Source organism: Salmo salar, chromosome ssa19, assembly GCF_905237065.1.
Source record: "Salmo salar chromosome ssa19, Ssal_v3.1, whole genome shotgun sequence".
Taxonomy (NCBI): Eukaryota; Metazoa; Chordata; class Actinopteri; order Salmoniformes; family Salmonidae; genus Salmo; species Salmo salar.
The window spans coordinates 70,865,965-71,008,607 of NC_059460.1; the positions used below are offsets into that span (position 1 = coordinate 70,865,965).

General features: G+C 45.1%; 8 protein-coding genes across 18 annotated transcripts; 4 read left to right on the plus strand and 4 right to left on the minus strand.

Annotated features, from left to right (window-relative positions):
- Window positions 1-4,684: 4,684 nt before the first annotated feature.
- On the minus strand, window positions 4,685-9,339 carry usp12a (ubiquitin specific peptidase 12a). Of its 3 annotated transcripts, none has more exons than XM_014159446.2 (10): window positions 9,164-9,339; window positions 8,703-8,869; window positions 7,534-7,614; window positions 7,136-7,349; window positions 6,745-6,980; window positions 6,489-6,565; window positions 6,285-6,368; window positions 5,961-6,158; window positions 5,793-5,871; window positions 4,685-5,527 (listed from the first exon to the last, which is right to left on the minus strand). In XM_014159446.2, exons 2-10 carry the CDS (start codon window positions 8,748-8,750, stop codon window positions 5,426-5,428), a joined length of 1,119 nt encoding a protein of 372 aa, XP_014014921.1. In that variant the 5' UTR covers window positions 8,751-8,869; window positions 9,164-9,339; the 3' UTR covers window positions 4,685-5,425. The 3 variants fall into 3 exon arrangements, with proteins under 3 accessions (XP_014014921.1, XP_045557793.1, NP_001133405.1); XM_045701837.1 differs by having other exon boundaries at window positions 8,703-9,051; NM_001139933.1 differs by lacking the exon at window positions 9,164-9,339 and having other exon boundaries at window positions 4,686-5,527; window positions 8,703-8,784.
- Window positions 9,340-9,408: 69 nt separating this feature from the next.
- rpl21 (ribosomal protein L21) lies at window positions 9,409-13,291 on the plus strand. 2 transcript variants are annotated; one of them, XM_014159459.2, is made up of 6 exons: window positions 9,409-9,633; window positions 10,411-10,489; window positions 10,695-10,756; window positions 12,039-12,151; window positions 12,634-12,784; window positions 13,169-13,291. In XM_014159459.2, exons 2-6 carry the CDS (start codon window positions 10,423-10,425, stop codon window positions 13,256-13,258), a joined length of 483 nt encoding a protein of 160 aa, XP_014014934.1. In that variant the 5' UTR covers window positions 9,409-9,633; window positions 10,411-10,422; the 3' UTR covers window positions 13,259-13,291. The 2 variants fall into 2 exon arrangements, with proteins under 2 accessions (XP_014014934.1, XP_014014933.1); XM_014159458.1 differs by having other exon boundaries at window positions 9,525-9,633; window positions 10,418-10,489.
- Window positions 13,292-23,604: 10,313 nt separating this feature from the next.
- lnx2a (ligand of numb-protein X 2a) lies at window positions 23,605-43,207 on the minus strand. Of its 3 annotated transcripts, none has more exons than XM_014159454.2 (12): window positions 43,064-43,207; window positions 39,625-39,818; window positions 38,963-39,345; window positions 32,261-32,505; window positions 32,019-32,156; window positions 31,698-31,897; window positions 31,176-31,571; window positions 30,892-31,092; window positions 28,933-29,110; window positions 28,384-28,633; window positions 27,110-27,268; window positions 23,605-24,790 (listed from the first exon to the last, which is right to left on the minus strand). In XM_014159454.2, the coding sequence occupies exons 2-12, from the start codon at window positions 39,643-39,645 to the stop codon at window positions 24,655-24,657; spliced, it is 2,307 nt and encodes a 768-aa protein (XP_014014929.1). In that variant the 5' UTR covers window positions 39,646-39,818; window positions 43,064-43,207; the 3' UTR covers window positions 23,605-24,654. The 3 variants fall into 3 exon arrangements, with proteins under 3 accessions (XP_014014929.1, XP_014014930.1, XP_014014932.1); XM_014159455.2 differs by having other exon boundaries at window positions 43,074-43,206; XM_014159457.2 differs by lacking the exon at window positions 32,019-32,156.
- A 284-nt stretch (window positions 43,208-43,491) lies between these two features.
- On the plus strand, window positions 43,492-45,919 carry si:ch211-140b10.6 (uncharacterized LOC106579506). Its single transcript, XM_014159453.2, has 3 exons — window positions 43,492-43,636; window positions 44,661-44,735; window positions 44,914-45,919. The coding sequence occupies exons 1-3, from the start codon at window positions 43,611-43,613 to the stop codon at window positions 45,332-45,334; spliced, it is 522 nt and encodes a 173-aa protein (XP_014014928.1). The 5' UTR covers window positions 43,492-43,610; the 3' UTR covers window positions 45,335-45,919.
- A 9,936-nt stretch (window positions 45,920-55,855) lies between these two features.
- pdx1 (pancreatic and duodenal homeobox 1) lies at window positions 55,856-60,093 on the plus strand. The gene is made up of 3 exons (XM_045701940.1): window positions 55,856-57,005; window positions 59,553-59,975; window positions 60,074-60,093. Exons 1-3 carry the CDS (start codon window positions 56,615-56,617, stop codon window positions 60,091-60,093), a joined length of 834 nt encoding a protein of 277 aa, XP_045557896.1. The 5' UTR covers window positions 55,856-56,614.
- A 596-nt stretch (window positions 60,094-60,689) lies between these two features.
- Window positions 60,690-61,816, minus strand: urad (ureidoimidazoline (2-oxo-4-hydroxy-4-carboxy-5-) decarboxylase). The gene is made up of 2 exons (XM_014159452.2): window positions 61,534-61,816; window positions 60,690-61,298 (listed from the first exon to the last, which is right to left on the minus strand). The coding sequence occupies exons 1-2, from the start codon at window positions 61,706-61,708 to the stop codon at window positions 60,949-60,951; spliced, it is 525 nt and encodes a 174-aa protein (XP_014014927.1). The 5' UTR covers window positions 61,709-61,816; the 3' UTR covers window positions 60,690-60,948.
- A 340-nt stretch (window positions 61,817-62,156) lies between these two features.
- On the minus strand, window positions 62,157-82,020 carry flt3 (fms related receptor tyrosine kinase 3). Of its 4 annotated transcripts, none has more exons than XM_014159450.2 (24): window positions 81,834-82,020; window positions 81,347-81,438; window positions 74,881-75,029; window positions 74,628-74,752; window positions 74,224-74,350; window positions 73,919-74,064; window positions 73,687-73,817; window positions 73,400-73,538; window positions 73,012-73,189; window positions 72,817-72,914; window positions 72,616-72,724; window positions 70,971-71,164; window positions 70,433-70,527; window positions 70,222-70,354; window positions 69,983-70,087; window positions 69,732-69,842; window positions 66,723-66,876; window positions 66,479-66,594; window positions 65,708-65,838; window positions 65,401-65,523; window positions 64,760-64,871; window positions 63,170-63,269; window positions 62,943-63,048; window positions 62,157-62,848 (listed from the first exon to the last, which is right to left on the minus strand). In XM_014159450.2, the coding sequence occupies exons 1-24, from the start codon at window positions 81,865-81,867 to the stop codon at window positions 62,618-62,620; spliced, it is 3,039 nt and encodes a 1,012-aa protein (XP_014014925.1). In that variant the 5' UTR covers window positions 81,868-82,020; the 3' UTR covers window positions 62,157-62,617. The 4 variants fall into 4 exon arrangements, 2 of the variants coding, with proteins under 2 accessions (XP_014014925.1, XP_045558637.1); XM_045702681.1 differs by having other exon boundaries at window positions 66,711-66,876; XR_006760790.1 differs by lacking the exon at window positions 65,708-65,838 and having other exon boundaries at window positions 62,613-62,848.
- A 1,887-nt stretch (window positions 82,021-83,907) lies between these two features.
- pan3 (poly(A) specific ribonuclease subunit PAN3) lies at window positions 83,908-110,645 on the plus strand. Of its 3 annotated transcripts, none has more exons than XM_014159449.2 (18): window positions 83,908-84,712; window positions 85,842-85,957; window positions 86,420-86,498; window positions 86,737-86,807; window positions 88,517-88,655; window positions 89,182-89,414; window positions 89,541-89,645; window positions 89,888-89,945; window positions 90,815-90,976; window positions 91,094-91,210; window positions 91,321-91,422; window positions 97,042-97,207; window positions 97,669-97,756; window positions 98,363-98,502; window positions 99,412-99,541; window positions 104,790-104,854; window positions 104,994-105,132; window positions 107,283-110,645. In XM_014159449.2, the coding sequence occupies exons 1-18, from the start codon at window positions 84,382-84,384 to the stop codon at window positions 107,424-107,426; spliced, it is 2,385 nt and encodes a 794-aa protein (XP_014014924.1). In that variant the 5' UTR covers window positions 83,908-84,381; the 3' UTR covers window positions 107,427-110,645. The 3 variants fall into 3 exon arrangements, with proteins under 3 accessions (XP_014014924.1, XP_014014922.1, XP_045558638.1); XM_014159447.2 differs by having other exon boundaries at window positions 83,915-84,712; window positions 86,626-86,807; XM_045702682.1 differs by having other exon boundaries at window positions 84,440-84,712; window positions 85,757-85,957; window positions 86,626-86,807.
- The last annotated feature ends 31,998 nt before the right edge of the window (window positions 110,646-142,643 follow it).

Sequence of the window (142,643 nt, forward strand, 5' to 3'; positions counted from 1 at the left end):
AGGGCCTTCATCCGTTCAAAGGCCAAATGGATTGGAAACAGGTGAGAAAAAACCCACATCTTATTTCTTTCATTTGTAGAAGAGTAGGCAGACTAGGAATAGTAATACATCAATGTATGTAAATTACACTATATCTGATGATCTTGAAGTGATTAATAAGGAAATATACTCTTTCCACAGTTCACTATATCAATCTTATCTTTCAGAAGCGACTTGGATTCCTTTTTTGATTCAGTTAATAACTATGTTGGCTGATAGAAGTAAGGTTTAAGAAACTCAGTGATTCTGATATATATATATATTACTGAGTTGGACCAAGCCATTAAACAAATGCCTATAGGTAAATCTCCTGGACCGGATGGCCTGACTCCTGAATTCTATCTACATTTTTGGCTTGATATTAGATAGTTATTGGTTTCGGTCTACAAAGAGGGTATTGCTAATGCTATCTTACCTCCTTCTTTGAGTCAGGAACTAATAGTTATTATACACAAACCAAAGAAGGGCTCTCTTTACCTGGACAATTGGAGACCAATATACAGTTGAAGTCGGATGTTGACATACACCTTAGCCAAATACATTTAAACTCACAATTCCTGACATTTAATCCTAGTAAAAATTGCCTGTCTTAGGTCAGTTAAGATCACCACTTTATTTTAAGAATGTGAAATGTCAGAATAATAGTAAAGAGAATGATTTATTTCAGCTTTTATTTCTTTCATCACATTCCCAGTGGGTCAGAAGTTTACATACACTCAATTAGTATTTGGTAGCATTGCCTTTCAATTGTACAACTTGTGTCAAACGTTTCGGGTAGCCTTCCACAAGCTTCCCACAATAAGTTGGGTGAATTTTAGCCCATTCCTCCTGACAGAGCTGGTGTAACTGAGTCAGGTTTGTAGGCCTCCTTGCTCGCACACGCTTTTTCAGTTCTGCCCACAAATATTCTATAGGATTGAGGTCAGGGTTTTGTGATGGCCACTCCAATACCTTGACTTTGTTGTCCTTAAGCCATTTTGCCACAACTTTGGAAGTATGCTTGGGGTCATTGTCCATTTGGAAGACCCATTTGCGACCATGCTTTAACTTCCTGACTGATGTCTTGAGATTTTGCTTCAATATATCCATATAATTTTCCTCCCTCATGATGCCATCTATTTTGTGAAGTGCACCAGTCCCTCCTGCAGCAAAGCACCCCCACAACATGATGCTGCCACCCCCGTGCTTCACGGTTGGGATGGTGTTCTTCGGCTTGCAAGGCTCTCCCTTTTTCCTCCAAACATAATGATGGTCATTATGGCCAAACAGTTCTCATTTCTCCAAAAAGTACGATCTTTGTCACCATGTGCAGTTACAAACTGTAGTCTGGCTTTTTTATGGTGGTTTTGGAGCAGTGGCTTCTTCCTTGCTGAGCGGCCTTTCAGGTTATGTCGATATAGGACTTGTTTTACTGTGGATATAGATCATTTTGTTCCTGTTTCCTCCAGCATCTTCAAAAGGTCCTTTGCTGTTGTTCTGGGATTGATTTGCACTTTTCGCACCAAAGTATATTCATCTCTAGGAGACAGAACGCGTCTCCTTACTGAACGGTATGACAGCTGTGTGGTCCCATGGTGTTTATACTTGTGTACTATTGTTTGGACAGATGAACGTGGTACCTTCAGGCATTTGGAAATTGCTCCTAAGGATGAACCAGACTTGTGGAGGTCTACAATTATTTTTCTGAGGTCTTGGCTGATTTCTTTTGATTTTCCCATGATGTCAAGCAAAGAGGCACTGAGTTTGAAGGTAGGCCTTGAAATACATCCACAGGTACATCTCCAATCGACTCAAATTATGTCAATTATCCTATCAGAAGCTTCTAAAGCCATGACATCATTTTCTGGACTTTTCCAAGCCATAAAAGGCACAGTCAACTTTGTGTATGTAAACTTCTGACCCACTCGAATTGTGATACAGTTAATTATAAGTGAAATAATCTGTCTGTAAACAATTGTTGGAAAAATTACTTGTGTCATGCACGAAGTAGATGTCCTAACCGACTTGCCAAAACTAAAACTGTTAACAAGACATTTGTGGAGTGGTGGAAAAATAAGTTTTAATGACTCCAACCTAAGTATATGTAAACTTCCGACTTCAGCTGTATATAATCAGTGAACCTCAATCAGCCTTCATTAAAGGAAGGAGTTTCCATACCCATATAGGATTGGTTTTAGATATTTTAGATTACAGTGAGTTCATAGAAGATGATGGCTTTATATTGTTTTTAGATTTTTTTTAAAGCTTTTGACACTTTAGAACACAACTTTTTATTTAGAACTCTCTACTTTTGGGTTTGGGGAGAATTTCTGTATAGTGATAAGGATGATATATAATGATATTAGCAGTTCTGTGAGTAATGGCACATCCCCTCGTTTCTCTATTTCTAGAGGAATTAGGCAGGGTTGTCCAATGTCCCCTCTTTTATTTATTTTAGCCACAGATTTACTAGCAATATTTTGAGTCTGAGAATTTAAAAGGGGTCTGTATTTTTGGTAAAGATACATTAAGGATTGCAAAGCAATTCCACTTCCTGTACTTGGACTTATTAAGAACAATTGGTTATATTATGAGGTTGTTCCCTCTTTTCCAAGTTTACAAATTAATGACTTGAATCTTTTGGATAAAAAATGCAACAATAAGTGGATACGATTGGCAGTTAATTAAGTAATATTTGGTGATTATAATGAAATATGTTAATATGGAAGTGACCAACCCATGCTATGATCAAAAGTGACTACCTTTTACCTTACTTGTCCAGTTATCCCAAAAGTTAAAGAAACTAATTAAAAAATGTTTTCTTCCATCTACCTTGTTAATGATTTCTTGCACAAAAGACTCAATTTTGACAAAACTCCTTGTGTTTTTTGTTCTTCTGATTCAAAATCTATAGAGCCATTATTTTTTTCATGCCGCCATTCTATTAAACTATGGCTTGAAATTCATGAATGGTTGTGTATAAAATCTAAAAAATGACACTATGCTTATCCTTGTAATTCAGATCATAACTATTTTATTAACATTATTATTCTTTTGGCCAAATATTATATTCACAAATGTAAATGGGGTGGACAAATGTCTTTTTTTTTTTTTTTTTTATTGAACTGTTGCAATTTTATAAATCCCTCAAACATGTGAAACTTAAAAAGTTGGAAAAATGATTAGAAGTTATGTCTCTGAATGTCTGTCTCATTGCCTGGTCGCCTGGTGTTCGATTATTTCATTTTTTTTCATTGTATTCACAGAAATGTCCCTGTATTGATGTGTTATATTGGTATTATTGTTGCAAAACATTTAAAAAATAATTGATAAACAAAAAAATAAAATAATAATTGATAGGCCGTCCATTGTTTCCAGATTTCTATGAAATACGACCTATGATTAATGACAGAGTTGAGTAGTATTCCTTCCAAAATGTTTAATTAAGTATGTTAAAAAGCAGCTTTTCTGTGTTGGAATGGTATGGGCATACCCCAACAACATAATTAATGGTGTGGGCGTATACCAGTCATAAATAAAAATATTGATGCAAGTTGACAAAACGATGACATCATCCTCTATGAGGAAATAGCAAGTATTTTTTTAAATGGTCTGTTTGAGATACTAGTTTGAGGTAGGGTTTAGGTATTTTTTCTCAAACGTATGCTTTTGCTACAAATACAAGTAGGCCATAGGACGAGTCAACAACCTTATTTGGGTATAAGTCAACAGAATATTAACTTTTAAAAGTTCGATTTTTACTGGGCAGTTACTTTAGACAGAAAGATGACATCCTTTTTGAGGAAATAGAGGATGATGCCCCTGCACATTGTTAAATAAAATAAATAAACATTCACTGTGTACCGGTACCCCCTGTATATAGCCCCACTATTGTTATTTACTGTTGCTCTTTAATCATTTGTAATTCTTATCTCTTACTTTTTATGTTGTTGGTATTTTCTTAAAACGGCATTGTTAGTTGAGGGCTTGTAAGTAAACATTTCACTGTAAGGTCTACACCTGTTGTATTCGGCACATGTGACAAATAACATTTGATTTGATTTAAGTGCAGGGACAAGTTATGATTTGTTACCAGGCTGTGGTATCACCATGCAACAAGATCTCACGGTTTGACCTATTTTACTTCAGATTCTGACATTTGTCCACATTTCTCCAATGCCATGTTGACGCAGAGTGCTTCTTTCCTCATCCTAGCCCCCTGTGTTTTGCTATTCTGGGCATGTCTAGTCTAACCATAATCTGTCAGCCACCTCCTCCTCCCGATTCTCATCCATCTTCTATCTACCCTTATCCCTCACCACTCTCAGTTCCTCTGTGCTTGAAGGCCTTCACTTTCAATCATTCATTGATTAAGTCTGTCTTCAGTTTTGTCTGTAGGTGGCTAGTCAGTAGCCTCCTCCACACACCTGCCTTAGGTACAGAGTCCTCGCATCATCTAGCCGTGGGTGGGCTGGGCTGCTAACATAGGCAGCATCATGACTGGAGGTGTGAATTCATTAAAAATACACGGCTGTTATGCTGTTGCAGTATGAACCTGTAGTGACCTGGTAGAACCACTGAGGGGCAGTGCTGAGCAAGGATGAGTCATCAGTGTGCACCTGGGGGAGAGGAACCAGTCTATGAAAGTAGAACACACACTCTCAGCCTGTATCTATTATCTTTTATTAAATTTTTCTTTAAAACAGAAAATGACCATTTCACAACAGGCCGTCTCGAGCAAACCCTCACATAAACCTTGCCAACACCTACAAAACGGTATCAAAAGTGCACCATAGTGACAATACATAATCTTCAAGGTCTTACATTTTTTTCCCTATGATAATATCATCTTATTCTTCTCATATTTATACAAATACCACTCTGTACACGGTAGAAATACACGCCCCAAGTGTCTCACACTTGGAACAGTCACCTCCCCACATGCAGTCAACTGGTCTGCTCTGACTAGGCCCCAGCCAGGCACCAAAGCAGAGTTGCAGTCTGAGGGAGCGTGCAGACGCCTGGCCGCTATTACAACACATGAATCATTAAATACCCACTCACCCCACCCGAACCCCCATGCAATAACCATTGCCTCAGTCACACAACCTCTGTACAACCGTCATTAAACAGCTTTCCAACTCACAAAACTTTGATACAACGTCCACTGAACCTTTGACACAACTCCCAGTAGCAGCATCTCCAGCCTAAGTGACGGGGTGGGGGAGGTAGGAGGAAGGGGGGGAAGGAGGGAGGGAGGGAGGTAGGAGGAAGGAAGTTAGGAGTGGGATGGGGGAGGTAGGAAGGGAGGATAGGCTGAGCTTCAGTAGGTGTGTGACACCACAGAGCAGTTTACACTAGTATGGTCCTCCACTCCACTGAGAGGTACTGTCCTCTTCAGGACCAGTCAGTCTCTTGACTGATAGAACAGGATGTAGCCTGACTCAGAGTTCTTTGAGATCTCAGAGGTGAGGCCATAGAACTCCTCTATGGCCTGGGCGTCTATCTTCTGCAGAGGGAAGGAGAGACAACACGGGTCAATGCATGTTCACACACACGTTTTGTTCTTCCATCCTCGTGGGGACCTAACCCTAACCCCTAAGCTTAACATTTTACTTTTTTTTAAAATTTTTTAAATAGCCTTTGTCCATGTGGACATAAGGAAATGTCCCCACAAGGGAGAATTTTTATTGTTTTACAATCCTTGTGGAACTTTTGGGGATTTGAAGTCCCCACAAGGACAGAAGAACCAACCTACAAATACAATATCTTACCTCTACAATGTCGTCATCAAACAGCAGCCAGAAGTCGTGACTCTTCACAATGGCAATGTAGTGTCCTCGGTTTGGACCACTGAAAACAAGACGAGGAAGTCAGCAACACACTCACAACCTTAAGGGTCAGTTAGAATACTTTTAGACAACCTAGTAAACAACACTGACCTCCCACAATGCACTACGACAGCAACCAGGTCATAGAGCCTCTCGGGATTGGTTGCGTCTCCTGAGGTGTTGAAGAGGCGGAGCTCCAGAGGGAAGACGACGCGATAGGACAGCTTGGTGTAACGCTGTAGCTGCTCCATGTACTTGAACCTCTTCAGGTGTAGAGCCAGGATCATAGGCAGCTTCTTCACACGCATCCTGGGGGAAGGAGTCAATTACAGTGGGGACACAACCTCACACACATTATATTAGCGATAAACACGGTCATCACAGAATAATACTTTTGTTTACTTTTACAATGAACACAACACTGCCAACACTGACCTTTTGTGTGCCTCCTGTTTGCTTCTACATTCTTCACAGTAGTACTTATACTCACTGCAGAGAGTCTCTGTGTTACTAAACCCCCTGGAGGGAGAAACGGAGAGAAGGAGAGGGAGGGGTCAGAGTACTTGGAGTCACACGGAGCAAGAAGCAATACACAGGCCAGTCAATATGTAATGTGTTATTGTAGTCAGGTGTTCTTACCTGAGACAGTGTGTGATGGAGGTGTTCTGTTCCACATCCACTGACAGGTCCAGGAAGTCTTCATCTTTGCTGCTGATCTGTTGGGAGAAAACAGCATGACTAGAGTCAGATGGAAACTTCATTTTGTCCATCTTCGTGCCAACAGAATTTGAGCCTTCTCTCTACAGCGTATCACCGACATGCATTGCATCCTGCTGACCACAACAACAGAGACTTCACTAGTTGATGTGGGCGAGGGGCTTCAGACGGTGTGTACCGTTTCACAGGTGAGGCAGCGTGTCTCGTTGGTGAGGGTTCCCTGGAAGATCTCATGGACCCAGGTGGAGGGAGGCGGGGCGTTGCTGTTGTTGTTCTGGGAGTCGAGCGAGCCATTGGCCAGGCGGCCGTTGGTCTTGTCCTGCTTCCTCTCCTCCTGCAGCAGGTCAGCGATGGTGTTGAGCAGGTAGTTCAGGAACTCATGGGCATCCTGTTGCATGTAGTTGTCAAACAGCTCTGCAGAGGGAGATGGAGAGGAGAGGGGGACAGGAGGTGGATAGGGTACAGGGGAGACAGGGGAGACAGGGGAGAGGGTCAACCTCTGGGGAAACAGGGGAGAGAGGGTCTGTCTCCCCCCATCCTGAACTACAAGCATACCATCTCCCGCTCACCATTCTCCTTGCGTAGGCGCGTGATGAACTTCTTGGGTGGTATGACTCCCACCTTCCTCTTCTGGTTGGCGATACTGTGGAACAGGTCGGCCAGGCAGGTCAGCAGGTTCTCCTTGCGTCGGGGCTGGCTGCGGTATGCCAGGATCTTCTCCCGGAACGGACGGCAGAAGTACAGAGCCTGCAGCACCGAGTTACAGTAGCACGTGTTCCCAAACTGGGGGGCAAATACAAGGACAGATACAAAGAGTAAGGCAAAGAGCTCGACACACAGGCACACACACACACACACACACACACACACACACACAGGCTATAACCGTCTGCATGGATAAGGCACATGTAATCTGTAACAAAGATTATGCAGACATGTGCATGTGAACTACGGCACTCTCACTTACGTTGACCAATCCGAAGTAGTGCTCGTTGACAGGGAACTGCTCTGAGCCAATCTCTTTCTCCAGAGCGGAGGCATTGGCGCCCTGTAATACAAAGTGCTGATATTTTTGGCATAGGTCGATGGGAGTGTGTACCGATCAATAGTTCCAAATGGAATTTCATATCCAATGCCAATAGCTGTCAGTGGGGGGGGGGCAGAACGACTGTGTCATTCTTTGTTAATGGAACATGACCCTTAATATCAGAGGCTGTGAAAATGCACAGCAACCAGGATTTCCTGAGTAGGCCTACATGGACGGAGGTTGGGTTTGATCATAATAAACTAAATGTATGATCCAAATGAATGACGTCTGTCTGACAGCTTTGCCAAATGTAATATTCATATCTGCGTTTTATTATTTGTACAAAGCTTACAAAACAAGACACCAAACTAAGTAGTTATCTTTGTAAATTGGGAACAATTTGACAGCCAGTCTTGTCTAGCAGCTGATCATGTCGTCATCTGCTGTGTTCCAGAAATAGCTCGCGCTTCGGAAGAATTCAATAAAGGGGGTCTACAGGAAGACAACTCACTATATCGTCAGTCACAATGTTATATCTTACTAACTACTGTAAATATCTGGAAATGTTGGCTAGCTAAATTAGCATTCACATACAGGAAAAGCACAACTGTGAACATAACTTTGTTAGGTTTGCCATTGATCGTGGAGTTGAGTAAACTCAGCTAACAATTACGGAGTTCTGTTGATTTAGTATTCAAATTGTGTCCAGTGTTGAAATGCCTTGACATCCACACTGCTTTACTGCAAAAATCAACGTGCAAGCTAGCTAGCCTCGGTAACAGTTAACGTTACAGTGCCAGGTGCTGAAGCCGCAGAACTATGCAGTGCGGGAGGAGATAAACATCACTAATTAATGCAAGATCATACATAAACAGCTCACTAATATAACAAATTAAAGGCCTACGACATTAGTTATCATAGCTAGCAATAGAACGTAAGTCAAAAACAATGTCGTGTCAGTGAAGCCAGGAAAACTGACTGGGTAGCAACAGAAAAGCAGACGATTTTAACCATCTTCCATGTCACGCAAAATGGTAACAACACAACCACGGTTGTCGTGCCACTCTCTCATCACTTTGCAATGTGTTTAGTAGATGCCATTTACTCACCATGGTACAAAAAGAGGCAAATTTGGAAACTGTCATTAGGATTTCCATTCGCCCAGCGCCATCTTCCACCCAATCACCGCGAGGAGGACTCCCTTGTGACAGGGCACACTGGACGGGCGATGGGAGCTCCGCTAGGTCTTAGAGGGCCATCTCTTGAGGCGATCCATCTTTTGTTAAATTAACGTCAGATTAAGGAGAATAAGGTAAAGGTTTAGAATATATCTAATTAGCTAAAATACATCAACAACAAAAAAATCTACTTTTGACGTTAATTTGACAAAAGCTAGATCCTTTCTAGCCGTGACCGTTTTAGCGCCGTGCAAGATAACCTCCATCCGATGTCCATGTTCTGTGGCGTAGATAATATAACATTCACAAATATGCCCACATGAGCAATTCTGGACACACAGCAGTGTAGAGAATGACGACTGTAATTAATGTCAAACCAGAGTCAAACTCACTGAAACTTTGATCAGGCTTTTGAGACTAGAATCCAATTTACTTGTCTATATAACTAGCCGTCACGGTCAGCAGTTCATCAATCAATTATTTCGATAATGTACAAGCACAACAAAATATGCATTATTTTAATACATTTTGCTAACAAAAGTTAATCAGATGACTCGTTCAGCAGTTCACTGACATGTACTGGTTATAGGACGCTTCACAGTGCCTCAACATTCCAATGGGAAAGGAAGTTAGCTATTATCTGATCTGAAATCATTTTATAAATTGTACCAATGGAGCTTAGTCATTAAGGTAGAGAACCAAAACTGAACTTAGATCAGCGCAGAGGGGAAACAAATGATTGTACCCCAGCATGTTTGTTCAGGCAATATGAAGGCCATGCTTAAATCAATTTTAGAAGGAGGAGTTTCGGGTCCTTCGTTCTCTCTTTCCGCCGTACCCGCCATCTTGCGAGCTACCGGGGGTAAGATGTGCTCTGTATTTAAAGACCGTAAACTTATAAAATATCGTTTTAAATGCATATAAAGACATTGACATAAGTATGTTAAAACACAGTCTATTTTTGAGGCGAGAATTCATCCTTTAAAGACCGTATGTGTGGCGTATAGTGACACGACTTGTTAATGGGGTAACAGCGTGGCTGCCCATGCGGGCCGAACCACTTGCGTTCTCTGGATTTGTTATTTCTTAGGCTCAATGGCTTTCACAGCCAGAACATTTGACTTTCCAATTAACTTTGGTGCAACGTGGCAGTTAACTTAATTGTCAATCTGGGAAAATGAAGCGTTATTGGTATTGGACGGAGTTTGTGAGCTAGGTAACGTTAGACTTCAATAGCTCACGTTGTTTTTTTGGCGTTGTATTTTTGACTGACGTTTCCATGTTTTTGCGTGTCCCCTTATTGTTAGTACTGGTATGGATCTTATAATAATCACTAGTTATGATTCGGAGAACATTGTTTTTCTTTGTAGTGAAATTCACTTTGTCACAACAGGTTGCAGTTGTCAGGCTAACGCTAATCAGATCACTGTATTGGTCATTTAGTTACATAGCATAGATACATAGGGCGGGGTTAAATTAAGATTTTGTATTTGACAGCATTACATCCATTGACTGTATTAAACTCTACTATACAAAGTCCTAGACCACTCTTGTAACCATACATTTTACAGCCACAGTAATGAAGAATTCCTACTTTGCCATTGTGTTTATCTAACATTTGAATGTCCATGTTTTCAAGTAATCAGGCATCATGACGAACACAAGAGGCAAGAGGAGGGGGACGAGGTACATGTTCAGCAGGGCCTTCCGCAAGCATGGTGAGTTCATATCAGAAAGACTGAAGATATACTGAAATGTCTCGTTAGGTCACTACAATTTCTGAGTTATTTAAAATAAAGAACTCGAGATTAGGGGTGTTACTGGCATGATCCACAGCTGATTAGCCCTCATTAGTTACGCCAAGCCCATTTTAGAATTGTTGTTTTGGTTGGTTGTGAAGAATCAATGTACTTTATTCCTCAGGTCCCATTCCCCTGTCCACGTACATGCGTATCTACAGGAAAGGCGATATCGTTGACATCAAGGTAGGGTTTGTTCCACCTTTTCTAGGTTTCACTAACCAGGTTTCCATCTATCCATTTCATGCTGATGAATTGCCTGACGCATGAAAGTCACCACCCGGCTGACACTGGAACAATTTTATAAATGCAGACACAATTTGTTCGTTCTATAGGGTGTGATCTTTTTGTGTCAAATAAATAATGCAAAAAATGGCAGAAACACGTTAGTGCGCATATATTGATATAATAACTCATATCGAAGTACATTTGTAGTCATGCAATGATATGGTGTGGACCTCCCACTACGATTCGGAAACCATGCAGTTTATTAGGCTATAGATTAAATGCGTTTTTGATCAACTTCACAGGGTGATGAATGTGCAATGTGATGAGCTTGATGCTTCTGTCCAATAATTATCCAGGGTCTTATTCTGGTGACATGATTGATGCTTGGCTGCTGTTTGACAAATGCATACAAATGACATTGCTTTGATCTATAATCTCATAACGTAGATCGTTTGAGGTAGGCTATCTGTGAGCTGTTGGTTAAAGATAGTGGTCACATTTGCTATATAATGCAACAGGTTTTGTGACATTGAAAATGCAATGGAAACAGATTTAACTTGTATTTTTCATTTGGTACATGGGAATTTAACGGCAAGTTATGTGCCCTACGTTATCAAAAAAAGTCAGTTTGTTGGAAACAGATCTTCACCAAAAACGCAATCCCACCTTCACTTTGCCAGCTGGGCTGTCCTATGTCCTAAGTGGTCATTCACGTGGGGGACAGTATTTGTACTTTATCACCCCGGCCAAGCATCTACTGTATGTTTGAACTTGGGTTGTTGGAGACTCACACCAAAAAAAAATCTCGCAATTGCAGGTCATGGCATAGCACAAGTTCCAGCAAAATGAAGCCTGTATAGAATTTCAAAAACATGACAATACATTTCACAACGCATTGTGCCCTCAGGCCACTACTCTACTACCACATATCTACAACAGTCCCTGCTGTATCATAAGGTGTATTTGATATTTTTTCCGATTTTGTTGCTTGCGTGCGATACTTGACGTGGAATAGAGTTCCATGTAGTACTATGTGTGTCCTGTAGTCTGTTCTGGACTTGGGGACTGTAAAGAGACCGCTGATGCGTGTTTTCATGCAGGTTTTTGAATATTTACATGAGAATTGGATGGAAACCTGACTATTGGTAGTGACTGCAGCGTAACTACATTTTATTATTTTGCTCTTATTTTGGACTTCACCAAAACCCAACTCTTAAGATTGTGAATGTCTCTCCTCCAGGGTACAGGTACCATCCAGAAAGGAATGCCTCACAAGTGCTACCATGGCAAGACGGGCAGAGTCTACAACGTAACCCAACATGCTGTCGGCATCATTGTCAACAAGCAGGTCAAGTAAGTACTGCAATGTATGGTGGATTGGTCAGTATCGGTTTCCTTTCCAGCTTGGTCATGTTTTAGGTCTTTAATAAAAGGAAATGGATGTGCCCTGCCGGTATCTTTCTAATGGAAGTTTGACGTTGCAGAAGTATGATTGCTGCCCATCTCAAAACCCCACCTTCACTTTGCCACCTGGGCTGTCCCATGTCTTAAGTGGTCATTCACGTGGGGGACAGTATTTGTACTTCAGCACCCTGGCCAAGCACCTACCGTATGTTTGAACTTGGGTTGTTGAAGGAGACAAAAAAACAAAAACAATTGCGGGTCATGGCATAACACAAGTCTTTCACCATTTGGAAGCGTTATGTTTTCTGATAAGTCAGGGTCTCAATTATGCTGCTTTCATCCATCTTGTGACCAGTAGCCTTTTGTATGTTGTGCTGACCACATCCCTGATTTATTTCCAAGCTGAAAACGGTCTCCCCTTCTCTCTGTAGGGGTAAGATCCTGGCCAAGAGGATCAACGTACGAATTGAGCACGTGAAGCACTCTAAGAGCAGGGACAGCTTCCTGCAGCGCGTCAAGGAGAACGAGAAGAGGAAGGTGGAGGCCAAGCAGAAGGGCACCTGGGTGGAGCTGAAACGCCAGGTATGGAGAGCACATTTACCTGGGCCATTGTCAGTAGGCTTTTAACGGGCTGTACATCCTATAGCTCTCTAGGACCTGCCTTGTTGGTCACTATTCTACAGAATTGAACATTCCAGATAGATTGAAGATATAGAAAGGACATCAACACATCTAGTGGAATGTTTTGATTGTTTGATGCATTCTGTAATGGTAATTCAGCCTTGTCATCATTTCTAACAGTCCTTTGAATTGTGCACCCACGTGTAAAATGTATGCACACATGACTACGTCGCTTTGGATAAAAGCCTGCTAAATGGCTATTTTTATTTAACCTTAATTTGTATTATATTTATTTGTAGTGGCATCTCATCTGTGCATTTGTCATTTCCTCATCTCCCCCTGCAGCCCACTGCTCCCCGTGATGCCCGCTTTGTCAGCACCAAGGGCAATGAGCCCCAGCTGCTGGAGCCCATCCCCTATGAGTTCATGGCATAACTGTGACCAAAATAAAACTGTTTCTGCACAGAATTATGTGAACTTGAGTCTCTTATGTACACTAACATGCAGGGATGTTGGTAACTTCTGTATCTAAAACTACCCAATGGAAAAGGAGCTGGTTTCAGGGCAGGGGGAGACCCTTCTGTGATACCCTGAGTTATGTAGGTGCTGTCGTTCAATGATTCTCTTTCATTGATCACTCGGAGGGAAGTGAAATGCGATTTCTATTTCACTTGCGAACAGAACTACAAGCACAGCAGTCTCAAAGTATACACACACAGCTTTTACTCAACCCACTTCAGGCACTCTACACTTGCATTTGAGTTGACATTAATGTGAAGTGTTTTGACACTTTAAATGTGAGTGCTGTCCATTGTCAAAAATAAAGAACATCTGGGTGTATGTTGATTTAAAATGGATTGGTTGTGTTGCAAATATGTCAATGTTCAAGGTGTACTTTTGCCTTGTTAACTGCACTTCCTGGAAATAACTGCTAGTACATCAATCAGGCCAGCAGGTGGCAATGTGCACCAGGGTAAGGGCCTTCCTCTATAGGAGCTGCAGTACTTATTTGGGAAACATTCCCTTGACTGATCCTTGGATTATTTTTTTATTATGGATCCCCATTAGCTACTCTTCCTGGGATCCAGAAATTAAGGCTGTATACAACAACAAAAAACCATTACATTTCACACCACATTGCGTGCCCTCAGGCTACTATTCTAATACCACATATCTACAACGGCCTACATGTCTCCACAGTCCTCGCTGTTCCAGAAGGTGTATACCACATATCTACAACAGTCTGCATGTCTCCACAGTCCCCACTGTTCCAGAAGGTGTATACCACATATCTACAACAGTCTGTGCATGTCTTCACAGTCCTCGCTGTTCCAGAAGGTGTATACCACATATCTACAACAGTCTGCATGTCTCCACAGTCCCCACTGTTCCAGAAGGTGTATACCACATATCTACAACAGCCTGTGCATGTCTTCACAGTCCTCGCTGTTCCAGAAGGTGTATACCACATATCTACAACAGTCTGCATGTCTCCATAGTCCCCACTGTTCCAGAAGGTGTATACCACATATCTACAACAGTCTGTGCATGTCTTCACAGTCCTCGCTGTTCCAGAAGGTGTATACCACATATCTACAACAGTCTGTGCATGTCTCCACAGTTCCCACTGTTCCAGAAGGTGTATTTTATCTTTTTTTTATCAGATTTTACTGCTTGTATTAGTTACTTGATGTGGAATAGCTTTCCATGTAGTACATTTGTCATGGTTTCATAGTACAGTTTGAATGATTGAATGCCCAGGCTCCTATAAACATGCCAATGATCATAAACTGCTACTGAGAATACATCTGAAAAAGCTATTCCCTGTAAATGTTGATTGTGTCCTATCAGGTTTAGATGCATTTGAGAGCAGTGTTTGACCTGTTCAGTGAACCCCTAAATGCCCTTCAAGTACAATCACAACATAGGCTGGTGTTCAGTCTTTAGTGTAAAGTACATCATTCTTCATTCAAGTGTTACATCTCTTTTCTGGTGGCGTGACCATGCAGCCATGCCTGTTATGTGTGTGTGTCGTGGTACTGTTTGACTGTGTACTTTGTGTGTGTAGGGAGGAGGGATTACCCCTGTCCTATCTTGACATTGTGCTGTTTAATCAGCGGAGGCTGAATGGCTGACTGGGTATCTGACATATGTTATCGCATCCCACCTCAGTTCTTTACCCAATATTTACTCCAATTAGGACCAGTTTACTGAGATAGTAGCAGCAGCTGGGAGAGAGAGCATGAAATGACAGTATCAGGTAATGAGCCATATTGTGAATGTATATGAAAATGTATCACTTTATTGAAATTTTATGCTTGATGTCTATCTGAATATCATTCTAGTTCTGTGGTATGTCCTGTGGCGTTAAATTTTTGAAAATGCCTCTATTTTCCCCCGATTCTTTTAAAATGCAGCCAATTGGCTGCATTTATACAGGCAGACCAATTCTGATATTTATTTTCCACTAATGGTCTGTTGACCAATCAGATCTGTTGCCCATAATTGGGCAAAAGATATGAATTTGTCTGCTTGTGTAAATGCAGCCTATTAGTGTTAGAATTCCCATTGGTGGGATACTATCCCCCATAAAGACCTCAAACCTACAGCCCTTGTTACCCCTGGCTGTCTCCATAAAGGCAGAAGATAACTGGTGGAACAAGTGAACAACAAGCTGAATGAATACAATCTGGGGTTACACCCAAAATCAATGTGATCAATCAGTAGCGGACATCCAAATCCCTGGTTATTGATCAGTATAGACTGCGTTGAGGCCTGGGTGCTTAGATAACTGCCTATGGTGTTGGGCACCTACCTTTTCACCTATGGAGCTTCCTTTAAACATAGTGATATCTGTACCGTCAGACAGAACAAGGATATGACAGAGTACGAAAGAAGGAAACATATTGAAACTGTGAATCTGCTCTCACAGACAGAATGGACCTTCATCTGGAGCACTGACTCATGTGAGTTACTGATTGAAGGTGGAAAAGGTAAACAGTCTGAGAGGAAAAGAGGGAGGGAGGAGAGAGAGAAAGGGGGTGGTGTGGAACGGGACTTGTGGATAAAAGCCATGGATCACTATGGGCTCCTTAATCACACACGTTCGACACACAGATTGAGGCTGTCAACTCAGCCAGCAGCCCAGAGCAGCCATATCGACCTTGTGTGTCACACATTAACCACACACACCACTGGTGGAGGGAGGGAGGAGAGCAGAAGCTGTATGGGATGATAATAACGACAGACATCAGACTATGTCTCTCTCTTTCTATTCACAATGTTTCCATGAGTTCATGTTGTTCTCACACACTTGTCAACCCTTCTTGTTTCACCTCTCTCTCTCTGTTTTTCTTTGTCTCTGGCCTGATTAGAGTCTGATTAAAACTGCTGAAGGACTGCCAGTGAGTAAATGAAGGGTGTATTTGAGTCAGTAATGTGAGGGGGGAGTGTGTGGTATGTGTGTGTGTGTTTTCGTTTGGGGGGTGGGGGTGGACAATGGAGCTAGGAAATCCCAGGCCATACACAGAACACAGTGTATCTCTCTGGGGGATAGGTGGACAGATAGGGTCTTTCTTCCCCCCTGTACCTGTCAGTAGTAGTTATCAGTGAAGACCATGGTCATATACAGAACTCGGGTTATTGATCCTGTCAGTGGAGGGATTGGGCCAGTGTGACCGGACAGGGAGATATCGGTGGCGGGTGACCTGAAGCGTGGGAGGGAGCAGAGGTAACGCCCTGGAGTTCTTAATAGGCCTCATTCAGAGAAGTCAGCCAAAGGTTTCTCACCAGATCATGGGAAAATGACACATGCATGGTAGTTGGTCTCTAGGAAATGGACAGACCATATTGTATTGAAGATTTTATGTTTTGTTTTCACAATTAAGTATCCCTGTGGAAACCTATTACATTGTTAATCTAAGTCTACATAAAGAGCAGTGTCATAATTGGGAGTGGGTTAAACGGTCTTCAGAATTGCATGACTCAGTCTTATGGGTTAAGGAGGATCACATTGGGAGAGAGCAGGAGAATGAAGACTGGGTTTGGACTGTAAATCCCAGTATGGAGCTGGTTGATAAGACCACGATTAGGGCTGTAATTTCCATGTGCGTTTGATGACTGGAGACAGTCACTTAGCTCATACTACAAACGCACACAGGCAGAAGATAGCGATGCACAGTGTCAAAATCCTGGACAACAATATTAAAGCCTGCAATCAGTCAGAGAAAGGTAAGTTCAAGGACCTGAATCACAACAACTGCTGGCTAGTCTACTCAATTTACCAATAACACCATTTAGATCTAGCAAATCAGAGCCAGAAACCCAAACACATCCATTTGCAAGAGAGGCTATTTTGGCTGCGTTCAGTCAAGCAGCCCAATTCTGATACTTTTCCACTAACTGGTCTTTTGACCAATCACATCAGGTCTTTTCACAGCAGATCTTTTTCAGAGCTAATCTGATTGGTCAAAATAGCAATTAGTGAAAATTGGGCTGCCTGTGTACACACTAATTGAAAGGAAAACCCCAAACTCACAGACACTAGGCCTTCCATGGAATGAGTTTGAAACCCCTGCAGACACTCCTCGTCACAACCCTGTATAAGCTGTTCATAGAGATAGATAGAGGACTGTGCCATTAAAGCAGGGTTGTCAAACTTGTTCAAAGGAGGGCCGAGTGTCTGCAGTTTAAAAAAAATCTATAATAATTAAGACCTAAACAACCAGGTGAGGGGACTTTCTTACTAATTAGTGACGTCAATCAAGTACAAGGGTAGAGCAAAGACCTGCAGACACTTGGCTCTCCTTGGAATGAGTTTGACACATATGCATTATAGCGTCTGTGACAGCATAGGCAGCACCATTGAGGCTACAACCCATAGGAATTCCCACCCAGTTGACTACTTTAAAATGGTGGAAACATGCAAGCCCTCAATGGCAATGTCCATGCTAAGACAGGTTATATCCATGATGAGTCCTTTCTCTATCAGGCTGTTTGCATCTATTCACAACAGTTCACTCTTCCTAACTTTCTCCAATCAGGAATTAACTAATGTCAAATGTAGGGGGATGGGTGAATAAAATCACAAAGTAAGTGTCCAATATTCATTTATTATACATCAATATTTCGCCAAATAATGAAAATACTTATTAGGCTACCGAGGCAAAATTTGCTTTTCATTTAGCTAACTTTCCATTGCGTGGATTGAAACACCCCTGTATTATCCAATAGTGGTATCGCCCAATAAAATATATCATCCTCAGGTGTGTCAATCCATGTAGTGTGGTAAATGACTTGCTCGCGGTTTTGTTAGAGGTGGTGCTTTACCACCTATACAATTAAAATGGGGGAAAGGATACAAGTCCAAAAAAAGCTTTATTTGTTATTTTGTCAACTGCAAAGCCACCTTCAATAAATCATGGAAATTAGATGCCCATCTTTGTAAGCACACAGGTTTGGTGTGTTTATATCTGTCCAGCCTCTTTCAACAGATGGTCCCAAAGAGATCAGTTCCTAGCTCCTAGGGCCTGAAATTCACATTTCTGTTAGATCAGACAAAGAATGAACATCCTATGTTTGTTTTTTTACTGCTAGATGAAAGTTAATGTGTCTGGGGGTCAGAAACACATGGGTATGATAGTGTTTGTTACAGAGAGGAATCCACGATGGTGATGTTTCTCTTCCACAGAAACCCTTCTCACTTGAGAACTGTGATGAGCTTCTGGATCCGCTACCGGCTCACCAGACATGGGCTGAGCCACAGTGGAGAGAAGCCATACACGTGAGTGTGAATCTTAAAGGGTAATGGTTCACAATCTTAAAGGGCAATGGTTCACTTCACTGTCAACGACTGGTTTGTTAGAGGCTGGATGGCTGATCTTTCATTCTACAATACTACATTGTTGCATTTCCAAGCCATTTGGCAAGACAACCAGTTGGCTAAAGCAAAGCAACAGGTTGGCTCCGAGGCTAGGGTTTAGTTCTGAATGTGTATGAACCAGAAATGTTACTGAATGGACATGAGTAGTAGCCTAACCCACTGTGATATCTGAGACATGAAATGCATCAATCCTCTTCCAACCTTACCTCTGGTCTCCCATTTGTGTGTGTGTGTGTGTGTGTGTGTGTGTGGTTTGTGTTTGCACGTGTCTGGCTGCGGATGCTCTGAGGCCATCACACATGGCAGCATGAAGACATGGCTCGCATTCACCAGGACTAGAAGGTTGTCTAAACCTTGAGGCTCGGCTTCATCTCCTTATTGCCTTAGATTTCATTGACACGGTTCTGAATCAGTTGATGGCTGAACGTGATTTTTTTGAGAGCCCACTTGACACTTCCACTCTACCAGTTTTGAGTGGGTGAAGGAAAAGTGACGGCCATATCGGAAAATGACAAACATGGGTCCTACTGCACAAGATTGAACACGCACAACTGCTGCCCTTCCAGTGAAGATGACACACACACTGGCCTCTACGGGGGTATTCAGGCTCTACCACGTCAGCCTGAGCTCTGACACTTTCTCATAGGTGGAACTTTTAGGGCTGTAAGAGAATTCGCTACTTTTTGTCCTGAGTTATGTTTGGGGCAAGTACAACAAATTACAGAGTACCACTCTCCATATTTTTAAACATAGTGGTGGCTGCATCATGTTCTGGGTATGTGTGTAGTGGTTAAGGACGGGATAGTTTTCAGGATATAATAAAAAACATGGAGCTCAGCACAGGCACAATCCTAGAGGAAAACCTGGTTGTCTGCTTTCCACCAAACACAGGGATATGAATTCCCCTTTCAGCAGGACAATAACCTAAAAACCCAAAGCTGAATCTACACTGGCGTTCCTTACCCAAGAACACAGTGAGTGGCCGAGTTAGTTTTTACTTGAAGATCTGTGGCAAGAGTAAGACCTGAAAATGGTTGTCTAGCAATGATCAACAACCAATTTGACAGTTTGAAAAGTATAAGGGGCAAATGTGCACAATCCAGGTATGGAAAGGTCTTAGATTTACCCAGAAAGACTCACAGCTGTAATTGCTGCCAAAGGTGCTTCTACAAAGTATTGACTCAGTTGTGAATACTTAAGTAAATTAGATGTCTGTATTTAATTTTCAATACATTTGCTGAATTGTCTAAATATGTGTTCACTTTGTCATTGTGTGTAGATGGGCATGGGACCTATTTAAATCATTTGGAATTCAGGCTGTAACACTGGAATAAGTCGAGGGGTATGAATACTTTCTGAAGACACTGTACCTATATGGTCACTGTTGGGACAGCGTCGTCGATGCGCTTATTAATGAATCCGATGACTGATGTGGTAAACTCCCCAATGCCGTTGGATGAATCCCGGAACACATTCCAGTCTGGGCTAGCAAAACAGTCCTGTACCTTAGCATCCGCTTCATCGGACCACTCCCCTATTGAACACGTCACTGGTACAACCTTTTTGAGTTTTGCTTGTAAGCAGGAATCGGGAGAATAGAATTATGGTCCGATTTGCCAAATGGAGGGTAGCGGAGAACTTTGTTTGCATCTCTGTGTGGAGTCAAGGTGCTCTAGAGTTTTTATCCCTTTAGTCGCACAGCTGAACTGCTGGTAGAAATGAGGTAAAACAAATTTGAGTTTCCCTGCATCAAAATCTCCGGCAACTAGAAGAGCTTCCTAGATGAGCATTTTCTTGTTTGCTTGTGGCCCTATGCAACTCGTTGAGTGCTGTCTTAGTGCCAGCGTTGGTTTGTGGCGGTAAATGGACAGCTACGCAAAATACAAACTCTTGGTTAATAGTGTGGTCTACAGTTTGAGGTATTCTAACTCAAGCGAGCAGAACCTCGAGACTTCCTTAATATTAGAGATTGCGCACCAGCTATTAAACACACCACCACCCTTGATCTTACCGGAATCTGCCGTTCTGTTCTGCTGATGCATAGAAAAAAACTGCTAGATTTATATTATTTGTGTCCTTGTTCAGTCATGACTCCGAGAACCATAGTATATTACTTCTTAATGTCCTGTTCATAGGATAGTCTCAAACAGAGCTCATCCAGTTTATTCTCCAGCGATTGCACATTAGGTAAGAGGGTAGAGGTGATTTTTATTCATTCGCCAACATAGTCTTACCAGGGTGCTCTCACGTCGGCCTCTATAGCGCAATATTCCCTTTCTATGAGTGTTGGGGATTAGGGCCTGGTCTGGGATCGATGTCAATCGCTGCCTTTATTTGGACGAGGACTTCTACTTCAATGAGTCGGTTAGTGATAGCTGTCCAGAAGCTCTTTCAGTCATGGGAAATGATGGCAGAAACATTATGTGCAAAAAACAGTTAAGATCAGAGCAAATAAAGACACAACAGTCTTAAGCCGTCCCATCAGACTCAGTTGGAGTCAGGGACTGTGTCCACACAGTCTGAGACCAGCAGACTGGCTGCCCAACTCTGTAACACTAGCTCTTACACCATGTAACACCCATGCTCTGACATGGACTGGTCCATCAGAACCACGGGGGTGTTCTGAAACCTGTGGAAGAGGAACCTATACTTTGCGCTGTGTGAAGGCTTTTTGTTCAATTTGTTTTCAGAAGCCGGCTCTTTCAGTTATGTATCAAATAAATCCTCATTACTGCAGGTCTGGATTTGTGTCTGATGTTAATGGTTGTGTAATGCACCATGCAACATGATTAGCAAAAATATTTGGTTGGTGGGCATTTGCTAAGTGCCTCCAATAATGGCACTTTCATATCGTGTTCTAAAGTCTGTTCCTTTCATCCAGGGGAGGGGTGATCTTGTTGAAGAAGAAATGGCACTTAAAATAGTCAAGAGTCTGTGTGCTCTAAATATATCAACGCTCTCATGCTCTTCTCAGTGCTCACAAGACACCAACGGAACTGACTGAACACACACGGCAGGGAGCCTAGTAGTTAAGAGTGTTGGGCCAGTAACCGAAAGGTTGCTGGTTTGAAACCCAGAGCCAACTAGTTGAAAAATTGGTTTGAGCCCCTGAGCAAGGCTCTTAACCCAAATTGCTCCTGTAAATCGCATCTGCTAAATTACTAAAATATACTGCTCAAAAAAATAAAGGAACACTTAAACAACACATCCTAGATCTGAATGAAAGAAATAATCTTATTAAATACTTTTTTCTTTACATAGTTGAATGTGCTGACAACAAAATCACACAAAAATAATCAATGGAAATCCAATTTATCAACCCATGGAGGTCTGGATTTGGAGTCACACTCAAAATTAAAGTGGAAAACCACACTACAGGCTGATCCAACTTTGATGTAATGTCCTTAAAACAAGTCAAAATGAGGCTCAGTAGTGTGTGTGGCCTCCACGTGCCTGTATGACCTCCCTACAACGCCTGGGCATGCTCCTGATGAGGTGGCGGATGGTCTCCTGAGGGATCTCCTCCCAGACCTGGACTAAAGCATCCGCCAACTCCTGGACAGTCTGTGGTGCAACGTGGCGTTGGTGGATGGAGCGAGACATGATGTCCCAGATGTGCTCAATTGGATTCAGGTCTGGGGAACGGGCGGGCCAGTCCATAGCATCAATGCCTTCCTCTTGCAGGAACTGCTGACACACTCCAGCCACATGAGGTCTAGCATTGTCTTGCATTAGGAGGAACCCAGGGCCAACCGCACCAGCATATGGTCTCACAAGGGGTCTGAGGATCTCATCTCGGTACCTAATGGCAGTCAGGCTACCTCTGGCGAGCACATGGAGAGCTGTGCGGCCCCCCAAAGAAATGCCACCCCACACCATGACTGACCCACCGCCAAACCGGTCATGCTGGAGGATGTTGCAGGCAGCAGAACGTTCTCCACGGGCGTCTCCAGACTCTGTCACGTCTGTCACGTGCTCAGTGTGAACCTGCTTTCATCTGTGAAGAGCACAGGGCGCCAGTGGCGAATTTGCCAATCTTGGTGTTCTCTGGCAAATGCCAAACGTCCTGCACGGTGTTGGGCTGTAAGCACAACCCCCACCTGTGGACGTCGGGCCCTCATACCACCCTCATGGAGTCTGTTTCTGACCGTTTGAGCAGACACATGCACATTTGTGGCCTGCTGGAGGTCATTTTGCAGGGCTCTGGCAGTGGTTCTCCTGCTCCTCCTTGCACAAAGGCGGAGGTAGCGGTCCTGCTGCTGGGTTGTTGCCCTCCTACGGCCTCCTCCACGTCTCCTGATGTACTGGCCTGTCTCCTGGTAGCGCCTCCATGCTCTGGACACTACGCTGACAGACACAGCAAACCTTCTTGCCACAGCTCGCATTGATGTACCATCCTGGATGAGCTGCACTACCTGAGCCACTTGTGTGGGTTGTAGACTCCGTCTCATGCTACCACTAGAGTGAAAGCACCGCCAGCATTCAAAAGTCACCAAAACATCAGCCAGGAAGCATAGGAACTGAGAAGTGGTCTGTGGTCCCCAGCTGCAGAACCACTCCTTTATTGGGGGTGTCTTGCTAATTGCCTATAATTTCCACCTGTTGTCTATTCCATTTGCACAACAGCATGTGAAATGTATTGTCAATCAGTGTTGCTTCCTAAGTGGACAGTTTGATTTCACAGAAGTGTGATTGGCTTGGAGTTACATTGTGTTGTTTAAGTGTTCGCTTTATTTTTTTGAGCAGTGTATAAATGCATCCAGGTGCTGAACTGACTCCAGTAAACTAGCGTGCCAAAGACATGTTTTCCTCTTTCACTATGAAGGTGTGGGGCCAGGCAGAGGTGGCACACACCCACAAGCACGGTGGATGGACTTCTAGGTAAGAGAACTGACTTGTATGCGCTCTGTGGGAAGTCTTTATTAAACCGCAGAATACACATTCACACACGTATAAAACCCCAACAAGCTGACGGCTGGGTCGTCACGGTGATGAGGCCTAAGGCTGTGTCCAGGGGGGCGGGTCGGGCCTCCAGGGCTTGGCAGGGATTTGGTAAGGCCTGGGTTTATTCAGTAGGAATGACTGGGCACATTTTTTAAATTGTTTGGAAACAGGTGTTCCCTGAACTTGTTTCAAAATGATTTCTCCTCCTGAACATAACCCTAGAAGCGTTTTATAATGACAGAAATACATGGCCTAAAGCTGATCTATTTCATTCTACATGGCAGAGAATCCTGTTCTATGCAGGGAATTTCTATCTGAAACGTTCTGTAACGTTGCGGCCACGTGAATATGCCCCTGGTATCTACTACTGGAGTCCAGTGAAGGGAAACAGAGACGATATACTGTCCTTTAACAGATAGTCCCACTCTCTCTGTGTGGGAGTGAAGACCGGTAACATGACCATACAGATATAGGTTCTTAATTTCAGACAGTTTGCTACAGCAGGAAATGTTGATTATAAAGAAGGGACATTTTTGTAGCGTTTTGATACATTTTTCGTAAGGAAAAATTAAGTCTGAAATTTGAAAGTGGACATTACAAACTTCCGAAGCCTTTTTAAACCTCATACACTACAAATTTGAAATGTCCTGCATTGCAGGATAGTTCTGCAACAGGGTGATCAAATTAAGATCCTGCATCTGTAGGAACACATCAGTATGTGTGAGTGCAGTGTGGTGTGGGGCTGGCACAGTCCAGCCTAGTATCAAGGGATTTTGCCTAGGAGGGCCAGGTTCACTCTAGCCTGGTTTGATGTAGTCCATGTGTTTTGTCCCAGGTTACAGTAGGTCCGATCCAGAGCAATTTCAGTATGGCATGATTTGGCACCATAGCTTGGTTTCGATGCAGTATAGCATGATTTGGCCCTGGTTAGATACAGTCTACAGTAATTTCAGCATGGCATGATGCAGTCCAGTGAAGTTTGGCTCCAGTGCAGTTTGACCCGGTTCTATGCCAGGCTGCCAGGCCAGGAGACCACGGTGAGAGCCACTCTGCTCCGCTGCTCCTTCAGCATGGGTACGAGGGCTGAGTGGCTCATACCAGCCGTAGACAGCCCGTTAACCGCCACTATCATGTCCCCACACCTAGGGTACAGAGGGGACACAGAGGGGAACATCAATATGGATGGACCATATACACTGACTATACCCAACATGAAGAACCCCTTCCCAATATTGAGTTGCACCTCCTTTACCCTCAGAACAGCCTCAATTCATCAGGGGAAAGGACTCTACAAAGTGTAGAAAGCATTCCACAGGGATGCTGGCCCATGTTTCCCACAGTTGTGTCAAGTTGGCTGGATGTCCTTTGGGTGGTGGACCATTCTTGATACACACGGGAAATGGTTGAGCCTGAAAAACCCAGCAACGTTGCAGCTCTTGACACAAACAGGTGTGCCTGGCCTCTACTACCATACCCCATTCAAAGGCACTTAAATCTTTTGTCTTTCCCGTTCACCCTCGGATTGTATATGTGTGCCATTCAATGTCTCAATTGTCTTAAGGCTTAAAAATCCTTCTTTAACCTGTCTCTTCCCCTTCAACTACACTGATTGAAGTGGATTTAACAAGTGACATCAATAAGAGATCATAGCTTTCAGCTGGATTCACCTGGTCAGTTTGTAATGGAAAGAGCAGGTGTTCCTAATGATTTATATACTCTGTGTGTGTCTGTATGTATGTGTATATATACTGCTCAAAAAAATAAAGGGAACACTTAAATAACTCATCCTAGATCTGAATGAAATAAATAATCTTATTAAATACTTTTTTCTTTACATAGTTGAATGTGCTGACAACAAAATCACACAAAAATAATCAATGGAAATCCAATTTATCAACCCATGGAGGTCTGGATTTGGAGTCACACTCAAAATTAAAGTGGAAAACCACACTACAGGCTGATCCAACTTTGATGTAATGTCCTTAAAACAAGTCAAAATGAGGCTCAGTAGTGTGTGTGGCCTCCACGTGCCTGTATGACCTCCCTACAACGCCTGGGCATGCTCCTGATGAGCTGGCGGATGGTCTCCTGAGGGATCTCCTCCCAGACCTGGACTAAAGCATCCGCCAACTCCTGGATAGTCTGTAGTGCAACGTGGCGTTGGTGGATGGAGCGAGACATGATGTCCCAGATGTGCTCAATTGGATTCAGGTCTGGGGAACGGGCGGGCCAGTCCATAGCATCAATGCCTACCTCTTGCAGGAACTGCTGACACACTCCAGCCACATGAGGTCTAGCATTGTCTTGCATTAGGAGGAACCCAGGGCCAACCGCACCAGCATATGGTCTCACAAGGGGTCTGAGGATCTCATCTCGGTACCTAATGGCAGTCAGGCTACCTCTGGCGAGCACATGGAGGGCTGTGCGGCCCCCCAAAGAAATGCCACCCCACACCATGACTGACCCACCGCCAAACCGGTCATGCTGGAGGATGTTGCAGGCAGCAGAACGTTCTCCACGGCGTCTCCAGACTCTGTCACGTCTGTCACGTGCTCAGTGTGAACCCGCTTTTATCTGTGAAGAGCACAGGGCGCCAGTGGCGAATTTGCCAATCTTGGTGTTCTCTGGCAAATGCCAAAGGTCCTGCACGGTGTTGGGCTGTAAGCACAACCCCCACCTGTGGACGTCGGGCCCTCATACCACCCTCATGGAGTCTGTTTCTGACCGTTTGAGCAGACACATGCACATTTGTGGCCTGCTGGAGGTCATTTTGCAGGGCTCTGGCAGTGCTTCTCCTGCTCCTCCTTGCACAAAGGCGGAGGTAGCGGTCCTGCTGCTGGGTTGTTGCCCTCCTACGGCCTCCTCCACGTCTCCTGATGTACTGGCCTGTCTCCTGGTAGCGCCTCCATGCTCTGGACACTACGCTGACAGACACAGCAAACCTTCTTGCCACAGCTCGCATTGATGTGCCATCCTGGATGAGCTGCACTACCTGAGCCACTTGTGTGGGTTGTAGACTCCGTCTCATGCTACCACTAGAGTGAAAGCACCGCCAGCATTCAAAAGTGACCAAAATATCAGCCAGGAAGCGTAGGAACTGAGAAGTGGTCTGTGGTCCCACCTGCAGAACCACTCCTTAATTGGGGGTGTCTTGCTAATTGCCTATAATTTCCACCTGTTGTCTATTCCATTTGCACAACAGCATGTGAAATTTATTGTTAATCAGTGTTGCTTCCTAAGTGGACAGTTTGATTTCACAGAAGTGTGATTGACTTGGAGTTAAATTGTGTTGTTTAAGTGTTCCCTTTATTTTTTTGAGCAGTATATATATGTGTGTGTGTGTGTGTGTGTGTGTGTGTGTGTGTTTGTATGTATGTGTATATACTTTATTACCTATTAACTTACAAAGAATGAAAATGTGTCTTTATGCTTACAAGCCAACAACATGAATGATGGCTTACTTGAGGCGGCCATCATAGTATGCAGGCGTTCCAAGGACAATGGTCTTGATGAAGAATGCCTGGTTGCTATGGTTTTCCTCGTATCCTCCAACGATGCTGAAGCCCCAGCTCCCAGGGTGACTTCTACGCAGAACAATCTCATGGCTACTGTGAAGGAAGCTGAGACAAATGGATGGAAAGAATGAGTCAGTGTTTTAGTGAGGGAGACAGAAGAAGGGGGAGATGGAGAGGGAGGAGCCAGGTTTAGAGGCAGAGGGAGGGGCCAGGTTGAGAGGCAGAGGGAGGGGCCAGGTTTAGAGGGAGGGGCCAGGTTTAGAGAGAGAGAGGGAGGGAGGGGCCAGGTTTAGTGAGAGAGAGGGAGGGAGGGGCCAGGTTTAGTGAGAGAGGGAGGGAGGGGCCAGGTTTAGAGAGAGAGGGAGGGAGGGGCCAGGTTTAGTGAGAGAGGGAGGGAGGGGCCAGGTTTAGTGAGAGAGGGAGGGAGGGAGGGGCCAGGTTTAGTGAGAGAGGGAGGGAGGGGGCAAGTTTAGTGAGAGAGGGAGGGGCCAGGTTTAGTGAGAGAGGGAGTGGCCAGGTTTAGAGAGAGAGGGCGTGACCAGGTTTAGAGAGAGAGGGAAGTAGGGCAAGAGAAAGGGTGAAAGGAAAAAGAGATGGAGAAAGACCGAGGTGGGGAGGTAAAGAGAGTTGAAGGAACGAGATTCAGAGAGGGAGGAGAGAAAGAGAGACAGAGCGGAACAAAAGGAGAGAACGATAGAAAAAGGGAGGGGTGAGTTTGAGGCTGTCCTCTCTGTACCAGTCTCAGAAGGATGAATGAGGGAGAGACATTGGGGATGTCACCACATGCCCCTCAGTTGATAATCCACAGCTGTTGATGTTTACAGCACCGTTCAGGACAACACACACGTCAACACACACACACACACATCAACACACACATGTCAACACACACACATAATACATGATCTGTGTGACATTTACATCCCAACACAGAACACACTCGAATCAAGATCAACACAAATGCTCCGACTACACATTCTCCACAGATTACTTCAGATTATTTCAGATTACTTCAGATTACTTCAGATTACTTCAGGTGAATCATGGGGTGGATCTCACTAGTCAACTTGCTTCCTTTCCTTGTATCCTCTGCTTCACCTACACTAATATGAAAACACTAAATAAATCAAAGCAATATTTTCACACACAAACCCCCAACATCCCAACCACCCCAGGTGAGTCCAACCCAACGAGGTATGTCTTCTATATCTCCTGTTTACCTGGGCAGGCCGAGCCACAGGACCCAGGAGGGGGACCAGGAGGAGTCGTAGTCCGAGTCGTGTGTGTGGTGGTGTGTGGGCAGCAGCTGGTCCACGGGGCTCTGGTCCTGGTCCGGCTCCTCCACCATGCTGACCTCCAGCGCCCTCAGCTGGACGGAGGGTGACGCCGCACTGGCCTTCAGGGTGCCAACCGCCTCGCTGTGGCTGAGATAGGTCAGGTCCTGGTCGTTGATACTCAGGAGGATGTCACCTGCAGGAGAGGAGGGGACAGAGAGAGAATGAGAGAGAGAGGAAAACAGAGACAGTGAAAACAGGAGTTGGTGAGGCAGAGCGAAGAACCGGAAGAGTGCAGAGACAGAGAGAAAGAGGGAGAGATAGAAGGAGCGAGAGGGACATAGAGAAATACATTGTTACTTAAGGACAAAGAGTCCTGAGAGAGAACATTCAAACACTGACCTCTGAGAATGTCGCTGTGGCAGATAATGAGCCAAACCAAATAAGAACTTGGCCTGGACAATCTAACAGGCTGTGATGTAGCCCACAGCTCACCTTGTTTGATTCGTCCAACCCGTGACAGGCAGCCATGTGGTTGGACGCTGGTCACAAAGATGGGCAGCTCGCCGCTCTTGCTGCCCCGCCCCCCGGCCACGGTCATACCCAGAGACTCATGAGGCTCCTTCTTCACAGTGATGTGTTTCTCCCTACAGGTCACACACTGGGACAGGTCCTACACACACACACACACACACACACACACACACACACACACACACACACACACACATATATAAATACAGTTGAAGTCGGAAGTTTACATTCACTTATGTTGGAGTCATTAAAACTTGTTTTTCAACCACTCCACAAATTTCTTGTTAACAAACTATAGTTTTGGCAAGTCAGTTAGGACATCTACTTTGTGCATGACACAAGTAATTTTTCCAACAATTGTTTACAGACAATTATTTCACTTATAATTCACTGTATCACAATTCTAGTGGGTCAGAAGTTTACATACACTAAGTTGACTGTGCCTTTAAACAGCTTGAAAAATTCCAGAAAATTATGTCAATGCTTTAGAAGCTTCTGATATGCTAATTGACATCATTTGAGTCAATTGGAGATGTACCTGTGGATGTATTTCAAGGCCTACCTTCAAACTCAGTGCCTCTTTGCTTGACATCATGGGAAAATCAAAAGAAATCAGCCAAGACCTCAGAAAAAAATTGTAGACCTCCACAAGTCTGGTTCATCCTTAGGAGCAATTTCCAAATGCCTAAAGGTACCAAGTTCATCTGTACAAACAATAGTACGCAAGTATTAACACCATGGGACCACGCAGCCATCATACCACTCAGGAAGGAGACGTGTTCTGTCTCCTAGAGATGAACGTACTTTGGTGCGAAAAGTGCAAATCAATCCCAGAACATCACCAAAGGACCTTGTGAAGATGCTGGAGGAAACAGGTACACAAGTATCTATATCGACATAACCTGAAAGGCCGCTCAGCAAGGAAGAAGCCACTGCTCCAAAACTGCCATAAAAAAGCCAGACTACGGTTTCGAACTGCACATGGGGACAAAAATCGTACTTTTTGGAGAAATGTCCTCTTGTCTGATGAAACAAAAATAGAACTGTTTGGCCATAATGAGCATCGTTATGTTTGGAGGAAAAAGGGGGAGGCTTGCAAACAGGGACTGGTGCACTTCACAAAATAGATGGCATCATGAGGGAGGAAAATTATGTGGCTATGTTGAAGCAACACCTCAAGACATCAGTCAGGAAGTTAAAGCTTGGTCGCAAATGGGTCTTCCAAATGGACAATGACCCCAAGCATACTTCCAAAGTTGTGGCAAAATGACTTAAGGACAACAAAGTCAAGGTATTGGAGTGGCCATCACAAAGCCCTGACCTCAATCCTATAGAAAATGTGTGAGCAGAACTGAAAAAGTGTGTGCGAGCAAGGAGGCCTACAAACCTGACTCAGTTACACCAGCTCTGTCAGGAGGAATGGGCCAAAATTCAACCAACTTATTGTGGGAAGCTTGTGGAAGGCTACCTGAAACGTTTGACCCAAGTTAAACAATTTAAAGGCAATGCTACCAAATACTAATTGAGTGTATGTAAACTTCTGACCCACTGGGAATGTGATGAAAGAAATAAAAGCTGAAATAAATCATTCTCTCTACTATTATTCTGACATTTCACATTCTTAAAATAAAGTGGTGGCCTAACAGACCTAAGGCAGGGAATTTTTACTTGAATGAAATGTCAGGAATTGTGAAAAACTGAGTTTAAATGTATTTGGCTAAGGTGTATGTAAACCTCCGACTTCAACTGTGTACACACACACACACACACACACACACACACACACACACACACACACACACACACACACTAAGAGAGGTCCTACAGTGTATAATACACATTGGGAGAGGCCTCCAGCATAAACAGATACATATGAACAAACACAGTCAGACACACACACTCCCTCAGGTGCGTACTCACTCTGTGGGTGCTGGAGCGGGCCAGGTGGGCGCAGGTGGGCACGGTGCTGGGGTTGGGGGAGAAGCTGTGGTGATGGTGGTGGTGGTTGGGGAGGAAGTGGTCATGGCAGTACAGATCTTTGTTGGAGGCGGAGCTTGATGGAGGGGGAAGGGTAGGCTTGCTGGGACGGCCAATCAGCAGATACACTCTTTCGCCGCTGGCCTGTAGTTGACAGGAAAAGGGAGTAGTGTTAGCCATCCACAAGAGGATGGTCAGAAACACTGTTTATCTCCTAGCAGTCTTACCTGTATGATCTGAGCAGCCTGTTCAGGCGTGCCATGGCGTAGGTCCTGCTCGTTGACCGCCAGCACTCGGTCGTTACTACACAGCCTCCCGTCCTTGGCAGCCAGGCCACCGTCCAGCAGGTCTAACACAAACACCCCCACCTCGTCAGTCCTCCGCACCAGCTTGATGCCCAGCTGCTCCGACGAGTCCCGCTTCTGCAGGGTGATCCTCAGGCTGGCAGGGCTGGACGGAGGGGTGGAACAGGGGGCGTGGGGCACTGAGGGGGTGGTGGAGGGGGGTGGGCGAGAGACACAGCGGCGCTCCCTTAGGACAGTGAGCTGCAGTGTGGCACAGGGGCGTGCCAACGTTGAGCGAGCAAAGTTATGGGCCACATTGCTGATGTCTACACTGTTGACCTGCAGAGAGGGAGAAAAAGAGAGGGACATTAGGAGAGGGAGAGGGAGAGGGAGGGAGCTTGGCTTTGGAGGAATATTAGAGGAGAAAAGGTGAGGAAGAGGTGAGGATGGATCCATGGTCCTCACCTGTAGTATCTGGTCCCCGGCCAGAAGCCTGCCATCTCGAGCAATGACCCCATCACGGTACACTTCCTGGATCACCACGTTGATGAGAGGCGTCTCGTTGCCCCCGACGATGCTGATGCCCAGTTCTACATAGGGGTTGGAGCGGTGGACCTCGATGGTGGTGATCTCACCCTCTGGAAGGGACGGCAGCTTCACACTACCTGGGAGATACACAGGGACATGGAAGCACATCAATCTCTTATATTCATGAATGTTTAGATTCGACATGATTACATTGGAAGGTTAGAGACAGGAAGTCAGATGGAGGAAGTGATGTTGTACCCTCTTCTGCAGAGAGGGGCGGTGACTCTGGGCAGTCCCATCCAGAGGAGGCAGAGCTGGCGGTGCGGAGGAGGTGGATGCATGGGTTACTGAGGGGTCGCTTTACCCTGGGCACCACACACTCCAACCGTACCAAACCTACACACAGAGAGAGGGGTTACACACACACACACACACACACACACACACACACACACACACACACACACACACACACACACACACACACAGTTGTTACTCACTGTCCTCCTCATTGCTCTCCTCGAAGGCGGGGTTGTCCAATCCAGGCTCGTCGGTCCACATGGGGACGCTGCTTTCGGTGGTGGAGGTGCCACCAGGGGGCGAGGAGGAGCTCTCCTCCTGCAGGTCTGTCTCCGTCTGGAGGGCTCGTGGGGACCTGGAGGGGCTGGTCACCATGGCTCCCTCCTCCCCGGGATCACATGGTGGTCCCTCTAAACTGTTCTGCTGACACTGCGTCCCCGGACACCTGGACACAGAGAGGGGATGTGGGGGTCGACTTAGTGCATTGATCAGTTATATCATTTTTGCCCAATCATACCAGGTCATTTAATGCTTAAAAACAAAAATATTAGGATGAATAAGACACTTGGCTACAGAAGTGACATTTCTTACCGATCTCTACAGCTTCCTTCCAAAAACATATCCTGTGAAATGACATCAACACATACTGGAGGAGTTACTGGCTAGCTACAAGTGGTTAGCTTAGCTAATGAACAAGCTTCATCTGCCACAGCCCGCATGACCAGAATGACACATCGACAAACCACCAAAGGCTTTTCGTGCCCAAAGTCAACCTTTAAAACTGCATGTACAGTTTCATACATTGCGCACGCGCACACCCACCCACCCACCCACCCACACACACCCACACACCTACCTACCCAGAGAACATCCCTGGTCATCCCTACTGCCTCCGATCTGGAGGACTCACTAAACAGAGAACATCCCTGGTCATCCCTACTGCCTCTGATCTGGAGGACTCACTAAACAGAGAACATCCCTGGTCATCCCTACTGCCTCTGATCTGGTGGACTCACTAAACAGAGAACATCCCTGGTCATCCCTACTGCCTCTGATCTGGAGGACTCACTAAACAGAGAACATCCCTGGTCATCCCTACTGCCTCTGATCTGGAGGACTCACTAAACAGAGAACATCCCTGGTCATCCCTACTGCCTCTGATCTGGAGGACTCACTAAACAGAGAACATCCCTGGTCATCCCTACTGCCTCTGATCTGGAGGACTCACTAAACAGAACATCCCTGGTCATCCCTACTGCCTCTGATCTGGTGGACTCACTAAACAGAGAACATCCCTGGTTATCCCTACTACCTCTGATCTAGAGGACTCACTAAACAGAGGACATCCCTGGTCATCCCTACTACCTCTGATCTGGAGGACTCACTAAACAGAGAACATCCCTGGTCATCCCTACTACCTCTGATCTGGAGGACTCACTAAACAGAGAACATCCCTGGTCATCCCTACTACCTCTGATCTGCAGGACTCACTAAACAGAGAACATCCCTGGTCATCCCTACTACCTCTGATCTGCAGGACTCACTAAACAGAGAACATCCCTGGTCATCCCTACTACCTCTGATCTGCAGGACTCACTAAACAGAGAACATCCCTGGTCATCCCTACTACCTCTGATCTGCAGGACTCACTAAACAGAGAACATCCCTGGTCATCCCGTGTACTGCCTCTGATCTGGCGGACTCACTAAAAACACATGCTTCGTTTGTAAATGATGTCTGAAAGTTGGAGTGTGCCTGTGGCTTTCTGTAAATTTAAAAAACAAGAAAATGTTGCCGTCTGGTTTGCTTAATATAAGGAATTTGAAATGATTCATACTTTTACTTTTGATACTTAAGTATATTTTAAACCAAATACTTTAATACTTTTACTCAAGTAGAATTTTACTGGGTGAGTTTTAATTTAGTCATTTTCTATTAAGGCATCTTTACTTTTACTTAAGTATGATAGTTGGGTACTTTTTCCACCACTGGCATTGACCAGTCCATCATATATCTGCTATGATTTAAGCTATGCAGAAAGCAGGAAGAACCACAGCTAGTCCTAAAGGATCAACGATCAGATCATCAGACAAGTTCCAGAACATTCCACCCAGTTCAAGGACATTCCAAGTGCCCTGGCAGTCTTCTGTTCTAATCTCTGACTTTAAGGCGGCTTTAGTGACACAATATTAAATGTCCAAGCTGACAGACATCCAATTCTGTCTCTCGTGATCTCATCCGTCGTTAGCTTCATTACTATCTTAGGGTTGGGGCATAGGGAACGACCCACATGGACCTGGGCCTTAATCTATAGATGCTTTAAGAACAGAGCAAATAATGCCCAGTCATGCACAGACACCTCAGAAAGACCTAGGGAACACTTGGAGTGAGACATAGCTCACCTGCTACAACTGGTTGCCCAGTGGGAAGCAATTTTGTATACTTGTCCATACGCTGAGGAGAAGGTGTAGTGGATATCTAGTGAGGAGAAGGTGTAGTGGATATCTAGTGAGGAGAAGGTGTAGTGGATATCTAGTGAGGAGAAGGTGTAGTGGATATCTAGTGAGGAGAAGGTGTAGTGGATATCTAGTGAGGAGAAGGTGTAGTGGATATCTAGTGAGGAGAAGGTATAGTGGATATCTAGTGAGGAGAAGGTATAGTGGACATCTAGTGAGGAGAAGGTATAGTGGACATCTAGTGTAGGTTGAAGGTTCCAAAGGCAATGTAACAATTCTATCCATAAATGTTCAGCGCCGTGGGCAAAAATCGAATAAAATAAAATTGGATTGGTTGCATATACGTATTTTGCAGATTTTATCACGGGGTTAGTGAAATGCTTATGTTCATAGCTCCAACAGTGCAGTGACACCCAACAAGAAAAATTGGCTAGAAGATACGAACAGGGCAGCCATGTCTGTCCACACCATCTTGTCAGTCTGGAAGTGAATGATAGCATAACTGTTTTACTGTCATTCTATTAATTTAAAAGTTTTTCAATTGATCTTCAACCACTGTATTATTTGATTTCCAGACGGCTGGTCACGTATTTAATGCTCATCCTGTAGAATTAGCAATGGCGCTGGTCCAATGATTTTGTTTATTTTCTAACGCTGCCACATGGAATTATTAGGTTGTCTTAACCTGTATTTTTCTGACCTAGCATCTTACACTTTGTTTAAACACTTTAAAAGGTATCCTTCCTTCCTCCATTCCTTACTTTATTGAGGCAATCACTGATTAAAATTGCTGGCAATGTTTGTTGACCAAGTTGACATTGTAGGCAAAGGTTTTCATCTCATTGCTTTCACCAATCCAACCTTGACAGAGCAGTGATGACTTTGAGGGAGGAAGGAAGTAAGAGAGGATGCACTTTAAAATAATTAGAATTGAGCTTTAGTGGACACTGGGCCATAGGCTGGACAGAGGGGGGGGGGAGCTTGTTCCACCATTGGGGTGCCAGAGCAGCGAACAGTTTTGACTGAGCTGAGCGGGAACTGTGCTTCCTCAGAGGTAGGGGGGCCAGCAGGCCAGAGGTGGATGAACGCAGTGCCCTTGTTTGGGTGTAGGGACTGATCAGAGCCTGAAGGTACGGAGGTGCCGTTCCCCTCACAGCCCCGCAGGCAAGCACCATGGTCTTGTAGCAGAATGGTATGATAAGCAGAATGATAAGATGGGGAGATGTTGGTCCATAATAAAGCCTTGCTCTACCTTCTGAACAACACTATCAACAAGACAGGTTCTACAGGTTCTACAGGTTCTACAGGTTCTAGTTTTGTCGCACCTGGACTACTGTTCAGTCGTGTGGTCAGGTGCTACAAAGAGGGACTTAGGAATTGCAATTGGCTCAGAACAGGGCAGCACGGCTGGCTCAGAACAGGGCAGCACGGCTGGCTCAGAACAGGGCAGCACGGCTGGCTCAGAACAGGGCAGCACGGCTGGCTCAGAACAGGGCAGCACGGCTGGCTCAGAACAGGGCAGCACGGCTGGCTCAGAACAGGGCAGCACGGCTGGCTCAGAACAGGGCAGCACGGCTGGCCCTTGGATGTACACAGAGAGAAACATTAATAATATGCATGTAAAATCTCTCCTGGTTCAAAGTGGAGGAAAGATTGACTTCATCACTACTTTTATTTGTGAGAGGTATTGACATGTTGAAAGCATAGAGCTGTCTGTTTAAACGACTAGCACACAGCTCAGACACCCATGCATACCCCACAAGACATGCCACCAGAGGTCTCTTCACAGTCCCCAAGTCCAGAACAGACTATGGGAGGCGCACAGTACTACATAGATCCATGACTACATGGAACTCTATTCCACATCAGGTAACTGATGCAAACAGTAGAAACAGAATTAAAAAAACAGATAAAAATACACCTTAAGTAACAGCGGGGACTGTGAAGCAACACAAACATAGGTACAGACACATGCATACACACACATGATAACATACGCACTATACACACACACGTACACATGTATTTTGTGTTGTAGATATGTGGTAGTGGAGTAGGGGCCTGAGGGCACACAGTGTGTTGTGAAATTTGTTCTGAATGTATTGTAATGTTTTTAAAATGATAAAGGACCCCAGGATCCTTTATAAATACAAATACAGCAGGAGTCAGGACAACAAACAAGTTGGCTAAAGATGAAAGGCTAGCACTCAAGCTAGCTATAGAAACCAAGCAATAAGCTTTAGATACAGTTGAAGTCGGAAGTTTACATACACCTTAGCCAAATACATTTAAACTCAGTTTTTCACAATTCCTGACATTTAATCCTAGTAAGAATTTCCTGTTTTAGGTCAGTTAGGATCACCACTTTATTTTAAGAATGTGAAATGTCAGAATAATAGTAGAGAGAATGCTTTATTTCAGCTTTTATTTCTTTCATCACATTCCCAGTGGGTCAGAAGTTTACATACACTCAATTAGTATTTGGTAGCATTGCCTTTAAATTGTTTAACTTGGGTCAAACGTTTCGGGTAGCCTTCCACAAGCTTCCCACAATAAGTTGGGTGAATTTTGACCCATTCCTCCTGACAGAGCTGGTGTAACTGAGTCAGGTTTGTAGGCCTCCTTGCTCACACACGCTTTTTCAGTTCTGCCCACAAATTTTCTATAGGATTGAGGTCAGGGCTTTGTGATGGACACTCCAATACCTTGACTTTGTTGTACTTAAGCCATTTTGCCACAACTTTGGAAGTATTCTTGGGGTCAGTGTCCATTTGGAAGACCCATTTGCGACCAAGCTTTAACTTCCTGACTGATGTCTTGAGATGTTGCTTCAATATATCCACATAATTTTCCTCCCTCGTGATGCCATCTATTTTGTGAAGTGCACCAGTCCCTCCTGCAGCAAAGCACCCCCACAACATGATGCTGCCACCCCGGTGCTTCACGGTTGAGATGGTGTTCTTCGGCTTGCAAGCTGATAAAGGACTCGTTTTACTGTGAATATAGATACTTTTGTACCTGTTTCTTCCAGCATCTTCACAAGGTCCTTTGCTGTTGTTCTGGGATTGATTTGCACTTTTCGCACTAAAGTACGTTCATCTCTAGGAGACAAAGCGCGTCTCCTTCCTGAGTGATATTGTCACGTTCGTCATAAAGATGGGACCAAGGCGCAGCGGGAATGTGAATACTCATCTTCTTTATTGTGAAGAAAACCAAAATAAACACTTGAATCAAAACAACGACAAGAAACAGTCCTGTGAGACATACAGCTACACATGGAACAATTACCCACAAAAACCCATGAAAAAACACCCCTACTAAATAGGATCTTCAATTAGAGGCAACGAGGAACAGCTGCCTCCAATTGAAGGTCAACCCAATAAACTAAACATAGAAATAGAATAACTAGACACAGACATAGAAATATACTAACATAGAACATTAACCAAAAAAAACCGAAACACATAAAACAAACACCCCCTGCCACGTCCTGACCAAACTACAATAACAAATAACCTCTTTACTGGTCAGGACGTGACAGGTATGACGGCTGTGTGGTCCCATAATGTTTATACTTGCGTGCTATTGTTTGTACAGATGAACGTGATACCTTGAGGCATTTGGAAATTGCTCCCAAGGATGAACCAGACTTGTGGAGGTCTACAATTTTCTTTCTGAGGTCTTGGCTGATTTCTTTTGATTTTCCCATGATGTCAAGCAAAGAGGCACTGAGTTTGAAGGTAGGCCTTGAAATACATCCACAGGTACACCTCCAATTGACTCAAATGATGTCAATTAGCCTATCAGAAGCTTCTAAAGCATTGACATCATTTTCTGGAATTTTCCAAGCTGTTTAAAGGCACTGTCAACTTAGTGTATGTAAACTTCTGACCCACTGGAATTGTGATACAGTGAATTATAAGTGAAATAATCTGTCTGTAAACAATTGTTGGAAAATTACTTGCGTCATGCACAAAGTAGATGTCCTAACTGACTTGCCAAACTATAGTTTGTTAACAAGAAATTTGTGGAGTGGTTGAAAAACGAGTTTTAATGACTCCGACCTAAGTGAATATAAACTTCCGACTTCAACTGTTGAATCATCTCTACATAGTAACAACTGTAATGTCTGTCCTATTTACTGTTTTTAACACTACACATGTCAGCATCAAGACATCACAGCTTAGAGACCAAATTCTGCAACTGAAATTAGTACTTTACACTACAGATCTCCCTCACTTCAGATATACCTGATGTACAGTTTCCTCACAGCGACCACTAGCCTGCTGAGCTCCCCACCGTCACATATCCACTCACATTGTGAGGTGTGTGTGTGTGTGTGTGTGTGTGTGTGTGTGTGTGTGTGTGTGTGTGTGTGTGTGTGTGTGTGTGTGTGTGTGTGTGTGTGTGTGTGTGTGTGTGTGTGTGTGTGAGACTCCACTCTACCTGTGTTTGAGGTGAGCTTCCAGGTCACAGCGGGGCATGCTGAGGCTGCAGGCCGGGGACAGGGGACAGGACACAGACAGCTTGTCAAGCAGCTTGTGTACCAGGATGCTGCTCCGCCTGCACACCTGCAGATGTAGCCGCTCCCGGTCAAGCGGGCAGAAGTCCCGCTCCTGGAGGAAGCTGCGGAGGCAGCGGGCACAGAAGGTGTGTCCACAGGGTGTGTCCAGGGGCTGGACCAGGGGCTGCAGACAGATGTGGCACACCAGGTCATCGTCCACCTCCAGGCGATAGTTATAGAGGTGGTTCTCCCAGGCCCGGTGGATCTGACCACACTCTGGACACAAGGCCTCCAGCACGGGCTCCACAGGCCCTGCCGGACCCACCTGGATAAAGGAGAAGAGATTTATATGGGAGATGTTGGAGGACAATGATAGTTGAACAGAAAAGCTTGTTTGAATAAATCCCAAAGAAACAACCAAGTAATCTGTATGTTATTACAGTGTAATTACCAACTTGTCTTTTCTTTGTGTATACAAGGTAATTAGCGGATCGGAATGGTAAATAGCAGATCAGAGGATCAGCATTACACAATTCAACACGGTGGTACCAGTACCACTCATACACACAGCTGGGAGGGTACAAACTGCAAAATCCAAACCCACCTCACAGCCGGGGCTGCCCATGTCAGGACCAGGGCTCCAATCGCCAGGCACGGCCTTTGGCACAGTCGTCACTGGGGTTACAGGTCGGGACGTTACAAAGGGGTGGGGAGGGGGGCGTCCTATCCCATAAGCCTCAGAGGGTGAGCTGGTGACAGAGAGGACAGCCGCCCCCCAGTGGCCAATCAGACATCACCCTGTAGGTAAGAGAGCAGGGGTTAAAAAGCTGGGAAATTAAACATAGTGTTGTGTGTGTGTGTCTCTGCACGTGTGTGCATGTGAGTGTGTACTCATGCATACATGTGTAGTACTGTATAACTTGGTAAATATTTGCATTGTATTAGTGTATATGTGACATGTGTGCATGTTTATATCAACGTGTGTGTGTTGTAGTGTGTGCAGAGATGATGTACTGTAGCACTGCGCATGCTCAGTGTAATCTCTCTTTCGCTCTCGCCTGCTGCAATATTACAGTCTCACAGAGAGGGAATTATCTGGGATTGAGACAGAAGGAATTATCTGGGATTGAGACAGAAGGAATTATCTGGGATTGAGACAGAAGGAATTATCTGGGATTGAGACAGAAGGAATTATCTGGGATTGAGACAGAAGGAATTATCTGGGATTGAGACAGAAGGAATTATCTGGGATTGAGACAGAAGGAATTATCTGGGATTGAGGCAGAGAGGACATGGGTATGGTTGAGAGGAAGGAGAGAGAGATAAAAAGGGAGAGGGCTAGAACGATGAAGAGAAAGAGGGATAGAGAGATAGAGAGAGAGAAGGAGTGAGAAAAAGAGACGAGAGAGAGAATATGAAAGGGAGAGGGGAGGGAGGGGAGAAAGAAAACAGGAGGGAGAAGAGAGAGATGGAAAGAGAAAAGGAAAAAAGGTTGACAGAGAGAAAGGGTCAAATGGAAAAACAAAGGAGTAGAGAAACAGAATGAAAATGAGAGACGAAGACAGAAAGAGAGAGAGAGCTGTGAGATAGGGTCAAGAAAAAAGAGTGGAAGACTGCCAACTGATCACTGTGCATGTGGTGTGTATGTGGTGTGTATGTGGTGTGTATGTGGTGTGTATGTGGTGTGTGATGTGTTTTTGTTTTTACTATCCTTGTGGGGACCAGAAGGACAGTAAAACGAGAAACATTTGGTCAAGTGGGGACATTTCGCCGGTCCCCACAAGGAATAAGGCTATTTTAGGCTTAGGGGTCAGGTTTAGGTTTAGGGTTACAATTAGGGTTAGGGTTAGGTTAAAGGTTAGGGTTAAGTTAAGGATTAGGGTTAGGTTAAGGGTTATCGGTTATGGAAAATAGGATTTTGAATGGAGGTCAATTGTTTGGTCCCCACAAGGATAGTAAAACAAACGTGTGTGTGTGTGTGTGTGTGATGCACTCTGGCCGGTTCTGCAGCGTGAGAGAGCCAGAGCTAACGGAAAACTCCTTCCAGCTCTGAAACACAGCCGACCACTCATACAAATCCCCAATGCTGAGCCGTCCTCAAAACTAATGCATTGTGTACCAGTCATTTCCACTGTGTTACACATCCAAAGCCATTTAGACTCACTTCCCCTACTACAGTACTCTAGCCCTGTCCCTGAGGAGCTCATGGACACAAATCGACACAAGGGAGCGTATTTGAAACAGAAACAGAGCCAAGCTAATAACGCCTGACTACCAGCCTCTATTCTCATCTCCTTGCCTCCATCTGCATGAATCTGAAAGAACTGAAGAGGTCATAGCAAATGCTAAATAGTCGTCCACCATATTGCTTTCACCGATCCTGTGATTTCAGACCAAAACAGATGACGCGGAGAGGAAGCCACTTTAGACTGTTAAGATGCAGCCTCTGTCTGTCTGTGTGAGGGTCTGCTCCTGTCTCCATGGCTACGGAGCATGTTCAGTAGAGCTTGACATTCAGAGCTGTGTAGATAGAGATGGAGTGTTCTCTCCTCCATGTGTCCTTTCTATTTCCGTACACTTCTATCTGCTGCTGGCTATATTCTTAATTGTTCCTGTCCTTCTGACCGTGCCACTGCTGTTTCTGCCTGTCTTTATGACTGTTGTTTCCATGACTACATGCCTCTATATAACCTGTCTATGTAACCTGCATCTGTCTCCTTGACTGCTGGTACCCTTTTCCTTGTTTTAAGTACCTGCTTCTGTCTCTATGTGAATGTGTGTGTGTGTGTGTGTGCAGCTGGAGATGCATTATTCATGTAGACATAAGGCTCCTCTGTTTCCATAACAAAGCTCTGACATCATTTTAACTCACACACACACACTCACACACGTATGTACACACACAGTGTATGCTTTTTGGGTATGAGTTTGTGGGTGTGTGCAGTGTCTTTCAACCACTGCTGTGTATAAGTTTGACATGCAAGACTAATGCAGTCTATAAGTTAGATCTCTCTCTCTTTCCCGCTCTCTCGCTCACCCTTTGTTTTTAACCTTCTGCCAGGATAATACAGCAGTTACAAGAGCACTTAAATTACTTAAATGACTCTTACTTTCAAAATAGCTAGATTGCAACAGCGTGTGTGTGTGTGTTTGTGTGTTTTTGTCTTTGTTGTGTTACCCGGCGCCTCAAGGCCACTATGCTATTGTATTGTTATTTCATTCATAGGCTTGCTGTTCTCTGCTCCTTCTATTGATACCAGCAGTAGACAAGGCCTACAGCGATTCAGCGACTAATGCACAATACCCGATAACTAACGAACAAAGAAGATGACGTCTGTCCTATTGCCAACCCAAATAAAGGGGTAAACCATGACTATAACATATTGTCTACAACAATCTTGCATGTCAGACAAGAGGAAAACGCGATATCTCCTTGCCCTCAGGAACAGTTGATCACGTTAATAAGGTAGTCAGTAGACTAATAAAACCACAATCCCAAAGATCCATTACGGCTACCATGATTTTCAATAGCATAATCATCTTGTCAACCTTCGCAAAAAACAAACAAACCTGAATATGCAATGTTTCATTTCATGTTTCGTTTCAATATAGCCTAGCCTAGAATATATATAGTTGAAGGCTGAATAACATAATGGCTTATTGAAGGGGAGAAAAAACGGCATATACCAAACAAAGGCTATCTATTTAAATTGCATTATTTGACTACCCATTTTATGCACTGCCCTTAAAGACGACACGCAGATTCAGATTCAGATAGATCATATAATTGGTTCGATGACAGAAATACCCTTCTCCATTTAGGCTGGTGAGTGAACCAGCCGGAGTGTCTGTCTGATTGTCAGATTCCTCCCTCCCTTCCTTCGAGATCCGTGGAATAGCGCTGAGATGGATACATCATGGATGGACAATAGCGACTTCAATTGAAAGCTATAGACTATTACTAGACCATAGATATAGAACCTGCTTTATATATATATGTTCTAGACATCGTGACAGTGAAGATGTGCGATCAGAATACATACATTATATTACCTATTCCGGCTTCTCCTTGGTGCCGAGAACTCCGGCCCCGAGAGGGGACAATTAACGGACCTCAATCACACATTCACCGCAACAAGCAGAGCTGTAGCAGCGCACATAAAACGCCCCGGTGACTTTCGCCGTGAAGAACCCGCCCACTGCTCTTCTCCAGCAGTCAGTCAAGCAGAAGGGGGCAGGGTCTCGTGCTGTCAATCCCCAAATTAAATTAGAGGCTTCCCTTTATGCCTGTTCGAAACTAACCACTAAAAAGTATCATTATGACATGTATTTTCAATATTAGACAAAATACATACTGTTGTACAACATTGAAACATAATTTGTTTGTTGGTAAGCAACACTATCTGTTTTTTTTACGTACAAATTTCGATATTACATAAGGCACTGCTAAGGACAGTAGTCATGCGGGGTCCCCGCCGGAAGGCCCCCATGGAGGAGAAGTAAACATACATATTCAGAAATAAACATTAGCTAGCATTGGCAGTATTGATTTGAAATATCTTTTGATTATTTTACATTGATCATTACACTATGGCAGATGATGGCGAATTGGAGAAGTATGTTATAATCTATCCTATTGCCAGACTGGTATTTCTTGCTTGATGTGAATTTCTGGGGTGTTTTGAAGGGGGAGCTAACGTTAGCTAAGGAACGTCAGCTAGTAGCGTTAGTCAAGTAGCTAGATCAGTGTGATTTATTATGCTGTTAAAATAGCTAGTTAATTGTTCACCAGCTTAGCTACTAGGTAGCTTGCTATGCGTGTCAATGATTAGCTAGCTATGTTTCAATTATTTGTTGCATGACTATCTAGATAACTCACATAGAGACTGAATTGTTGTCGCGATTCAGTAGGGTACTGTATGCCAGCTAAACAAGTTGAGGATATTTTTGAGTCGCAGCTGCTGGAAAGTGTGTGTGTGTGTGTGTGTGTGTGTGTGTGTGTGTGTGTGTGTGTGTGTGTGTGTAAAAAGGGAAAATAGAGATTGATGTCTGTGTGTACCATTGACATTAAAATAAAATGTGCATGAGAGATTCTGTATTTCCTGTGCACACTAGTCTGGGATCCGTGGTCAAAGGGCAGCTGTAACGGTTGATCTGTAGTCAAAGGGCAGCAGTAACCGTTGATCTGTGGTCAAAGGGCAGCTGTAACAGTTGATCTGTGGTCAAAGGGCAGCTGTAACGGTTGATCCGTGGTCAAAGGGCAGCTGTAACAGTTGATCCATGGTCAAAGGGCAGCTGTAACGGTTGATCCGTAGTCAAAGGGCAGCTGTAACAGTTGATCTGTGGTCAAAGGGCAGCTGTAATGGTTGATCTGTGGTCAAAGTGCAGCTGTAACGGTTGATCTGTGGTCAAAGGGCAGAATGACTCAGCAGGTCAACCCAGGACACACATGACATGTGCCTCTAGCTCTGTGACTGGCATAGTGCCTTCTCTCTCTGCCTTTTATCCTGCTGTTTTCCTTCACTTTTATTCTCTTTCTGTCTCTTTCTCTACTCTCCCTTTTTCCTCCTACTTATATGTTAATATCTCCCTCTCTTGCGCCCTAAACTCTCTCTGTCACTCTCTCCATGTGCCATGTAGACGTGCAGTGGAGGAGCTGCTGAAGGAGACCAGTAGGGCTCGGGTGCGAGCAGAAACCATGGGTCCAGCAGGCTGGTGAGTGGCATACGTTAGGAAAGGATCTGGTAAACCATCTGTTACGGGTGTTTGGCTTTCAATGCAGAATGTACTTGACACATAGCAAGGTGTGACAGACCAAGACAGATGCATATCAAAGATAATATTGAAGGCCTTGCTGGTTTGAAATGTTAATTTTGGTTCAACTGTCTTCCAGGATGAAATGTCCACTGCGCAGCACCAACAAGCGTTTCCTGCTCAACACTCTGCGCACCACCATCCCACAGCGCCGCCCTGCTGGCCACTCAGGAGAACAGACATCAGAGTGTAGGCGGCGCAGCAGGACCCCATCCACAGACCACAGAGACAGTCACAGACGACACAGGGACGAAGACAGTCATAGGGACAGCAGAGAACATAGTCTCAAAGATGGGCACAAAAGAGACAAAGACAGCAACACGTGCCACAGAGACGGCTACAAATACAGAGGGGTTGGAGACAATGACAGATACAGCCATAGAGACAAGAAACACCGGGATAAAAGCGTCACTGGTCACAAAACACACAGTCCCCATTCTAAAGAACACTCCCCATCTGAAGCCCCTTCCTCTTGTAGAGACCGCTCTCTCCGCCGATAGTAGCTCCTCCTCCTCATCAGACCACGCCCATTTCAGGGCCAGTTCTCACTCCATAGGCCACACCTTCTATCAATCAAACCAGCACGCTCACGCGCACCTGTCAAGGACACTCCCAGTGGGAGGAGCCACATGTGACATCATAACCTTGTAGGGAGTGCTGTAACGGCATTACCAGAGGAGGTTTTCTCCCTCGAAGACGTACATAACCATTGAATGACTGGAAAGACATACATAACCATTGAATGACTGGAAAGACATACATAACCATTGAATGACTGGAAAGACATACATAACCATTGAATGACTGGAAAGACATACATAACCATTGAATGACTGGAAAGACATACATAACCATTGAATGACTGGAAAGACATACATAACCATTGAATGACTGGAAAGACATACATAACCATTGAATGACTGGAAAGACATACATAACCATTGAATCACTGGAAAGACGTACATAACCATTGAATGACTGGAAATAATGTATTGTCTGAGAATGTGAGAAAGATTGGGGTTGCTGTTGTCAGTTTGTGACAAGCATAACTGATTAAATTGCATTTGTTTCTACTGATCATTTAACTGGAAGTCGTGTCTTTCCTATTCTTATTCTCAATTTTGACACACTTATTCCCATCTTGCACTCAGCTCTGTTATTTCATTGTGAATCTTGCTGGTACGATCTGTAAACTGACATGATCAAATCAAATTTTATTAGTCACATGCGCCGAATACAACAGGTGTAGAACTTACAGTGAAATGCTTACCTACGGGCCCTAAACCAACAGTGCAGTTTCCAAAAATATGGATAAGAGTAAATAAAAGTAACAAGTAAAAAATAAAATATACGGGGGGGCGGTACAGAGTCAATGTTCGGGGGCACGGTTAGTTGAGGTAGTATGTACCTACATTACATTTATTTATAAAGCCCTTCTTACATCAGCTGATGTCACAAAGTGCTGTACTGAAACCCAGCCTAAAACCACAAACAGCAAGCAATGCAGGTGTAGAAGCACGGTGGCTAGGAAAAACTCCCTAGGAAGGCCAGAACCTAGGAAGAAACCTAGAGAGGAACCAGGCTATGAGGGGTGGCCAGTCCTCTTCTGGCTGTGCTGGGTGGAGATTATAACAAAACATGGCCAAGATGTTGAAATGTTCATAGATGACCAGCAGGGTCAAATAATAACCCGACAGGAAGATCACGTCAGTGACTCAACCCACTCAAGTGACGCACTCCTCCTAGGGACGGCATGGAAGAGCACCAGTAAGCCAGTGACTCAGCACCTGTAATAGTGTTAGAGGCAGAGAATCAAAGTGGAGAGAGGGGAACCGGCCAGGCAGAGACCGCAATGGCGGTTTGTTGCTCCAGTGCCTTTCCGTTCACCTTCACACTCCTGGGCCAGACTACACTCAATCATAGGACCTACTGAAGAGATTAGTCTTCAATAAAGACTTAAAGGTTGAGACCGTGTCTGCGTCTCTCACATGGGTAGGCAGACCATTCCGTAAAAATTGAGCTCTATAGGAGAAAGCCCTGCCTCCAGCTGTTTGCTTAGAATTTCTAGGGACAGTAAGGAGGCCTGCGTCTTGTGACCGTAGCGTACGTGTAGGTATGTATGGCAGGACCAAATCGGAAAGATAGGTAGGAGCAAGCCCATGTAATGCTTTGTAGGTTAGCAGTAAAACCTTGAAATCAGTCCTTGCCTTAACAGGAAGTCAGTGTAGAGAGGCTAGCACTGGAGTAATATGATCACATTTTTTGGTTCTAGTAAAGATTCTAGCAGCCGTGTTTAGCACTAACTGAAGTTTATTTAGTGATTTATCAAGGTAGCTGGAAAGTAGAGCATTGCAGTAGTCTAACCTAGAAGTGACAAAAGCATGGATTAATTTTTCAGCATTATTTTTGGAAAGAAAGTTTCTGATTTTTGCAATGTTACGTAGATGGAAAAAAGCTGTGCTTGAAACAGTCTTGATATGTTCGTCAAAAGAGAGATCAGGGTCCAGAGTAACGCCGAGGTCCTTCACAGTTTTATTTGAGACAACTGTACAACCATCAAGATTAATTGTCAGATTCAACAGAAGATATCTTTGTTTCTTGGGACCTAGAACAAGGATCTCTGTTTTGTCTGAGTTTAATAGTAGAACATTTGCAGCCATCCACTTCCTTATGTCTGAAACACAGGCTTCTAGGGAGGGCAATTTTGGGGCTTCACCATGTTTCATCGAAATGTACAGCTGTGTGTCATCCGCATAGCAGTTAAAGTTAACATTATGTTTCCGAATGACGTCACCAAGAGGTAAAATATATAATGAAAACAATAGTGGTCCTAAAACGGAACCTTGAGGAACACCGAAATTTACAGTTGATTTGTCAGAGGACAAACCATCCACAGAGACAAACTGATATCTTTCTGACAGATAAGATCTAAACCAGGCCAGAACTTGTCTGTGTAGACCAATTTGGGTTTCCAATCTCTCCAAAAGAATGTGGTGATCGATGGTATCAAAAGCAGCACTAAGGTCTAGGAGCACGAGGACAGATGCAGAGCCTCGGTCTGACGCCATTAAAAGGTCATTTACCACCTTCACAAGTGCAGTCTCAGTGCTATGATGGGGTATAAAACCAGACTGAAGCGTTTCGTATACATTGTTTGTCTTCAGGAAGGCAGTGAGTTTCTGCGCAACAGCTTTTTCCCAAAATGTTGAGAGGAATGGGAGATTCGATATAGGCCGATAGTTTTTTATATTTTCTGGGTCAAGATTTGGCTTTTTCAAGAGAGGCTTTATTACTGCCACTTTTAGTGAGTTTGGTACACATCCGGTGGATAGAGAGCCATTTATTATGTTCAACATAGGAGGGCCAAGCACAGGAAGCAGCTCTTTCAGTAGTTTAGTTGGAATAGGGTCCAGTATGCAGCTTGAAGGTTTAGAGGCTATAATTATTTTCATCAATGTGTCAAGAGATATAGCACCCGCTTCACGACTGTCATGGTGCGCTTAGACCATGTTAGTTTGTTGGTGATCTAGAAGCCAAGGAACTTGAAGCTCTCAACCTGCTCCACTGCAGCCCCGTCGATGAGAATGGGGGTGTGCTCGGTCCTCTTTTTCCTGTAGTCCACAATCATCTCCTTTGTCTTGATCACATTGAGGGAGAGGTTGTGGGGCCCCTGTGTTGAAAATCAGCGTGGCGGATGTGTTGTTACCTACCCTTACCACCTGGAGGGGGCCCGTCAGGAAATCCAGGATCCAGTTGCAGAGGGAGGTGTTTAGTCCCCGGGTCCTTAGCTTATTGATGAGCTTTGCGGGCACTATGGTGTTGAACGCTGAGCTGTAGTCAATGAATAGCATTCTCACATAGGTGTTCCTTTTGTACAGGTGGGAAAGGGCAGTGTGGAGTGCAATAGAGATTGTATCATCTGTGGATCTGTTGGGGCCGTATGCAAATTGGAGTGGGCGTAGTATGATGGCATAGTATTAGAACCAAGTCCTGAGCCAAGTGCAAGTTCCCACCATACCTTCTCCACTATGCAATCTGGTTTCCGAGCTGGTCATGGGTGCACCTCAGCCACGCTCAAGGTCCTAAATTACATCATAACCGCCATCGATGAGATATTACTGTGCAGCCGTATTCATCAACCTGGCCAAGGCTTTCGACTCTGTCAATCACCACATTCTTATTGGCAGATTCGACAGCCTTGGTTTCTCAAATGATTGCCTCGCCTGGTTTACCAACTACTTCTCTGATAGAGTTCAGTGTGTCAAATTGGAGGGCCTGTTGTCCGGACCTCTGGCAGTCTCTATGGGGGTGCCACAGGGTTCAATTCTCGGGCCGACTCTCTTCTCTGTATACATCAATGATGTTGCTCTTGCTGCTGGTGATTCTCTGATCCACCTCTACGCAGACGACATCATTCTGTATACTTCTGGCCCCTCTTTGGACACTGTGTTAACTAACCTCCAGATGAGCTTCAATGCCATACAACTCTCCTTCCGTGGCCTCCAACTGCTCTTAAATGCAAAAAAACTAAATGCATGCTATTCAATCGATCACTGACCGCACCTGCTCGCCCGTCCAGCATCACTACTCTGGACGGCTCTGACTTAGAATACATGGACAACTACAAATATCTAGGTGTCTGGTTAGACTGTAAACTCTCCTTCCAGACTCACATTAAGCATCTCCAATCCAAAATTAAATCTAGAATTGGCTTCCTATATCGCAACAAAGCATCCTTCACTCATGCTGCCAAACATACCCTCGTGAAACTGACCATCCTACCGATCCTCGACTTCGGTGATGTCATCTATAAAATAGCCTCAAACATTCTACTCAACAAATTGGATGCAGTCTATCACAGTGCCATCCGTTTTGTCACCAAAGCCCCATACACTACTCACCATTGTGACCTGTACGCTCTCGTTGGCTGGCCCTCGCTTCATACTTGTCGCTAAACCCACTGACTACAGGTTATCTACAAGTCTCTGCTAGGTAAAGCCCCACCTTATCTCAGCTCACTGGTCACCATAGCAGCACCCACTCGTAGCATGCGCTCCAGCAGGTATATCTCCTCCTTTGGTCGTCTTTCCTTCCAGTTCTCTGCTGCCAATGACTGGAACGAACTGCAAAAATCTCTGAAGCTGGAGACTCATATCTCCCTCACTAGCTTTAAGCACCAGCTGTCAGAGCAGCTCACAGATCACTGCACATAGTGTAACGGCCGTCGTACGTAGTGGACCAAGGCGCAGCGGGTTGAGTGCTCATAATGATTTTTATTGAACACAAACAAAACAATCGAACGAACAGGATTGCAGGCTAAACACACAGCTATGCAAACAACAAATTCCCACAAAACCCATACAAAAACCACCCCTCTATATAGGACCTTCAATCAGAGGCAACGAGGAACAGCTGCCTCCAATTGAAGGCCAAATCAGTTAACTAAACATAGAAATAAATAGACTAGACTGAACATAGAAATACACTAACATAGAACATAGACCAAAACCCTGGAATACTCTAAACAAACACCCTCTACATAAACACATATAACAACAAACCCCGAACCACATAAAACAAACACCCCCCTGCCACGTCCTGACCAAACTACAATAACAAATAACCCCTTTACTGGTCAGAACGTGACAGTACCCCCCCCCCCAAAGGTGCAGACCCCGGATGCACCTCAAAAAAATAAACACAAAAATAAACCCCCCAAACTAAAGGGAGGGAAGGGAGGGTGGCTGCCGTCACCGACGGTTCCCGTGCTACACCCCCCCCCCCAATCCTCCTACTGTGGAGGTGGCTCAGGCTCTGGCCTTAGTCCCCCACCAAACTTGTCCACCCCCGCTGAATACATATTTAATGTTACCCCTCCCGAAGTCTCTGTGCTATGGCGCATCGCTGAAGACCTCGGGCTGATGTGCGTCGCTGGAGACCTCGGGCTGATGCGCGTCGCTGGAGACCTCGGGCTGATGCGCGTCGCTGGAGACCTCGGGCTGAAGGGCGACTCTGGCTGCGCCGATTACGGACTGTCGGGCGACTCTCGCTGCGTCGATTCCGGACTGTAGGGCAACTCTCGCTGCGCCGATTCCGGACTGTAGGCCGACTCTCTCGGCTCCGGACTGTAGGCCGTCTCACTCGGTTCCGGACTGTAGGCCGTCTCACTCGGTTCCGGACTGTAGGCCGTCTCACTCGGTTCCGGACTGTAGGCCGTCTCTAGACGGGGCATTGTCGCCGGACACACTGGACGGGGCACTGCTGCTGGAAGTTCTGGACGAGGCACTATTGCCGGAAGTTCTAGATGAGGCACTATTGTCGGAAGCTCTGGACGGGGTACTGTCATTGGAAGCTCTGGACTGGGCTGACGCACTGGAAGCCTGATGCGTGGGGCTGGTACTGGAGATGCCAGACTGGATACACGCACCCCAAGGCTAGTGCGGGGAGCAGGAACAGGACGAGTTGGACTGGGCTGACGCACTGGAAGCCTGGTGCGTGGGACTGGCTTTGGATACACCAGACTGGATACATGCACCTCAGGGCTAGTGCGAGGAGCAGGAGTAGGATGAGCTGGACTGGGCTGACGCACTGGAGGCCTGGTGCGTGGGCCTGGTACTTTCTTCACCAGACAGCTAGCATGCACCTCAGGACAAGTATGGAGAGCTGACTCAGGTGACATCAATTTTAGGACACGCTCCGTAGGGCAAATGTCGTGCCTAAAACACCAACACAGTAGCTCTCTCATAGTTTTCTCCTCCAATTTTCCCATCAACTCCTTTACAGTCTCTGCTTCGCTCACCTCCAATTTTACCCCGACTGGCTCTGGTTCCATCCTCGGCTCCGCCGATCTGTCCGTGTGCCCCCCCCAAAAAAATGATTGGGGCTGCCTCTCATGCATCCTACGTTGGGCCCGCTCTTCGCTCCACTTTCGCCGTTCCTCCCTCACTGTCTCCACCTGTTTCCATGGCAGGGTCTTGTCCCCTGCCATTACCTCCTCCCATGTCCAAAATGTCCTCCACTCCCTTCTCTCCCTGGCCCAGGATCCTTCCTCTTCCTGGGCCCGCTGCTTGGTCCGTTGGTGGTGGGAAGTTCTGTAACGGCCATCGTACGTAGTGGACCAAGGCACAGCGGCTTGAGTGCTCATAATGACTTTTATTGAACACAAACAAAACAAGAAAACGATCGAACGACCAGGATTGCAGGCTAAACACACAGCTATGCAAACAACAAATTCCCACAAAACCCATACAAAAACCACCCCTCTATATAGGACTTTCAATCAGAGGCAACGAGGAACAGCTGCCTCCAATTGAAGGCCAAATCAATTAACTAAACATAGAAATAAATAGACTAGACTGAACATAGAAATACACTAACATAGAACATAGACCAAAACCCTGGAATACTCTAAACAAACACCCTCTACATAAACACATATAACAACAAACCCCGAACCACATAAAACAAACACCCCCCTGCCACGTCCTGACCAAACTACAATAACAAATAACCCCTTTACTATCCCATCTGTAAACAGGCCATCTATCTACCTACCTCATCCCCATACTGTATTTATTTATTTATCTTGCTCCTTTGCACCCCAGTATCCCTACTTGCACATTCATCTTCTGCACATCTACCATTCCAGTGTTTAATTGCATTATTGTAATTACTTCACAGCCATGGCCTATTTATTGCCTTAACTCCCTTATCTTACCTCATTTGCACTCTCTGTATATAGACTGTATTCTACTGTATTATTGACTATGTTTTGTTTATTCCATGTGTAACTCTGTATTGTTGTATGTGTCGAATTGCTATGCTTTATCTTGGCCAGGTCGCAGTTGCAAATGAGAACTTGTTCTCAACTAGCCTACCTGGTTAAATAAAGGTGAAATAAAAATAAAAATAAAATAAATTGTATTATCTCTTGAGATATCTAATACAGAGAGTAAATTAGCTCAGGTTATCCAAGTCACGCCCGCATTTTCTACAGTGGTATGCCAAGGGTTGACTGGCTGGGGTTGCTTTCCACAGATGTAATGTGCCTTATAATCCAGCAGGTGACGTGTGATTTCCGCATTTACCCAGGGCCTTTGACGTTCGCGTTGTAATACAGCAGAGATGTTTTTGCAGTCCCTGGCGCTATAGATGGGGAAAAAAACATAACAAAGCGAACAAACTGGGCCTTATCTAACGTTAGAATTATAAATCCCAGGGAGATTTGCCTGGTCAACTTGTTAAGAAAAACTCTTGGTCCTGGTGAATATATTCTTCTAGTGTTCAAATTACTCTTCTCATGTTAATGATTTCCGCCTAAAATATAGTCTACATATTATTAGGCCCACAAAATGGCACTTCAAAATCCCATAATGTAGATAGTATATTTGTTGCATAATCCTTTCGATTTGGCATTAAGCTGATTTACAGTCGTTATTTCACATTGTATCTCATAGTTTGATTTATGGTGCCGTAATTTCTTCACTCAGAATAGATTTGATTTTAATTGTCGTTTGCATTTGGTCGTTACTCACTGTTGGCCATGTTTACATAAGCTATGGCTGTCGCCATGGGTAAGCACTTTTTTTCGTTATCATTTTTGACATGTATATACCTGCCTCTATCAGAAACGGCTTTGTTTGTGAAAGAAAGAATATCTAGTGTTTTCGTGACACTCCTCGGGTTCTGTAAAACCTGTTCTTTGCATTCCACATGGTTTTCTCTAATCCATTAACCAACATTTTACTCCAGTAATTCTCCTTTTTAATTACATAGAAATAGGATAATACAACAACAACAATATTTATTCTTATTAGGTCATCACGGTTGTTGTTAATTTGGAAATATATATAAATGTGTGTGTGTGTGTGTGTGTGTGTGTGTGTGTGTGTGTGTGTGTGTGTGTGTGTGTGTGTGTGTGTGTGTGTGTGTGTGTGGTACCAATCAAAAATGTTGGACACATCTACTCATTCAAGGGTTTTTCTTTATTTTTGCTATTTTCTACATTGTAGAATAATAGTGAAGACATTAAAACTATGAAATAACACATATGAAATCATGTAGTAACCAAAAAAGTGTAAAAATATATTTTCTATTTGAGATTCTTCAAAGTAGCTACCCTTTGCCTTAACGACAGCTTTGCACACTCTTGGCATTCATGTGTTATTTCATAGTTTTGATGTCTTCACTATTATTCTACAATGTAGAAAATAGCAAAAATAAAGAAAAACCCTGGAATGAGTAGATGTGTCCAAACTTTTGACTGGTACTGTACATATGCTTTGCTTTATCTTGGCCAGGTCGCAGTTGTAAATGAGAACTTGTTCTCAACTGGCCTACCTGGTTAAATAAAAAATTAATAAAAAAATATATGCAGTATATCCATATTTAATTTAACCAGAGAAGTCACATTGAGATTTACATCTCCTTTTCAAGTGAGCCCTGGCTACATACATATAGTTAGTTAAACAACAGACACAAAAACACACAAAGCATAACAATGAATGAAAGTTAAAACAGTGCAAAGTGCACAAGTGATCTTAAAAGAGCAGGTTTAAAAACGTGCATTCAGTGGTCAGCGGTCCTCAATTACCATTGTTATCATTGTTGATGGGTTATTAGGCAATACTAATTAGCCCTATTACTTTCGATTTTTTTATGGGATTGACAATTTCCATGAATCGAGAAAGACCTTGTTTGAGCAATTTAATTTAAGCATGAATTAATGAATAATGTTGCTCGCTAGGCGCTCATGGGGGTAACCCAGGGACTAGATGAGGCAACATCAGTATAAACAGCATGGACATTCACTCAAGCATTATAGTATCTCTCCCCACGGCACTCCGTTCCATCTGGTGTTTCTAACCCGTTGGGTCCATAACCTGTACTGCTCTATACGGCTATGGCCCCTCTCGATTGCCTACAGCCGTTTTATTGCGGTTCATATTAAGAGTCCTTAAAGGCTTTTTATTTGCAAACCTGTGTATGAATCATTGCAATTGGGTTCAGCAACGCCGCATTACCTTTCACTTAAAACCATTACGCAAATTTCAATGCCACGGATAAGGGGTCTAAATAGCGTTTTACCCAGTCACGCTTCATAAACTCCGTTGTGCGTCTTCAGTGTAGTGGGGAAATACATGCGATTAACAGTTTCCTTCCTCGTTCAAACGACGAGCAAATATAAACACCATTAAGCGACAATACATGGACTGATTTGTATGGAATTGGTTTACTTGAACTTTATAGCAGGTGCTGAGTGCCCCATTAAGATACAGGAGAAAGAGACATAATCTGTCTTGAAGAACTCAGTGCTGCCATAGACCTATTCGTTTCTGTGTGCGTTTGACTGGCCATTTTAGACATCACGTCAACTGTGATGTCTAAAATGCAGATAAAGCCTATGTAAGCACAATGGCCAAAATAGAAAAACAATGTAAACGTTATATATATATTTTAAATGTCTTATCTCATGTAGACTAATGGTTATTATCGACGGCCTGCAAGACCAGCTGAAAGAAATGCTAGTGCTTTATAACATTACAGTTATAACATGGTAATACATTTGATATTTTAATAAGTCGTGGGCCTTGGCTGCTGCCTGGCACTCAGTTGCTGCGTAAAAGTGCTCACCCGCCTGGAAAGACGTGTATTTCCTCGCACCACGCGCGCTAATTGAGTGCTGCTCCTCACTCCATGCTAATTGGTTTACACCCTGGCTCTCCTCTTTACTTTACCGTGAAGAGTGTTGTTTAATGGAGCGAGCACCTGTCTGCCTAATGCCCAGCAAACACAGAGGAAGAGTGGCAGTGGGAGACACGAGCTCTGCTGCTGTTTGTTATGAACCAGAGGAGATCCGTTAAATGGTGTTAAATGAGCCATTGGCTATAATGGGTTGGATTTAAAAAGTCGCAAGTTCGGCCACTTTTAAGAGAACACTAAAAGGTATCCAACCAAGAGAGGGTTCGGCCAGGACTTGGTCTTTGATCCCCCTCACATCTCATTGCCAAGTTTCCAAGACAACCGCCGCTGCAAGTTGCTTATCACCAGGGTCAGCCGATGCGAGTAGGCTATTAGGCCTATACATCTGGTTATCGATTTCCCCCTTTATCAGTCGCCTATTGATAAGAGAACTACGTTCATATAAATGTTCAATGGCTGACATTGTTCTACGGCAGTGAAATCTGCATTCAGGCTTCACGAGCGCACTGCATTCCCATCGTTTCTTCTTCTTTTCCACCAAGAGAGCCAAAGCCGTGATGATACTGACATTGTGGAGGCACGTTCTGTTTGCGTTTCTCTCCGTGCTTTTTCTCTGCAGGCCGCAATCTCTCTGATTAGTTGGATGGCATTATCCCCTGTCCGCTCGCAGCGATAGGACCCGCAGATTCCGCTGCTCACCTGTATATCGCTGCACTGGGACCAACCTGCAGCAGGTGGGTCTCAGATATCCGCCGTCAAACAGTGGAGTGTTTGTCGAGGGCATTGATTTGTGCACGGTCAATTCTGTTCAATTATTGTCGCACAGAGGGGCAGAGAATACAGACACGAATAGAAACTAAGGTGACAACTTCTCAGTTTTGTGTAATCAGTGAAACCAATGGCTTAGGTGCAGCAGGGTCACGTGGTGGAGGTGACACACCTGCGCAGGGCCTATAGCGGCGACAGATGCACGAGCAGCACAGGTAGAGCAGAGCACAAGGTTCCACGCAGCGAAGGCAATAGGGCGCATGTACATGTGTGCACACACACCCGTTGGATAGCCCTGGCCCTCGGCAGTCATGAATCGAGAAGAGCACTACTATTCCCCCTCGCAGCTGTTCAAAGACCCCTGCCCCTACCAGAGACCCCACAGCGAGGACTTCAGCCACAGCCCTCCGCCCTGCCTCTACATGGGCCGGCAGGCTCAGTCCGTCTATTCCTCGCCTTCCATCGGAGGGCTAGACCAGGCAAGTCTCCCTGATATTGCTCCGTACAGTATGCCCATGCGAGAGGACCCAGGTGTGCAGCAGCTCCACCACCCCCAGGCGCCCCAGCAGACTCTCCAACCGGGGGCTTACGGAGACCAGGGGGAGCTGGCTCTGTGTGCGGATAGGAACAGATACCACCTGCCTTTCCCCTGGATGAAAAGCACCAAGTCTCACGTACAAACCTGGAAGGGACAGTGGGCAGGTAACTCACTGCAGTCACCTTGACAATTTTCGCATAGTTCTCGTTGCTGTAGGGCTGCAAAGAAAGGAATTCATCTAGGCCTCTCAAGGAATCTACCCACACATTTATAGGAATTTTGCAGACCGTTCTTTTACAGTAGGCCTATCTAAATATATTCGTTTGAACACACCTTTATACTGTAGAAATAGCCTACAAGTGGATAATGTATTTGATTAAAATACAATATTTCAACATAAGTATTTATGTAATAGTTAATTGAACATTCAGGAGTTTTCTTTTGCCAATAGCCATGGAGGGAATGTTATTTGACCATAGGGAATTCAGCAGAAAAAAACTGAACATTGAGTGTAATTCCAAAGCTATTTAACTCACACAATAAACTGCGGTGTGGAGCCTGAGTTGCTGCTGCTTTATGTGTAGGCTAATGCCACTGCTGTGAATGTAGGCCTAGAAAAGGATCAGACGTTAATCGTGATAAATGTTCATGAACTTTGAATAGACCGAGTCTTTTGTGCACTTATAAGAACTTAAATTACATCATGATGTCTACAATATATGTCGTGGGTGGGTGCCAGTTTACCTTGTCAATCAATCTGTAAAGGACCTAGGTTCCCTCATACAAGCCAAACTGTTTTGTATGCCTCTGAAGGTGTGCCTCCTGTCTCAAGTACCAAGTTGAGATTTACTTCAAATATGTGAAAATTTCCGTTGTGACAATTTCTTTGTTAATGATTTCCTAATGGCAGTTATTATCCATACAGGCCTTCATGAAAAATGCTGCGTAGAATATATTACAGTCTTACAATAACCTAAATTATGTCAATATTTTTTAGATATATCAAATATATTAAAGGGTATATCATTAAGGTGGAGTCTTTAGGAATCGTAGCAAAATAACGAGTCAACTCTTCCTCCTAAAAGTATTTTCTGTTGTGGCCATTTTAAGTCAACTTGGTTCAGCGGGTAAATGGGAACGCGATTGAGCCTTTTTTTCTCTAACCTAAAATATCTGAATACGTTTTCAAACCACTTACACAATTAAACGAAATATAAAGTAATTTACGTTACTCAGTGCCTGACTTGGGCAGGAGTTCACCGGAGCTGAGTACCAGCACCTAAAATATTCTACTGCTTGATCTCCTGTTATATAGAATATTAACTCGGAAGTATTGTGGAGCTCCTGCACCTTAATATAAACAGTACCAGAACCCAAAATGAGTACCGGAACCTATTCCAGTCCAAGTCAGGCACTGATGTTACTTAAATAAATTGATGGTAACAAGATGTGGAAAGTTAGAGCAGAGCACAAGGTTCTTCTCAATTATTGCGTAGGCCTATAGACAATTATTCTCTCAACTCAATCTTCCTCAAAAAGAATAACAAAAATATTGTTTGTAATTAATAGGACAATTAGGATACAAATGTGTTAAATATGACTTAATTAGGCTATATGTGCTTTTATTGTTTATTCCCGTGGCTTTAGAAAATTGTGTAACTTTACAAACGATACACTTTTTGGCAAATCCTTTCGATAAAAGTTTATTTCAGTAAAAATATTTTCCTCAATGGACAAACGCAACCAGGGCAAGAATAAGCTTGCTCTAAAACGAATAACAGTTCAACTATTGAATAGAACAGATTTGAAATGCTTATTTATTTTGAAGTCAACGACCACCTTCACCAATAAAAAAGTTTAACATTTGAGCTACTAATTTCATAATTCAAAACACAAATGAATTGTAGTGGTGATACAGGAAAATCTATGGCTGTTCTTTTATCATGTGGGCCTACCTTCATTTTTGATAAAAGTAATTACATTAAATTAACGGACGAGTTGATCCAGGCTTTGTGTTTTATTGAACAGTTCAAGTTAGTGAAACTTTTCAGGTGAAATTACTATAGAATAATAGCCTATCATGTGAAAATAAATTAGATTATAAACCACAAGATGTTCAACTATTGTACAATTTTGTCAACTAACAATACCCACAGTAATAGAAATGTTACTGTTCTTTTTTTTCCTAACAATTTTCTCTCCAATTGATTGACCCATTTGTGAGTCTTTGTTATAGAATATGCAGTAATGTGAAATTCAGTGTGCTGTGACCCAGGCAGAATTGTTCTGCACAGAATACATGATACCTCACATAGTCATTTTCCATAGTCAGTATACAGTATCTGTTGCTATAGTTGCATTGACAGCTGTGAGAGTTTACCTGTCTTCTGATGTAGCCTACTGTATGTGTTTAAGTTATCATCAGTTACCCAACTGTCTATACAGTAGATGTTGTGCATTCTTGGGTGGTCAGTGAGTGAGCTGAGTTCAGTCAGTGTGCTGTGTGTGTTTCAACTAGAACCAATGGGTTACAACCCACTGGTGGGTCATTGCCAATTTCATCTAGATTGTGCATTTGGGACTTTAACTGTGGCAGGATACAATGTTAAGTTAAAAACTCCCAAACCCTTTCCATCTCTCCCCTCCCGCTCTTTCATTGCCTCTCACTCTGTCTCTATCTTCCCCTCCCCTCCGTCGCCATCCTCCCCCAGGCCACTACATGGAGGCAGAGGAGAACAAGCGGACCAGGACGGCCTACACGCGAGCCCAGCTCCTGGAGCTGGAGAAGGAGTTCCTGTTCAACAAGTACATCAGCAGGCCGCGGCGTGTCGAGCTGGCCCTCACCCTCAGCCTCACAGAGAGACACATCAAGATCTGGTTCCAGAACCGACGGATGAAGTGGAAGAAGGAGGAGGACAAGAAGAGAGTGAGGGGGGTCGACCCCGAGCAGGACTCGTCCATTACGTCAGGGGACCTGAAGGATGAGGCTGGGCTGGGGGTTGGGGGTGGGCTGGGGGTTGGGGGGGCTGGGCTGGGGGTCGGAGGTGCTGGGATGGGGGTTGGGGGGCTGGGCTGGGGGTTGGGGGGGCTGGGCTGGGGGTCGGAGGTGCTGGGATGGGGGTCGGGGGGGCAGGGTTGGGGGTGGAGGTCGCGGTGGCAGGGACTCCCACACCGGCACCTCTCACCACTACCACCACACCCCCCTCACCCCTACACTCCCACTCCCTGTCAGGTTCTAGAGACTCGGCCTAGCCGGGCTGATATGGGTGAAAATTGGGCAGACACATGGAGAAAAGGAAGGCACTTTTCAAACAGACTCTGCTGGCATCATTCATGTACGTTGTCGGCCGTGAAAGATTGAAGAGATGTGAAAGGAGAGGACTGCAGGGGCATTGTCTGTGATGTCATCATTCTGCGACTGAACTGACCTCATGTTGGTGTTGAGGACCTGAGGGGCATGCATTGATGATGACACTTTGCATTGGACATACATATAGACCCATTTTATACTATTTCTCTGATCTCTGGGCAGTAGCACCAGCAGCTTGGAGAGACCGTGGTGATACAGACCACACAACTCTGGTGAGAGCTACTTTTAAAGCAAGCTTAGTGCTTTAAAACCAGTGCACTTCAGATTTCAAACTTTTCTCTGAACATTTTGGCAGTATAATGTATGCAGTTTACACACAGTACATGGTTCTGTTGTCAATATTAACAATACTGATGCATTTTCTGATTAATTCTTATATGACAAAAACGAGTCACTCACACCAGTTATATAGCCTTTACATGTACCTTATGTTATCATATCGTTGATGTCTAAATGATAGGCACTGTGAAGAATGTACTATACTTTGAAATCTTTATTAAGCTATCATCTGAGACTTATCAAATTAAAGTTAATATTTGAAATCAGAATAAAATCAATGAAACATCTGCAGTTATTTAATAACTTTTGCTCAATTTTGGCACTTGGTACAATTAAGCACATTTAGGCACAGTTACTCCTTTACGCACAACAATGACGCAGCCGTTATGATGCGCTGTTCAAACACATACAACTCAGCAGGTAGACCACACGAAACTGTATGTCATCCCGTCAGTCAGTTAGAGCTTGTTGGACGTCTCCGGTACCACGAGCCCCTGCAGACGGAGGTGACAGATCTTCTTCACTTCATCGATGGCGCACGCCCTCTCTATGGTGCGCTCGTTCCGGAGCCGCTCCTCGAGCTGCCGCAGGATGGTCGCTTTGTTGTTCATCCGCGCGCAGATCACGAAGGGGAAACCGAAGTGATCCTTGTATTCCGTATTCAGCCGGGCCATGCGAGAGACCTCGGCCGTGGTCAGTGTGTCCAAACCGGCCTGGACCTGTTCCTCTCGCGACTCCCGGGTCAGAGTCCCACTCTGGAGGTCTCTACCCGTGAGGTCGGGGTGAACTCTGAGGATTCCCTCTTTACCTGTGGATAGTAGAGTTTAGATAGTCGTCCGATGCTGGAAAAACTAGCATCTCAAATTCAATATTCATTGATTAATAGAATAGCGTGTAGTAAAATATATTTCACACCCACGTTCAAAAGCCTTATAGTTTAACAATCTCTCACCAGCTGAATGTAAAAATTAAAAATATCATATTACATTTTAAAGAAAGAACAAAAAACGACATATAGGTTATCCATTCATCCTTGGCTATACCTGATTCGGAGAGGGCATCGATGAAGTCGTTTATACTGGCCTCCAGGTCAGCAAGGCTCGAGAAGGGACGGCGGGACCATACTGCGGCCGTTATGAGTGGACATTTCTCCACCACGTTACCAAAAACATCCACAAAGTCCTCGTAAGGAAGATAATTCACTGATCCGATGTCCATATTAAACTCTACTGTCTCGTCTGCACAGACTTATTAGCAGCGGCCCCAAAACTGACCTTCGGACAGGTCAACAGAAAAGCCCAGCATGCCAATACTGTAGGGTTATTGAACTCCGGGACAACAAGGCGCTATGACCCATCATGCATTTTTATGCCCAGATTTGAAGTCTTACTATTTTATAATGCAACCTGAACCTTGGCTTGTTTGTTATATTTCAAAAGGTTTGAATTGAGATAGTGGTCTTTCACAGCTTTTCATTTGATGCGAGCCAGGTGAATGACACTATCGCGTCCCAGGACACCGGAAAGGCAGGCGTAGCTCTTGCGACTAATGTAGCTCTGGCGCCACCGATCGTGCAATTGCTCCCCACCCCCTATAAATATAAAACACTACCGTTCAATCCCAATGTCACTCATCAGACCTATTATAAAATCCACAAAAACAGTGATCATTTCAAATACTTTATTTCAAATATTTGAATAATTTCCAGAACTCAGATGGACAAACATAACGGAAACTAAAATCATTGTTATTAATTTAAAAAAATTACTTCACACAGAAAAGACAGAATAATCCAGCTGTCAAAATGATTGAAATATCTCTTCTCCAAAAGCAGTAATACCATGATTAAAAGGGAATTAGTTGCACAGTGTATAATATGTTCACAAAAACAGGTGTTAAATTGACATCCATTACTATGTTACAATGTTAAATATTACTTCATCAATTCCTACAGTGACAGAGCTGCCGCTGATACAAAAACATAGTTTTATTTGACATTCATTGTTAAACATATTTGGATAAAGCAAGTGCATTTGAAATCCACAGCATTATACAAATATACACTACCAGGATATAATAGGAGAAATCCTTATGGCATAGAAGAATTAGAAAGATAGGCCACTGCTCTCACTGACATGGTTTCAGAGGTTTGTCATCATCAGTCTCCATGGCAACCATGTCAGACAGTGTTGTGGTTGTTGTTGTTGGGGCCTCTCCAGTGGAGTGGGTCTTGCAGTATTGGTTCTGTGACTGTGCTTGAAGACCCTTTTCTTTGGCCAAGGCTGAGAGATCAGATTTCACGGGTGCATTCTGGTATAACGCATGATTGCAGCTCTGGTCCAGGATGTTATGGTAGAGCTAGAAGAGAAATCACAAGAAATCATGATTTGAATGGAATGACGTGCATTAAGGATTGTCTAGATTGAGGCTTGTTGTGTTGTTTGAGCCTCACCTTCTCCTCCATGTCGGCCAGTTGGTCATCCATGAAGGCCACCAGCTTGGAGAAGTGAGGGCGGTCCCGAGGCTCCAAGGCCCAGCACTTACACATGATGGAATACCTGCAGGAGGGAGGAAGGGAGGGGTGATGAAACCTCTTTTACAGTTCCTATATTTGATTCTAATCAAATGTGTATGATGTAATGTTCTAGATGTAGGTGCTGAGCGGTTCTGGATACGGACACAGATTCACTGGCGTAGTACGGCTGCTCCATCTTAAAACCTCTCTCTATCATCACATAGAAGTTGTTGTCCACCTTTATCCCTGGGTAGGGGGTCACACCTGAGAGAGAGAGAGCAAATCACTTAATACAGTGCCTTCAGAAAGTATTCCTACCCCTTGACTTATTCCACATTTTGTTGTGTTACACCCTGAATGCAAACTTGATTAAATCAACAAAACATTCTCACCTATCTACACACAATACCAATGATAAAGTGAAAACATGTTTAGACATTTTAGCAAACGTATTGAAAATGAAATACAGAAATATCTAATTTACAGAAGTATTCACACCCCTGAGTCAATACTTTGTAGAAGCACCTTTGGCAGCGATTACAGAGATTAACATGATGCAGCCACCACCATGCCTGAAAATATGAAGAGTGGTACTCAGTGATGTGTTGTGTTGGATTTGCCCCAAACATAACACTTTGTATTCAGGACATAAAGTTAATTTCTTTGCCACATTTTTTGCAGTTTTACTTTAGTGTCTTATTGCAAACAGAATTCATGTTTCAGAATATTTGTAATCTGTACAGGCTTCCTTCTTTTCACTCTGTCATTTAGGTGTCACGCTGGTATAAAGGATTTTAGAGACAGGTGCAGGAATACACAATTGGGGTTTTTAATTCACCCAAAACAAACACGTATACAAAAACACTGGGCTGTACCCAAACAAAGAGTGAGGGTAAACCTCGTTCACCGACACGGGACGATACCCATAACACACAATATATACAGAACGCAGCTTAACAGCTGCACCAACGCATAGATACTCACACCACCAACGGACATGGGAACAATCACCGATAAAGACCGAGGGAAGACTGGCCACGTATATAACATACTAGGAAGGACACCTGTATCTTTGTAATGACTGGGTGTATTTACACCATCCAAAGTGGAATTAATACATTTACTATGCTCAAATGGACATTCAATGTCTGCTTTCATTTTATTTTTACCCATCTACCAATAGATACCCTTCTTTATCAGCTGTTAGAAAATCTCAACGTAATCCATTTGAAATTCAGGCTGTTACACAACAAAATGTAAAAAAAGTCAAGGGGAGTGAATACTTTCTGAAGGCACTGTATCAGAAAGATGCAGGGAACACATGAAGTTTTATTTGTCACATGTACAAGTACAGTAATATATTTAACTTGCAAGCCTTTCCCAACAGTGCAGTATTAAATAAATATCAAAATAGTATAACAAAAAAACAAGAAAGAAAGAGAAAAACAGCAGAATGTAAGCTACAGGGTCAGTGCCAGTACCAAATTCACACATTGTGTGTGTGTGTGTAGTTCGTACCCACTGGGACAGACGTCAATCCAACATCTATTCCACGTTGTTTCAACGTCATTTCATTTAGTTGAAATGACGTAGAAACAACATTGATTCAACCAGTGTGTGTCCAGTGGATATTCTTATTTTGTTTGTGAACAAAAGTACGCTTTTTGAACCCTCCCACCCCAACCCCATCCCACACATACACTGACACCCTACAGTACAATCAAAAGTAAGAGTAGGTATGTTTATGTGGCTACCCAGAGAGAAGACCTCCCACAGCAGGATACCGTAGGCCCAGACATCGCTCTGCATGGTGTACATCCCCTTGAAGATACTCTCTGGAGCCATCCACTTCACTGGCAGACGCACCTGCAACACAACACACACACACATCAGTCACACACACTGACACTGGATTCTGAGAACACAGTTGTCACTGACACAACAGAGAATTTGTAGAATACAGACAAACACTCTGTTTCCACTATATAGCACAGCCACAAAGTCAAAATTGGCTATTGTAAAAAAAGCTGTATTATTTCGTTAGCTTTTTAGTCTTCCTTTAAGGTTAGAGTTAGGCACAAGGTTAGCAATGCGGTTAAATTTATGTTTAAAATCACATATTAAGAAGATAAATAGCAGAAATAGGCAGGGTTTATGTGGTAACTAGTAGTGCTTGACTGGAATAGGTTCCGGTACTCATTATGGGTTCTGGTACTGTTTATATTAAGGTGCAGGAGCTCCACAATACTGTTGAGCTAATATTCTATAAGAGGAACAGGAGCTCAAGCAGTAGAACATTGAAGGTGACGGTACTCAGCTCCGGTGAGCTCCTGCCCAAGTCAAGCACTGCTAAATAGTGACAACCGAAACACTCCCTCCTGTGTATAGTCCTTACATTTCCTTTCACTACGTAGTTGGAGTCGTTGTCGATATCCCGGGCCAGTCCAAAGTCCCCGATCTTTACTAGTCCACCCTGAGTCACCAACACGTTCCTGGCTGCAAGGTCCCGATGGATACACTAGAGACAGATACACACACCCAGGACACAGAGAGGGTGTGATGATGTAGGGTACAGGCCAGGGAGTATTAAGATTTATTGCATTGAGCGCAGCCTTGTATAATTCTGAGGGGACATGGTGAAGTGAATATGGTGCCATGTGTAGTGTGTAGTTTGCAGTGGGCAGTGTTGTTGCTCCACGTACGTGTTTGGAGGACAGGAAGTCCATGCCCTTGGCCACCTGATAGGAGAAGCTGAGCAGGTCGTCGTAGGTCAGCGCCTCCTCCTCCTCCTCCTCCTCCTGCAGCTCATTTAACTCCTCATAGATCCCTGGACCTGATGATCAACAGTGATCAACAGGGATCAGCTGGGATAAGCTAGGATCAGCTGGGATCAGCTGGGATCAACAGGGATCAACAGGGATCAGCTGGGATCATCTGGGATCAACAGGGATCAGCTGGGATCAACAGTGATCAACAGGGATCAGCTGGGATAAGCTAGGATCAGCTGGGATCAGCTGGGATCAACAGGGATCAGCTGGGATCAACAGGGATCAGCTGGGATCAACAGGGATCAGCTGGATCAACAGTGATCAACAGGGATCAGCTGGGATAAGCTAGGATCAGCTGGGATCAGCTGGGATCAACAGGGATCAACAGTGATCAACAGGGATCAGCTGGGATCAACAGGGATCAACAGGGATCAGCTGGGATCAACAGAATCCACTGGACAGCAGTGGAGAGATCCTACAGATATTTTAAGTAAGTAAGCAAGCCTATTTCTTAATTTGTGTGTGTGTGTGTGTGTGTGAGTGTGTGTGTGTGTGTGAGTGTGTGTGTGTGTGTGTGTGTGTGTGTGTGTGTGTGTGTGTGTGTGTGTGTGTGTGTGTGTGTGTGTGTGTGTGTGTGTGTGTGTGTGTGTGTGTGTGTGTGTGTGTTTGTGTATGTGGGAACGTGTGTGTCTACCCCACACTGACCATCAGAGCTGTTGATGGGAGAAGAGTTGAGGCTGATCAGGGCGATGCTCTCTTGCCCTCTAGTGGTGGTGGGGGACATGGGGATGTACATGCTGTCCACTGGTCTCTGGAACTCACTAAGAAGAACACAGACCAACATTAGCACATTAACCCTCACAATCATACCCCTACTTCACCATGAGAGTAGCCTACAATCCCATTTCTGAATTAAACTAAACCTTGACACCCATACATTAACCCCAACCTGGAGCTCCTCTTGGGCAGGTTGTGGTAAAGGCTGCTGAAACGGTCCCTGGTGAAGGCGTCGGTCAGAGACTTGTGGTAGAGCTCTCTGTTGTTCTTCAGGTAGTTCAGCAGGTCCCCGTTACGGCAGTACTGGAAGATCAGGTACGTGGGCCCTGTCAGAGTCACAGAGTCACACACAGTCACAGAGCCACACAGAGTCACACACAGTCACAGAGTCACACACAGTCACAGAGCCACACACATTCACACACAGTCACAGAGTCACACACAGTCACAGAGTCACACACAGTCACAGAGTCACACACAGTCACAGAGCCACACAGAGTCACACATAGTCACAGAGTCACACACAGTCACAGAGCCACACAGAGTCACACACAGTCACAGAGTCACACACAGTCACAGAGCCACACACAGTCACACACAGTCACAGAGTCACACACAGTCACAGAGCCACACACAGTCACACACAGTCACAGAGTCACACACAGTCACAGAGCCACACAGAGTCACACACAGTCACAGAGTCACACACAGTCACAGAGCCACACACAGTCACACACAGTCACAGAGTCACACACAGTCACAGAGCCACACAGAGTCACACACAGTCACAGAGTCACACACAGTCACAGAGCCACACAGAGTCACACAGTCACAGAGTCACACACAGTCACAGAGCCACACAGAGTCACAGAGCCACACACAGTCACACACAGTCACAGAGCCACACACAGTCACAGAGCCACACACAGTCACTCACAATCACAGAGCCACACACAGTCACAGAGTCACACACACAGTCACAGAGCCACACACAGTCACAGAGCCACACACAGTCACAGAGTCACACACACAGTCACAGAGCCACACACAGTCACAGAGCCACACACAGTCACACACAGTCACAGAGTCACACACAGTCACAGAGCCACACAGAGTCACACACAGTCACAGAGTCACACACAGTCACAGAGCCACACACAGTCACAGAGCCACACACAGTCATACACAGTCACAGAGTCACACACAGTCACAGAGCCACACAGAGTCACACACAGTCACAGAGTTACACACAGTCACCGAGCCACACAGAGTCACACACAGTCACAGAGCCACACAGAGTCACACACAGTTACAGAGTCACACACAGTCACAGAGCCACACAGAGTCACACACAGTCACAGAGTCACACACAGTCACAGAGCCACACAGTGTCACAGAGCCACACACAGTCACAGAGCCACACACAGTCACTCACAATCACAGAGCCACACACAGTCACAGAGTCACACACACAGTCACAGAGCCACACACAGTCACAGAGCCACACACAGTCACAGAGTCACACACACAGTCACAGAGCCACACACAGTCACAGAGTCACACACAGTCACAGAGCCACACACAGTCACACACAGTCACAGAGCCACACAGAGTCACACACAGTCACAGTCACACACAGTCACAGAGCCACACAGAGTCACACACAGTTACAGAGTCACACACAGTCACAGAGTCACACACAGTCACAGAGCCACACAGAGTCACACACAGTCACAGAGTCACACACAGTCACAGAGCCACACAGAGTCACAGAGCCACACACAGTCACACACAGTCACAGAGCCACACACAGTCACAGAGCCACACACAGTCACTCACAATCACAGAGCCACACACAGTCACAGAGTCACACACACAGTCACAGAGCCACACACAGTCACAGAGCCACACACAGTCACAGAGTCACACACACAGTCACAGAGCCACACACAGTCACAGAGCCACACACAGTCACACACAGTCACAGAGTCACACACAGTCACAGAGCCACACAGAGTCACACACAGTCACAGAGTCACACACAGTCACAGAGCCACACACAGTCACAGAGCCACACACAGTCATACACAGTCACAGAGTCACACACAGTCACAGAGCCACACAGAGTCACACACAGTCACAGAGTCACACACAGTCACCGAGCCACACAGAGTCACACACAGTCACAGAGCCACACAGAGTCACACACAGTTACAGAGTCACACACAGTCACAGAGCCACACAGAGTCACACACAGTCACAGAGTCACACACAGTCACAGAGCCACACAGTGTCACAGAGCCACACACAGTCACAGAGCCACACACAGTCACTCACAATCACAGAGCCACACACAGTCACAGAGTCACACACACAGTCACAGAGCCACACACAGTCACAGAGCCACACACAGTCACAGAGTCACACACACAGTCACAGAGCCACACACAGTCACAGAGCCACACACAGTCACACACAGTCACAGAGCCACACAGAGTCACACACAGTCGCAGTCACACACAGTCACAGAGCCACACAGAGTCACAGAGCCACACACAGTCACACACAGTCACAGAGCCACACACAGTCACAGAGCCACACACAGTCACAGAGCCACACACAGTCACTCACAATCACAGAGCCACACATAGTCACAGAGTCACACACACAGTCACAGAGCCACACACAGTCACAGAGCCACACACAGTCACAGAGTCACACACACAGTCACAGAGCCACACACAGTCACAGAGCCACACACACAGTCACAGAGCCACACACAGTCACAGAGTCACACACACAGTCACAGAGCCACACACAGTCACAGAGTCACACACACAGTCACAGAGCCACACACAGTCACAGAGCCACACACAGTCACACACAGTCACAGAGTCACACACAGTCACAGAGCCACACAGAGTCACACACAGTCACAGAGTCACACACAGTCACAGATCCACACACAGTCACAGACAGTCACAGATCCATACACAGTCACAGAGCCACACAGAGTCACAGAGCCACACACAGTCACACACAGTCACAGATCCATACACAGTCACAGATCCACACACAGTCACAGAGCCACACACAGTCACAGAGCCACACACAGTCACACACAGTCACAGAGTCACACAGTCACACAGCCAATCACAGAGCCTGTGATTGGCTGTCGTACCTGAGCCAGTGCACGCTCCCAGCAGGTTGACGATGTTGGCATGCTGTCCGATGTGAGTCAGCATCTTCAGCTCTGACATCAGAGCCTCCTTCTCTACTGTCTCATGCTTCTCTGCATGGGCAAACGTTACCACTCAACAATGACCTAAGAGACTTCACTGGTGCAGGGTACAATAGTATGACAAAAGTGTCTTCAGCAAACACCAACACTTAGCCAGCAGGGTAAAACATCCCACAGGTAAAACCCGGTACCTTTCAGCATCTTGACAGCCACCTGCAGGGAGACCCCTGGCTTGCTGATGCCGTAGGCTGTAGCCTGAAGCACCATGCCAAAGGCCCCAGAGCCCAGCTCCTTCCCTGGGGAGAAAGACCACAACAACACAGGGTTGGTAGGAATACTATTGGTGAGGCTGGCTGTACTGGAGACTAGAGATTCCCAAGTAAATGGGTCAGGCTAAGTCATTCCACTGGTACATCTCTCCCAGTCTTACCCAGCTCCAGGTTCTCTCTGGGGAACTCCCATTTCTGGTCGTACTGGAAGTCTTTGAAGTTGATGTAGATGTAGTCGTTGTCATTAGGCCCTACCATCTGGATCATCTGCAGCTGGCTCTGGTACTGGGGTTTCTACACAGGAAATATCAGGAAGGTGTGAGACGAAGAGGGGGCATTTGTGTGTGTGTGTGTGTTTATGTGTGTGAGTACCTTCTTCCTGATGAAGTAGAGCAGCACCAGGCTGACCAGCATCAAAGCCAGGAACAGGATCAGACTGGCCCCTTTCAGGAGGACTTGAGAGGACGCTGATGGAACAGATAGAACTAATAGGAAGAGGACAGTACAGCCAGCCTCACCAATATTGTTCCCACCAACCCTGTGTTGCTGTGGTCTAAGGTACACAATAGTAAATGTTGATAGACAGAAGGTGCTCTTTGGTAAAAGGGGTAAATTGGTCATCAAAAAGAAAGGAGGACCAAGGCACTCTTCATATAATGAATTAAAATGCCTTTATTTGTATTGCATGTTCAATAGAAACAAAGTCTTAAAAATCATACAAATAAAGGCATTTTAATGAATGATATGAAGAGTGCCTTGGTCCTCCTTTCTTTTAGATATAACTAATGTCTGACTATAGCTATGACAATACTGTTAACCAATTCTGTTGCACACTGGGACAACCGTTATAAACATATTTAAAGTTGTCAATTATTTTCTGAGGACACATTTTTCCTGACCGACCACTTACGTTGTATGTTGAACAGTGTCTCACTGCAGTGTGACTGTGAGTGGACAGAGTTTGTGATGCAGCACTTGACAAAGTCCCCCAGCTCGGTACTGTCCCGGGAGCTGAGGACCCTCTTATGGCAGAACTGGTCTGAGTCAGAGAGCTTCAGGGGTGGGGCAGGGATCTCCTTCCAGGCTGCAGACTCTGACTGACAGCTGGAAAAGAGCACAGGTTAACACACACTGGTTAACAGACATAGGTTAACACACACAGGTTAACACACACAGGTTAACACACACAGGTTAACACACATAGGTTAACACACACAGGTTAACACACACAGGTTGACACACACAGGTTAACACACACAGGTTGACAGACACAGGTTAACAGACACAGGTTAACACACACAGGTTAACACACACAGGTTAACACACACAGGTTAACAGACACAGGTTGACAGACACAGGTTAACAGACACAGGTTAACACACACAGGTTAACACACACAGGTTAACAGACACAGGTTAACAGACACAAGTTAACAGACTCAGGTTCACAAACACAGGTTGAAAGACACAGGTTAACAGACACAGGTTAACAGACACAGGATAACAGACACAGGTTAACACACACAGGTTGACAGACACAGGTTAACACACACAGGTTAACACACACAGGTTAACAGACACAGGTTAACAGACTCAGGTTCACAAACACAGGTTAACACACACAGGTTGACAGACACAGGTTAACAGACACAGGTTAACAGACACAGGTTAACACACACAGGTTAACACACACAGGTTAACACACACAGGTTAACAGACACAGGTTGACAGACACAGGTTAACAGACACAGGTTAACACACACAGGTTAACACACACAGGTTAACAGACACAGGTTAACAGACACAAGTTAACAGACTCAGGTTCACAAACACAGGTTGAAAGACACAGGTTAACAGACACAGGTTAACAGACACAGGATAACAGACACAGGTTAACACACACAGGTTGACAGACACAGGTTAACACACACAGGTTAACACACACAGGTTAACAGACACAGGTTAACAGACACAAGTTAACAGACTCAGGTTCACAAACACAGGTTAACACACACAGGTTGACAGACACAGGTTAACAGACACAGGTTAACAGACACAGGTTAACACACACAGGTTAACACACACAGGTTAACACACACAGGTTAACAGACACAGGTTGACAGACACAGGTTAACAGACACAGGTTAACACACACAGGTTAACAGACACAGGTTAACAGACACAAGTTAACAGACTCAGGTTCACAAACACAGGTTAACACACACAGGTTGACAGACACAGGTTAACAGACACAGGTTAAAGATGGATTCTGCAGTAGGGGGAAACAGGCCGTTGTTATTCCGAAGCAGAGGTGGGGAGCGTTGAGTATCAGGGTAAAAACATGTGATTGAATCAGCAGGCAGTTAAGTGGGGTTGCAGGAACACGTATGCTCTTTTACACAACCGTGTAGTTTAACAGCAAGGATAAACTGATATCATGATATGTCTTGCTCCTATCAATATCATTTGATATCGTTATCATATCAAATGATCGATATTGGTGCCTACCACTACAGTGCTGAATCCTAACATTAGAAACGGACCTAGATCTAATACCTGTCATTGGTCAAAGAGCAGGAGCTCCAGGTGAGGTTGAAGGGGAGGGGGGTGTTGGTCTCACAGGTGATAATGTTTCCATTCTGTAAGAGACTGGGGGTGGACGTACCTGAGAGACAGAGGACAAGGACAGGTGTCTTACTGAGGAGTCATGCACACAATCACACATCTTATCTATCTGGGCAATCAGCTGTCACGCACCTGCCACACACAGAGAGAGGGTCTTTGTGAGGTTCAGCTCCCCAGCCTCCAGGTGTAACTGGTACTCTCCTGGCTCGGTGTTACACAACTCCAGAGTCCTGGGGAGAAAGGGAGAGATGATGAAACCACAGGGAATCATATATAGTATCAAACTACTGTACATCAACATAACTAACTACATCTGAAGGTCTCTACCTGTTCTTCCAGAGCCGTGTGGGCTCAGGGCACTGGGTCTGTCTGTTGTCCGGGCCCAGCCAATGGCAGCGTAGGAGAGGGTGTGAGGAGACCAGGGCCCGCAGACAGAACCCTGGCCTCTCCTGGGCTGAGATGGTACTGCTCTCATTCAGCTGGTCGATGGAAATGAAGCCCTTCTCTGAGGACACACAACACAGGAAATCACATGTAGATCACGTTTTGGGCAAAAACATGCAGGTAGGTAGTGATAAAGAGAGAATCAGGACAGATAACAAGAATTTGTCTGAGAGATTAGTAAAGATCCAGTACAGATAGACATTTAAAAGGGAATGTTTGACTGAAAACAAAGGTAACGAGGAGGATTCAGTGTTGTAGCCTATAAACTGACCCAGGACCTGGACATGGGTGGATTTGACCTTGTTCTTGTTGCTCCGGCATGTATAGATTCCACTGTGGTTCACTGTCACCGACTCAATGAACAGGTAGGTCATATATATTTCTTTATATCTGACTTGATATATGAAGACCTGGAGGAAAATATGGTATGCTGCATTACATCTGCATTACATGAATACAGTGAGAAAGTCATGATGGGAAAGGTGGAAGGGTTTTCAGCAGAGTGAAGAGAAGGTTGATAAAACGTGAAAAAAAGATTGTCAGATTGATAATGCCTACTTGTCCCTGGTTGTCAGTCAGCCACTGTGTGGGGCTGTTCTCTTTCTGCCGACAGCTGAGCAGCAGGGGCTGCCCAGGACTCACAGTGATCTCTGGAGCTTCATCATCCTCATCACTGACACGGTCCAGATCTGAGGCACACACAGAAAAACACATATGGTCATGCTCACTGTATAGTGTACTGTAAATGTAATATTGTAATTTGATGACTTTTGTTCAGCGGTTACCTTACCGTAATCATATATTTGAGAACATGCCTCTCCTTGAGAATTGCTAGCACAGCACATAACTGTTGTCCTGTAGTAATTGTTACTTTTCTCTTTGTTGTTAGCCCTCTCTTTGATCGTAGAGGGAATGTCTGTCCCATTATTACCTTTTCTGTTGGAACGGAGGAGAAATTAAACTATTGTACGGCTGCTATTGATGACTGAGATTGAAATCATGTATAGCCATTGCTTTATAAAACTTTAAAGCAATACCCTGAAAACAATTATTTTGGATTCTATACATTTTCATTGAAGTTTGGTGAGACCGTACCCAGTCTTGTCAAGGTTGTTGAACCATTTGATCTTGGGCTTAGGGTTTCCCTCTGAAGAACACTGATAGTCTGGTAAGAAGCCTCTTTTCCCAGGGATAAATTTCAGCTGTGGTTTTGTGGGAAGTCCTAGATAGGTGAGATTGAGCCGTAGCTATGAATTTTGCATCAAACATAATTTCAATGTGGTTCAGAATCAAGATGGTGCGATAGATTCAACTCTGATACAAGACATGAATGTTGTGTAGATCTGAATATGATTTCAAATGATTGTGTGGTTACGAACACAACTTTTGATAATCATTTTGTAGCAATGGAGAAGATGCTGTGAATATGGTTTCGGGTAGTCTGAGGAGGTTTGAGGTCCAAAAGAGCAAGAGTATTGGGTCATGTGGCTGTCACTCACTCAGCGGAGGTATGACCAGTAGAGAGAGGGTCAGAGAGGAGTTGATCCCGCCTCTCTCACAGCTGAATGTGTACTCTCCAGAATCACTCACATGTGTCTGTAGTATGGTCATGGAATAGCCCCTTCTGTTGGCAGGCCAAACAACTACAGATGAAGACAGCAGGGAGGCAAAAGTACACCCCTATGGATGCAATAATAATACAATAACACAGTGGCTTTGAGGCGCCAGGTAAAACAACAAACACACACACACCTTTTGGGGTCAGCTCCATGGCTCCAGCTGCAGACAGGGTCTCCTGGGAGGCTCTGCATGGTGATCAGGAGCCTCTGTCCAGCAGGGACCTCTAGTCTGGCAGGACCAGAAGCATTCAGATGGGCTTCAGACAGAGTACACAACCCTCCCTGGAACACAGAACAACATGTCACCATGTCAGGGAGAGAGAGTCAGAGAGGAAGACCAGCTCGAAAATGATGTGGCTTTTGAAAATGAATAGTGATCACTATTCAGAATATTCATTAAGTAATTCCGTCACAAATGTCAGATAATCACCAAACTTTGTACCAGAAGCCCTACCAGAATGTCAATTGTACATTTAGTTGAATTTCTATTGAAATAGCAGTTCAGATTTTTCTCTTTGACTTGGTCACATTTAAAGGATTGTATCTATATGCATGTGTTATGACAACTTTTTACACTGTGTATTACAGGAACAGTGCCTTCGGAAAGTATTCACACCCCTTGACTTTTTCCACATTTTGTTGTGTTACAATCTGAATTTTAAATGGATTCAACTGAGATTTTGGCTCACTGGCCTACACACAATACCCCATAATGTCAAAGTGGAATTATGTTTATATAATGTTTTTACAAATTGATTAAAAATTACAACTGAAATCCCTTGATTCAATAAGTATTCAACCCCTTTATTACGGCAAGCCTAAATAAGTTCAGGAGTAAAACATTGCTTAATTTCACCATGAATGGTGACTTTAAAACAGTTACTGAGTTTAATGTCTGTGATAGAAGAAAACTGAGGATGGATTAACAACATTGTAGTTACTCCTTTTGGGCTCCCGACTGGCACAGTGGTCTAAGGCACTGCATCTCAGTGCAAGATGCGTCACTACAGTCCCTGGTTCAATTCCAGACTGTATCACATCAGGCCGTGATTGGGAGTCCCAAAGGGTGGCGCACAATTGGCACAGCGTCGTCAGGGTTTGGCCGGGGTAGGCCGTCATTGTAAATAAGAATTTGTCCTTAACTGACTTACCTAGTTAAATAAAGGATCAATAAATAATACTACACAATACTAACCTAAATGACAGAGTGAAAAGAAGGAAGCCTGTACAGAATTAAATTATTCCAAAACATGCATCCTGTTTGCAATAACGCACTAAAGTAAAATAGCAAAAAATGTGGTAAAGAAATTAACTTTATGTCTTGAATAAAAAGCATTACTTAATTTTTATGAATTAACAGATGATCGTATCCAGAGCAACTTACAGAAGCAATTAGGGTTAAGTGCCTTGCTTAAGGGCACATCAATTAAAAAAAATACCTAGTCAGCTTGGGGATTCAAACCAGCGACCTATTGGTTACAACGCTCGTAACGCTCGTAATCACTTGGCTACATGCTGCCCTTATGTTTGGGTCAAATCCAACACAACACATCACTGTGTACTACTCTTCATGTTTTCAAGCATGGTGGTGGCTGCATCATGTTATGGGTATACTTGTCATCAGCAAGGACTAGGGAGTTTATATATATATAAATATATATAAACAGAACAGGCAAAGTCCTATAGGAAAATCTGGTTTGGTCTGCTTTCCAGCAAACATTGGGAGACAAATTCACCTATCAGCAGGACAATAACCTAAAACACAAGGCCAAATATACACTGGAGTTGCTTACCAAGATGTCACTGAATGTTCCAAAATGTGGAATAAGTCAAGGGGTATGAATACTTTCTGAAGGCACTGTAGGCTAGTAGGTGTGGCGCTATATCACCACTACTACCTATGAGTTTCTACCTTCCTCTCTTATGCATTTTTATTATTTTGACCTTGTTGAGGTCAGAGTCTTCTTTTCAGAGTTATGTTAATAAGGCAGCAGAATTTCATTTTTATTATCCTCTAAAAAATTCACAAGATTCTTCAAGAACAAAATACAACAGACCTACAAAATGATCAGAGCAATTCTGCATCCGTCTGCAATGCAATGTGAAATGGCATTATGCTACACAGCCTATAGGCCTGCCATCAGAAAAATACAGAAGATAGAGGTATACTGTTTGGGAGGTTGATCTCAAAAGGGCATTGTAAATGTACAGTGACTCAAAATACTGTAATTATAATACAGCTGTGTTACAGTAATGATTACAGTAATAATACAGTAATAAATCTGTATACAGTAATAATACTGTAAATCATATTACAGCATCCCTGCTCTATTGCAAAATTACAGTATTAAGCTGGCAACTTTACTGCCAGTACAATGCTATACATTTCAAGGGAAAAGTTTAGTGTGGGAATTCCGGAAGCACATTCCAGCCACCCACATTTCTTTCATAAAATGTTGATACTATCTCAACATTTTTAGATACGTTAGGAAACATTTTGAGATACTATCAACAACCAAAAAATGTATAGTAGATCATATATATATATATGTTGTTTCGTCATTTATGGCATTGTGTGGTGATTTCCATCTGTCCACTTTGCAGAGATCAGCACAGCTGGGCCGCCGGGAAACGTGTGGTGAGCTGGCATTTGCCCCAGCTCTTTTGATTTGGTTTAATACAAAATATTGACACAAAAGCATTGAAAGGAGGGACAAAGTCCTGCTGTTTAGACTGATTTTGCCTCATGATTTGTCAACTCGTGCACAATTAATCTGTGCTTCAATCTGGTCAACTGTAGCCTACTGATAACAACCACAGCTGCAGGAAGCCTAGAGAAGCCTATGCACTCTAAACCCATCTGGGCCAGGGGAAACGAAACGGTAACATCATGTATTTACAGCCTAAGCTATGTCTTTATAGCCTAAAATAGGCCACCCCCAAATTGAACATTAATATTTATAATATTGGCACTGTGATGGTTCAAGGTTCGGAGGCCATTACTTCGACCAAATGAGAAGGAGCTACATGAGCTAAGGCAGGAACTTCTCAGCTACTACCATCCACTCTACAAAGACTCCCATAAAAAACACAGGACCAAACCAACAGCTGAATCAGAACCACCCACCAACCAACCCAACCAACCAATGCACCAACCCAGCTGACCCCCTCCATCCCCATCTCACAGCCTGTAATTACTCACATCCCTCCTGCCATCCTCCATAGACCTAACGAGAAACCAGACATTATATTAGTGATAGACACCAATGTAAAGTTTATATCAGAGAACAAACTTTTCCCAAATAAAAAAGTGGAAAAGTTATAGTGCCCCACGACAGAGGGAGCTATGGAGCTCTTGACTGTGGCCCAGCTTGGCTCCCCCAGTCATATCATCATTCACCTTGGGATCAATGACCTGCGTGCCCAACAAGAGAGGGTGGCCACATCACTAAGGGGAGTGATGGAGAGGACCTCCACCATCTTCCCTGTTGCAAAGATGGTAATATCTAACCTGCTCCAGAGGAGAGATTTTCATCCTGCCACCATCCAGAGGGTAAATGCCAGCCTCTCTCGGGGCTGTGTGCTATGGCCCATCGTACACCTGGCCCACCATCCCACCCTCAGCCTGGACTGTCTTTACGACAATGTAGACCTGTACAAAGAGACAGTCCCCACCTTCGTTAAAGGATGTTGCTCCGGGTGGCCAGTCCACCTCACCTGACAGGAGCAGCAGACCAGTCATCAACTCCCCGAGACAAATCAGACGCTCCTTTAGAACTACGTCCGGTGGAGCCTCACAGAGCCTGGAGAACAGCCTGCAACCCTGCCCCCACACCACCCTCCACCACTTCTCTACCAGGAGCTGCATGCAGATACACTGAGCTATGCCACACTGCCTCCCACACCTACCTCTTCAATTTCCCCTAGATGTGTCCATAAACCAGAATACACATTTATTTGTTGCTGGGATTTACCTCCCCCCTGCTGCCATGGCGAATGCTATTAGTGCTATATCTGAGTGTTTAACACCTTTTTTGTCCTCGGAGTTGGTCATTTTAAGGGATTTCAATCTGGATTGGCTTTCCTCGGCCTCAGATCAATTTAAAAGTATATGCATAGACTTTAATCTGACTCAACTGATCTCAAAACCCACACAGCTAAATGTGAAAAGCCCTATTTATTCCTCTGGCAGATAAAGATGCCTCTTTTAAACTATTTAGAGTCAAAGATAGAGCTAACCCTTGGTTTTCTTCTGAGCTATCTGAGCTCATTCAGATGAGAAATCAGGCCTGGGCCAAAGCAAGAAAAACTGACTCTGTAGTGGACTGGCAATCTTTCAGACAATTGAGAAACAGATGTACTATCTCCATTCAGAAAGCTACATCAAGCTGATTTTAAAACTCTGTCTCTGCTGGTGATCCTTCAACATTTTGGAAAACAGCAAATGCACTTAAGCGTAGAAATTGCTCTTCCTCCCTGCATAAGCAAGTTCTGTTTGACTCTGGCATCATAACTGAGAAGAATGGGATAAGTGATACTTTTAATTATAATTTTTACCTCGGCAAGCTTTTTATTTGAGAGAAATGGTGGTTTAATTGACCCTGGTCTTCCCTCCGCCAGCCTCTAGCTGACCCGACGGTTAACCCCTCAACTTCTAGTGAATCTTTGTTTTCATGTTAACAATTTACTATCTGTGATGTGCTAGATGCCTTGCTTAAGATTGATCTAAAAAAAAATTCGCTGGGGCTGATATGCTTGATCCATTTTTGCTGCAGCTCTCTGCCCCTCTGATTGCTGAATCATTAACCCATATTTTTACCTAATGATTAAATCTGCTACTATCCCCAAGGTTTGGAAGGCAGCCCATGTACTCCCCCTTCACAAAGACCCTTGTGACCTAAATAATGACTGCCCTATTTCTAAACTTTCTTGCCTAGCTAAAATATTATAATCGTTGACAAATTCTCAGCTCAGATCGTTCTTATCTTTGAAATGTATTCTAAATGTACACCAGTCGGGTTTTAGACCAGGTCATAGCACTATCTCTGATGCATCCCTAGTTATAAATGATGTGGTAAACTGTATGGATAAAAGGCAACATTGTGCTGCCCTCTTCATTGACCTGTCAAAGGCTTTCCTTAATTAGCCTAGACCAGGCTGCATATAACTGGTTTAAAAATGACTTGACAGATAGAACTCAATGTGTTCCTACTGATGGTATTAAATCAGGTTTCCTGGATATTACGAAAGGTGTTCTGCAGGGGTTGATTCTGGGTCCTGTACTTTTTACTGTTTACATTAACAATGTTGACTGGTTTGAAAAAAATGGTCACCTGCAGTACTTGTACGCTGATGATACTGTTGTGTACGCTATCTGCATTCATTGTATTACACAAACCTTTATTGACCTGAATTTAGTATTGAATGCATATAGAGACTACTGAGTTAGGTTAATACGTTTTTCTGCACCTTATTTGTGGAACAATCTTAAATTTGATGTTTTGTTGCCTCTAGGGCAATTCAGAATGCTGATTGAGGGCCTTATTACTAATGAATGTGCTTGTTTTTTATGACCATGTTTTTCTTTCTGCTTGCATTTTGTATTTATATTTTAATATGTGTATTTTATGTAATTCTGGAATTCATGGCTACTAATAATAATGAATGGATGTAATGGGCTTCCATTATTCCATTATTATTAAACAGGAACCGAACGGAGGACACAGGTCTTTACTGTCCGTGACATACACTTGAGTGTACAAAACATTAGGAACACCATCCTAATATTGAGTTGCACCCCGTTTTATCCTCAGAACAGCCTCATTTCGTCAGGGTTGGACTCTACGAGGTGTCGAAAGCGTTCCACAGGGATGCTGGCCCATGTTGACTCCAATGCGTCTCACAGTTGTGTCAAGTTGGCTGGATGTCCTTTGGGTGGTGGACCATTCTTGATACACACAGGAAACTGTTCAGCTTGAAAAACTCAGCAGCTTTGCAGTTCTGGATATCATAAGGTGAATGCACCAATTTGTAAGTCGCTCTGGATAAGAGCGTCTGCTAAATGACGTAAATGTAAATGTGAATGTTGACACACTCAAACCCGTGCCCCGGGCATCTATTACCATACCCCGTTCAAAAGCACTTAAATATTTTGTCTTGCCCATTCACCCCATGAATGACACTCATACACAACCCATATCTTAACTGTCTCAAGGCTTAAAAATCCTTATTTAACCTGTCTCCTCCCCTTCATCTACACCGATTGAAGTGGATTTAACAAGTGACATCAATAAGGGATCATAGCTTTCACCTGGATTCACCTGGTCAGTCTATGTCATGGAAAGAGCAGGTGTTCCTAATGTTTTGTACACTCAGTGTACACTCCCGCAACAGTCACCGGCTGCAGTACGCCCACTCTTCTTTCTCGTCCCTGGCTAATTTTCTTGAACAAACTGTTTGAAAACCTGGATGAGGCCAAAACCTGATGTGCCGTGCCATAGGTTTATAGTGGGTGACCTGTCAATTTGGTCAATTATAATCCCACGGATGAAAAATTTTAAATAAAGGTGAAATAAATAAAATAAAGTTTAGGCACCTACCTCCAGGCTGGTGATACAGTGCGCTCGAGGTGAGTCTCCCTGAAGCTGCGACGCGTCTCCATCACAGCGGGAGAACAGCAGCAGGAGCGCAGCTGGAGAGAGAACAAGATCAGCGAAACGCAAGAGTTTATAATAGCTAATCAACACGAAGAATCATCAACTTGTTGTAATGTTTTTCTTTCAGATAAAGACAAAAAATACAACTTTTGATGCATAAAAAAAATAAATGATGCGCAGCAGTTGGGTGATAGGTCTATTGTGGAAATTGCGACTATGGGGAAGTATACAATTCAGCATATAGTGTTGTGCGACATTGATTATAAAACGTATTTTGAGAATATATAGGCTAGGATTGTTATTTTAGGGTTATCGAATAAAACAGTCTTTGGACATAAGGCAAAAAATGTAAATAACGTGATTAGAGATAATAATATTCAATTGATTATTTTTGCAATAAAAAACGTTGTTGGTTATTTTAATAACTCACCGATGAGAACTCTGCTATTTCCCTTCACTGGCATTGGTGTTCAACTTGTGTCTCTTTTTTTCACAATGAGAAGCTCTCGAGAGTGATGCCACAAGAAGGTATCTTTTATGTGTGACGTTTGATCTGTGGTTATTTTTCAGAGACTTATTTGGTACTTGAAGGTTCATGACGTTATCACAGTAACTTTGAATGTCAGGCCACGAAAATGGCGATGGTTGGCTTTAAAAAATATATATACACTACATGACCAAAGGTATGTGGACACATCTCATTCCAAAATCCTGGGTATTAATATGGAGTTGGTCCCCCTTTTCTGCTAAAACAGCCTCCACTCTTCTGGGAAGGCTTTTTACTAGATGTTCGAACATTTCTGCAAGGACTTGCTTCCATTCAGCCATAAAAGCATTAGTGAGGTCGGGCACGGATGTTGGGTGATTAGGCCTGGCTTACAGTCGCAACTTGGTAGTGAGTGTTGCAACCGAGGACAGACAATTTTTACGCGCTACGTGCTTCAGTGCTCTGCAGTCCTGTTCTATGAGCTTGTGTGGCCTACCACTTCAGGGCTGAGCCATTGTTGCTCCTAGACATTTCCACTTCCTAATAACAACACTTATATGTTGGAAAGGTTGCATTCTATGACGATGCCAAGTTGAACGTCTCTGAGGTCTTCAAGTAAGGCCATTCTACTGCCAGTGTTTGTCTATGGAGATTGCATGGCTGTGTGCTGTCAGCAACTGGTGTCAGCAACTGGTGTGGCTGAAATAGCCGAATCCACTCATTTGAAAGGGGTGTCCACATACTTTTGTATATTTAGTGTATATTGTCACACACCAGATAGGTGCAGTGAAATGTGTAGTTTTACAGGGTAGTAGTACGGCGACAAATTAGGGTTAAGTGGATCCAAACTGGATCAAATTAGGTGAAGTGCATATCGACAGACTTTTCACCTTGTCAGCTCAGGTATTCAAACCAGCAACCTTTCGGTTTCTGGCCCAACGCTGGGCTCCAGAGTGGCACAGCGGTCTAAGGCACTGCATCTCAGTGCTAGAGGCATCACTACAGACCATGGTTTGATTCCAGGCTGTATCACCACCGGCCGTGATTGGGAGTCCCATAGGGCGGCGCACAATTGGCCCAGTGTCGTCCGGGTTAGGGTTTGGCAGGGGTAGGCCATCACTATGAATAAGAATAGGTTCTTAACTGACTTGCCTAGTTAAATAAAGAATGTATTAAATGAACGCTCTAACTGCTAGACTACCTACTATAACCTGGTGATGAACTAGAGCACCTAATGTAATAACCACTTCCTTAATGGCAATAATTTACATTTTATTCATTTAGCAGATGTTCTTATCCAGAGCGATTTACAGTAGCGAATGCATACATTTCATAAAACATTTTTTTTCTTCCCCATACTGGTCACCCGTGGGAATTGAACCCACAACCCTGGTGTTGCAAACACCATGCTCTACCAACAGAGCCACACAGGACCGTGTACCAACCTAATAAAATGAAACCAAATGTATATAAAATATCACACATCTTTATTTAGTCTGAAATGTTCTCATATTCTCACATTTTCATTGGATTGATAATAATATTATTGTAGGACCATAGGTATTTTACTTTACAGAAATGTCTTTATCAAGTGATTACTTTCATAGTTGCTAACATAATACAAATAATGAGTAATCCAATGACTGGTGAAATGTCAAAGGGAAAAGGAATACTGTGCTTAGCCTGCTACAATGTAACAAACAGTCCTAAATGTTGGCTTGCTACAATGTGACATGACATTCAGCCTTTTGTGTGACATCAGTGATTTACTACATCATAGAGGTTTAATATCAAACGTCACTTGCACTTTCATGACTGCATATTCTATACAACGATTGGGTTTGGTGACAAACTAACATATTTCTGTTTAGGAAATCGTTGGTTCTGTACACAGACCAAAAGCTGTCCCTCAGCCAAAGCCGCTTCATATGTCACTGGGGCATATTCATTACGCCGAACCTGTTGCTAAACGTTTCTTAAACGGAAGTAAACGGAACGAAACGGGGCGGGACCTACCTGAATTTGTCTAATAGAAACTGTTGTTTTCGTTGCAAAAACAAAACGTTTTGCAACTGTTTGGACTAATGATTACACCCGGTCCGCTTGCTTTTGCGGTAGGAGCTTTGCGTTGTAGCAAGCTACCCATAATGCAATGCTATGCTAGCTGGTTCTTAGCGGAGTAGCCAGAGAGCAGAAAACAACAACAACAAGGGTGAACGAGGCTCAACAACATGCTAGCTACTAGCTAGGCCAGCTACATGGGTAGCGACAAAAGCGACCAGGATTTATCAAACGTGATGTCCTTATCTCAATTATTTGTCATCTAGACGTATATGTGAGTGATGTAATTTTAGGTGAGGACGAATCATATTTGCTGTTGCATATCGCTTTGCATTTACATTTACATTAATCGAACCCAGCTCGAGAGCAAGCTAACTAGCAATCGACGTCTCTCTATGTTCGAATATTTTCCGGCGGCAGCAGCGGTGCCATGAACAGTGGACTCCCAGCTTCAGCTGCTCCGCTCGGGGGTGTCGGAATACCCTGCGTGAAGGTGAAGTTCTGCCGATACTACGCAAAGGACAAGACTTGCTTTTATGGGGACGAGTGTCAGTTTTTGCACGAGGAACCGTCCATGGCAAGCATGTCTCTTCACGGTGGAGGAAGCCCTGTCCCTTTATCCATGTCAGGAGGAGCCGTGACGGCAGCGGGGTATCCGCTTAGTGCACCCCCGGCCTGCCCGGTAGGGGTGCCGACCGTCACTAAAAAGAGCGACTCTCTGGGGTCTGCAGGCACGGCTCTGGATGGACAGCTGTTAACCAGTGAGTATGCTTGGTCTGGTTGCCCCCTGTTCGACACGACAGGGCCTAGCACATCCTCATCACTGGTTGTTGGTTTTGGGGCGTGTGAGTGGCTTTGTTAAAATTGAGCCCGGGGATTCTTTGAGGCCTCTTTGCCCCCAAAAACATGTTTTTCAAGCTACACAATCAAGCATACCTAATTAAAGTGTCTGAGCACTAAGGTTTTCATCCAGCGTCGACCTTTGAGGTCTTTCAATTAATGCATTTAGCTAACTGAGACAATTCAGTGTTTTGTATTTGACCGCTTCAAGACATGAGTGGGCAAATTCAGACAATCATTGGCTAACTTGTTAACTATCAAACTATGGCGAAACAACTTAGCCTAGCCATAATCAACTCTTGCAAAATCAAAGTTTGTGGCAAATTAACGTTTACACAACTCTTGTTGACGCGCTAGTTAATGCATCTAACTAGTTAACTAGTTAATGTGGAATAGTTTGGAAGTGAGATATTTTATCATTCTTGTCTTCATGCATGAGTAGGATGGCTAGCTAGCTTACATGCTAACCCAAAACAGCTGCTGCAGTGTTATGAAGTCCCTTTACTTAGTAGCTAGTTAGCATAATTAACTAGCAACATATTGCAACCACCATACAGCTGTATGTGATATCAGTGAACTACGCACAATGATACGTTTGATTGCAACGAGGATATTATCATTTTGCACACAAGTTGGCTAGCTAGCTGACTGGATATAGTTGAAGTGTTTACATCTTCTCAATAAGCTTGCTGATTGGCTACTCATCTGTAATGGACCAGTCCTGTAAATGAAGACAGTCAAACAATGGCCCCCATGGCTACAACATTAGTTAAACGACTTTTGTGCGTTACATGCATTTTGCTTCACACAGCCATTTAATTATTGTTGACTCTTTAAGGGAGAAAGTGAACTGTTCTTTAATTTAGATGTTTTCGACCAGCAACTGGCCAAACAATACATTAGGCTGATAGTCTGTATGGCATCGCTTGTCTCACTCTCCATAATGTTTTCCAAACATTGAATAGGACATTTACCAGGACCATCCAGATCTTGTGCCTGTGTAGTAGAAGGGATGTCTGATTCTGAACCCCTCATCCCTGTCCTCTGCAGTCCCTGGTATGGAGGGTGGGACCGATGCTAATCTGACCAACTCCTACTTCAGCAGCAGCTTCATTGGGGTCAACGGCTTCGGGAGCCCCGCAGAGTCTAAATACTCAATGATGCAGGTATGACCAGCCTCAGAATTAAACTATATAGTACTGACTGAACAGATGCACTCAAGTGTTCTGGTACCAGCTTTAAATCTGCGGTAAATAAGGAAATATGGGTCAGTTACTGAATGATAGTGCTACTTGGCTAATGTGGAAAAGGTCTTCTTCTTGTATGTTAATCAGAAAGTCTGGTTCAGTACTGGTCCAAATAATTAATTACGTAGGCCTAGGTGCTTGTTTATTTCAATTGTGCATGTATGTAGGCTATTTAATCTGTAATTCAACCAGATTTATACACCTAAGCAGAATTCCAGAATTCCAAGACAATCAGCCAGTGATGCAGATACTAATGGGATTTTTTTTGCTACAGATTAGTACCTTTTAAGAAAATCAGGGTTGTTTGCTTTGCTAGGATATGTTAGCTAACTAAGAGAGTACATCTTAAGCATCTGTGTTTTGTTTGTCATTGTTGTGTAGAGAATGACCAGCAGTAGCAGCAGCAGTTCTCCCAGTCTCCTTGATGACGGTGCAAAGAACTTTAGCCACAGCGCTCACGGTAAGAAGTTAGAACCCAGCACCTACAGAACACTTTATGTATCAGATCATTGAAACTAATAACTGTAGAATTATAATTGAAACTACTTCTAACTCTTTGATTGGAACACCCATGGAATCACTGACAGATCTATTCCATGGAACCCTCGCAGTTGGACCAGGTCAGAGTTGTGGGTCGATGGAAAACTCCCCTTGGACAACACAGTCTTCATTCCCTCTTCCTCTATGTCCTCTTCCAGATCCAGTTAGTTCTCCTATGTCCTCACTCTTCAGTGACTTTGGTGCTCTGAGCATATCACAAAGGAGAAAGGTAAGAGCACCACTACCCTGGGCCTTGGTGAGGTTATCAACCAAGGGTAATAGTTGGATTTTGTGGCATCTATAGTTTTTTTTTTTTTTAGGGCCTACACTGGAAAGTAGTTCAACCTAAACCGATCCGTGGTGGTTGGGTTGTGTTTTCTCTAGCTAATGTGATCCTATCTCTGTTGGTTGTTTTATACACTCCCCTACGTATTTATTTGGACAGTAAAGCTAAAACGTTTAATTTGGCTCTATACTCCAGCATTTTGGATTTGAGATCAAATGTTTTATGAGGCAACATTACAGAAAGTCACCTTTATATTTAAGTGTGTTTTTATGTTTTTTTTAATATTTAGAAATAGAGGTGTCATAGGTATTTGTAGAAATTCTATTTATAGTGTATTACATTTAGTCAAGTTGAGTATTTGTTCCCATATTCTTAGCACGCAATGATTACATCAAGCTTGTGTCTCTACAAACTTGTTGGATGCATTTGCAGTTTGTTTTGGTTGTGTTTCGGATGATGTTGTGCCCAATAGAAATTAATGCTAAATATTGTATTGTCATTTCGAAGTCACTTTCATTGTAAATAAGAATATAATAGGTTTCTGAACACTTCTACATTAATGTGGATGCTACCATGATTACAGATAGTCATGAATGAATCGTGATTAATGATGAGTGAGAAAGGCATATCATACGCCCCCCAAAAATGCTAACCTCCCCTGTTATTGGTAATTGTGATAGGTTAGTATGTTTTGGGGGCATGATCTTTGTGCATCTGCAACTTTCCTGCTCATCATCGTTCACGATTCATGGCAAAATGGATGCCATAACCAATTGCATTCCCGCTAAAACCAGCTTTGATCGGTCTTAAATATCCCTAGTTGCATTCACTGAAATTGGCGTATTTGTACACTTTTTGTTTTTTAAGGACACATCTAAAATATTTCCATCTCTCCCACCTCAGCACAAACCAGCTGATTTTAGACCGGTAAATTGCTGAACCTGGTGCAAGAGCTGGAAAATGCCAGTGCGCCAGATTTTACATGATGAAATTGCAAACTAACGTGGGTTTGACAGTTCTGCCTCCTTACTGCCAGCTGAAAATAGAGCCCTATAAGTGAATTTGTCCAAATAATAGTGACACCTTCAAATGGAGGGACTAGATACTTTTATTTCTAAACGGTTAAACGGATGTGTATGAAAATACCCTCAAATAAAGTGAAATTCTGTAGTATCATCCATGGGTGCAACTTTCACTTTCACCAGGCATTTTGACATTTTATTTTGTCTCCCCGTGTTTTATTATTGAAATGTGATACAAAACGAGGCAACGGTGTGCTTTAGGACCATGTGGACACACGCCTCAGAGGGATCGGGTAGGCTGTTTGGAGGGTTTTTCCGACCAGAGAGAAAAAAATTATGATGTTCCCCCCACTTCGAAAACTAAAGTTGCACCCCTGATGTCTACTCATATAAAACATTTGATCTCAAATCCAAAATGCTGGAGTATAGAGCCAAATTAAAGTTTTAGCTTCACTGTCCAAATAAATACGTAGAGAAGTGTATGTTTTCCAGTATGCGACGAAGCCAAAGCTGCTTACAAGGAAACAAACATTATACAATCTCTGATGAAGCAGAACAACTTAATCTAATTCTAATATCATGCATCTCTCGCTCTTTCTCTCTCACGCTCCCTCTCGCTCGCTCTCCCAGGCTCCCAACCCTACAGCCAATGAGTTCATCCCTAAGGGGGTTCCCCGCATGGCCACTATGGTCCAGTCCAGTGTTCCAGCCTTCCCCTTGCCCCTCTTCCCCCACCCCAGCAGCTCCACTGCCGCTGCCCTAGCACCCGGTGAGCCATCCACTACAAAAACCACTTCATTCTCTGACTTAGAACCCACCAACCAAGGGGTTGTATTGCTTTCAGCCTTGCTCTCTTTTTGTATGTCAGGTTGAGTGAGTTTGCAGTGTAGAGGTTTTCTAATGATGTTACTTCCCATTGTTGTCCTGGCAACCAGGTGAATGGACCCCATACAATGGAGATGCTCTAGAAAAAACAGCAGACAATGTATTATTCAAGTAAATCCCCAACACGATGAATTCCACCATAGTCAGTCACCCGTTAATCAGAACAATGATTGGAGCCACTCCAATTTTATTTTTACCAGGCAAGTCAGTTATGAACAAATTCTTATTTTCAATGACGGCCTAGGAACAGTGGGTTAACTGCCTTGTTCAGGGGCACAACTCGGGGATTCGAACTTGCAACCTTTCGGTTACTAGCCCACCGCTCTAACCACTAGGCTACCCTGCCGCCCCAATGAACTCTGTACCTCTGTTTAACCAATGTCCTCTCTGGTATCCCCCCCTCTCCACAGGGATGTCTCTTTCTGCAGGGTCCTCCCCCCTCCACTCCCCCAAAATCACCCCCCACACCTCCCCCGCCCCTCGCCGGCGCAGCCACACCCCCAACCCCAACAACCCCAATCCGGCTAACTACATGGTGCCCACCAGTGTGTCTGACCAGGGGGCCCACATCATCCAGAAGGAGACGGTGGGGGGGACCACCTATTTCTACACCGACAACACCCCCGCTCCCATGGCTGGGATGGTACGTTCCATTTAGTCTGCCCTTACTGACGGCATTAAAAATAAATTCCTCATTATCATCAGTGGACTGTCAGTTATGATTTCTCCATCAATAGGAAGTGCAGTTGTTAAATGTGTTTTTGTGCAGGTGTTTCCTACCTACCACATCTACCCCCCCACTGCTCCCCACGTGGCCTACATGCAGCCCAAAGCCAACGCCCCGTCCTTCTTCATGGCTGATGAACTCCGACAGGTACCCCCCCCCCCCCGTGTCTTATTTGTCAGTATCCCTCTCTCTCTCTTCATCCTCCTGGTTCTTCCTGTCTGAAACCCAACTTTCTGTTTCCCTTTCGGTCCCTTCTCTTTTTTGCCCTGTCTCCATATTTAACTCTCTCATCTACCTGGTTCTGTTTGTCTGGCTCTGTTCTAATCCTCCAATCATACTGTGATGTCACAGTGTTGATCTCTGATGTCATTTCCTGTGGTTCCCTCTAGGAGCTGATAAACAGACATCTAATCACCATGGCTCAGATCGACCAGTCAGAGAACACCGGTAAAGCATTCCTTCCCTGATTGGCTGAACAGAGGTAGTGGAGGGGCTATTATTGGGTTATTGGAGTTGTGGTCATTGTGGACAGTTGAAATGTGTTGTGACCGTGTGGTTGTGTAGCTTCTGTTGCGGTCGATGTGGAGTTTCCTTGCAGGCTGAAAGTGAGACTCGCATCTGATTCGTGTCTCTGTCTGTAGGATTCCTGACGACAGTTTACACACACACACACACACACACACACACACACACACGGACAGTCACACTGTTGTTCAACTATCAAAACTTGTAACTGAAGATAAGTGTCAAGTGATGTAGTTGATGTAGACACTGTGTGCTGGTGTATATACACTGTGTACCCCCCCCCTGCCCTCAGAACAGCCTCAATTCATCAGGGCAGGGACTCTACAAGGTATCAAGCATTCCACAGGGATGCTGGTCCATGTTGACTCAATGCTTCCTACAGTTGTGTCAAGTTGGCTGGTGTCCTAATGGTGGTGGACCATTCTTGATACACACGTGAAACTTTTGAGCGTGAAAAACCACACAGCGTTGCAGTTCTTGACACTAAAACCGGTGCGCCAGGCACCAACTACCATACCCTGTTCAAAGGCACTTAATTCATTTGTCTTGCCCATTCACCCTCTGAATGACACACATACACAATCCATGTCTCAATTGTCTCAAGGTTTAAAAATCCTTCTTTAACCTGTCTCCTTCCCTTCATCTAAACTGATTTGAAGTGGATTTAACAAGGGACATCAATAAAGGATCATAGATTTCACCTGGTCAGTCTGTCAAGGAAAGAGCAGGTGTTTCTAATGTTTTGTCCACTCTGTGTACGTGTGTTCTCATGATGCCTATCCCTGTCCCAGGTGTTCCATCTGAGGTGGACAGCTACCACAGCCTGTTTCCCCTGGAGCCTGTCCCACCTCCCAACCGCCTGCAGAAGACCAGTAACTTCAGCTACATCACTTCCTGCTACAAGGCCGTCAACAGCAAGGACGACCTGCCGTACTGCCTGAGGAGGGTACATGGTGAGAGCACACACACTGGGATTTTAAATGATCACATCTTTTCTCAGCCTTGATTGAAAATAAAAGGATTCTTGAGTGGTCATGTTCTCTAAATGTCTTTCCTGTGTGTGTGTCCAGGTTTCAGGCTGGTGAACACCAAGTGTATGATGCTGGTGGACATGTGGAAGAAGATCCAGCACTCCAACTCTGTTACCCTGAGGGAGGTCTTCACCACCAAGGCCTTTGGAGACCACTGTGAGTTGTGTGTGGGGGTGGAGATGGTCTCTAAGTGTGTTTCCATTGGTTTTTGTTTCAGTGTATGTTTGATGCATGACCCCCATGCTAACCTCCTGTTTCTCTCTCAGCGTTGGTGTTTTCCTATGACTTCCATGCGGGGGCAGAGACCATGTTTAGCAGGCACTTCAACGACCCCACTGCCGACTCCTACTTCACCAAGAGGAAGTGGGGTGAGTCTTTCTCCACCTCTCTCATACGGACCCCAATGCATTCCCCCCTCCACCTCTCTCATACTGACCCCAATGCATTCCCCCCTCCACCTCTCTCATACGGACCCCAATGCATTCCCCCTCCACCTCTCTCATACGGACCCCAATGCATTCCCCCCTCCACCTCTCTCATACGGACCCCAATGCATTCCCCCCTCCACCTCTCTCATACGGACCCCAATGCATTCCCCCCTCCACCTCTCTCATACTGACCCCAATGCATTCCCCCCTCCACCTCTCTCATACGGACCCCAATGCATTCCCCCCTCCACCTCTCTCATACGGACCCCAATGCATTCCCCCCTCCACCTCTCTCATACGGACCCCAATGCATTCCCCCCTCCACCTCTCTCATACGGACCCCAATGCATTCCCCCCTCCACCTCTCTCATACTGACCCCAATGCATTCCCCCCTCCACCTCTCTCATACGGACCCCAATGCATTCCCCCCTCCACCTCTCTCATACGGACCCCAATGCATTCCCCCTCCACCTCTCTCATACGGACCCCAATGCATTCCCCCCTCCACCTCTCTCATACGGACCCCAATGCATTCCCCCCTCCACCTCTCTCATACGGACCCCAATGCATTCCCCCCTCCACCTCTCTCATACGGACCCCAATGCATTCCCCCCTCCACCTCTCTCATACTGGACCCCAATGCATTCCCCCCTCCACCTCTCTCATACGGACCCCAATGCATTCCCCCCTCCACCTCTCTCATACGGACCCCAATGCATTCCCCCCTCCACCTCTCTCATACTGACCCCAATGCATTCCCCCCTCCACCTCTCTCATACTGACCCCAATGCATTCCCCCCTCCACCTCTCTCATACTGACCCCAATGCATTCCCCCCTCCACCTCTCTCATACTGGACCCCAATGCATTCCCCCCTCCACCTCTCTCATACGGACCCCAATGCATTCCCCCCTCCACCTCTCTCATACGGACCCCAATGCATTCCCCCCCTCCACCTCTCTCATACGGACCCCAATGCATTCCCCCCTCCACCTCTCTCATACTGACCCCAATGCATTCCCCCCTCCACCTCTCTCATACGGACCCCAATGCATTCCCCCCTCCACCTCTCTCATACGGACCCCAATGCATTCCCCCTCCACCTCTCTCATACGGACCCCAATGCATTCCCCCCTCCACCTCTCTCATACGGACCCCAATGCATTCCCCCCTCCACCTCTCTCATACGGACCCCAATGCATTCCCCCCTCCACCTCTCTCATACGGACCCCAATGCATTCCCCCCTCCACCTCTCTCATACGGACCCCAATGCATTCCCCCCTCCACCTCTCTCATACGGACCCCAATGCATTCCCCCCTCCACCTCTCTCATACGGACCCCAATGCATTCCCCCCTCCACCTCTCTCATACGGACCCCAATGCATTCCCCCTCCACCTCTCTCATACGGACCCCAATGCATTCCCCCCTCCACCTCTCTCATACGGACCCCAATGCATTCCCCCCTCCATCTCTCTCATACGGACCCCAATGCATTCCCCCTCCACCTCTCTCATACGGACCCCAATGCATTCCCCCTCCACCTCTCTCATACGGACCCCAATGCATTCCCCCCTCCACCTCTCTCATACGGACCCCAATGCATTCCCCCCTCCACCTCTCTCATACGGACCCCAATGCATTCCCCCCTCCACCTCTCTCATACGGACCCCAATGCATTCCCCCCTCCACCTCTCTCATACGGACCCCAATGCATTCCCCCCTCCACCTCTCTCATACGGACCCCAATGCATTCCCCCCTCCACCTCTCTCATACTGACCCCAATGCATTCCCCCCTCCACCTCTCTCATACGGACCCCAATGCATTCCCCCCTCCACCTCTCTCATACGGACCCCAATGCATTCCCCCCTCCACCTCTCTCATACGGACCCCAATGCATTCCCCCCTCCACCTCTCTCATACGGACCCCAATGCATTCCCCCCTCCACCTCTCTCATACGGACCCCAATGCATTCCCCCCTCCACCTCTCTCATACGGACCCCAATGCATTCCCCCCTCCACCTCTCTCATACTGGACCCCAATGCATTCCCCCCTCCACCTCTCTCATACGGACCCCAATGCATTCCCCCCTCCACCTCTCTCATACGGACCCCAATGCATTCCCCCCTCCACCTCTCTCATACGGACCCCAATGCATTCCCCCCTCCACCTCTCTCATACGGACCCCAATGCATTCCCCCCTCCACCTCTCTCATACGGACCCCAATGCATTCCCCCCTCCACCTCTCTCATACTGGACCCCAATGCATTCCCCCCTCCACCTCTCTCATACGGACCCCAATGCATTCCCCCCTCCACCTCTCTCATACGGACCCCAATGCATTCCCCCCTCCACCTCTCTCATACGGACCCCAATGCATTCCCCCCTCCACCTCTCTCATACGGACCCCAATGCATTCCCCCCTCCACCTCTCTCATACGGACCCCAATGCATTCCCCCCTCCACCTCTCTCATACGGACCCCAATGCATTCCCCCCTCCACCTCTCTCATACGGACCCCAATGCATTCCCCCCTCCACCTCTCTCATACGGACCCCAATGCATTCCCCCCTCCACCTCTCTCATACGGACCCCAATGCATTCCCCCCTCCACCTCTCTCATACGGACCCCAATGCATTCCCCCCTCCACCTCTCTCATCACGGACCCCAATGCATTCCCCCCTCCACCTCTCTCATACGGACCCCAATGCATTCCCCCCTCCACCTCTCTCATACGGACCCCAATGCATTCCCCCCTCCACCTCTCTCATACGGACCCCAATGCATTCCCCCCTCCACCTCTCTCATACGGACCCCAATGCATTCCCCCCTCCACCTCTCTCATACGGACCCCAATGCATTCCCCCCTCCACCTCTCTCATACGGACCCCAATGCATTCCCCCCTCCACCTCTCTCATACGGACCCCAATGCATTCCCCCCTCCACCTCTCTCATACGGACCCCAATGCATTCCCCCCTCCACCTCTCTCATACGGACCCCAATGCATTCCCCCCTCCACCTCTCTCATACGGACCCCAATGCATTCCCCCCTCCACCTCTCTCATACTGACCCCAATGCATTCCCCCCTCCACCTCTCTCATACGGACCCCAATGCATTCCCCCCTCCACCTCTCTCATACGGACCCCAATGCATTCCCCCCTCCACCTCTCTCATACGGACCCCAATGCATTCCCCCCTCCACCTCTCTCATACGGACCCCAATGCATTCCCCCTCCACCTCTCTCATACTGACCCCAATGCATTCCCCCCTCCACCTCTCTCATACGGACCCCAATGCATTCCCCCCTCCACCTCTCTCATACTGACCCCAATGCATTCCCCCCTCCACCTCTCTCATACGGACCCCAATGCATTCCCCCCTCCACCTCTCTCATACGGACCCCAATGCATTCCCCCCTCCACCTCTCTCATACTGACCCCAATGCATTCCCCCCTCCACCTCTCTCATACGGACCCCAATGCATTCCCCCTCCACCTCTCTCATACGGACCCCAATGCATTCCCCCCTCCACCTCTCTCATACTGACCCCAATGCATTCCCCCCTCCACCTCTCTCATACGGACCCCAATGCATTCCCCCCTCCATCTCTCTCATACGGACCCCAATGCATTCCCCCCTCCACCTCTCTCATACGGACCCCAATGCATTCCCCCCTCCACCTCTCTCATACGGACCCCAATGCATTCCCCCCTCCACCTCTCTCATACTGATCCCCCTTTAATGACCCCCTTTGTTCCTCACCGCTTCTCGTTTTTAAAAACTTTACTTGTTCCTAACAGGTTTTCTGTATGTGCAGAAGTGAATGTCTTGTGTAGTGATTTATTTTGAAAGTATAGGTGTGTGTGTGTGTGTGTGTGTGTATAGAACTAGTGTTGTCTGTCTCTGTGACCAGTGTTAACGCTTTCTCTGTGAGGTGACCAGTGCTAACGGTGCCTGTGTGAGGTGACCAGTGCTAACGGTGCCTGTGTGAGGTGACCAGTGCTAACGGTGCCTGTGTGAGGTGACCAGTGCTAACGGTGCCTGTGTGAGGTGACCAGTGCTAACGGTGCCTGTGTGAGGTGACCAGTGCTAACGGTGCCTGTGTGAGGTGACCAGTGCTAACGGTGCCTGTGTGAGGTGACCAGTGCTAACGGTGCCTGTGTGAGGTGACCAGTGCTAACGGTGCCTGTGTGAGGTGACCAGTGCTAACGGTGCCTGTGTGAGGTGACCAGTGCTAACGGTGCCTGTGTGAGGTGACCAGTGCTAACGGTGCCTGTGTGAGGTGACCAGTGCTAACGGTGCCTGTGTGAGGTGACCAGTGCTAACGGTGCCTGTGTGAGGTGACCAGTGCTAACGGTGCCTGTGTGAGGTGACCAGTGCTAACGGTGCCTGTGTGAGGTGACCAGTGCTAACGGTGCCTGTGTGAGGTGACCAGTGCTAACGGTGCCTGTGTGAGGTGACCAGTGCTAACGGTGCCTGTGTGAGGTGACCAGTGCTAACGGTGCCTGTGTGAGGTGACCAGTGCTAACGGTGCCTGTGTGAGGTGACCAGTGCTAACGGTGCCTGTGTGAGGTGACCAGTGCTAACGGTGCCTGTGTGAGGTGACCAGTGCTAACGGTGCCTGTGTGAGGTGACCAGTGCTAACGGTGCCTGTGTGAGGTGACCAGTGCTAACGGTGCCTGTGTGAGGTGACCAGTGCTAACGGTGCCTGTGTGAGGTGACCAGTGCTAACGGTGCCTGTGTGAGGTGACCAGTGCTAACGGTGCCTGTGTGAGGTGACCAGTGCTAACGGTGCCTGTGTGAGGTGACCAGTGCTAACGGTGCCTGTGTGAGGTGACCAGTGCTAACGGTGCCTGTGTGAGGTGACCAGTGCTAACGGTGCCTGTGTGAGGTGACCAGTGCTAACGGTGTCTGTGTGAGTGTGGTAAAGGGGTGTAGGGGGTAAGTGGATGTTTGTGGTGCCAGCACTGACAGTTGCTGGTCTGTATGATAGTAGGGATGTCGTGTGTGTGTGGTTGCTGGTGTGCTCATGCTGTAATTGGGGTGGGGGGGAAGCTGTGGCTGAAACTGATCCTGAGACAGGTGCTATAGCTACTAGGCAGGCCCAGAGGAAGCAGAGCCTCTCAGCCTCTCTGACCTCCATTGTAATTACTACTCTATATCACACTAACACCTCTCTCAAGTGTTCATCGTGTGTGTGTGTGTGTACCGGTATGTCTGTGACTATGTGTCTTGACATTTGGTTCCCAAGTGGCGCAGCGGTCTAAGGCACTGCATCTTAGTATTTGAGGCGTCACTACAGACACCCTGGTTTGAATCCAGGCTGTATCACAACCGGCCGTGATTGGGAGTCCCGTAGGGCGGTGCACAATTGATGCAGCGTCGTCCGGGTTTGGCCGGTGTAGGCCGTCATTGTAAATAAGAATTTGTTCTTCTGACTTGCCTAGTTAAATAAAGGTTAAAAAAAAACTGGCCTAGGAAGTTGATCCTTTTTATTTGAGAAGCCTCAACGTGTTTCTAATCGTGTGAGTCTGGTGCCCCCCTGTAGGACAGCATGAGCCCCCACCGCCCCGGCAGCACGCTGGTCTGCTTCCTGAGTCTCTGATCTGGGCCTACATCGTCCAGCTGAGCTCAGCTCTCAGAACCATCCACACTGCTGGCCTGGCCTGTAGGGTCATGGACCCCAGCAAGATCCTCATCACCGGCAAGACCAGGTAGACACACACACACACACACACACACACACACCTCTTGCAGGCACACACAATGGCGACCAAGGTTATGGATCCCAGCAAGGTCCATGTTTTCTGATACCAGGTAGAGACAGATTTTGAATGTGATGCAGTGTGGTCAGAAACTGATAGATACCTCAAACCAGTTCAATGTTGCAGCTGCTGTCTCTGTGTTAGTCCTGAATTCCCACCATTTTTGCATTGCTTGATTGTGGGCAAGCTACCTAAAGTTCCCTGCTAGGGAACTGTGTATAAACCATTGTGTCTGCAGCCCCCTGATGCTTATCTGGTGGCTTATTTCCTGTACAGTACAGTGAAAGCAGAAGCTCCATATTAGTCCTGGCTTCCTTTTTTCAGACTGCAGAATGTGGAGAAAGCGCGCACACACACACACACACACACACACACACACACACAGCTCACCATGCCGTTTGTCCCTGCAGGTTACGGGTGAACTGTGTAGGGGTGTTCGATGTCTTAACGTTTGACAACAGTCAGACCAACCATGTGACCCTCATGCCACAGTACCAGGTACAGTAACCCCCCTGTCTGTCAGTCTGGCAGAACATAGCCTAGTTCTGATTCAGATGGACACATGGTTCTGTTCTGTACCCTGTTTGTGTGTTTGTGTGTGTGTCAATTTTTGATACCAGTATTCTTTTGATGGCAAAATGTAAACATGAAGCAGACCTCACTCTTTGTTCCTTCAATAACCTGCTGTATGTAACATATTGTGCTATAGTTTAGAAAATTCATTCCTTTTTACTCTGGATGACAACATAATGATGTTTGTTTCCAACATTAGGGCTGTTCTCCTAAAGAAATTAAATCAGTTTTGTTTTTTGTTACCTTGCCACGATACTAACTCGTATCTCAGTACTGGTATCGTCCCAGACCTAGTTTCATGTATGAATGAAGCTAGAGAGTTGATATGTCACTACCTGTCTTTTATTTTGTTTAAATGATGGGAAGGAGCTTGTTTGGGAAATCTCAGGATACCGGATCCAGTTTTAAATCCTAGTCTGTCTGTTATACTTGGCTTTGTGAGATGTTGACCTGGTTTTCTTTTAAATGGTTGAGTTGGCCCCTCCCTGTAGTGTGTGTTTTGTTAACCGTTTCTCGTGTGTGTGTGTGTAGCAAGCGGACCTGATATCCCTGGGCAAGGTGGTGTTGGCCCTGGCCTGTAACTCTCTGGCCGGCATTCAGAGAGAGAACCTGCAGAAGGCCATGGAGCTGGTGTCTATCAACTACTCATCAGACCTCAAGAACCTCATCCTGTAAGACACCCACAGACACACAACACACACACACAGACACACAGACAGAACCTCATCCTGTAAGACACCCACAGACAGACCCTCATCCTGTAAGACACCCACAGACAGAACCTCATCCTGTAAGACACCCACAGACAGAACCTCATCCTGTAAGACACCCACAGACAGAACCTCATCCTGTAAGACACCCACAGACAGAACCTTATCCTGTAAGACACCCACAGACAGAACCTCATCCTGTAAGACACCCACAGACAGAACCTCATCCTGTAAGACACCCACAGACAGAACCTCATCCTGTAAGACACCCACAGACAGAACCTCATCCTGTAAGACACCCACAGACAGAACCTCATCCTGTAAGACACCCACAGACAGAACCTCATCCTGTAAGACACCCACAGACAGAACCTCATCCTGTAAGACACCCACAGACAGAACCTCATCCTGTAAGACACCCACAGACAGAACCTCATCCTGTAAGACACCCACAGACAGAACCTCATCCTGTAAGACACCCACAGACAGAACCTCATCCTGTAAGACACCCACAGACAGAACCTCATCCTGTAAGACACCCACAGACAGAACCTGCACAAGGCTATGAAGCTGGTGTTAATCAACCGCTCACGCATCTGCAACAAACACTCACATATAGCATCACGTGTCCAACTCCAGTCCTCAAGGGCCGAGTGTCTGCAGATTTTCACTCTTCCTTTCCACTTGATTGATGAGTTAAAGGTCACTACTGAGTAAGGAACTCCGCTCACCTCGTTATTTGGTCTTAATTGGACACTAATTGTAAGAAAAGAACAAGAGCCTCAGACTTGGCCCTCCAGGAATTGAGTTTGACACTCCAGCGTTGTTAGTTTGGACTGACTGAAGTAATGCACTCTGTCTGTGTTGTAGGTATCTGCTGACAGAGCAGTCAAGGCTGCGAAGTGTCAATGACATCATGCCTATGATCGGAGCTCGCTTCTACACACAGCTGGACGCATCACAGATGAGGAATGATGTCATCGAGGAGGACCTTGCCAAGGTACACACACTGTTGGGTCATGGAGTTCAACAGTAGCTAAGTTTTCATCCAATTGGTGACAGATTTTCATGTGAATATTCTCAAATCTACATACACACAATATGCACATGTTCCCACCAGAGATGTTTCCATCAAATTGACTTGTTGCAGATAAAAGGCTGTGCATAATGACGTAATTTAAATAACTTTTGCAATTAAATTCTTGCAAATTAAATGGGTTTCCATCTCATGTTCTACTTTACAGATGGGTTTTGTGATAAATATTGCGTTATATAGTGAAAGTGCCCACTCTGGTGTTGCTATGTGCGCTCCAGCTGGCAGATGCAGTGGGGGTAGACTACCTACATGATGAGATTGTTATGGACAAAAGAGCATTATTCTGCGAAACGGCAGCCAAGCATCGATCATCATGCCACCAGAGTAAGACCCTGGATATTTATTGGAAAGGAGCATCAAGCCTTCCCCACCCTGTGAAGTTAATCAGAACTTAATCTGTAGCCTAATAAACTGCATGGTTTTCTGGGTCGAGTGTGAGGACCACACACCATATCATCGTGTGACTCCAAGTTGACTTCCATATGATGGTTAGTTATTATATCAATATTTGCTTATAAAGGCAATTCTACCACCATTTCTTACATAATTAATTTGACTGACGCAGAGATCCCACCTTGACAAGCATATTTAGTGTTGTCGACATGTTCTGTTTCCATCAGGCCTGTTGTGACACTTTTTTAATCCGTCATGTACTTTACTGGCATAAAAAGGCTGGAAACCTGGTGGGTGTATTTTTGTGATGCCACCTCTGCTCTGTAGAAGGCGTGGTGAAAAGAAGGCACGCAAGGTGGCAAGGGTGAGGAAGGAGAGGGGTGTGAAGATACAGGGTGTGGGCTGTGGTCCCTCTGTCCTCACTCTACAGCTTCTGCTTTCCTCTTCTGTCCTGCCCTCCCCCTTCTTCAGTTTTGTTTTGGTGCTTGTATCAGGGAAGAGAGGAGTGAGTATGTCCTGTGTGAGCGGTTCTGCTGCCATCTTTAGCATTAAACAGGAAATGCCACCTTTCAATCTATCAGTTGTGTATGTGCCAGAGTCATGTTACTCCCTTGGTGCGGGGTTCCTCTTCAGATGGGTTTCTGGTAGTATTTTTATCCACAATAACCTTTATGCTTTTGCACGTACTTCTCCTTCCTTACATACAACACAGATAAGCACCACTGTGTCGAATTGTGTTACCAACAGGAAATTGTGTGTGTGTCTGTTCATGCTCTCTGGGTTTGCATTGATGGTGACTTATTTAAAGAAACAAACAATCTGCAGTTCAAAATATAAAGAAGTGGCAACCCCCGCCTCTGTTTTGGAAAATAGTTGAAGGATGGGACTGGAGAAATGTAACCACTCTCAAATTCATAGATTTATCTATGGATGCTAGCACTGACTGTCCGTGAGATCAAAATTACTATAATATTTAGCAGACACTTTTAACCAAAGTGACTTAGTCATACATTTTACATATGGGTGGTCCCAGGAATCGAACCCACTATACTGGTGTTACAAATGCCATGCTCTACCAACTGAGCCATAAAGATTTTAACATTTTGAGGCTATATTTATAAGTTATATTCTTCAAGAATCAATGGGTATATACCGTGTCATTTAAAAGTCCAAAAATGTATTGCAGATTGCCTGTTTAACTCCAGTAAAGTAATATACAGTCGTGGCCAAAAGTTTTGAGAATGACACAAATATACATTTTCAAAGTCTGCCTCAGTTTTGTATGATGGCAATTTGCATATACTCCAGAATGTTATGAAGAGTGATCAGATGAATTGCAATTAATTGCAAAGTCCCTCTTTGCAATGCAAATGAACTGAATCCCCCCCAAAACATTTCCACTGCATTTCAGCCCTGCCATAAAAGGACCAGCTGACATCATGTCAGTGATTTTTCTCGTTAACACAGGTGTGAGTGTTGACGAGGACAAGGCTGGAGATCACTCTGTCATGCTGATTGAGTTCAAATAACAGACTGGAAGCTTCAAAAGGAGGGTGGTGCTTGGAATCATTGTTCTTCCTCTGTCAACCATGGTTACCTGCAAGGAAACACGTGCCGTCATCATTGCTTTGCACAAAAAGGGCTTCACAGGCAAGGATGTTGCTGCCAGTAAGATTGCACCTAAATCAACCATTTATCAGATCATCAAGGACAGCGGTTCAATTGTTGTGAAGAAGGCTTCAGGGCGCTCGAGAAAGTCCAGCAAGCGCCAGGACCGTCTCCTAAAGTTGATTCAGCTGCGGGATCGGGGCACCACCAGTACAGAGCTTGCTCAGGAATGGCAGCAGGCAGGTATGAGTGCATCTGCACGTACAGTGAGGCGAGGACTTTTGGAGGATGGCCTGGTGTCAAGAAGGGCAGCAAAGAAGCCACTTCTCTCCAGGAAAAACATCAGGGACAGACCTGATATTCTGCAAAAGGTACAGGGATTGGACTGCTGAGGACTGGGGTAAAGTAATTTTCTCTGATGAATCCCCTTTCCGATTGTTTGGGGCATCCGGAAAAAAGCTTGTCCGGAGAAGACAAGGTGAGCGCTACCATCAGTCCTGTGTCATGCCAACAGTAAAGCATCCTGAGACCATTCATGTGTGGGGTTGCTTCTCAGCCAAGGGAGTGGGCTCACTCACAATTTTGCCTAAGAACACAGCCATGAATAAAGAATGGTATCAACACATCCTCCGAGAGCAACTTCTCCCAACCATCCAGGAATAGTTTGGTGACGAACAATGCCTTTTCCAGCATGATGGAGCACCTTGACATAAGGCAAAAGGGATAACTAAGTGGCTCGGGGAACAAAACATCAATATTTTGGGTCCATGGTCAGACCTTAATCCCATTGAGAACTTGTGTTCAACCCTCAAGAGGCGGGTGGACAAACAAAAACCCACAAATTCTGACAAACTCCAAGCATTGATTATGCAAGAATGGGCTGCCATCAGTCAGGATGTGGCCCAGAAGTTAATTGACAGCATGCCAGGGCGGATTGCAGAGGTCTTGATAAAGAAGGGTCAACACTGCAAATATTGACTCTTTGCATCAACTAAATGTAATTGTCAATAACAGCCTTTGACACTTATAAAATGCCTGTAATTATACTTCAGTATTCCATAGTAACATCTGACAAAAATATCTAAAGGCACTGAAGCAGCAAACTTTGTGGAAATTAATATTTGTGTCATTCTCAAAACCTTTGGCCACGACTGTACACTGAGTGTAGTAAACATTAGGAACACCTGCTCTTTCTATTACAAACTCACCAGGTGAATCCAGCTGAAGGCTATGATCCCTTATTGATGTCACTTGTTAGATCCACTTCAATCAGTGTAGATGAAGGGGAGGAGACAGGTTAAAGAAGGATTTTTAAGCCTTGAGACAATTCTGACATGGATTATGCCCCGACAAATTGAGGTTGTTTTGAGGGCAAAAAGGGAGGGTGCAGCTTGATATTAGGAATGTGTTGTACACTCCGTGTATAACTAATACTAGCACCTACAGTCCACACAGACAAACACATCTTCCAATTGAAAAGAATACATTTAGGACTTTACATCAACGGTTCAGTTTACCCATTGTGTTGTGGTTCTAGGTGTATTATACACTGCTCAAAAAAATAAAGGGAACACTTAAACAACACATCCTAGATCTGAATGAAAGAAATAATCTTATTAAATACTTTTTTCTTTACATAGTTAAATGTGCTGACAACAAAATCACACACAAATAATCAATGGAAATCCAATTTATCAACCCATGGAGGTCTGGATTTGGAGTCACACTCAAAATTAAAGTGGAAAACCACACTACAGGCTGATCCAACTTTGATGTAATGTCCTTTAAAACAAGTCAAAATGAGGCTCAGTAGTGTGTGTGGCCTCCACGTGCCTGTATGACCTCCCTACAACTCCTGGGCATGGTCCTGATGAGGTGGCGGATGGTCTCCTGAGGGATCTCCTCCCAGACCTGGACTAAAGCACCCGCCAACTCCTGGACAGTCTGTGGTGCAACGTGGCGTTGGTGGATGGAGCGAGACATGACGACCCAGATGTGCTCAATTGGATTCAGGTCTGGGGAACGGGCGGGCCAGTCCATAGCATCAATGCCTTCCTCTTGCAAGTACTGCTGACACACTCCAGCCACATGAGGTTGCATTGTCTTGCATTAGGAGGAACCCAGGGCCAACCGCACCAGCATATGGTCTCACAAGGGGTCTGAGGATCTCATCTCGGTACCTAATGGCAGTCTGGCAAGCTCATGGAGGGCTGTGCGGCGCCCCAAAGAAATTCCACCCCACACCATGACTGACCCACCGCCAAACCGGTCATGCTGGAGGATGTTGCAGGCAGCAGAACGTTCTCCACGGCGTCTCCAGACTTTGTCACGTCTGTCACGTGCTCAGTGGGAACCTGCTTTCATCTGTGAAGAGCACAGGGCGCCAGTGGCGAATTTGCCAATCTTGGTGTTCTCTGGCAAATGCCAAACGACCTGCACGGTGTTGGGCTGTAAGCACAAACCCCACCTGTGGACGTCGGGCCCTCATACCACCCTCATGGAGTCTGTTTCTGACCGTTTGAGCAGACACATGCACATTTGTGGCCTGCTGGAGGTCATTTTGCAGGGCTCTGGCAGTGCTCCTCCTGCTCCTCCTTGCACAAAGGCGGAGGTAGCGGTCCTGCTGCTGGGTTGTTGCCCTCCTACGGCCTCCTCCACGTCTCCTGATGTACTGGCCTGTCTCCTGGTAGCGCCTCCATGCTCTGGACACTACGCTGACAGACACAGCAAACCTTCTTGCCACAGCTCGCATTGATGTGCCATCCTGGATGAGCTGCACTACCTGAGCCACTTGTGTGGGTTGTAGACTCCGTCTCATGCTACCACTAGAGTGAAAGCACCGCCAGCATTCAAAAGTGACCAAAACATCAGCCAGGAAGCATAGGAACTGAGAAGTGGTCTGTGGTCATCACCTGCAGAACCACTCCTTTATTGGGGGTGTCTTGCTAATTACCTATAATTTCCACCTGTTGTCTATTCCATTTGCACAACAGCATGTGACATTTATTTTCAATAAGTGTTGCTTCCTAAGTGGACAGTTTGATTTCACAGAAGTGTGATTGACTTGGAGTTACATTGTGTTGTTTAAGTGTTCCCTTTATTTTTTTGAGCAGTATATATGACTGATCAAGTTGTTTTATATCTATTGTAGGAGGTCCAAAATGGTCGTCTCTTCCGTCTGTTGGCCAAACTGGGCACCATCAACGAGAGGCCAGAGTAAGTACTGTATCACTCTGTTTGAAGTAAATGTTTAACATTGACCAATTGACTCTCCCTTCATTTCACACTTCTACAAGCTCTCTTCACTTGTAGGTGTCTAACTTTTGTCTCTCTCTGTCTGTCTCTCTGTGGCCAGGTTTCAGAAGGACCGTACGTGGTCGGAGACAGGAGACCGGTACCTGCTGAAGCTGTTCAGAGACCACCTGTTCCACCAGGTGACGGAGGCTGGGACCCCCTGGATAGACCTCAGCCACATCGTCTCCTGCCTCAACAAAGTATGCCCCCCTCCTGCTTCTCTTTCTGTATTTCTCTCCCTCGCTCTATCTTTCTGCCTCTCTCTTCTCTGGGTCGTTCTCACCCTTCTTTCTGTCTTCTTTTACTCAGTGCCCTGTCTCTTCACCCATCCCTCATCTCCTTTTCTCCTTCTCTTCTCTCATTTCCCTGTCATTCCCTTCTCCTTCGTGCCTTCCTCTCACCCTGCTCCACTCACTCACCCTGCTCCACTCACTCACCCTCCCTCCCTCCCTCCTTTTCACTCACCCTCCCTCCCTCCTTTTCATTCACCCTCCCTCCCTCCCTCCCTCCCTCCCTCCCTCCTCTTCACTCACCCTCCCTCCCTCCTTTTCACTCACCCTCCCTCCCTCCTTTTCACTCCTCTCCCTCCCTCCTTTTCACTCACCCTCCCTCCCTCCCTCCTTTTCACTCACCCTCCCTCCCTCCCTCCTTTTCACTCACCCTCCCTCCCTCCCTCCTTTTCACTCACCCTCCCTCCCTCCCTCCTTTTCACTCACCCTCCCTCCCTCCCTCCTTTTCACTCACCCTCCCTCCCTCCCTCCTTTTCACTCACCCTCCCTCCCTCCCTCCTTTTCACTCACCCTCCCTCCCTCCCTCCTTTTCACTCACCCTCCCTCCCTCCCTCCTTTTCACTCACCCTCCCTCCCTCCCTCCTTTTCACTCACCCTCCCTCCCTCCCTCCTTTTCACTCACCCTCCCTCCCTCCCTCCTTTTCACTCACCCTCCCTCCCTCCCTCCTTTTCACTCACCCTCCCTCCCTCCCTCCTTTTCACTCACCCTCCCTCCCTCCCTCCTTTTCACTCACCCTCCCTCCCTCCCTCCTTTTCACTCACCCTCCCTCCCTCCCTCCTTTTCACTCACCCTCCCTCCCTCCCTCCTTTTCACTCACCCTCCCTCCCTCCCTCCTTTTCACTCACCCTCCCTCCCTCCCTCCCTCCTTTTCACTCACCCTCCCTCCCTCCCTCCCTCCCTCCCTCCCTCCCTCCCTCCCTCCCTCCCTCCCTCCCTCCCTCCCTCCCTCCCTCCCTCCCTCCTTTTCACTCACCCTCCCTCCCTCCCTCCTCTCCCTCCCTCCCTCCCTCCCTCCCTCCCTCCCTCCCTCCCTCCCTCCCTCCCTCCCTCCCTCCCTCCCTCCCTCCCTCCCTCCCTCCTTCCTTTTCACTCACCCTCTTCTCCTCACCCTCCTCTCCCCCACTTCATCTCTTCTCCCCCACTTCATCTCTTCTCCCCTCCACCTTCCCTCTACTTCACTCACCCTCCCTCTTCTCCACTCTCCATCCCTCTTTTCCACTCACCCTCTTCTCCTCACCCTCTTCTCCTAACCCTCCACTCACCCACTTCTGCTCTCCACTCACCCTCCCTCCCTCTTAACTTTACACTCACCCTCCCTCCCTCTCACCTCTCCCCTCTTTCTGTGTGAGCCACTTGTCTTCAGATATATATAATCTCTCTCTCTGTGTAGCTGGACTACCAGTCTAGCAGTACTTACCTCTCTCTCTCCCGTCTCTCTGTGTAGCTGGTCTACCAGTCTAGCAGTACTTATCTCTCTCTCTCCCATCTCTCTGTGTAGCTGGTCTAGCAGTCTAGCAGTACTTACCTCTCTCTCTCCCGTCTCTCTGTGTAGCTGGACTACCAGTCTAGCAGTACTTATCTCTCTCTGTGTAGCTGGACTACCAGTCTAGCAGTACTTATCTCTCTCTGTGTAGCTGGACTACCAGTCTAGCAGTACTTATCTCTCTCTGTGTAGCTGGACTACCAGTCTAGCAGTACTTATCTCTCTCTGTGTAGCTGGACTACCAGTCTAGCAGTACTTATCTCTCTCTGTGTAGCTGGACTACCAGTCTAGCAGTACTTATCTCTCTCTGTGTAGCTGGACTACCAGTCTAGCAGTACTTATCTCTCTCTGTGTAGCTGGACTACCAGTCTAGCAGTACTTATCTCTCTCTGTGTAGCTGGACTACCAGTCTAGCAGTACTTATCTCTCTCTGTGTAGCTGGACTACCAGTCCAGCAGTACTTATCTCTCTCTGTGTAGCTGGACTACCAGTCTAGCAGTACTTATCTCTCTCTGTGTAGCTGGACTACCAGTCCAGCAGTACTTATCTCTCTCTGTCTCTCGTCTCCCTGTGTAGCTGGACGCGGGCGTGCCTGAGAAGATAAACCTGGTGTCTCGTGATGAGAAGAGTGTTCTGGTGGTGACCTACTTGGACCTGAAGCGCTGCTTCGACAGTACCTTCCAGGAGCTGCAGCAGGCCGCTGCCACTGGCCCCCTGTAGCGCCCCCGCTGCCCCCCACACACAGGCAGCGGGGTGGGACTGCCTGAACCCTGAACCTGAAAGCACATTATTGCACTACATCGGAGGACCAGGCGCATAGTGAGGACATCATCAGAGGGGGCGGGACTTGCTGGATCAGTCACATACACTGTCTTAGCAACCAGGAAGGCTTTTCTGAAGCTGATTTCTTTCTTTTCTTTTCCCCCTAAAACCCAGCATCTGCGACTATAAATAATGGACAGAAACGGAAGCTGTGACGATGACGATGATAACAAGGATGATGAACACTGCATACATTTTTTTTTAGAACTGGGGAACAAAACGGATTCTAAAAAAATAAACCAACCACGTGGTATTGAACTTCTTCCTGTATTTTTCTGTGGAGGATGCACTAAGACTGGACTTTTAATGGATGTGTGAGTGGCCTACAAGATGCACCTACAGACAGAGGTGAAGTCACACACACACCGACACAGACTGAGAACTGAATAGAAACCAGGCTTTCTTTCTACTGCGTTTCTCTGCTGGGGACCACACCCCTTCATACCAACACTTTAAGAGACGGGACAGACCGTAGGATGCTTTCTAAGGGGGTGGTCAAAGAACCCATTCATGAAATGGGCCGGTCCAAGTCAGCCTTAGTTGTCGGTTCCCACTCAGAGAGGACAAACCACTGAGTTTTGGAGTAGGGTGCGGGTTGGGATGGGGACTCTGTTGAAACAGTTTTCTCCCGATGGCTGTGTCCGTGTTTGTTAGAGCAGTGTCATGCAGGCCAGGCAGCACCTCCTTTATTGCTTAATGATGGACACTATTGTGGAAAATGTTGTGACACAAATGATGAACTTGGGGGATGGAACTGTTTTGTCAGCTCTGGGGTAGAACCCATGGATTGGGCATAACTAGAGAATGGAGCCAGTTCTGCCTCAATTATTTTCTTTGCTGCCTCCCTCCCTCTTTCTCCCTCCCCTGAAGGGTCCCTCCCTCCGTCTTTCTCCCTCCCCTGAAGGGTCCCTGGTGACCTCTTCATTTGAGAATACGTTATGCTTTTTGTGATGATTCTTTCTAGCTGGTTCTTCTCATTTTACTCTGCTGTAGTGCAGTGATGCATGATGGGACATGGAAGGGACAGTCTTTCTGCCTCAACACAAACGTTATTCTGTGGACCAATTCCAGCGGGGGGGGGGGCAAGGAACGGGGCAATGGGGCGAAGTGGATTGTAGGTAGGGGTTTTGAATCATTTTAAGAAAATGTGTTTTTTATTTTACCTTTTAAGATCATGTGACACAAAACATGCTGGAGACACCGAGCAGCAATGACCAGGAGTCACCTTTCACCTTTGACCCCTTCCGGAGGTCCCCTGGGTTTTTCCCCCCTGAAGTGTGCTCTCATTCACACCCTCTCATGGCTTTAAAAATAATGGATTGGCATAAGAGAAATGATGGAAACTCCAAACCATGCTTATACCAATCCAATGCCTTTGAATTCATAGTGGCTAGTGAAGGAGTGTACACATCAGGGAGAAGGATAGAGAATTGGTAAGGGGGGTGGGTGGTGGCTGTTGCACTCAGAAGCAAGGATCTATTCAGAAGGGTGAAACATTCAAAGCGTTTTAGAAATGTATTATATAGATCATACCAAGACTTCTAGTCACATGAGAAGGTAACTGTCTATTGTATACATCACAGTTCTATGTGCAACAATCAACCCTATTGAATAGACCCTCTGTTGGATGGTTTGAAATTCTCTCAGGACAATGGACAGCTGCAGGGGCCCAATGACTGAATGTGTTTGGCCGTCATTGGTTGCCCTTTATCCAGTCAGATCGGTGTGGGCGGGACTCTTAAGTGGGGGTGGGGGGAAATTGTGAGGAGATGGATGCTCCTAAGCACAGATCTAGCATCAGTTTACCGTAGTCCAGTCTTACCTGAACTACTAGGGGGATAACAGCATATCTGACCCTATGTCAGTTGTTAGGGGCATCGTCTACCTACTCCATGAGGTGAGCTGTGAGTTGGCTATGTTAGAATCATGTACTGTTTCCTGTTTTTAGTGACATGATCAAGACCGAAAGAATATTTGGTGAATGTGGTGCTTAGACCCCTATCTTTAAACCAATCTCTCACACACCCATACCAACACACAGCCATCCCTATCCACACGTCAACGCTTATCATATCACCATCGTGACACACACTCCAGTAATACTAGCGCTAGTGATGCGCGGGTCAGCTGTTTGTTTACCCGCATCCCCACCTGCAATTGCTAAAAGCCCATGTGTAACAACCTGACTATATGTGATAGTGAATATGAGGGCTGCACCCAACCCACTAATATAGAAAACACAATGCTCCCTTTTTCTCTTCAACATTTATTGAACAATTGTTTTTCTTCAACATTTCATCAATTTATTCAATATTTAGGCCTATTGAACAGTAGCCTAATGTTTTGCTGAAAACAAATGTGAAACAATAGCCTAAATTGACACCTTTTGCGAAAGAAAATGTGAAACAATAAATGGATATATTTTAGGCCGACTGCCTGTGGGCTAATAGCCTCTACCAGCATATGAATGAAATAAAACATCTAATGAAATATTTTGTGTAATATCGTATTTATGTTCTAAGATATATATATATATATTTATACACAAAATAAAGTTCAGTTGAGAGACTATAATGGCCTACTTTCGTCTTTTTTTTGCAGCACTGTTGAGAAACAAATTAGCGTCCTCTATGCTAGGTTAGTTGGCACGCATAGCCTGCAATTAGGCCCTGAAGCTTAGGTTTACGCACTCATTTTTCTAATTAAAGAAAAACCTCAATGTAGCCTATAGATATGAGTTACACAATTATACATGTACAGATTTAAAAAATAAATAAAAAAATTCCACTTCACTTTATTCAACCTGCCAACCACCCACCCTTCATCCACACAATATTTCAGGACCCTAAAACCCTTGCCCTGCGGATATAACTGTAGGGACTGCGGGGTATGAGTCAACCCGTGCATCACTAACTATTGCTGCCTCTCTCACACACACACACACACACACACACACACACACACACACACACACACACACACACACACACACAGCTCTCTTCCCCCACACACACCTCCATCACCATCTTAGTATGTTTTATGCCCCTCTTGTGTTTGACTAAAATGTTGTAATATTTGTGTGTACAGCAGTATTTTAATAAAGAATACCAAAACATAGTGCGTTTGTCTTCTCGGCTCATGCTGGTGAGAATATAGGATTGTGTTGTCAGTCAGTTTGCTAAGTGTGGTAACTCTTCTTTGCTTAAACATTCTAAATGTGTTTTGAATACATGCATGTGTCAGTTAGCCACTGAGTTCTTTGCACTATCATACATGTAATATAGAACTTCTACACCGTAGCTCTTCATAGATTTGGAATGGTTGGACATACAGCAACAGTCAAAGTTTGGACACCTACTCATTCAAGGGTTTTTCTTTTCTTTTGACTATTTTCTACATTGTAGATTAATAGTGAAGACCTCAAACTATGTAATAACACATTGAATCAGTAGTAACCAAAAAAAGTGTTAAATCAAAATATTTTAGATTATTCAAAGTAGCCACCCTTTTCTTTGACAGCTTTGCACACTTGGCATTCTCTCAACCAGCTTCACCTGGAATGCTTTTCCAACAGTCTTGAAGGAGTTCCCACATATGCTGTTTTTCCTTCACTCTGCGGTCCAACTCATCCCAAACCATCTCAATTGGGTTGAGTTTGGGTGATTGTGGAGGCCAGGTCATCTGATGCAGCACTCCATCACTCTCCTTCTTGGTCAAATAGACCTTACATAGCCTGGAGGTGTGTTTTCGGTCATTGTCCTGTTGAAAAACATGATCGTCCCACTAAGCGCAAACCAGATGGGATGGCGTATCGCTGCAGAATGCTGTGGTAGACATGTTGGTTGTTAGTCTTGAATTCTAAATAAATCAGCGACGGTGTCACCAGCAAAGCACCCCTACACCATCACCCTACCTCCTTCATGCTTCACGGTGGGAACCACACATGCGGAGATCATCCGTTCACCTACTCTGTGTCTCACAAAGACACGGCGGTTGGAACCAAAAATCTCAAATGTGGACTCGTCAGACCAGACAGATTTCCACCAGTCCGTTGCTCGTGTTTCTTTGCCCAAGCTAGTCTCTTCTTATTGATGTCCTTTAGTATTGGTTTCTTTGCAGCAATTTGACCACGAAGGCCTGATTCACCCAGTCTTTGAACAGTTGATGTTGAGATGTGTCTGTTACTTGAACTGTGAAGCATTTATTTGGGCTGCAATTTCTGAGGCTGGTAACTAATGAACTTATCCTCTGCATCAGAGGTAACTCTGGGTCTTCCATTCCTGTGACGGTCCTCATGAGAGCCAGTTTCATCATAGCGCTTGATGGGTTTTGCGACTGCACTTGAAGAAACTTTTTTCCGGATTGACTGACCTTAATTTCTTAAAATAATGATGGACTGTCATTTCTCTTTGCTTATTTGAGCTGTTCTTGCCATAATATGGACTTGGTCTTTTACCAAATAGGGCTATCTTCTGTATACCACCCCTACCTTGTCACAACACAACTGATTGGATCAAATACATAAAGAAAAATAAATTCCACAAATAAACTCTTAACAAGACACACCTGTTAATTTAAATGCATTCCACATGACTACCTCAAGAAGCTGGTTATGAGAATGCCAAGAGTGTGCAAAGGTGTCAAGGCAAAGGGTGGCTATTTATATAAAATATATTTTGATTTAACACTTTTTGGTTTCAACATGATTCCATATGTGTTATTTCATAGTTTTGATGTCTTCACTATTATTCTACAATGTAGAAAATAGTCAAAATAAAGAAAACCCTGGAATGAGATGGTGTGTCCAAACTTTTGACTGGTACTGTACATACACTGCTCAACAAAAATAAAGGGAACACTAAAATAACACATCCTAGATCTAAATGAATGAAATATTCTTATTAAATACTTGTTTCTTTACATAGTTGCATGTGCTGACAACAAAATAACACAAAAATAATCGATGAAAATCCAATTTATCAACCCATGGAGGTCTGGATTTGGAGTCACACTCAAAATTAAAGTGGAAAACCACACTACAGGCTGATCCAACTTTGATGTAATTTCCTTAAAACAAGTCAAAATGAGGCTCAGTAGTGTGTGTGGCCTCCACGTGCCTGTATGACCTCCCTACAACACATGGGCATGCTCCTGATGAGGTGGCGGATGGTCTCCTGAGGGATCTCCTTCCAGACCTGGACTAAAGCATCCTAAACTCCTGGACAGTCTGTGGTGCAACGTGGCGTTGGTGGATGGAGTGAGACATGACGACCCAGATGTGCTCAATTGGATTCAGGTCTGGGGAACGGGCGGGCCAGTCCATAGCATCAATGCCTTCCTCTTGCAGGAACTGCTGACACACTCCAGCCACACTCCAGCCACACAGCATTGTCTTGCATTAGGAGGAACCCAGGGTCAACCGCACCAGCATATGGTCTCATAAGGGGTCTGAGGATCTCATCTCGGTACCTAATGGCAGTCAGGCTACCTCTGGCGAACACATGGAGGGCTGTGCGGCCCCCCAAATAAATGCCACCCCACACCATGACTGACCCACCGCCAAACCGGTCATGCTGGAGGATGTTGGAGGCAGCAGAACGTTCTCCACGGCGTCTCCAGACTCTGTCACGTCTGTCACATGTGCTCAGTGTGAACCTGCTTTCATCTGTGAAGAGCACAGGGCGCCAGTGGCGAATTTGCCAATCTTGGTGTTCTCTGGCAAATGCTAAACGTCCTGCACGGTGTTGGGCTGTAAGCACAAACCCCACCTGTGGACGTCGGGCCCTCATACCACCCTCATGGAGTCTGTTTCTGACCGTTTGAGCAGACACATGCACATTTGTGGCCTGCTGGAGGTCATTTTGCAGGGCTCTGGCAGTGCTCCTCCTGCTCCTCCTTGCACAAAGGTGGAGATAGCGGTCCTGCTGCTGGGTTGTTGCCCTCCTACGGCCTCCTCCACATCTCCTGATGTACTGGCCTGTCTCCTGGTAGCGCCTCCATGTTCTGGACACTACGCTGACAGACACAGCAAACCTTCTTGCCACAGCTCACATTGATGTGCCATCCTGGATGAGCTGCACTACCTGAGCCACTTGTGTGGGTTGTAGACTCCGTCTCATGCTACCACTAGAGTGAAAGCACCGCCAGCATTCAAAAGTGACCAAAACATCAGCCAGGAAGCATAGGAACTGAGAAGTGGTCTGTGGTCACCACCTGCAGAACGACTCCTTTATTGGGGGTGTCTTGCTAATTGCCTATAATTTCCACCTGTTGTCTATTCCATTTTCACAACAGCATGTGGCATTTATTGTCAATCAGTGTTGCTTCCTAAGTGGACAGTTTGATTTCACAGAAGTGTGATTGACTTGGAGTTACATTGTGTTGTTTAAGTGTTCCCTTTATTTTTTTGAGCAGTGTATATTGATTTAATGATCATTCACCGCAATTGAGCCTATATCTTCCTGCAGCCTTCCTTGACATAATCTCATGAGGTTAACATATTGTAAATAAATAGCTAAAACACTAATCCATAGTTTCCAATGAATAAATTCTTCCAGCATACAAGTGTGTAGGAACATCATGGTCAACATCAGGGAATGAACATCAGGGAATGATGGAGTGATATAGACAGGGAAAAGGACTGATGGAGTAGTTAAAGGGAGGGGTAAAGGACTGATAGAGTAGTTAGAGGGAGGGGTAAAGGACTGATAGAGTAGTTAGAGGGAGGGTAAAGGACTGATAGAGTAGTTAGAGGGAGGGGTAAAGGACTGATAGAGTAGTTAGAGGGACGGTAAAGGACTGATAGAGTAGTTAGAGGGAGGGGTAAAGGACTGATAGAGTAGTTAGAGGGAGGGGTAAAGGACTGATAGAGTAGTTAGAGGGAGGGGTAAAGGACTGATAGAGTAGTTAGAGGGAGGGTAAAGGACTGATAGAGTAGTTAGAGGGAGGGGTAAAGGACTGATAGAGTAGTTAGAGGGAGAGGTAAAGGACTGATAGAGTAGTTAGAGGGAGGGGTAAAGGACTGATAGAGTAGTTAGAGGGAGGAGTAAAGGACTGATAGAGTAGTTAGAGGGACGGTAAAGGACTGATAGAGTAGTTAGAGGGAGGGGTAAAGGACTGATAGAGTAGTTAGAGGGACGGGTAAAGGACTGATGGAGTAGTTAGAGGGAGGGGTAAAGGAGTGATAGAGTAGTTAGAGGGATGGTAAAGGACTGATAGAGTAGTTAGAGGGAGGGGTAAAGGACTGATAGAGTAGTTAGAGGGAGGGGTAAAGGACTGATAGAGTAGTTAGAGGGAGGGGTAAAGGACTGATAGAGTAGTTAGAGGGAGGGGTAAAGGACTGATAGAGTAGTTAGAGGGAGGGGTAAAGGACTGATAGAGTAGTTAGAGGGAGGGGTAAAGGACTGATAGAGTAGTTAGAGGGAGGGGTAAAGGACTGATAGAGTAGTTAGAGGGAGGGGTAAAGGACTGATAGAGTAGTTAGAGGGAGGGGTAAAGGACTGATAGAGTAGTTAGAGGGAGGGGTAAAGGACTGATAGAGTAGTTAGAGGGAGGGGTAAAGGACTGATAGAGTAGTTAGAGGGAGGGGTAAAGGACTGATAGAGTAGTTAGAGGGACGGGTAAAGGACTGATAGAGTAGTTAGAGGGAGGGGTAAAGGACTGATAGAGTAGTTAGAGGGAGGGGTAAAGGACTGATAGAGTAGTTAGAGGGACGGTAAAGGACTGATAGAGTAGTTAGAGGGAGGGGTAAAGGACTGATAGAGTAGTTAGAGGGACGGGTAAAGGACTGATAGAGTAGTTAGAGGGAGGGGTAAAGGACTGATAGAGTAGTTAGAGGGAGGGGTAAAGGACTGATAGAGTAGTTAGAGGGAGGGGTAAAGGACTGATAGAGTAGTTAGAGGGAGGGGTAAAGGACTGATAGAGTACTTAGAGGGAGGGGTAAAGGACTGATAGAGTAGTTAGAGGGAGGGGTAAAGGACTGATAGAGTAGTTAGAGGGAGGGGTAAAGGACTGATAGAGTAGTTAGAGGGACGGTAAAGGACTGATAGAGTAGTTAGAGGGAGGGGTAAAGGACTGATAGAGTAGTTAGAGGGAGGGGTAAAGGACTGATAGAGTAGTTAGAGGGAGAGGTAAAGGACTGATAGAGTAGTTAGAGGGAGGGGTAAAGGACTGATAGAGTAGTTAGAGGGAGGGGTAAAGGACTGATAGAGTAGTTAGAGGGAGGGGTAAAGGACTGATAGAGTAGTTAGAGGGAGGGGTAAAGGACTGATAGAGTAGTTAGAGGGAGGGGTAAAGGACTGATAGAGTAGTTAGAGGGAGAGGTAAAGGACTGATAGAGTAGTTAGAGGGAGGGGTAAAGGACTGATAGAGTAGTTAGAGGGAGGGGTAAAGGACTGATAGAGTAGTTAGAGGGAGGGGTAAAGGACTGATAGAGTAGTTAGAGGGAGGGGTAAAGGACTGATAGAGTAGTTAGAGGGAGGGGTAAAGGACTGATAGAGTAGTTAGAGGGAGGGGTAAAGGACTGATAGAGTAGTTAGAGGGAGGGGTAAAGGACTGATAGAGTAGTTAGAGGGAGGGGTAAAGGACTGATAGAGTAGTTAGAGGGACGGTAAAGGACTGATAGAGTAGTTAGAGGGAGGGGTAAAGGACTGATAGAGTAGTTAGAGGGAGGGGTAAAGGACTGATAGAGTAGTTAGAGGGAGGGGTAAAGGACTGATAGAGTAGTTAGAGGGAGGGTAAAGGACTGATAGAGTAGTTAGAGGGAGGGGTAAAGGACTGATAGAGTAGTTAGAGGGAGGGGTAAAGGACTGATAGAGTAGTTAGAGGGAGGGGTAAAGGACTGATAGAGTAGTTAGAGGGAGGGGTAAAGGACTGATAGAGTAGTTAGAGGGAGGGGTAAAGGACTGATAGAGTAGTTAGAGGGAGGGGTAAAGGACTGATAGAGTAGTTAGAGGGAGGGGTAAAGGACTGATAGAGTAGTTAGAGGGAGGGGTAAAGGACTGATAGAGTAGTTAGAGGGAGGGGTAAAGGACTGATAGAGTAGTTAGAGGGAGGGGTAAAGGACTGATAGAGTAGTTAGAGGGAGGGGTAAAGGACTGATAGAGTAGTTAGAGGGAGGGGTAAAGGACTGATAGAGTAGTTAGAGGGAGGGGTAAAGGACTGATAGAGTAGTTAGAGGGAGGGGTAAAGGACTGATAGAGTAGTTAGAGGGAGGGGTAAAGGACTGATAGAGTAGTTAGAGGGAGGGGTAAAGGACTGATAGAGTAGTTAGAGGGAGGGTAAAGGACTGATAGAGTAGTTAGAGGGAGGGGTAAAGGACTGATAGAGTAGTTAGAGGGAGGGGTAAAGGACTGATAGAGTAGTTAGAGGGAGGGGTAAAGGACTGATAGAGTAGTTAGAGGGAGGGGTAAAGGACTGATAGAGTAGTTAGAGGGAGGGGTAAAGGACTGATAGAGTAGTTAGAGGGAGGGGTAAAGGACTGATAGAGTAGTTAGAGGGAGGGGTAAAGGACTGATAGAGTAGTTAGAGGGAGGGGTAAAGGACTGATAGAGTAGTTAGAGGGAGGGGTAAAGGACTGATAGAGTAGTTAGAGGGAGGGGTAAAGGACTGATAGAGTAGTTAGAGGGAGGGGTAAAGGACTGATAGAGTAGTTAGAGGGAGGGGTAAAGGACTGATAGAGTAGTTAGAGGGAGGGGTAAAGGACTGATAGAGTAGTTAGAGGGAGGGGTAAAGGACTGATAGAGTAGTTAGAGGGAGGGGTAAAGGACTGATAGAGTAGTTAGAGGGAGGGGTAAAGGACTGATAGAGTAGTTAGAGGGAGGGGTAAAGGACTGATAGAGTAGTTAGAGGGAGGGGTAAAGGACTGATAGAGTAGTTAGAGGGAGGGGTAAAGGACTGATAGAGTAGTTAGAGGGAGGGGTAAAGGACTGATAGAGTAGTTAGAGGGACGGGTAAAGGACTGATAGAGTAGTTAGAGGGAGGGGTAAAGGACTGATAGAGTAGTTAGAGGGAGGGGTAAAGGACTGATAGAGTAGTTAGAGGGAGGGGTAAAGGACTGATAGAGTAGTTAGAGGGAGGGGTAAAGGACTGATAGAGTAGTTAGAGGGAGGGGTAAAGGACTGATAGAGTAGTTAGAGGGAGGGGTAAAGGACTGATAGAGTAGTTAGAGGGAGGGTAAAGGACTGATAGAGTAGTTAGAGGGAGGGGTAAAGGACTGATAGAGTAGTTAGAGGGAGGGGTAAAGGACTGATAGAGTAGTTAGAGGGAGGGGTAAAGGACTGATAGAGTAGTTAGAGGGAGGGGTAAAGGACTGATAGAGTAGTTAGAGGGAGGGGTAAAGGACTGATAGAGTAGTTAGAGGGAGGGGTAAAGGACTGATAGAGTAGTTAGAGGGAGGGGTAAAGGACTGATAGAGTAGTTAGAGGGAGGGGTAAAGGACTGATAGAGTAGTTAGAGGGAGGGGTAAAGGACTGATAGAGTAGTTAGAGGGAGGGGTAAAGGACTGATAGAGTAGTTAGAGGGAGGGGTAAAGGACTGATAGAGTAGTTAGAGGGACGGGTAAAGGACTGATAGAGTAGTTAGAGGGAGGGGTAAAGGACTGATAGAGTAGTTAGAGGGAGGGGTAAAGGACTGATAGAGTAGTTAGAGGGAGGGGTAAAGGACTGATAGAGTAGTTAGAGGGAGGGGTAAAGGACTGATAGAGTAGTTAGAGGGAGGGGTAAAGGACTGATAGAGTAGTTAGAGGGAGGGGTAAAGGACTGATAGAGTAGTTAGAGGGAGGGGTAAAGGACTGATAGAGTAGTTAGAGGGAGGGGTAAAGGACTGATAGAGTAGTTAGAGGGAGGGGTAAAGGACTGATAGAGTAGTTAGAGGGAGGGGTAAAGGACTGATAGAGTAGTTAGAGGGAGGGGTAAAGGACTGATAGAGTAGTTAGAGGGAGGGGTAAAGGACTGATAGAGTAGTTAGAGGGACGGTAAAGGACTGATAGAGTAGTTAGAGGGAGGGGTAAAGGACTGATAGAGTAGTTAGAGGGAGGGGTAAAGGACTGATAGAGTAGTTAGAGGGACGGTAAAGGACTGATAGAGTAGTTAGAGGGAGGGGTAAAGGACTGATAGAGTAGTTAGAGGGAGGGGTAAAGGACTGATAGAGTAGTTAGAGGGAGGGGTAAAGGACTGATAGAGTAGTTAGAGGGAGGGGTAAAGGACTGATAGAGTAGTTAGAGGGAGGGGTAAAGGACTGATAGAGTAGTTAGAGGGAGGGGTAAAGGACTGATAGAGTAGTTAGAGGGAGGGGTAAAGGACTGATAGAGTAGTTAGAGGGAGGGGTAAAGGACTGATAGAGTAGTTAGAGGGAGGGGTAAAGGACTGATAGAGTAGTTAGAGGGAGGGGTAAAGGACTGATAGAGTAGTTAGAGGGAGGGGTAAAGGACTGATAGAGTAGTTAGAGGGAGGGGTAAAGGACTGATAGAGTAGTTAGAGGGAGGGGTAAAGGACTGATAGAGTAGTTAGAGTGAGGGGTAAAGGACTGATAGAGTAGTTAGAGGGAGGGGTAAAGGACTGATAGAGTAGTTAGAGGGACGGGTAAAGGACTGATAGAGTAGTTAGAGGGAGGGGTAAAGGACTGATAGAGTAGTTAGAGGGAGGGGTAAAGGACTGATGGAGTAGTTAGAGGGAGGGGTAAAGGACTGATAGAGTAGTTAGAGGGAGGGGTAAAGGACTGATAGAGTAGTTAGAGGGAGGGGTAAAGGACTGATAGAGTAGTTAGAGGGAGGGGTAAAGGACTGATAGAGTAGTTAGAGGGAGAGGTAAAGGACTGATAGAGTAGTTAGAGGGACGGTAAAGGACTGATAGAGTAGTTAGAGGGAGGGGTAAAGGACTGATAGAGTAGTTAGAGGGAGGGGTAAAGGACTGATAGAGTAGTTAGAGGGAGAGGTAAAGGACTGATAGAGTAGTTAGAGGGACGGTAAAGGACTGATAGAGTAGTTAGAGGGAGGGGTAAAGGACTGATAGAGTAGTTAGAGGGAGGGGTAAAGGACTGATAGAGTAGTTAGAGGGAGGGGTAAAGGACTGATAGAGTAGTTAGAGGGAGGGGTAAAGGACTGATAGAGTAGTTAGAGGGACGGGTAAAGGACTGATAGAGTAGTTAGAGGGAGGGGTAAAGGACTGATAGAGTAGTTAGAGGGATAGGTAAAGGACTGATAGAGTAGTTAGAGGGAGGGGTAAAGGACTGATAGAGTAGTTAGAGGGAGGGGTAAAGGACTGATAGAGTAGTTAGAGGGAGGGGTAAAGGACTGATAGAGTAGTTAGAGGGAGGGGTAAAGGACTGATAGAGTAGTTAGAGGGAGGGGTAAAGGACTGATAGAGTAGTTAGAGGGAGGGGTAAAGGACTGATAGAGTAGTTAGAGGGAGGGGTAAAGGACTGATAGAGTAATTAGAGGGACGGTAAAGGACTGATAGAGTAGTTAGAGGGAGGGGTAAAGGACTGATAGAGTAGTTAGAGGGAGGGGTAAAGGACTGATAGAGTAGTTAGAGGGAGGGGTAAAGGACTGATAGAGTAGTTAGAGGGAGGGGTAAAGGACTGATAGAGTAGTTAGAGGGACGGTAAAGGACTGATAGAGTAGTTAGAGGGAGGGGTAAAGGACTGATAGAGTAGTTAGAGGGAGGGGTAAAGGACTGATAGAGTAGTTAGAGGGACGGTAAAGGACTGATAGAGTAGTTAGAGGGAGGGGTAAAGGACTGATAGAGTAGTTAGAGGGAGGGGTAAAGGACTGATAGAGTAGTTAGAGGGAGGGGTAAAGGACTGATAGAGTAGTTAGAGGGAGGGGTAAAGGACTGATAGAGTAGTTAGAGGGACGGTAAAGGACTGATAGAGTAGTTAGAGGGAGGGGTAAAGGACTGATAGAGTAGTTAGAGGGAGGGGTCAGGCAGGTTCTTTCATGGCAGCTCCTCAAAGGTCCTGAGTGTTGCTGTGCTCCTGGTGTTCATGTAGCTGGAACAGACAACCCACGCTATGAAAACATGACCAACTACAACACATTGGACTTTACCTACTGTTACTAGCCTTAGCCCAGGCTGGTGAGTCTGTGTGTACACTGAAATATAGTCCTTCCCATCCTTATCACACACAAACAGCTGGGTGTGTGTATTCATGTGTTTGTTACCTGTTGAGCCTGTGCCTCCTGCAGATCTCCCAGTGTTTCCAGTAGGCCAGTGAAGGTGGGGCGGGCTGAGGGGTTAGCCTCCCAGCATGCCAACATGGTGCTGTAACTACAGACAAACACACACCAGTTATACTCAAGCCAAGTCTCTCTATGAGGTGAGGAACTCCGTGCTTCGAGCCACCTGTAAACTGTAGGACATGAGATTCTCCAGGAGAAGAGGAGACTTGGAGACAACTGGAGAGAGAAAGAGAGAAAGAAAGAGATCAAATGATGTGTAGATATACCTTTTAGCTCGTCTCCCTCTTACCCCTCTCCTCTATACTCTCTCTGCTCCTTGAATCCTGAGCTGGTGCTGCTCTCACTGCTGGACACACCTGTGAGTGAGTGAGTGAGTGAGTGAGTGAGTGAGTGAGTGAGTGAGTGAGTGAGTGAGTGAGTGAGTGAGTGAGTGAGTGAGTGAGCGAGAGAGAGAGAGTGAGAGAGTGAGAGAGTTGTGATTAGTGTGTTTTGGTAGTCAATATAGTCAATATAGAGTGATAGTCAACTTAAGGTTCTAACGCAGTGTGTTATCCCACTGGTTGAATCAATGTTTCCATGTCATTTCAACCCCAAAAACCTATGTGATGACGTTGAATCAACGTGGAAAACTGATTGGATTTGCAAAAAGTCAGCAACATACGGGCATTTCGTCTTTTTTTCTCCCAACGTTTAACCTAAATCCAATGACATGGTGATATTTTGTTGTTGATTTCAGGATGAATTCACATCAGTTGACAACCCAACCAAATGTAAATCAAGCATGGTGTGTTTATTGGTGTAAACTGGAGTTCAGTGTGTACAGATATGGAACTGAGCTGATTCTAAAAACACACACTGTGAGTGTTTAGGACTAGATACTCAGAACTACAGATTTGAGGATAATGTCACTCTTGCTCTTATTACAGATAATACCACAGAACATAAATTGATTGCAGAAGTGAGTCTATCTGTTTGCGTGCTTGAGGTTCATTTTGTAGCTCCATAAGAGGAAATAGGAGTTGGCTGTGAGATAGGTCTGTTAGTGTGACATTGACACCTTCTTCACAGCATAGAGATAGTCACAGCATAGAGATAGTCACTGAGTATTCAAAACATTAAGAACACCTGCTCTTTCCATGACATAGACGGACCACGTGAATCAAAATCAAATTTTATTTGTCACATACACATGTTTAGCAGATGTTATTGCGGGTGTAGCGAAATGCTTGTGTTTCTAGCTCCAACAGTGCAGTAATATCTAACAATTCACAACAATACACACAATACATACAACCTAAAAGTAAAATAATGGAATAAAGGAATATCTAAGTATTAGGATGAGCAATGTCAGAGTGGCATAGACTAAAATACAGTAGAATAGAATACAGTATATGCATATGAGATGAGAAAAGCAAAAATACGCAAACATTATTAAAGTGACTAGTGTTCCATTATTAAGTGGCCAGTGATTTCAAGTCTATGTATATGGGGCAGCAGCCTCTAAGGTGCAGGGTTACGTAACTGGGTGGAAGCTGCCTAGTGATGGCTATTTAAGTCTGATGGCCTTGAGATAGAGGCTGTTTTTCCGTCTCTCGGTCCCAGCTTTGATGCACCTGTACTGACCTCGCCTAATGGATGATAGCGGGGTGAACAGGCAGTGGCTCGGGTGGTTGTTGTCCTTGATGATCTTTTAGGCCTTCCTGTGACATCGGGTGTTGTAGGTGTCCTGGAGGGCAGGTAGTTTTCCCCGGTGATGCGTTGGGCAGACCGCACCACCCTCTGGAGAGCCTTGCGGTTGTGGGCAGTGCAGTTGCCTTACCAGGCTGTGATACAGCCCGATAGGATGCTCTCAATTGTGCATCTGTATGAGTTTGTGAGGGTTTTAGGTGCCAAGCCAAATTTCTTCAGCATCCTGAGGTTGAAGAGGCGCTGTTGCGCCTTCTTCACCACACTGTCTGTGGTACAAGCTATGATCCCTTATTGATATCACTTGTTAAATCCACTTCAATCAGTGTAGATGAAGGGGAGGAGACAGGTTAAAGAATGGTGCTGGAAGAAATGGCAGCAGTTTTACGGGCGCCCAACCAATTGTTGTGTTTTCTTTCACGTTATTTGTAACTTCTTTTGTACATAATGTTTCTGCAACCGTATCTTACGGCAAAAAAGAGCTTCTGGATATCAGGACATCAATCCCTCACCTCAGATTAGACAAAGATTTTTCCTACAACAAGTAAGACGCTCAAGACATTCTCCAAGGACATTCTCCAATTCTCCATTCGCCGACAATTAACGGGGATGTCGACAATTCTCCATTCGCCGACATCCCCATTATTTGCAAGAGGAAGCGACGCAGGTACAGAGGACAAAGAACCGGATGCCTGGTCAGGACCCGGAGAAGGCGACTGGGAAAGCTGCCGTTACCGTCGATACTACTCGCCAACGTGCAATCATTGGACAATAAACTAGACGAGGTACGATCACGAATATCCTACCAACGGGACATCAAAAACTGTAATATCCTATGTTTCACGGAATCGTGGCTGAACGACGACATGGATATTCAGCTAGCAGGATATACGCTGCACCGGCAAGATAGAACAGCACACTCCGGTAAGACGAGGGGGGGGCGGTCTGTGCATATTTGTAAACAACAGCTGGTGCACAAAATCTACGAAAGTGTCTAGATTTTGCTCGCCTGAAGTAGAGTATATTGTGATAAATTGCAGGCCACACTACTTGCATAGAGTTTTCAGCTATACTTTTCGTGGCCGTTTATTTACCACCACAGACAGATGCTGGCACTAAGACCGCACTCAGTCAGCTGTATAAGTAAATAAGCAAACAGGAAACCACTCACCCAGAGGCGGCGCTCCTAGTGGCCGGAGACTTTAATGCAGGGAAACTTAAATCAGTTCTACCAAATTTCTATCAACATGTTAAATGTGCAACCAGAGGGAGAAAAAAATTCTAGATCACCTGTACTCCACATACAGAGACGCGTACAAAGCTCTCGCTCGCCCTCCATTTGGTAAATCCGACCATAACGCTATCCTCCTGATTCCTGCTTACAAGCAAAAATGTAATCAGGAAGCATCAGTGACTCGGTCTATAAAAAAGTGGTCAGATGAAGCAGATGCTAAACTACATGACTGTTTTGGAACATGTTCTGCGATTCTTCCGATGGCATTGAGGAGTACACTACATCAGTCACTGGTTTTATCAATAAGTGCATTGAGGACGTCGTCCCCACAGTGACTGTATGTACATACCCCAACCAGAAGCCATGGATTACAGGCAACATTCGCACTGAGCTAAAGGGTAGAGCTGCCGCTTTCAAGGTGCGGGACTCTAACTCGGAAGCTTACAAGAAATCCTGCTATGCCCTGCGACGAACCATCAAACAGGCAAAGCGTCAATACAGGGCTAAGATTGAATCATACTACAACGGCTCCGACGCTCGTCTTATGTGGCAGGGCTTGCAAACTATTACAGACTACAAAGGGAAGCACAGCCGCGAGCTGCCCACTGACATGAGCCTACCAGACGAGCTAAATCACTTCTATGCTCGCTTCGAGGCAAGCAACACTGAGGCATGCATGAGAGCATCAGCTGTCCGGACGACTGTGTGATCACGCTCTCCGTAGCCGACGTGAATAAGACCTTTAAACAGGTCAACATTCACAAGGCTGCGGGGCCAGACGGATTACCAGGACGTGTGCTCCGGGCATGTGCTGACCAACTGGCAGGTGTCTTCACTGACATTTTCAACATGTCCCTGATTGAGTCTGTAATACCAACATGTTTCAAGCAGACCATCATAGTCCCTGTGCCCAAGAACACAAAGGCAACCTGCTTAAATGACTACAGACCCGTAGCACTCACGTCCATAGCCATGAAGTGCTTTGAAAGGTTGGTAATGGCTCACATCAACACCATTATCCCAGAAACCCTAGACCCACTCCAATTTGCATACCGCCCAAACAGATCCACAGATGATGCAATCTCTATTGCACTCCACACTGCCCTTTCCCACCTGGACAAAAGGAACACTTATGTAAGAATGCTAGTCATTGACGATAGCTCAGCATTCAACACCATAGTACCCTCACTGCTCATCACTAAGCTAAGGATTCTGGGACTAAACACCTCCCTCTGCAACTGGATCCTGGACTTCCTGACAGGTTGTCCCCAGGTGGTGGTAGGTAGCAACACATCTGCCACTCTGATCCTCAACACTGGAGCTCCACAGGGGTGCGTGCTCAGTCCCCTCCTGTACTCTCTGTTCACCCACGACTGCATGGCCAGGCACGACTCCAACACCATCATTAAGTTTGCAGACGACACAACAGTGGTAGGCCTGACCACCGACAACAACGAGACAGCCTATAGAGAGGAGGTCAGAGACCTGGCCGGGTGGTGCCAGAATAACAATCTATCCCTCAACGTAACCAAGACAAAAAAGGAGATGATTGTGGACTACAGGAAAAGGAGGACCGAGCACGCCCCCATTCTCATCGACGGGGCTGTAGTGGAGCAGGTTGAGAGCTTCAAGCTCCTTGGTGTCCACATCAACAACAAACTAGAATGGTCCAAACACACCAAGACAGTCGGGAAGAGGGCACAACAAAACCTATTCCCCCTCAGGAAACTAAAAAGATTTGGCATGGGTCCTGAGATCCTCATAAGGTTTCTACAGCTGCAACATCGAGAGCATCCTGACTGGTTGCATCACTGCCTGGTAAGGCAATTGCTCGGCCTCTGACCGCGAGGCACTACAGAGGGTAGTGTGTACGGCCCAGTACATCACTGAGGCTAAGCTGCCTGCCATCCAGGACCGCTACACCAGGCGGTGTCAGAGGAAGGCCCTAAAAATTGTCAAAGACCCCAGCCACCCCAGTCATAGACTGTTCTCTCTATTACCGCATGGCAAGCGGTACCGGAGTGCCAAGTCTAGGACAAAAAGGCTTCTCAACTGTTTTTACCCCCAATCCATAAGACTCCTGAACAGGTAATCAAATGACTACCCAGACAATTTGCATTGTGTGCCCCCCCAAACCCCTTTTTGTACGCTGCTGCTACTCTCTGTTTATCATATATGCATAGTCACTTTAACTATACATTCATGTACATACTACCTCAATTGGGCCGACCAACCAGTGCTCCTGCACATTGGCTAACCGGGCTATCTGCATTGTGTCCCGCCACCCACCACCCGCCAACCCCTCTTTTACGCTACTGCTACTCTCTGTTCATCATATATGCATAGTCACTTTAACCATATCTACATGTACATTCTACCTCAATCAGCCTGACTAACCGGTGTCTGTATGTAGCCTCTCTACTTTTATAGCCTCGCTACTGTATATAGCCTGTCTTTTTACTGTTGTTTTATTTCTTTACTTACCTGTTCTTCACCTAACACCTTTTTTGCACTATTGGTTAGAGTTTGTAAGTAAGCATTTCACTGTAAGGTCTACACCTGTTGTATTCAGCGCACGTGACAAATAAACTTTCATTTTATTTGAAGAAGGATTTTAAGCCTTGAGATAATTGAGACATGGATTGTGTATGTGTGCCATTCAGAGGGTGAATGGTTTGGTGGCTAATTTCTGCATTACCAAATGAGGAGAGTTACAAACTTCACACACCAGTCAGAGTTATACTTAAAACTACATCTTTAATAATTAAGATGCTTTGGAAAAAGCACTTGACCTTCAATGATGCGCTATCTCTAATGAACCATTGAAAAAGTGATTACACAAAAGTACGAAGATCTTTTATACCCAAGATCCACCCCTCTCAACGTACATAACAAACAACAGATCTTAGGAACTGTTCACAAAGCGACCTTATGCTTTAGAAAGGAGTATCCCTTAGCCAGATAACATTCGCTATAAATTATCGTTCAGTTTGGTCCCTAATGACGAGGTTCTAATCTCGTTCCTTGTACTTCATAGTACAGAAACACCATCTCATCCAATGGCATATATCAATTGACAACTCTAGATACTCCCATCTCTTGACTTCACTCCTGGACAAGCTCACTGAGGGGAGTGAGCCTCTATGTCATACACTATCCCAAGATAAGTGCAACATCAAAGAGGACATACAATGGTCCAGACACGGCCATACACCTTCCCCCAATGCCAAAGGAGGAGGGAGTGACTTGCGCACAGACATTGTGGAGACAAGTAATTGGTTCCCCATTAATCACACCATCCCTTCACATGGTTTAACAGATACATTCACATATGAAGACAATGTTTCATTCTGTCCTCTTCAGGGACATGTAAAAGACAAGCCTGACCTCTCCCCTCTCTGGGCCCCAAGTGACTGAGCCCAGGCTAAGGGAAAAGTGCCACTAAAAGACACAAGATTCCAAAGGAATATTTTCTAATGACAAGTATCTCTCATAAACATATTATGCTAATAAAACATCTTAATTATCTATGTTACCCAACTAATTCTGATTCATCCGCCACAATGGACAAAAATTGTTGCCAAATTTGCAACAACACCGAGATGCCCTTTTAAATGGATAGTCGTTGGTTCAATGACTGGAAGTCTATGGCACAGCTAGCATGTCATTGCGCTGACGCTAGTAGCTAGTAGCAATGCACCCCCCCCCCCCCCTTGTTACCCTTTCCACCACTGCTAAAAAAAATCCTAGGGGAAACACTGATTTACCCAAAGCCCTGTGCAACTGTCCTGGACTTCCTGACGGGCCGCCCCCAGGTGGTGAAGGTAGGCAACATTGCCTCCTCCACACTGATAACATTACCTCCTCGACACTGATTCTCAACACGGGGGCCCCACAAGGGTGCATCCGCAGTTCCCGCCTATACTCCCTGTATACCCACGACTGGGTAGCCTCACACAGTTCCAACTACATCATCAAATTCGCTAAACGACACGAAAGTATTAGGCCTGATTTCCAACAACGACGAGACAGCCTACATGGAGGAGGTATGCACTCTGATGGCGTGGTCTCAGGTAAACAACCTCTCCCTCAATGTCAGAAAAACAAAGGAGCTGATTGTGGACTTCAGGAGGAACCAGGCTGGACACGCCCTGATCCTCATCAATGGGGCCGCCGTGGAGACGGTCAAAAACTTCATCGGAGTACACATCTCTGAGGAGCTCAGCTGGTCAAACCACACAGACACCGTCGTGAAGAAGGCTCGACAGCGACTGTTCAACCTCAGGATGCTGAAGAAATTTGGCCTGTCCACGAGGGGATACTGTCGGGCTGCATCACAGCCTGGTATGGCAACTCCAGAACCCCGGACCGCAAGGCACTACAGAGAGTGGTACGCTCAGCCCAACGCACCATTGGGTGCACACTGCTTGCCCTCCAGGACACAATTTGGTGCACACTGCTTGCCCTCCAGGACACAATTGGGTGCACACTGCTTGCCCTCCAGGACACAATTGGGTGCACACTGCTTGCCCTCCAGGACACCTACAACACCAGGTGTCACAGGAAGGCCAGGAAGATCATCAGGGACTCCAGCCATCTGAACCATGGATTGTTCTCCCCTTTTTCATCACTCAGACGCGGGCAGTATAGGAGCAACATGGCAAAAACTGTAAGACGGGCCAATAGCTTCTGCCCCCAGACCATCAGGCTTCTGAATTGCCACCACTAGTCAACTACCTGCTCCCCACCCCAATGGGCATTTATCGTTGCCACATATTGTTATTTATATTTTTATCGTTATCTATTTGTATAATTTGTATTGTTTAATTTCACTTTGCCCTGAATGTTGGTGCTCAAGAATGTCACTGTACCCTGTAATTACATGTGCAACCCTGTACATGTGACTATTAAACTCTCTAATTTAATCTAATAATCTAGAGGTCTGCAAGAAAAGGCAACGCCAGGGTTGTGGGTTCGATTCCCACGGGGGGCCAGTACGGAAATAAAAAATAATAAATGTATGCATTCACTACTGTAAGTCGCTCTGGATAAGAGCGTCTGCTAAATGACTAAAATGTAAATGTGTCTGCCTATCTGCATGACTGACTGATTGTCTGTCTGCCTGCCTGTCTGTCTGAACTCACACTGTTGAGCAGGAACACCTGTCCTCTTGCTCTTCAGGTAGGTGGAGAGGTTTCCGTGCCTACAGTACTCCACTATGACCATCAGAGGCCCTGCCTTGGTGCAGGCTCACTGCAGGTTGACCACATTCATCAGAGCCTTGTGCTCACTGTGAGTAGCACCCTCTGGTGGACAGCAGTCAGGACAGTACATTATAAATACAGCACATGCCTCAGTCATTATGGTAGTAAACTACAGTCATGTTATATTCTATTCACTTCTGTATTACTCTACTCTATTCTGAATGGTCCTCATTTGTTCTTAGATATCATGACTGAGGTATAATGAACATAAGGAAGCATGTAACTTTATGAACATAAGAAGCAGATACCTTTATAAACATAATGAAGCATGTACCTTTATGAACAACATAAGGAAGCAGGTACAGTAGAAGTCTGAAGTTTACATACACTTAGGTTAGAGTCATTAAAACTCGTTTTTCAACCACTCCACAAATTTCTTGTTAACAAACTATAGTTTTGGCAAGTCGTTTAGGACATCTACTTTGTGCATGGCACAAGTAGTTTTTCCCACAATTGTTTACAGACAGATGATTTCACTTATAACTCACTGTATCACAATTCCAGTGGGTCAGAAGTTTACATACACTAAGTTGACTGTGCCTTTTAAAAGGCTTGGAAAATTCCAGAAAATGATGCCATGGCTTTAGAAGCTTCTGATAGGCTAATTGACATCATTTGAGTCAATTGGAGGTGTATTTGTGGATGTATTTCAAGGCCTACCTTCAAACTCAGTGCCTCTTGGCTTGACATCATGGGAAAATCAAAAGAAATCAGCCAATACCTCAGAAAAAAAATTGTAGACCTCCACAAGTCTGGTTCATCCTTGGGAGCAATTTCCAAACGCCTGAAGGTACCATGTTCATCTGTACAAACAATAGTATGCAAGTATAAACACCATGGGACCACGCAGCCGTCATACCACTCAGGAAGGAGACGCGTTCTGTCTCCTAGAGATAAACGTACTTGGTGTGAAAAGTGCAAATCAATCCCAGAACAACAGCAAAGGACCTTGTGAAGATGCTGGAGGAAACAGGTACAAAAGTATCTATATCCACAGTAAAACGAGTCCTATAACGACATAAGCTGAAAGGCCGCTCAGGAAGGAAGAAGCCACTGCTCCAAAACCGCCATTAAAAAGCCAGACTACGGTTTGCAACTGCACATGGGGACAAAGATCGTACTTTTTGGAGAAATGTCCTCTGGTCTGAGGGAACAAAAATATCACTTTTTGTCCATAATGACCATCGTTATGTTTTGAAGAAAAAGGGGGAGGCTTACAAGCCGAAGAACACCATTCCAACCGCGAAGCACGGGGGTGGCAGCATCATGTTGTGGGGGTGCTTTGCTGCAGGAGGGACTGGTGCACTTCACAAAATAGATGGCATCATGAGGACGAAAAATGTTGTGGATATATTGAAGCAACATCTCAAGACATCAGTCAGGAAGTTAAAGCTTGGTCGCAAATGGGTCTTCCAAATGGACAATGACCCCAAGCATACTTCCAAAATTGTGGCAAATTGGCTTAAGGACAACAAAGTTAAGGTATTGGAGTGGCCATCACAAAGCCCTGACCTCAATCCCATAGAAAATTTGTGGGCGGAACTGAAAAAGCGTGTGTGAGCAAGGAGGCCTACAAACCTGACTGTTACACCAGCTCTGTCAGGAGGAATGGGTCAAAATTCACCCAACTTATTGTGGGAAGCTTGTTGAAGGCTACCCGAAATGTTTGACCCCAAGAAATAAAAGCTGAAATCAATCATTCTCTCTACTACTATTCTGACATTTCACATTCTTAAAATAAAGTGATGATCCTAACTGACCTAAGACAGGGCATTTTTACTAGGATTAAATGTCAGGAATTGTGAAAAACTGAGTTGAAATGCATTTGGCTAAGGTGTATGTAAACTTCTGACTTCAACTCTACCTTTATGAACATAAGGAAGCAGGTACCTTTGAGTATCTTGACAGCCACAGTTCTGCAGCCTGTAGAGTTGTCGATGCCAAAGGCAGACACCTGCATGACCTTCCCAAAGGCCTCACGGTCCAGAGGTTCCTCTGGAAGGACACAGAGACAGAATCAGAACACAATCTCCTTAGCTATTTGTTTCTCAAATGGTAGGTTGGAACCCAAAGGTGTGTCGTGGTTTAACACTGGGCGGTGGCAGTCTGGCAGAGTCAATGTTTTGTTAAATCTTTACGGTCATGAGAAAGTTCAGAAGGCTTTAGGTGGGAACCACCTAGATGTTATAAAGTTGAGTTGAAATTCAACAAGACTTTATTAGAACTACATTTTCTGTATATCCAACAAGCCCGATGAGTCAAACTCAGATCACACCCAAACCAGACCTGATTAGTTACAGTAAACACAGCTCCCACCCTTGCACAACACAGATAATGCTGATTACATGGGACACTCCTAGTCATCTCTGAGGCAGATGAGAAAGTGATCTTATCTATCTTCAATCTTAATCATCTCCTCTTTCCTAAGTTTATACACAGGGAGTTCAGACTTATACACAAGTCTGTAACCAATCACTACACAGTGTACCAGGTCGGTAACCAATGGTGTAAAGGTATACCCAGTTTGAGGCGGTCTCTGGGAACTCCCATTGGCTAGGGTCCTACTGTAGTCTATCACACTGCTCCTCCAGAGCACTGCTCCTCCCTTGTCCGGGTCCAGGATGATTGACATATACTCTGCCTTTGCCTGAGAGGAGTTTGGCTGAGAGAGAAATGGATTTATATGGTATTATCAAAAATAAGATATTTATGCAATTATATACACTCTAGTCTGCTCCATTTGTCTCACCTGTTTGAGTTTAGGTATGAAGAGAGCGATCACCTGTTTGAGTTTACGTATGAAGAGAGTGATCACCTGTTTGAGTTTACATATGAAGAGAGTGATCACCTGTTTGAGTTTACGTATGAAGAGAGTGATCACCTGTTTGAGTTTACATATGAAGAGAGTGATCACCTGTTTGAGTTTACGTATGAAGAGAGTGATCACCTGTTTGAGTTTACGTATGAAGAGAGTGATCACCTGTTTGAGTTTACATATGAAGAGAGTGATCACCTGTTTGAGTTTACGTATGAACAGAGTGATCACCTGTTTGAGTTTACATATGAAGAGAGTGATCACCTGTTTGAGTTTACGTATGAAGAGAGTGATCACCTGTTTGAGTTTACATATGAAGAGAGTGATCACCTGTTTGAGTTTACGTATGAAGAGAGTGATCACCTGTTTGAGTTTACATATGAAGAGAGTGATCACCTGTTTGAGTTTACATATGAAGAGAGTGATCACCTGTTTGAGTTTACGTATGAAGAGAGTGATCACCTGTTTGAGTTTACATATGAAGAGAGTGATCACCTGTTTGAGTTTACGTATGAAGAGAGTGATCACCTGTTTGAGTTTACATATGAAGAGAGTGATCACCTGTTTGAGTTTACGTATGAAGAGAGCGATCACCTGTTTGAGTTTACGTATGAAGAGAGTGATCACCTGTTTGAGTTTACGTATGAACAGAGCGATCACCTGTTTGAGTTTACGTATGAAGAGAGTGATCACCTGTTTGAGTTTACATATGAACAGAGCGATCACCTGTTTGAGTTTACATATGAAGAGAGTGATCACCTGTTTGAGTTTACATATGAAGAGAGTGATCACCTGTTTGAGTTTACATATGAACAGAGTGATCACCTGTTTGAGTTTACATATGAACAGAGTGATCACCTGTTTGAGTTTACGTATGAACAGAGTGATCACCTGTTTGAGTTTACGTATGAACAGAGTGATCACCTGTTTGAGTTTACATATGAACAGAGTGATCACCTGTTTGAGTTTACGTATGAACAGAGTGATCACCTGTTTGAGTTTACGTATGAACAGAGTGATCACCTGTTTGAGTTTACGTATGAACAGAGTGATCACCTGTTTGAGTTTACATATGAAGAGAGTGATCACCTGTTTGAGTTTACATATGAACAGAGTGATCACCTGTTTGAGTTTACGTATGAACAGAGTGATCACCTGTTTGAGTTTACGTATGAACAGAGTGATCACCTGTTTGAGTTTACATATGAAGAGAGTGATCACCTGTTTGAGTTTACGTATGAACAGAGTGATCACCTGTTTGAGTTTACGTATGAACAGAGTGATCACCTGTTTGAGTTTACGTATGAAGAGAGTGATCACCTGTTTGAGTTTACATATGAACAGAGTGATCACCTGTTTGAGTTTACGTATGAACAGAGTGATCACCTGTTTGAGTTTACGTATGAACAGAGTGATCACCTGTTTGAGTTTACGTATGAACAGAGTGATCACCTGTTTGAGTTTACGTATGAACAGAGTGATCACCTGTTTGAGTTTACGTATGAACAGAGTGATCACCTGTTTGAGTTTACGTATGAAGAGAGTGATCACCTGTTTGAGTTTACGTATGAACAGAGTGATCACCTGTTTGAGTTTACGTATGAAGAGAGTGATCACCTGTTTGAGTTTACGTATGAACAGAGTGATCACCTGTTTGAGTTTACGTATGAACAGAGTGATCACCTGTTTGAGTTTACGTATGAACAGAGTGATCACCTGTTTGAGTTTACATATGAACAGAGTGATCACCTGTTTGAGTTTACATATGAACAGAGTGATCACCTGTTTGAGTTTACATATGAACAGAGTGATCACCTGTTTGAGTTTACATATGAACAGAGTGATCACCTGTTTGAGTTTACGTATGAACAGAGTGATCACCTGTTTGAGTTTACGTATGAACAGAGTGATCACCTGTTTGAGTTTACATATGAACAGAGTGATCACCTGTTTGAGTTTACGTATGAACAGAGTGATCACCTGTTTGAGTTTACGTATGAAGAGAGTGATCACCTGTTTGAGTTTACGTATGAAGAGAGTGATCACCTGTTTGAGTTTACATATGAACAGAGTGATCACCTGTTTGAGTTTACATATGAACAGAGTGATCACCTGTTTGAGTTTACATATGAACAGAGTGATCACCTGTTTGAGTTTACATATGAACAGAGTAAGCAGCAGCCAGAAGAGAGTGGCCACCAGACAGGTACAGGTGAGAGTAAGGATCTCCAGAGACAAGGCCTCTGATGAGTCTACACACAGACAGAAAGAGAGAGAAAGAGAGAGAGAGAGAAAGAGAGTGAGAGGAAGAGAGAGAAAGCGAGAGAGAGAGAGAAAGCGAGAGAGAGAGAAAGCGAGAGAGAGAGAGAGAGAGAGAGAGAGAGAGAGAGAGAGAGAGAGAGAGAGAGAGAGAGAGAGAGAGAGAAGATAGCCCAAGTTTGCAGGGCAGCAGAGTGGGGCTTCTGAATATATATAAATTGTCCAAGTTTACAGGGCAGCAGAGTGGGGCTTCTGAAGATATAGAAATAGTCCAAGTTTACAGGGCAGCAGAGTGGGGCTTCTGAAGATATAGAAATAGTCCAAGTTTACAGGGCAGCAGAGTGGGGCTTCTGAAGATATAGAAATAGTCCAAGTTTACAGGGCAGCAGAGTGGGGCTTCTGAAGATATAGAAATAGCCTCAGTTGACGGGGCAGCAGAGTGGGGCGCTTCCGAAAGGAAATCAAAAAGGGAGACAGCTTCCTTCCTGACTTATCAGAACACAACAACACTCAGCCACTCCTCTCCATGGTCAGGCTAGGGAGCATCCGCTGCCTTTGCCCAGGGAAGGGCCCTCCAAACGGGGTGATGACACAGAGGACTAGCTTATACTGGAAAGGGCTGGGCCAAGACTCTCTAAATGAGGAACAAAACTGTGATATAAACCTTCAAAATGTGTTCTGGGAAAATCTATCAAGACTAAGACCAAGTTAACAGTATGCAGCATTGTCTTCATACTGTATCTCACTCTGTTAGCTGAAGCTTTACGCTTCTCTCTTGTTATAATAGATTACTGTAATATGTATACATTTAATCATCTAATGGTAGGTATCACAACAATGTGTCCACAGACATAAAAATGCCCATATATGGAAGAAACCCATCTTGGATGGTTATAGAAAGAGAGAAGAGAGAGAGTTTATTGTATTCCAGAGTTACTATTGGTTAGCGGATCCTTACTGTGAACTCAGATGTAGGTGGAGCCCACAGCAGAGCCTCTCTCATTGGTGGCCTGGCTGGTGTACAGACCCTGTTCCTTCACTGTGATTTGGTCAATGTGGGTCCTGCCTCCTGCTCATGAGAAACAGAACATGTCACGGTCATTTTACAGCACTAACTTCAGAGGTCAATCTCAATAGTCTGAAGAGGATCTCCTTTTCATTCAGACAGTACAGATGAAGAGGAGATGAGGAGAGGGAGTCTGAACAGTGAAAAAGGGGGGATATAATAGCACTGTGTATCTTACCTGAGTCCTGCAGAAGAGAGTGTTGGTCCTTGTACCATGTGATGAGGTGGTGTGGCACACGCCGTGGGTGGGGCAGCTGAGTGTCACTGAACCGCTGGCAGTCTGTAACAGCACCGGAGTCTTCAGTACTGTGGGGGAACACACACAATGAGTGTGTGATAGGAGGTGTGTGTGTGTGAGTGTGTGAGTAAGTGAGTGTGGAGGTATGTGTGTGTGTGTGTGTGTGTGTGTGTGTGTGTGTGTGTGTGTGTGTGTGTGTGTGTGTGTGTGTGTGTGTGTGTGTGTGTGTGTGTGTGTGTGTGTGTGTGTGTGTGTGTGCGTGTGTGTGTGAGGAGGTGTGTTGTTAATAACTCAATGGCCAAGGTCCATGAGAAAAGAAGTCATCACTGCACCACATTCATAGATCATACTGTAGTCCTCTGAATAGATCATACAGTAGTCCTCTGAATAGATCATACTGTAGTCCTCTGAATAGATCATACAGTAGTCCTCTGAATAGATCATACAGTAGTCCTCTGAATAGATCATACAGTAGTCCTCTGAATAGATCATACAGTAGTCCTCTGAATAGATCATACAGTATTCCTCTGAATAGATCATACAGCAGTCCTCTGAATAGATCATACAGTAGTCCTCTGAATAGATCATACAGTAGTCCTCTGAATAGATCATACAGTATTCCTCTGAATAGATCATACAGCAGTCCTCTGAATAGATCATACAGTATTCCTCTGAATAGATCATACAGTATTCCTCTGAATAGATCATACAGTAGTCCTCTGAATAGATCATACAATAGTCCTCTGAATAGATCATACAGTAGTCCTCTGAATAGATCATACAACAGTCCTCTGAATAGATCATACAGTAGTCCTCTGAATAGATCATACAGTAGTCCTCTGAATAGATCATACAGTAGTCCTCTGAATAGATCATACAGTAGTCCTCTGAATAGATCATACTGTAGTCCTCTGAATAGATCATACAGTAGTCCTCTGAATAGATCATACTGTAGTCCTCTGAATAGATCATACAGTAGTCCTCTGAATAGATCATACAGTAGTCCTCTGAATAGATCATACAATAGTCCTCTGAATAGATCATACAATAGTCCTCTGAATAGATCATTCAGTAGTCCTCTGAATAGATCATACAATAGTCCTCTGAATAGATCATACAGTAGTCCTCTGAATAGAATGAGTGGCGTTTTTCCTGCAAATTGAAATGAGGGATATTTGACATCCGTCCCTGGACCCTTGCCACACTCTGATGACAATGTGTGTATTAGTAACACATTTCTGTGTGTGTGTGGCCTTAACTTCAACTTCACATCAGCTGACGTGGGTCCCTCTTGGGTTTGTAGTAGTAACCTTAAAATATCTCTTTTCCCACTGACCAAAACAATCTATCATTCATCATCAGGGCTGTTATTAGCTGTTAATAGACCATTGACCATTAGTCATAAATGGCCACTAAACGTTACTCACCACCTAGAATAGGTACATTCCCGCCCCTCTCTCCCTTTTCTCTCCCTTTTCTCTCTCTCTCTCTCTCTCTCTCTCTCTCTCTCTCTCTCTCTCTCTCTCTCTCTCTCCTTCTTATTCTCTCTCTCTCTCCCCCCTCTCTCTCTTTCGTATTATCTCTTTCTCTTTCTCTCCTTCTCTCTCTCTCTGTCTCTCTCTAGTAAAAAGCCCATGGGGTCTTTCAGAGGAAGTGTACGCGTCAGGATTTGATTGTGAGCAGCAGCAGTAAAATACATGAATAAAAGGGACTTAAGTAACACGGGACTGACTGTTGTTTCCCATATCTTCCTCCTGGACAACAATTGATGATTGTCTGTGAGTTCGTGGTCTGACAGTGTCTGATTGGCTGATTGTTCCTCTGGCCCTGTGAAGGGGCCTGTAAATGTGGCATTGTGGGAAGTGCCATTGTGTCCTCTTCCTCCTGACGAGGGAGCATTCCCACGTGAAAGAAAGACTGAGGCAGGGAGGGGCCCCAGGAAACTACAGGACCCAGTTCCCAAGCACTGATCTGACACTGTGTGTGTGTGTGTGTGTGTGTCATTGTGTGTGAAGTTGAGGGTTTATGTGCATACCAGGTGGTGATTGGTGTTATCTCCATACAATGGAAAGGGCCATAAAGGCAATGCAGATCTATTTTCTGCTGAGTTGAAATGATATTGTATGTGTGTCTATGACCCTGTTTGTCAATGGATGCGTGAATGTGTTATAGTGATGTTGATGATGATGATGATCAGAGTGATCACGTGTGAGAGGTTAGAGGGCTCTGCTGTGTCAGTCACCAGTTGCCATGACAACTTGGTGTACCGTTGTTTATTGGCTACGTAAGTGAGGTGTAGGTCTCCTCCCTCTCTTAGCTCCTCCTCCTGACTCACACTGAAGCCTCCTGGGACATCTGAGAGAGGGAGGTCGGAGAGAAAGAAGGACGGGGGAGACAGGGAGGTGAGGAGGGAGAGAGGGAGGGAGGGCTGCAGAGATTCAGTTCCTATTCAAGCCACTTTGGTCTACACCTCCCTATCACACAACTCTGAAACCCTTGTAACACCACAACAAACCTTCCTGCCCATCTCACTAGACCTCTATCGAATTTGAGTCCACCAAGCCACCATTTTCTTAACCTTTGATGACAAAGTTGAATAACTATTGTGGGTAAAAGTAGCTTGAGGAATACGGTGAAAAGGTCTTTTATTTACTTTAGCTATTTGAAACTTCCCGTGGAAACGGCTCTAGGCTTTCCTGATGGCAGATAGTGTTTATCTGTCTCCAACACCCCCAGTTCTCTCGAAATAAAGAGGGCCTGGTGGCCCAGGGAAGTGCACCCCGCACAGGGAAGTGACCCGATAAGAGCCCAAGGTTCCTGTTTCACTCAAACACACATATACACAGCGGACAACTCACACAGGGGTAAACACACACACACAAATACACAGCGGACAACTCACACAGGGGTAAACACACACACACACACAAATACACAGCGGACAACATTCACTCACGCGCACACACACACAACAACACCAGCACACACACAACAACACCAGCACACACACAACACCACACACACACACACACACACACACACACACACACACACACACACACACACACACACACACACACACACACACACACACACACACACACACACACACACACACACTCTCTCTCTCTCTATCGTCACAGTGAGAGAGGGGGAGGAATTGAGAGAGAGACAAAGGACAAGAAAAGAGAGAGAGAGAGCGAGAGAGAGGGGGGGGAAGAGGGGGAAAGATGGGGAGAGGCAGTGATGATTAATATATTAGTCACTCATAGCTTTTACATCATGACACACAAACACACCAACGTATGCAATGGTGCACATACTGGTAGTACTATACTACAAGTCATAATGTAGGACGTTGTTTGGATCATGTGACTGTGTAGTGACCAGTATGTTGGTGTAATGTCGTTGTACTGCACCTGTAATATAAAAGGACATGCCCATTTCGTTCTTGACCACAGAGTTAGAGGCAATACAGCGATACACTCCAGATACAAGCCTCAGCAACCATCAAAATCCCCACGGTCTGTGGAAAATAAACACACACACACACACGCACACATTTTCCAGCAGCCGACTGAGATAATAGGTGTCTCTGAGCCAGCACTACTACCCACCTCCAAACCACAGGGCAGCTAAACACACTACACACACTCAACTAACTAAGTGTGTGTATGTGTGTGACCTTAAAGATTAATGAGTAGTAGCATCTTTGGGTATATGATATCAATCAAATTGTGTTTGTCACATGCTGAATACAACAGGTGTAGACCTTGCCTTGAAATACTTACAAGTCCTTAACCAACAATGCAGTTAAGAAAAGATTTACTAAATAAACTAAAGTAAAAAAGTAACACAATAAAATAACAATAATAAGGCTATATACAAGGGGTACCGGTACCAAGTCAATGTGCAGGGGTACAGGTTAGTCAAAGTAACTGAGGTCATTTACAACTTGCAGACTTGTTTACGTGCTGCTGTGCGTTTTGTTGCCGATCTTACTTTGCTACCTGACTACCTCACGGTTTTTACTTTTTCATTACCGTATATTTTTAGTTTTTCCCTCACTCAACTTTTTTCATTCAACTTTTTCACCCCGGAGGTTTTATCTGGACATGGTTCGTCAGGACTTCAAACAGCCGAAGCTAAGTAACATTAACATGATGCCTTCTAATTGCAGTCGTTGTACTTATAATATACAGGAGAACGATCACCTTACGGCGAGGATAGCTGTGCTGCAACCCCAGCTTCAGACGCAATCGTTAGGCAAGGGTAATTTCAGTGTAGGAAAGGATGAAACAGCGTCTGTGCCACCAGTAAGTACAGATAGTAACGTTAGTATAAACCCCCTCGCACGGTCCCCGCAGCCGGACAACTTTCTCATGGCTTCTGGAGGGAAACGCTGTAGGAATGCTCAACCGGTGTCGCTTATTCAGCCGACAGAAACTTTCAACCGGTTCTCCTCATTAAGAGAGTCGGAGTCGGAGGCCGAAACTTCTCTGGTCTCTACTCCTCCCGTTGTGGGGTCTGAGACGCCGAAGGCTCCCACCATTAGCTCTGACAAATTGAAAACCCTAGTCATTGGCGACTCCATTACCCGTAGTATTAGACTTAAAACGAATCATCCAGCGATCATACACTGTTTACCAGGGGGCAGGGCTACCGATGTTAAGGCTAATCTAAAGACGGTGCTGGCTAAAGCTAAAACTGGCGAGTGTAGAGAGTATAGGGATATTGTTATCCACGTCGGCACCAACGATGTTAGGATGAAACAGTCAGAGGTCACCAAGCGCAACATAGCTTCAGCGTGTAAATCAGCTAGAAAGATGTGTCGGCATCGATTAATTGTCTCTGGCCCCCTCCCAGTTAGGGGGAGTGATGAGCTCTACAGCAGAGTCTCACAACTCAATCGCTGGTTGAAAACTGCGTTCTGCCCCTCCCAAAAGATAGAATTTGTAGATAATTGGCCCTCTTTCTGGGACTCACCCACAAACAGGACCAAGCCTGGCCTGTTGAGGAGTGATGGACTCCATCCTAGCTGGAGGGGTGCTCTCATCTTATCTAGGAACATAGACAGGGCTCTAACTCCCTTAGCTCCACAATGAAATAGGGTGCAGGCCAGGTAGCAGGCTGTTAGCCAGCCTGCCAGCTTAGTGGAGTCTGCCACTAGCACAGTCAGTGTAGTCAGCTCAGCTATCCCCATTGAGACCGTGTCTGTGCCTCGACCTAGGTTGGGCAAAACTAAACATGGCGGTGTTCGCCTTAGCAATCTCACTAGAATAAAGACCTCCTCCATTCCTGCCATTATTGAAAGAGATCGTGATACCTCACATCTCAAAATAGGGCTACTTAATGTTAGATCCCTCACTTCCAAGGCAGTTATAGTCAATGAACTAATCACTGATCATAATCTTGATGTGATTGGCCTGACTGAAACATGGCTTAAGCCTGATGAATTTACTGTGTTAAATGAGGCCTCACCCCCTGGTTACACTAGTGACCATATCCCCCACGCATCCTGCAAAGGTGGAGGTGTTGCTAACATTTACGATAGCAAATTTAAATTAAAAAAAAAAACAATGACGTTTTCGGCTTTTGAGCTTCTAGTCATGAACTCTGTGCAGCTACTCAATCACTTTTTATAGCTACTGTTTACAGGCCTCCTGGGCCATATGCAGTGTTCCTCACTGAGTTCCCTGAATTCCTATCGGACCTTGTAGTCATTGCAGATAATATTCTAATTTTTGGTGACTTTAACATTCACATGGAAAAGTCCACAGACCCACTCCAAAAGGCATTCGGAGCCATCATCGACTCAGTGGGTTTTGTCCAACATGTCTCTGGACCTACTCACTGCCACAGTCATACTCTGGACCTAGTTTTGTCCCATGGAATAAATGTTGTGGATCTTAATGTTTTTCCTCATAATCCTGGATTATCGGACCACCATTTTATTGCGTTTGCAATTGCAACAAATAATCTGCTCAGACCCCAACCAAGGAGCATTAAAAGTCGTGCTATAAATTCTCAGACAACCCAAAGATTCCTTGATGCCCTTCCAGACTCCCTCTGCCTACCCAAGGACGTCAGAGGAACTCAATTTAACCTTGCGCAATACCCTAGATGCAGTTGCACCCCTAAAAATTAAAAACATCTGTCATAAGAAACTAGCTCCCTGGTATACAGAAAATACACGAGCTTTGAAGCAAGCTTCCAGAAAATTGGAATGGAAATGGCGCCACACCAAACTGGAAGTCTTCCGACTAGCTTGGAAAGACAGTACCGTGCAGTATCGAAGAGGCCTCACTGCTGCTCGATCATCCTATTTTTCCAACTTAATTGAGGAAAATAAGAACAATCCGAAATTTATTTTTGATACTGTCGCAAAGCTAACTAAAAAGCAGCATTCGCAAATGGAGGATGGCTTTCACTTCAGCAGTAATACATTTATGAACTTCTTTGAGGAAAAGATCATGATCATTAGAAAGCAAATAACGGACTCCTCTATAAATCTGCGTATTCCTCCAAAGCTCCATTGTCCTGAGTCTGCACAACTCTGCCAGGACCTAGGATCAAGGGAGATACTAAAGTGTTTTAGAACTATATCTCTTGACACAATGATGAAAATAATCATGGCCTCTAAACCCTCAAGCTGCATACTGGACTCTATTCCAAAACGACTGAAAGAGCTGCTTCCTGTGCTTGGCCCTCCTATGTTGAACATAATAAACGGCTCTCTATCCACCGGATGTGTACCAAGCTCACTAAAAGTGGCAGTAATAAAGCCTCTCTTGAAAAAGCCTCTCTTGACCCAGAAATTATAAAAAACTATCGGCCTATATCGAATCTTCCATTCCTCTCAAAAAAATTGAAAAAGCTGTTGCGCAGCAACTCACTGCCTTCCTGAAGACAAACAATGTATACGAAATGCTTCAGTCTGGTTTTAGACCCCATCATAGCACTGAGACTGCACTTGTGAAGGTGGTAAATGACCTTTTAATGACGTCAGACCGAGGCTCTGCATCTGTCCTCGTGCTCCTAGATCTTAGTGCCCTGGTTTAGATCTTATCTGTCGGAAAGATATCAGTTTGTCTCTGTGAATGGTTTGTCCTCTGACAAATCAACTGTAAATGTCGGTGTTCCTCAAGGTTCCGTTTTAGGACCACTGTTGTTTTCACTATATATTTTACCTCTTGGAGATGTCATTCGAAAACATAATGTTAAATTTCACTGCTATGCGGATGACACACAGCTGTACATTTCAATGAAACATGGTGAAGCCCCAAAATTGCCCTCCCTAGAAGCCTGTGTTTCAGACATAAAGAAGTGGATGGCTGCAAACTTTCTACTTTTAAACTCAGACAAAACAGAGATGC

What these genes read in the sequence shown, in the direction of transcription:
- usp12a (XM_014159446.2), bottom strand. Translation starts at nt 8,750, where the DNA reads ATGGAAATCCTAATGACAGTTTCCAAATTTGCCTCTTTTTGTACCATG. An exon ending in GCGCCTACGCAAGGAGAATG is followed by an intron (nt 6,981 to 7,135) that starts GTGAGCGGGAGA and finishes CTCCCTCTGCAG; the next exon opens with AGCTGTTTGACAACTACATG. An exon ending in TCCATCACACACTGTCTCAG is followed by an intron (nt 6,369 to 6,488) that starts GTAAGAACACCT and finishes TTCTCCCTCCAG; the next exon opens with GGGGTTTAGTAACACAGAGA.
- rpl21 (XM_014159458.1), top strand. Translation starts at nt 9,540, where the DNA reads ATGAAGGCCATGCTTAAATCAATTTTAGAAGGAGGAGTTTCGGGTCCT. An exon ending in CAGGGCCTTCCGCAAGCATG is followed by an intron (nt 10,490 to 10,694) that starts GTGAGTTCATAT and finishes TTTATTCCTCAG; the next exon opens with GTCCCATTCCCCTGTCCACG. An exon ending in GGGTGGAGCTGAAACGCCAG is followed by an intron (nt 12,785 to 13,168) that starts GTATGGAGAGCA and finishes CTCCCCCTGCAG; the next exon opens with CCCACTGCTCCCCGTGATGC.
- lnx2a (XM_014159454.2), bottom strand. Translation starts at nt 39,645, where the DNA reads ATGGGCAGCCCCGGCTGTGAG. An exon ending in GCCCCTCTCTGCAGAAGAGG is followed by an intron (nt 31,898 to 32,018) that starts GTACAACATCAC and finishes TGTATCTCCCAG; the next exon opens with GTAGTGTGAAGCTGCCGTCC. An exon ending in GGTTGGACGAATCAAACAAG is followed by an intron (nt 28,634 to 28,932) that starts GTGAGCTGTGGG and finishes CCTCTCCTGCAG; the next exon opens with GTGACATCCTCCTGAGTATC.
- si:ch211-140b10.6 (XM_014159453.2), top strand. Translation starts at nt 43,611, where the DNA reads ATGGCAGATGATGGCGAATTGGAGAA. An exon ending in GATGATGGCGAATTGGAGAA is followed by an intron (nt 43,637 to 44,660) that starts GTATGTTATAAT and finishes TGTGCCATGTAG; the next exon opens with ACGTGCAGTGGAGGAGCTGC. An exon ending in ACCATGGGTCCAGCAGGCTG is followed by an intron (nt 44,736 to 44,913) that starts GTGAGTGGCATA and finishes ACTGTCTTCCAG; the next exon opens with GATGAAATGTCCACTGCGCA.
- pdx1 (XM_045701940.1), top strand. Translation starts at nt 56,615, where the DNA reads ATGAATCGAGAAGAGCACTACTATTCCCCCTCGCAGCTGTTCAAAGAC. An exon ending in CTGGAAGGGACAGTGGGCAG is followed by an intron (nt 57,006 to 59,552) that starts GTAACTCACTGC and finishes ATCCTCCCCCAG; the next exon opens with GCCACTACATGGAGGCAGAG. An exon ending in ATGGGGGTCGGGGGGGCAGG is followed by an intron (nt 59,976 to 60,073) that starts GTTGGGGGTGGA and finishes ACTCCCTGTCAG; the next exon opens with GTTCTAGAGACTCGGCCTAG.
- urad (XM_014159452.2), bottom strand. Translation starts at nt 61,708, where the DNA reads ATGGACATCGGATCAGTGAATTATCTTCCTTACGAGGACTTTGTGGAT. An exon ending in CGATGCCCTCTCCGAATCAG is followed by an intron (nt 61,299 to 61,533) that starts GTATAGCCAAGG and finishes TACTATCCACAG; the next exon opens with GTAAAGAGGGAATCCTCAGA.
- flt3 (XM_045702681.1), bottom strand. Translation starts at nt 81,867, where the DNA reads ATGCCAGTGAAGGGAAATAGCAGAGTTCTCATCG. An exon ending in CACCCATGTCCAGGTCCTGG is followed by an intron (nt 73,190 to 73,399) that starts GTCAGTTTATAG and finishes GTGTGTCCTCAG; the next exon opens with AGAAGGGCTTCATTTCCATC. An exon ending in TACTACGCCAGTGAATCTGT is followed by an intron (nt 63,049 to 63,169) that starts GTCCGTATCCAG and finishes TCCCTCCTGCAG; the next exon opens with GTATTCCATCATGTGTAAGT.
- pan3 (XM_014159447.2), top strand. Translation starts at nt 84,382, where the DNA reads ATGAACAGTGGACTCCCAGCTTCAGCTGCTCCGCTCGGGGGTGTCGGA. An exon ending in GGATGGACAGCTGTTAACCA is followed by an intron (nt 84,713 to 85,841) that starts GTGAGTATGCTT and finishes TGTCCTCTGCAG; the next exon opens with TCCCTGGTATGGAGGGTGGG. An exon ending in CTGCCTGAGGAGGGTACATG is followed by an intron (nt 90,977 to 91,093) that starts GTGAGAGCACAC and finishes GTGTGTGTCCAG; the next exon opens with GTTTCAGGCTGGTGAACACC.